This window comes from Saccopteryx leptura, chromosome 4 (assembly GCF_036850995.1).
Source record: "Saccopteryx leptura isolate mSacLep1 chromosome 4, mSacLep1_pri_phased_curated, whole genome shotgun sequence".
NCBI classification, from domain to species: domain Eukaryota; kingdom Metazoa; phylum Chordata; class Mammalia; order Chiroptera; family Emballonuridae; genus Saccopteryx; species Saccopteryx leptura.
In genome coordinates, this window is record NC_089506.1 from 192,678,817 (window position 1) to 192,800,712 (window position 121,896).

General features: G+C 51.8%; 1 protein-coding gene and 1 non-coding gene across 3 annotated transcripts; both read left to right on the forward strand.

Moving 5' to 3' along the window:
- Window positions 1-22,145: 22,145 nt before the first annotated feature.
- On the forward strand, window positions 22,146-104,885 carry CLIP2 (CAP-Gly domain containing linker protein 2). Of its 2 annotated transcripts, XM_066382419.1 has the most exons (17): window positions 22,146-22,451; window positions 44,925-45,115; window positions 59,919-60,472; window positions 72,775-72,899; window positions 74,722-74,935; window positions 75,564-75,761; window positions 76,652-76,755; window positions 78,549-78,609; window positions 84,869-84,973; window positions 86,652-87,587; window positions 90,375-90,432; window positions 92,552-92,635; window positions 93,561-93,717; window positions 97,757-97,916; window positions 98,731-98,916; window positions 99,348-99,410; window positions 102,928-104,885. In XM_066382419.1, the coding sequence occupies exons 2-17, from the start codon at window positions 44,992-44,994 to the stop codon at window positions 102,937-102,939; spliced, it is 3,141 nt and encodes a 1,046-aa protein (XP_066238516.1). In that variant the 5' UTR covers window positions 22,146-22,451; window positions 44,925-44,991; the 3' UTR covers window positions 102,940-104,885. The 2 variants fall into 2 exon arrangements, with proteins under 2 accessions (XP_066238516.1, XP_066238517.1); XM_066382420.1 differs by lacking the exon at window positions 84,869-84,973.
- TRNAT-AGU (transfer RNA threonine (anticodon AGU)) lies at window positions 94,754-94,829 on the forward strand. Its single transcript has one exon. It is a non-coding gene; the product is annotated as a tRNA-Thr (tRNA).
- Window positions 104,886-121,896: the final 17,011 nt, after the last annotated feature.

The following is a 121,896-nucleotide window of genomic DNA, read 5'->3' on the forward strand; positions in this document are numbered from 1 at the left end:
GAGAGTCATGGACATTTTACAGGGAGCTTTGTCCCAGCATGCCCACTCCTGCCCATACACTCACCACGTTCTAATCCCCAGAGGCTGTCATTTCCAAGAAGGTTGAGTCTCACAGAAATGTTTTCCTCATGCCTGAGGCTGTTGGGTGCAGGGTGCACTTTGAAAATCCTCCTTACCCTGTGAGATTCCATCAGGACTGCCATTTCTGAAGCTCCAGAAAATGTCCTAGGTGCACAGGCTGTGAGGGGGCGGGTATCAGGGAGACCCAAATGACTAGTGCAGGGCGAGTGTAAGGCCCCGGAAGACTGTGGTCTGACTTCCATGGAGCAGATACGTGGGAGTGAAGAGTTCCATCTGGGAGTGGTGACAAGTCAAAGATGGCCACAGACACAAGCGATAATTGAACTCTAACTTGATCCATTCATCCATCCATCCATCTGTCCATCCGTCCATCCATTTACACATTCAATTATTCAACAACTATTTACTTAGTGAACAGGACCAAAGAGTGGCCCTGTCAGAGCGTAGGATAAGGAGGAAGAAGTGCTTCAGCTCAGCATTGCAGATGTCAAAATAGGAGAAATCTCAGGCAGTGGGGAGGAGGAGCAGGGACTTTGAGCCCAGATTTGGAAGGGAAGCTTCAGGGACAGTTTCTTGGAGGAAGTGACACTCAGGCCAGGCCCTGATAGCTGCTCAGAGTTATTCCCCGAAGGGAGCCCAAGAGAAGGGGAGGCCCTGAGTCCCAGGAAAGGGTGCACGGTATCCATGCAAACATCTGGAGGGGATCTTAGAGACCAGTGGAACCCCACAAAGGAAAGTTCACACCAGGTGGAGAAACTGGAATAAGCAAAGGGACAGCACCATGAGAAAGTACAATTTGGGGAATGGTAGGGGACTCTACAATGCGGAAACAAGGGGTGCCCAGATGTAGGAAGGGCAGGTGAGGGGCTAGAGAAGAGGTTTGGCTCTTCTGCAAGGGGATCCTTGCAAGAAAGCCAATCCTAGTTCTCAAACTGAGGAAGGGACACCTGTGATTAGGGAAGTGGGATGCAGAAGAAGGTGAAGCAGCATTCTCACTCACTTGGAGGGAACTGGAGTCCCATACCGGGTCTCCAATCAACGGTACTGCCTGCACAAGCCCCCGCACCCCACCTATAGAAGGTACAGAGGTGGGCGGGTCCCAAGCAAGCATTGTCCTGAAGGTCTCTACTTTGGACAGTCCCTGCTCAAATACCACCTCTCCGCCACCACCCGCAAATATTTACATCCTGTTTATGCCTTGGCCTCCCAGGGCCTCGATTTTCATGAATAAAATATGAGTTTCTAGGCCGAGCCAAGAAGAGAAGAAACCCCGCCAGCTGGTAGAGACCAGAAGCAATTTAGTGTTTCGGTTGCTGTCGCCGCCCGTGTGGTATTTGGGGAAATTTGAATTGGTTGGTCAAGGTGATGAGACAAGAGAATTGGAATTTATATACTACTACCTGGGGGTTCCTGGAACTAACTACTTGCAGCACACATTCCTTGATCTTTAATCACGGGGCTGTTTCCTGAGAAACTCAGACTTTCACTCTTTATCCTTCTGAAGTATCCATAGTAAAGTCAGAGCATTTCATAGACAGAAGGGATGTTTAGAGATAATTCAAGTACAATGCCTAACTTTAAAGATTAGAAAAGTAGGCTCAGAGGGCACGGGCTTGCCCAGGGCCACGCAGCTAATCAATCAGGTTCTCTGTGTCCTGGTTCCATGTTTTTTCCACCATATCATACTTCTTGCAAGTACACAAGTTTAAAAATAATTATTATTATTTTAAGTTTAAAAATAATTTTTAAAATTTATTGATTATTTAAGGGGAAGGGAGGAAGGGGAAGGGAGAGAGAAAGCTAGGCAGAAAATTGATCTGTATGAGCACTAACCAAGCATCAAACCCACACCTTTCCATATCCAGAGGGCGCTCTCACCAACTGAGCTACCCAGCCAGGGCACAACTTTTAAATTAATAGACTGCATTTTCCAGGACAGTTTTAGATTTTCATAAAATTAAATGGACAGTACAGAAAATTTCCATATATCCCTTTTTCAGGCACACAGTTTCTCCAATTATTAGCATCTTGAATTAATGTGATACATTTATTACAAATAATGAACCAGTAGCAACAAATTATTATTATTAACTAAAGCCCTTAGTTTACATTAAGGTTCACTTATTTATTTATTTATTTATTTATTTTAATTTTTTAAATAAAGATTTTATTTATTCATTATAGAGAGGGGAGAGAGAGAAGGGGGAGGAGCAGAAAGTATCAACTCCCATATGTGCCTTGACCAGGCAAGCCATGGTTTTGAACCAGCAACTCAGCATTTCCAGGTTGACACTTTATCCACTGTGCCACCACAGGTCAGGCACATTAAGGTTCACTTTTTATGTTCATCAGTATTCTGGGTTTTGACAAATGTATAAGGTCATGTATCCACTATTACAGTAACATACAGAAAGTCTCGCTGCCCTAAAATTCACCTGTGCTCTACCCATGCAATCCTCCTCCCTCCCCACCCCCAGCCCCATGGCAACCACTGATCTTTTTACTGTCTTCATAGTTTAGCCTTTTCCAGAATGTCTTAGCGCTGGATTCATACAAGTGTATAGTCTCTTCAGACTGGCTTCTTTCACTTGGCAATACACATTATATATATATCTTAAGTGCCCACAGAAACTTCTTCATGAGTAATGGAGATCTTATAGGTTGGTTGTGTATTTTACATTCTTTGTCCAAGCTCTGCTTCTTCCAAAGGTGTGGAAATTCTTAGAAAATTACACAAAATTATTTTAAAATCATAATTAGAGAAGGATTCCCACTGGTGCCTTGAGTTGCTTCTCTGAGCGTCAAGAGTTTTTTCTCCCTTGCCTTTCTGATGCCTTCTATTAATTAATTAATTTTTTTTTTTTCTCTGAAGCTGGAAACGGGGAGAGACAGCCAGACAGACTCCCGCATGCGCCTGACCGGTATCCACCCGGCACGCCCACCAGGGGCGAAGCCCTGCCCCTCCGGGGCGTCGCTCTGCCGCAACCAGAGCCACTCCAGCACCTGGGGCAGAGGCCAAGGAGCCATCCCCAGCGCCCGGGCCATCTCTGCTCCAATGGAGCCTCGGCTGGGCTGCGGGAGGGGAAGAGAGAGACAGAGAGGAAGGAGGGGGGGAGGGGGGAGAAGCAAATGGACGCTTCTCCTATGTGCCCTGGCCGGGAATCGAACCCCGTTCCCCCGCACGCCAGGCCGACGCTCTACAGCTGAGCCAACCGGCCAGGGCCAACTGATGCCTTCTATTAAAATGTTTCTTTTCAATGTGAATTTCTTCTCGTGAATTTTTACCTCTCACATTGTCTTGTTCTCTGTTCTGACTACTCCATAAAATCTCAATTGGGAGTAGGTTAGGGAGAAGTTTCGTTTCTTTGGCCATCGAATGTTTTTCCTATGCCGGGCTCTGTGCCAGAGGAGCCATGCACTGTGACATTTTTGTTTGTTTATTTGTTTGTTTTATATATAATTTACATAACACAAAAGTTACCCATTTATTTTTTTATTAAAGATTTTATTTATTGATTTTAGAGCAGGGTTGAGAGAGAGACAGAGGGAGTGAGATCATAGTTGCTTCACTTTAGTTGTTCATTGATTGCTTCTCATATGTGCCTTGACCAGGCAAACCCAAGTTTTCAAACTGGCAATCTCAGCATTCCAGGTTGATGCTCTATCCACTGTGCCACCACAGGTCAGGCTACTGTGACATTTTATTTAATTTCTACAAGTCTATAGTGAAGAAATTCTTTCTATTTTTATATACAGGTCCAGGAGAGGACTGAGCAAGGCCCTGAGTGATTTGTCCAAAATCAGGCCGTGGGCAAGTGCTTCATGGGGGTTTCAAACCCAAGTAACCAGGCCAAACCAAGGCTTTGAACTTCCACTGCTTCCTTGGGCAGTACTTAATTTTAAAATTCACGTCCATCTAACGAACAAAATGACCTAACAAGCAAAATAACAGACTTAGAGAGTAGGCTGACAGCAGCAGTGTGTGTGTGTGAGGGGGCTATTTGAAGGGAGTGGGTGGAGGAATTGAGCAAAAAGGACCAAAAGAGAAAAAACTCATGGATGTGGACAGGATGGCGGGGGTGGGGGCAGAAGGTTGTGGGAAAATAAATGGTAATGAACAAAGACTTGACTTGGGGGAGGTGAACACAGTACTGCATGGTATAAAGAGATACGTTATAGAATTGGGCAGCTGTAACCTGTATAATTTTGTTAACCAATGTCACCCCAACAAATTCAATTAAAAAATAAATAAACTATAAATCATACACAAAAATAAAATATATAAAATAAAATTTTCATTCAAATAAAACGTGCTTCAAGTCTCCCTCATTTTCAGAGTGGGATGAGTGTCATTAATTTGAAGAAATACTTTTTATGGAAAAGAAAGTTTTGGTTGAGAACTGCTGATGGAAAACAAAACAGGAAATCAAGCAATTCCAGCTTAAATGGACCATCTGGGAATCTATTAAATTTGTCCTGCCCTAAGCCTGGCTGTGCAAGTGTCGCTCTGGGCTCAGGGAGAGGGGCAAGAGACTGCAAACACCACAGGGCCAGATCTGCCCGCCCATGGCGGTGGGACTCAGGGGGGTCAGGAGGCAACAATCCAGGCAGAATATGGGGGCACGGGAGAGAAACAAGGGAGGCGGGAGCACAGCACACCGCTGCGGCGTGGGTGTGTGTGGAGGGGGACACGGACCTCAGGGCTGGGGTGGAGGAATCAACCTCGGGGACTTTTTGTTTGTTTGTTTGTTTGTTTTTTCATTTTTCCGAAGCTGGAAACGGGGAGGCAGTCAGACAGACTCCCGCATGTGCCCGACCGGGATCCACCCGGCATGCCCACCAGGGGGCGATGCTCTTCCCCTCCGGGGCGTCGCTCTGTTGCATCCAGAGCCACTCTAGCGCCTGAGGCAGAGGCCACAGAGCCATCCCCAGCGCCCGGGCCATCTTTGCTCCAATGGAACCTCGGCTGCGGGAAGGGAAGAGAGAGACAGAGAGGAAAGAGGGGGGAGGGGTGGAGAAGCAGATGTGTGCTTCTCCTGTGTGCCGTGGCCGGGAATCGAACCTGGGACTCCTGCATGCCAGGCCGATGCTCTACCGCTGAGCCAACCGGCCAGGACCAACCTCGGGGACTTTGGAAAGCCTGCCTGGCTGGGGCTGGAGAGGCCCTGCCTCCCAGCAGTCCCTTCCCTGTGACCACACAATTATCTGCTCCTTCAGAGTACTTACAGCATGCCAGGCGTTATGTAAGAAGCCCTAGAGAAAACACTATTTCAGAGAGGGAAACTGAGGCACAGAATCAGGAAGGTCATTGTCCAAGTTCACACAGACCGTAAGCGGCGGTACCAGAATTCTAAGGGGGTGACGGTCCCCAGAGGCTGCATTGCCCACCCCTGCAGACTCTGTGTTTGGGAAGACACCCTAACCTCCCCTGTTTTCCCACAAAGCACACCAGAACCTGGGCCTGAGGTGTCATCTCATCCCCTACCTGAGACAAGAGTAGGGAACAAGGATGAGGGGTCCCAGATGCCGGTAGCCTGAGTCTGGTTGGACAGTAGGAAGGGGCGGCTATGCAATGGGGCTTCCTGGGGAAACAGGGTTCGGGGACACTTTCTCAGCCCTGGACTCCTTGGGCAGGGCCTGAGGGCTGAACAGCTGGTAGGGCCCACGGGGCAGTGCCCTCTCCACCCCAGCTTCTCTCCCCGGCTACTGCCACATGAAGGCCGAGCCATCCAGCTGGAAGACAAACGGCCGTGTCCACACTGTAACAGACAGCCAGGCCTTAACCCAGGTGGACAGAAAGTCTAGGTGAGGTTGGCAGGGACCCCACCTCCAGGCTAGAGGTGCTGGGACTGTTGGCAGGGCCGGGGAGGTGAGGCGGCCAGGCCCAAAGGGCACCCTGGTGGACTGCCAGGCCAGGCCCACTGTGAGGGCCCAGGGGCACAAGGCGGTCAGGCAACTCACTCGGATGCAGGTCCCAGGCTGCGGTGGGGTGGCTGAGATGAGTCTCGCAGTCCAGCCAGGACATGCAGCCGCTCAGCTTTAAGGAGCCCATTGGGGTAGGGGCTTCCCTGGTGCCACCTTCATCTTCCTGAGGCCTGCTATATGTACCTTCGTCTCCTAGTTCATAAAATGAGGAAATTTGGTCAAAATGTTCCAGGATTCTATAACATTCCAAAATACCGTGATTTTGTGTCATTTACACATTTGTTATTCAAAACAAGTACTCAGCTTTACTCAGTGATTTTCTCTGGAAACTTGGTTTAGAAATATTTCTAAATTTATGCCTGATGGGTGGTAGCACAGTAGATAGAGCGTTGACCTGGGACTCTGAGGTCCCAGGTTTGAAATCCAAGGTCCCCGGATGGAGCACAGGCTTATCCAGTCTGAGCATGAGATTATCCACATCAGTGATTTCCAACCCTCAGGCTGCAGACCGGTACCAGTCCGTGGGCCATTTGGTACCGGTCCACAGAGAAAAAATAAATAAATTACATTATTTCCGTTTTATTTATATTTAAGTCTGAACAATGTTTTACTTTTAAAAAATGACCAGATTCCCTCTGTTACATCCTTCTAAGACTCACTCTTGACGCTTGTCTAGGTCACGTGATACATTTATCTGTCCCACCCTAAAGGCTGGTCTGTGAAAATATTTTCTGACATTAAACCGGTCCGTGGCCCCAAAAAGGTTGAGGACCACTGATCCACATGGTCCCATGGTTGCTGGCTTGAGCAAGGGGTCATTGGGTCAGCCTAGCCCCCTGCCCCCTGGGGTCAAGGTATCAGAAGCAATCAATGAACAACTAAAGTGAGGCAACTAGGAGTTGATGCTTCTCATCTCTCTCCCTTCCCCCACCTAGCTAAAAAACATATTTTTTTTTGTATTTTTTTACTTTTTTTATTTATTTATTCATTTTTAGAGAGGAGAGAGAGAGAAACAGAGAGAGAGAAGGGGGGAGGAGCTGGAAGCATCAACTCCCATATGTGCCTTGACCAGGCAAGCCCAGGGTTTCGAACCGGCGACCTCAGCATTTCCAGGTCGATGCTTTATCCACTGCGCCACCACAGGTCAGGCAAAAAACATATTTTTTAAGTGTATAACTGGAGCTTATTTACTAATGTTCTGAAATTACTCCACAAAACAAAGAATCATTTTGAAAATAGAATTAACGTAATTGTATCTGGAAAAAAATAAGTGGCGGAAGAGTCAGAGTGCCCGGAGCCGGCCTGGGGGTTGCCCCCGGCCGGGTCACAAGCTGCGCACTGGCCTGCTTGGGGCAGCGTGGGTAGGACTGTCAGTGATTTCTTTGTGTTTACTTTTCTTGGTTTCATTGTTGTTACAATAACAATTCAATTATTTAAACAAATTGAACATGAGCATCACATGTGTATTTTGTTAACTATGGAAAAATGTGTAACATTAATCTTTGATTTATGATAGTTTGCCCAGGAAATTTTCTTTTTTTTTTTTTTTTTTTTTTTCATTTTTTCTGAAGCTGGAAACAGGGAGAGACAGTCAGACTCCCGCATGCGCCCGACCGGGATCCACCCGGCACGCCCACCAGGGGGCGATGCTCTGCCCATCCTGCGCGTCGCCATATTGCGACCAGAGCCACTCTAGCGCCTGGGGCAGAGGCCACAGAGCCATCCCCAGCGCCCGGGCCATCTTTGCTCCAATGGAGCCTTGGCTGCGGGAGGGGAAGAGAGAGACAGAGAGGAAAGCGCGGCGGAGGGGTGGAGAAGCAAATGGGCGCTTCTCCTGTGTGCCCTGGCCGGGATTCGAACCCGGGTCCTCCGCACGCTAGGCCGACGCTCTACCGCTGAGCCAACCAGCCAGGGCAGGAAATTTTCTTTAAGCAAAGACTGCCCTGTAGAGGGGGTGCGCATTCTGTGTGGGGATCCGTCTGTGGTTTCTTGGAACAAAGAGCCATGTTGCTAAAAACTAAATTAAAAACCTCTGATGTAAACAAGTGCCCCAAGACTTAAACTGTTAAAAAAAAAAAAAAAAAAAAAGATAATGAATTTTAACTACCTTCATATTGAACACTTCTGCCCATTCACAGACACACAGTGAAGTTAAATGACAAACCACAAGCTGGGAGAGGGCTTTAAACTGATAAAGAGACAGTGTGTAAGATAGGTAAATAATTCTACAAATCATTAAGAAAAAAGACCAGTCACCCAATAAAAAAAAAATAGACATAGATAACCGTTTCACAGAAGAGGAGACTTTTGAAAGATGTCTCATTTATAGTCAGGTTTTGATTGCTTGTTTTGCTTTCTTTTTGTTTTTTACAATCATCAGACCAGCAAAAAGTAAAAAGTCTGACAGTATACAGTGTCATTATGAATACTAGACCAAAAGAATTGGTCTTCTGCGTGAAAATAGAAGCTGGTACGAACACTTGGGGAAACAGTTTGACGTCATCATATAATAAGCGTGACTCTTGTCACTTCCCTCCTACCTGTGCACTCGAGAGCCACCTGCACAATGAACACTATGTGCTTTGCAAAAACAAAACTAAACAAAACCCCAAGAGGAAACAACCTAAAGTTTTGTCAACAGGAGAGCGAGTATGCTGAGGGACAGCGCACAACAGGACACTCCGTGGCCACCCTCATCTGTGTGGCTGAACCCCAAACATCAGATTACCGTACAAGAGAAGTCTTAGAAGAACAGCCCTGGCACCTTTCTATTTACCTGTGATTGAAAGCGTGCAAAACAAGCACAGCGTCGTTTGGGGGGTATGTACATGGAAGCCAGCCACGGCAGGAAAACGAAATTGACGAAAGCAGGTACCTTTGGGGAGGAGACGGGATGGAAAGGGGTGTATAGGGGATTCAAGGTCCTGGTACAGTTTTATTTCTTAAGCCTGATGTTCTTAACATAGGCATGCATTTTTATCATCTTTAAGTTATGCCTATAAATGTCTATTATATGCATGATATTTTATAATCAAAACCAAAAGCAGTTTACCACATAGCTACCTCATTTATGAACCAAGGACTAGGATGGTGAGGGCAGAAACCTGTTCGAAGTCACACAGTGATTCCACTCCCAGTCCCACTGTGATCCTGCGACCACCCCACCCTGACCTACAATTTCATTTCATTCTGACACTATCTACTTGGAGTTAGTGCAGACCCCACAGCTAAAGGGCTCAGAACCACAAGACTGCCCCATTTCCTCCACCTCAGACGACAGTCACAGTCCAGATTGTCACCAGTGCTTCTGATCAGCTGGCTCTAGATAATACCCTTTGGATTGTGCAGCCTCTCTGACTTCCTCTGGGGGCTCTGGGGACTTCAGTTCCCAGAGTTGAGTTGGAGGCCAGGGTTGCAGAGAGGAGAAGGAACATTTGGGGTAAGGGATTTCAGGGGCTGGGGGGTGGGCGCTGTGGGACAAGGGCTGCACGTCCGCACGCCTCCTCCACAGAGCTAGAGCACTCCCAGCTGGGTGGGGGAGCCAGCCCTGGTACCTGTGGGGAGGGCTGGGGTGGAGCTGGCTAAGAGAGCAGACAGAGAGTGGTGGCTGATGGGGAAGTCAAGGCTCACAGCAATTGCATGTCTTACCTAGGGTCCCCTGGGAGGTTTGTGCAGAGGTCGCTTACAGCTCTCCAAGCTGGGGGAGGAGAGGAACCAGCTCATTGATGACATTCACAGACACCGTCCCTCCTGCCAAGAACAAAGAAAGGTTCATCTCGGTCCCTTTCTTCTCACTCCCTTGCTAAAGCTTTGACCAGAACTGACCGCTCTAGACTAACATCTCTGCACCTGCATCTCCTTGTTCCACCAATGAGGAAAGACAGGTGTGACAATGCTTTGTGCAGAAATAGCCCCACTGCCCTAAGTCACCTGGCACACCTTTTAGCCCCACAATTGGGAGTCAGACACGGTCCCCAAGCACCCTGGCCATGCTTCCATGGGAGCACTACGGCTGTGGACTGAGTCCGTCTGTCCTTGCCTGTGGAGGTGGAGCATGGCGTTCGCGTTTAGCAGACAAGGAGACTGAGGCTGGGCTCATTCAGGGCTCATACCTGATGTATCACAGGTATTAAAAGCAGCTCAAGGCCCTGGCCGGTTGGCTCAGTGGTAGAGCGTCGGCCTGGCGTGCAGAAGTCCCAGGTTCAATTCCCGGCCAGGGCACACAGGAGATGCACCCATCTGCTTCTCCACCCCTCCCCCTCTCCTTCCTTTTTGTCTCTCTTTTCCCCTCCCGCAGCCAAGGCTCCATTGGAGCAAAGATGGCCCGGGAGCTGGGGATGGCTCCGTGGCCTCTGCCTCAGGCGCTAGAGTGGCTCTGGTCGCAACAGAGCGACGCCCCAGGTGGGCAGAGCATCACCCCCTGGTGGGCGTGCCAGGTGGATCCCAGTTGGGCACATGTGGGAGTCTGTCTGACTGCCTCTCCGTTTCCAACTTCAGAAAAATACCAAAAAATAAAATAAATAAAATAAAAGCAGCTCAAGGTCTCAGATTTGTGGCTTCCCAAGCTTGTGCCTCTTTCTTCTACCGAGTATCCTTCCCAGGGCTGTCCCCCCCAAAGCGGAGGGTGCATGGGCATTGTAACCAAAGCTCCAGACGGACAGCAGCTGGGTGCTCCCACACCTAACTGGGAGCCTGTGGAATCATCCTGTCTGTGGTATCACTCCTGTTTGGATCCAGCCTCCATTCCTGAGGGTCCCAGGGAGCTCTGTCCATGGAGAGACTTTAAATGGCATCTGTTCAGGAGCAGTGGAGAATGTAGACTTTCACAGTGGGGCGGCAGGTTTGGAAAACCACGCGTGTTCCTGTCCCTGGCCCTGCTTTCTCAGGCAGGCAGCTGATGTCCAGCCTTTACCCCAACTGTGAGCAGCAAAACCCTCCCTCTGCCTCAGAGCCTTCAGGGGCGGAGGGGGGGGGGGGCTTCCTCTCACTGGAAGGAGCTGGGAGCCCAGAGCTGGGGCCCTGACTTTCACGACTTGCTCTTTCTCAGCCCACACCCTGCTGAGCACTGAGGCCAGTGTGGCTGGGCAGCCGTGCTTCCTGCCTCTCTGTCCACATGACCACTCCTCCCCCTTTCTGCAGGACTGCCCTGCTCCTCTTACCTGCCACCACACTGTCCTGCACGGCCTAGGGAGCCAGGTTTCAGGTCTAAAATTCATGTCCCGCCCCTGCCTAGAGCCCTTCAGGGTTCCCCATGGCCTTAGAACAGAGCCCAAGTCCATAGCCCAGCGTATGATGCCCTCTGACAGAGGCCTGCTGCCCCCCTGCCTTCACCTCAGCCCCATCCCCTTGAGCTCTGGTGGCCTGAGTTCTTCAAGGTTCCTCACAACATCACCTTTGAGCTGCTCCCTCTGCCCGCCCGCCCGCCACACACTTACACTTCAAGACACATCTGGGCTGTCACCTTCTCCAGGAAGCTGCCCTTGGCCCCGCACACTGAGAATGAGATGCGGCCCAAAGCACCCCGTGGTAACCCCATTGGCGCTCTCACCACTGTGTACTGTGTACATCTGTGTGTGTGCCTTTTCAAAGTTTTTGTAGTCATACTCTGGGCAGAAAGGGAGCTAAAGGATTTCAAAACAGTAAAAGCAGTTTTGTTGCTAAGACACCAGCAGTTTGAATATGAGCTCTGTGAAGGGGCAGTTTATGAACAATGAACCACAGAGGTAAGTTTAGAGACAGGAGGCTACAATTTTCAAAAGGGCTGGTAGCTTTTCCTAAAGGAGCTTCGTCTAATGGTACTTCATCTTTCCTGCTGAAAAGCAACAGGAATTAGACAAATGACCTCCTAGCTTCTCTCCAAACATCTGGCTCACAGATATCCAAGACTCGGGGCCCCAGAAGGTGTGTATGTGTTGGGGGATTGGGTGGATGGAAGGGTGTGTGGGTTCGTCCAACAAAGCCAAACAAAGCAGCAATTCTATCAGGAAATTGAGTAGCTGAGAGCAGCGGGGGAGGGGATAGAACTAGTAAAGCCATGGCTGTGGGCCTCGAAGCCAGAGTGATCCTCCTTAGGATACCAGCCAGAGTGATCCTCCTCAGGACACCAGCCAGCAGCCAGAGTGATCCTCCTCAGGACACCAGCCAGAGTGATCCTCCTCAGGACATCAGCCAGAGTGATCCTCCTCAGGATACCAGCCAGCAGCCAGAGTGATCCTCCTCAGGATACCAGTCAGAGTGATCCTCCTCAGGACACCAGCCAGGGTGATCCTCCTCAGGACACCAGCCAGAGTGATCCTCCTCAGGACACCGGCCAGAGTGATCCTCCTCAGGACACCAGCCAGCAGCCAGAGTGATCCTCCTCAGGACACCGGCCAGGGTGATCCTCCTCAGGACACCGGCCAGAGTGATCCTCCTCAGGATACCGGCCAGGGTGATCCTCCTCAGGATACCAGCCAGCAGCCAGAGTGATCCTCTTCAGGACACCGGCCAGAGTGATCTTCCTCAGGACACCGGCCAGAGTGATCCTCCTCAGGACACCGGCCAGGGTGATCCTCCTCAGGACACCGGCCAGAGTGATCCTCCTCAGGACACCGGCCAGGGTGATCCTCCTCAGGACACCGGCCAGAGTGATCCTCCTCAGGATACCGGCCAGAGTGATCCTCCTCAGGACACCGGCCAGGGTGATCCTCCTCAGGACACCGGCCAGCAGCCAGAGCAATCCTCCTCAGGACACCAGCCAGAGTGATCCTCCTCAGGATACCAGCCTGCAGCCAGAGTGATCCTCCTCAGGATACCAGCCAGAGTGATCCTCCTCAGGATACCAGCCAGAGTGATCCTCCTCAGGACACCGGCCAGAGTGATCCTCCTCAGGACACCAGCCAGAGTGATCCTCCTCAGGACACCAGCCAGCAGCCAGAGTGATCCTCCTCAGGACACCGGCCAGGGTGATCCTCCTCAGGACACCAGCCAGAGTGATCCTCCTCAGGACACCAGCCAGCAGCCAGAGTGATCCTCCTCAGGACACCGGCCAGGGTGATCCTCCTCAGGACACCAGCCAGAGTGATCCTCCTCAGGACACCGGCCAGAGTGATCCTCCTTAGGACACCGGTCCCCAAACATTCCAGGAACAGCTGCCAACCTTGACCAAGTGTACCTCCATCAGTAGCAAAGTAAACAAAACAAAGAGTTTTTCAGAAAACCAGATTTACTTAAAGGGCGGTCCCTTTGGATTAAAAGTCCAAAATTATGTTCCTTCCCTTATCTGGTGCTAAAACATCCTTTCTTGTAGGAAATGATGGCAATAGCACAGTTATTTTGTCCAGTGTCTTTTCATGACAGAATAACAAACAACTCATATTCTGTCGGTCTCTAATTTTTGTGTTTTAGGTGGGGTGACCTGTGATTTCTGTGACTTCTCAGAAGGACACAAATGGCCCAAAAGAAATGTCATCTTGCACTCTTGCACCCAGACTGCAGAGGAAGTCGAGCCGTGTGAGGGGTGGGCATCCTTGGAAGCAGCGGGGCGGGGGGGGGCAGTGTCCTGGGAGGCACACACTGGCAGTGTCCCAGGCAAGAGGGTTACAGAGTGAACATGCCTCAGGGTGTGTCACCGACTCAGCTGACTGGCGCAATACACAGATGCACAAACTAGGGGACGTGGAGGGAGGAGGGAAAAATGAGGGCAAGCAGCTGTGAAGGAAAGTCCTGAGGTTGGAAAATGAGGGACTGAGAAGAGCGCCACAGCCAGCACCGTCTAGAGACTTCCCTTGGCAAAAGGAGGATGGGCGCCTGCAGCCGAGCTCAGGACCCAAGGAGGAAGGGACCCAGGGGAGCAGAGGCCATGAGCTCCTGAGGCCTCTTCCCACCTCAGCCACACAGTCCTTAAACGTGTGTCCACCTGGTCCCTAGTGACCGTGGGTGCTGTCCACCCACAGAGGAGGCAGCCTCTTCCCTCCGCTTCCCCTCACTCCCAGGGATCCCAGTCGAAGAAGTCCATTCAGAAGTCACTCCAAAAGAAGCAGCTCGCCTTATCAGGCTGCAGATGAGGGTGTGTGTCGCCTGGACTAGTGCAGGTGCCCCCTGTACCCCCCCATCTCCCCTTCCCCCAGTTCCTCTGAAAGGCAGATGTGCAGGGACTGAAACACCAACTCTGGCCACAGGCGAACTGGGGTCCACATGGCGCCGCTCCCTCCCTGCCTGTGAACCTGGACAGGTTGCACACCTGCATCTGTACCTGAGGTGGTCACGGGCCCTGCTCATGGGGTGTCCTGCGGGTCACGTGAGTTTGCAGAATTCAGGTACTGAGAACTGTGCCTGCCTGGCATAGTCAACAATGGGTGCAGCTCACAGTAGGCACTCAACAGGTGCATATGGAACTGGCACTTCGCAGGCAGCGTCCCCCCTCAGTGTGGCACTCTCTGTGGCCCCAGGGAGGAGAAAGTTTCCCCTGTTACCTGCCCTGGCTCATAGGCTGGTGAATGGCAGAGCTCAGACTAGAGTTTAAGGTGTTGTTTCCCTGTTGTCTTCTTGTGGTCGGGAGAGAGCGTGGCTCTGAAGTCCCACGTCCTGACTAACCTTGCTCTCACAAGCTGTGTGACCTCAAGCATGTCCCTTAACCTCTCTGTGACTTGGTTTCCTCTTCTCTAAAGTCACATCATAAGCACACCATCTGTAGAGTAGTTGGGGAGGACCACATGAACTAATCGTGAGAGACTGGATATATAAACAGACAGCAGCCAGACCATATACAGAAAAAGAACCGACCCGCTCTCTGCAGCCTCCAGTCCAGGAAGCCAAATGGCAGCCCCAGATGGCCAGGACTCTATCAAGAACTGCCAGCTTCCTGAGTTTCTGCCTCCTCTTCCAACGCAGGACCAACCGGAAAGAGCCAAATACACTCCCCTCACCAATCAGAGAGGCGAGACACGCCCTGCTTCCAGTTACCCCGCATCAGCTCCCCAGGCCAACAGCCCCGCCAAGACACCCCCGCACCTTCCCTTCTGTCCACCCCAGGGCTCTCCCACCCCCGCCTGCCTGCGACGCTGAGCCACGCACAGACTGGGTGTCTGGCTCCCTTGTCACATTAACTTGTCTGATTAAACTGCCTTCGCTTGTTCTCATTCAGGAGGTCCTTATTTCCACAATTCACACAACGTTCTTAGCTTGAACACCTACCCTGTAATAAGTTTTCTTAGAAATGCTAGCTACTCCCTGATCTGTGGTGGCTCAGTGGATAAACCGTCGACCTAGAATGCTGAGGTCACTGGTTCAAAACCCCGGGCTTTCCCGGTCAAGGCACCTACGAGTTGATGCTTCCCACTCTCCCCTTCTCTTTCACATCAGTAAATAAAATATTTTAAGAAATGCCAGATTTTGCTCACCCAGCCACCCTTAGGAAATGGAGGAGGCTGCACAGGAAAAAACCCCCAGGACCTTGAAAGTCCCCAACAAGGAGTGCCACACCACCCAGTAGCGGGCACCTTTTGTCACCACCGAGCTCCTCCACCACAGGCTGTACGTATCAGCTGTATCAGCCGAGGGAGGTGCCTCCGCTTCTTCTTGGGGGGCGGGGGAGGAGGAGCAGGACCAGGCAAAGCCCACGGGTTTCAAAAGTATGTGGCCTTCAGTACGATGGCCTCAGCTGATATCTCCATGGTGATGTCACTCCCAGCCCCAGGCCACTGACAACATCCAAACAATCATTTTTTGTGTTTTCAACAGAAAATGATTTGGGTTTAAATTTCTTTTTCTTTTTCTTTTCTTTTCCTATGTCTATGAGGTTTTCTTTTCCTTTGCTTAATCCCTTCACTTTTTTCATCCAGCCTGACAACCCACCTCCCTTCTCACAGCTCCCTGTCTGTTCTCTGTACCTATGAGTATGTTTCTATTCTCTTTGTTAGCTTATTTCCCCCCTTATATTCCACATATAACTGAAATCAGATGGTGTTTGTCTTTCTCTGACTGGCTTATTTCACTTAACGTAATGCTCTCCAGGTCCATCCATGCTGTTGCAAAAGGTAAGAGTTCCTGCTTTTTTACAGCCGAGTGGTATTCCATTGTGTAACTCTACCACAGCTTTTTTATTCATTCATCTACTGATAGATAGTTGGGCTGCTTCCCAATCTTGGCTATTGTAAATCATGTTGCAGTGAACATAGAGGTGTATACAGTATATTCTTTCGAATCAGTGTTTTGTGTTTCTTCAGATGTATTCCCTGAAGTGAAATCGCTGGGTCATAAGGCAGTTTCATTTTTAATTTTTTGAGTCAACTCCATACTGCTTTCCACAGTGGCTGCACCAGTCTGCATTCCCACCACAGTGCACAAGGGTTCCCTTTTCTCCACATCCTCATCAACACTTGCTGTTTATTGATTTATTGATGATAGACATTCTGACAGATTTGAGGTGATATCTCATTGTGGTCTTAATTTGCATTTCTCTTATGATTAGTGACGTTGAGCATCTTTTCATATTGGTCTATTATTCATCTGTAATTTTTCTTTGAAGAAATGTTTATTCAAGTTCTTTGCTTATTTTTTAATTGGATTGTTTGGTGGGTTTTTTTTTGAATTTTTATTATTTTTTTTTCTGAAGCTAGAAACGGGGAGAGACAGTCAGACAGACTCCCGCATGCGCCCGACCGGGATCCACCTGGCACGCCCACCAGGGGGCGACGCTCTGCCCACCAGGGGGCGATGCTCTGCCCTCCGGGGTGTCGCTCTGCCTTGACCGGAGCCACTCGAGCGCCTGGGGCAGAGGCCAAGGGGCCATCCCCAGCGCCCGGGCCATCCCTGCTCCAATGGAGCCTCCGCTGTGGGAGGGGAAGAGAGAGACAGAGAGGAAGGAGAGGGGGAGGGGTGGAGAAGCAGATGGGCGCTTCTCCTGTGTGCCCTGGCCGGGAATCCAACCCGGGACCCCTGCACGCCAGGCTAACGCTCTACCACTGAGCAAACCGGCCAGGGCCTGTTTGTTTTTTTTGATGTTGAGTTGTCTAAGTTCTTTGTAAATTTTAGATGTTAATGCCTTATTGGATATATCGTTGGTAAATATGCTCTACCATCCAGCCGGTTGTCTTTTCATTTTGTTGATGGATTCCTTTGCTGTACAAAATCTTTTTAGTTTAATGTAGTCTCACTTGTATATTTTTTCTTTTGTTTCTCTTGCTCAAGGAGATATAGCAGAAAAAATATTACTACGAGAAATGTTTGAGATTTTACTGCCTATGTTTTCTTCTAAAATTTGTATGATTTTGAGTCTTATATTTGTCTTTAATCCATTCTTCAGTTTGTTCTTGTGTATGGTGTAAGATGGTGGTCTAATTTCTTTTTTTTTTTTTTTTTTTTTTTGCACATCTCTGTCCAATTTTCCCAACACTGTTTATTGAATAGATTACCTTTATATACCCATTGTATGTTTTTGCTGCCTTTGTCAAATATTAATTGACCATAAAGGAGGCGGTTTACTTCTGGGGTCTCTTTTCTGTTCCTTATAGTATAGTTTGATATAGCATGACTACTCCAACCTTGTTTTTTCCCCTCAAGATTGCTGTGGCTTTTCAGAGTCTTTTGTGGTTCCATGTAAATTTTTGGAATATTTGTTCTAGTTCTGTGAAACAAGCCACTGGTATCTTTGTAGGAATTGCATCGAATCTATAGATTGCTTTGGATAGTATGGACCTTTTAATGATGTTATTTCTTCCTACCATGAACACCATATATGCTTACACTTACTAGTATCTTCTTCAGTTTCTTTCTTCAGTGTCTTATAATTTTTTGAGTACAAGTATTTTACATTTCTGATCAAATTTATTCCTAAGTATTTTATTTTTTTTAAATAAAATTTTCATGGAATTGTTCTCTTAGTTTCTCTTTCTGATAGTTCATTATCAGTGTATGTGGACAAGGCCCACCAGGGGTGAAGACGACGGAGACACAGAGACCCAACTCCGGGGACCAGGTTTAGTGACGCAGATCCGCTTGATTCAGGAAGCAAGCTAGCTTATATACACAGGTTCAGCCTATAGAGTGTTACAGCGTGTCCTTCATAGCCAATGGCTGAAAAGGTCAGGGAGCTGCGTGGCTGGCGCTGAGTCACTTCCTTACAGCGGGCGAGCTCCCTCCTGAGTGTGCCTAGAAGGTTTCAGGTGCTGGAGTGTTCTCACAGCATTGCATCAGCCACAGCTGTTAGGAATGCGCTCTGCGCTCTACCTACAAGTGTATAAAAATGCAACTGATTTCTGGATATTTATTTTGTATTCTGCTACTTTTCTGAATTTATCAGATCTAGTAGTTTTTTGTGGACTCTGTAGGGTTCTCTATATAAATTTTTTTTTGTTAATTCTAAAAGTAACACATGCTTGCTTAGAAAAATGCAGAAAGGGGGAAGGAAAAAAATCCCACGAGTTTCCCCCACCCAAAGCCCAGCATGGTGACCAGTTTTTTCCCTCTCCAGTTTACATGGTTGAAAGTCTACCATATATCTACAATTTTTGATGTGCATTTTTCATTTGGCATAAATATAGGAGTGTTTCCTTATTTGTTACAAATCCCTTATAAACAGTGATTCAGAGACTATAAAATATTACATCATGCCTGACCAGGTGGTGGCGCAGTGGGTAGAGCGTCAGACTGGGATGCGGAGGACCCAGGTTTGAGACCCTGAGGTTGCCAGCTTAAGTGTGGCTTCATCTGGTTTGAGCAAAGCTCACCAGCTTGGACCCAAAGTTGCTGGCTCAAGCAAGGGGTTACTCGGTCTGCTAAAGGCCCATGGTCAAGGCACATATGAGAAAGCAATCAATGAACAACTAAGGTGTCGCAACGAAAAACTGATGATTGATGCTTCTCATCTCTCTCCGTTTCTGTCTGTCTGTCCCTATCTATCCCTCTCTCTGTGTCTCTGTAACAAGAAAAAAATATATATCACATCATGTGGATGTGCTATTGGCCCTAAAAAATAATATAGAACAATAAAAGTATAGCAGAGAGGCAGCAACCTGCAGGGCAGCCGGGTCTCATGGCGGCTGCCCCACCGCGGACCCTGGAGAACTCTGCTCTGGTTTGCTCTCCCTGTAACCACCTCCCCCTTGTGGGGCTGCTGGTCAAGGCTAGTGTCAGCGAGAAAATGGTCAAATCAGCACTTTCTGTGGGGACAAAAGGCTGAAGGGAGAGGTCTGCTAGGAGAGCAGCCCTCCCCCTGGTCCCTACCCACATCCCCAGGCCCGATGCCTGGGGCATCATGCCCAGCTCCACCTTCCACGACTTCGTCATTTGTTTGGCTGCAGGGAGCAGTAAACCCAAACTGAAGCTTTAACAAGATAGAAGTCTAGGGTCCCACTGAGAACAAGCCTAGCAGCTGCGAGGGTGATGGATGCTCCTCTCAGATGAGTCATACCTTTGCAGTTCCGCCCACCTGCTGGTTTGGCCCAGGTGAGCTCCGGTGCAACACAGCAGGATCCCTGCCTCTCTTTAGACCTCAGTTTCCCTACCTGTACCAGGAGGGGTCAGGATGAAATGATAGTTTCCAATAAGGAACCTTTTTGGTCCATCCCTGCTGGGTTGATGTCCTGGCCACTTTGGCCACTTTCCTGGTTCCAGAAGCCTCAAATGTCAAAGCAGACGTGCCTCCAGGGCCCATATGCCATTTGTCTGAGTCAAAACCCCACCCATTTGGGCAAACCACACTCTCAGATATATCCCCCCTGCCCTGTTTTTCTGAGCACTCTCTCCTGCCTTAGAACCTAGGTTTATGACTGGGTGGGTCTTCAGGGGGATCTGTGAACTGTCTAACTCTGTCTGCAAAACTCTGTGTGTAGGCCTGACCTGTGGTAGCGCAGTGGATAAAGCATCGACCTGGAAATGCTGATGTTGCCGGTTCGAAACCCTGGGCTTACCTGGTCAAGGCACATATGGGAGTTGATGCTTCCAGCTCCTCCCCCCTTCTCTCTGTCTCTCTCTCCTCTCTCTCTGTCTCTCCCTCTCCTGTCTAAAATGAATAAATAAAAAAAATAATAAAGAAAAAATTAAAAAAAAAACTCTGTGTGTAGGTGTGCGTGTGTATGCGTAAGCATACCACACGTTTCAGGGGTGAGTCTCCATGGATTTTAGTCTCAAAGGAGTATCCTTAAAACTTGACCTGGACTGGCTTCTCCTTTGGTTTTCTCGGCTGCTTCCTCATCTTTACAGTGTCCCAGCCCCCCAACTCTATCTGGGACCCCCACAGCCTTCCAGCTGTTCTCTCAGGGTCTCAGCCTGCCCCCATGAGCTGCCAGGAGAACTTTCAGAATGGCTTCTGATTGGGCCTCACCTGCTTCCCATCATCAGGACCCTGATGGCCTTCGTAGCCACCCTGGGGTCCCTTCTCACCACTAATTCTCAGGGAGGGGAGAGTGGGCAGAATCTTAGGAGGAGAGCAACCGGAAAGGCCCTGCTCCTCACTTTTTGTGCTTCTTCCTCTCATTGGGAGAGGAGACCCTGTGAGAAATCTGCTCACAGGAAAAAAACCCAAACCCCTAAAATGACTTTGCTCTTTAAAAAGGTTCACACTCCTTGAATGCTAACTACGCACTAGGCACACCTTGTTCTAAGCCCTTCACATATAGTAGAGTTCAACTTTGACAGCAACCCTAGGAGGCAGTCTAACATTAGCGCTGTTTTATAGGTGGAGAAACAGAGGCCCAGAGACTATTGTCCATCAGGTAGAGGTGATGGAGCTGGATTATTACCACTGCCTGGTACCTGGGGTCTTATCTCTTAATATGCATACCACTCATCCCAGCCATATTCAATAATTTGCTCCCTCACTACTGAACACAGCCCTTTCCACTCCAAACCCCTTTCCTTCCCATCGGGTTCATACCTCCTGCAGTAGCCTGTTCTCTGGGCTCACTGTGTACCCTCCTCCCCACTTGGCCTCCAGGTCTGGCACCCCTCACCAGCTGGGGACCTCCTCAGAGCTGGCCTGTGCCCAGCCTCCATCATTGTACCATTACACATTTGCTGAACTGAAATAAAACACTATTTCCAATTTATAGGTAGGGGAACTGAGTTCCAGAGATTAACTCATTTCTCAAAGATTATGGATACCAGGGGAGTGGAAGGATGGTTGGTGGCAACTTAAAAAGTTCATTCATTCAACAAGTGTTATTGAATGTCTACCTTTGGCCAAGCACTGTACTGGGTAACTTGTCTTAGGGGATATAAACGAGACCGTACCTGGAGTCTGCCGGCTGGAGGGAGGCTCACTGTACAGACCACAACCTCCGCCCACACCCGCGTTCCCATGCTCAAGACAAATGAAGGTGAGTTTGAGCTAGGCTTGAAGGGGAAGGACGATTTGTTAAACAGAGAAGGAAGGACACTACTGGTAGAAGAACCAGCGAGGCAAAGGCTCAGAAGTTAGCTTATTAAGGGGTAAAGGGGACATAAAGGCACAGAGGCCAACCATAGCTGGGAACCTATGGATGTTGGGATTCGTTTATTTTTCATCCCTGGGCTGCCACTTTGCCTCTGCTCAGGACTCAGGGGAGTGAACCCTGCGGCTCTGTCAACTCCTCTGATATCTTGGGAGAGAGATCCTGCCCCAGGGTGGAGGTCTCAGGGTTCATCTGTGTTTTGGGTACCATTTTTTTTGCAAAGGTACGTTGGGAGCAAATCACCAAGAACCAGTGTCATTTATCACCACCCTCTTTGGCCTCAGGAGAGCTCAGTATGACTGGAGTTTGAACCTCGGTTACACCGTTCCCTCATCTCTTCCTGTCTAGTACAACGTCACCTCCTCTATGAAGCCTTCCCGGAACCTCCCCGTCCCTCCTCGCAGTTTCCCAAGCTTTCATCTCTCCCAGTGGTCTGGGACATCATCCTTGTGAGCGGAGCAAGGCTGAAGAATGTTCTTTCGCCAAACACAATTGAAGCACCAATAGGTGCCCAGCGCCGAAGTGGGTACTGGCGCATCCCGGACACCCCCAGCTGACGGCAGCTGGCGGAAAACGAGGTTCCACCGCGTTTTCTGCCCGCCCGCCCACGGGCGGCTCGGCTCCTTGGCCAGAGAACCGCGAGGCCGTGCGCCCGCGTCCCCGCCCCCGCCGCGCCAGGCCCCGCCCTCCGGCGCTGGTCCCAGCGCCAGCCCCTTTTGTTCCCTCCTGGAGCCGGGCCGCTCGCTCCGCTCGGCTCGGCTGGCTGGGCTCCGCCGCGGGGCGCGTAGGCGGCGGCGGGGCTGCCTAGGTCAGCTCCTCCTGCTTTCCTGCCGCCCGCCCGCTGCACACGCGGCGCGAGGCCCGGGACCGGAGTGCGAGCACGGTGTCCCGGCGCCAGCAGAGGCTCTGCCGGGGGTGGGGCGACCAGGAGCGGGGAGCGGCCGCAGCATCCTCTCCCCCCGCGGCGGCAGGGCCCGCAGCGAAGGAGGTCGGCGCCGGGTCGCCGCCGCTCAGCCCGATGCTTCGGGGGCAAAGGTAGGAGCAGCGAGGGGACCCCGAAGGAGGGGGCTTGCCCGGCAACAAAGGACCGAGGGATTCGGGAGGCGGCGGTGGCCCCAGTCTGGGCTGAAGCGGGCCGGCCCGGGGACATTGTCGGGCGTGGGAGAGGCCGCGGGGTCGGGACCGGCGGGTGGGCGTGAGCGGAGCCGGTCCTGGGATGCACCCCAACTTCCCCACGCCGGCAAGCGAGGAGGGGGTGCTGCTGGCGTTGGGAGGCGCTTCCTGGGCTGCGTGTCCCGGCGGTGAGGGCATCGTCAGCACCCTCGGCTCTCCCTCCCACAGACGGTGTTCGGCACATCTGCTGGGGGAGTCGTGCGTCCCCTCTCGCAAGGGCAGCGTGAGGCCGCTGGACGCGCGCCGCGGGGGCTCTGGGTGCACAGGCCCGAGGGGCACAGCCTGGTGGGCGCGGCTCCCTAGCTCCCTTCTCCAGATCCGGTGTCTGGGAGGACACGGAGCCCTTTAGGCTGAAGTCGCCTGGCCAATGCCCTTTGCAAAACTTGGTTGAAGTACATGGTGGAGGGGGTTAAGGGGAGATTGAGGTGGGGCAGCTTCCCGCAGGGGGTGTCCCCCCCCCTCAAGCTGGCGCTGGTGGCTGGTGAGGCAGCAGATTTTCTGCCCTCCCCACGGGGAGGGGCCGCGGACGACAAGGATGCTTCGCAGGGCCTCCAGGACCCGCCCGTTTGGGCCCTTCAGGCGGGGCCTGGGTGGGGCGGGTGCTCATGGGGCACTGCCACGCAGGCCCCAGCTTTACCCCCACCCTGGGGATGTGGGCAGAGGGGCACCCGTGTGGCAGGGTCACACACACCCCCAATCTCTGAGGTCCTACGTCTCTCTTCTGGGTGAAAAATGGGAGTCCATATGAGGGTTGCTGGCTGCCCTCACCCTGGTAAGATGCCCAGGGAGGCTAGTGGGGTTGGGCTGGCCTCCTGCTGCTGGCGGAGGGAGAGGAGAAGGGTGTAGGGGGCACCACGTGGGGCCGGCCTCCTCATGTGTGGGACACATTCCCCACCAGTTGTAAAGTAAACAATGAGCCCTTCATTCATCCAGCTGCTGTCACCTGGCCCAGCACTGCCAGGGGCTGGCAGGTACACAGGACTGGGGAATCACTGTCTCCACGGAGCACAGCCCATGGCTCAGTGCAGTGGTGGGGGAGCTGGGGGCACAGAGGAAAGAGACCTGGAGGATGGGATGGACAGGAAGCTTGATGGAGCCCAGTGCAGAAGTTTGCTGGCAGAATGCCGGAAGGGCTTCAGGCAGGGAAATATCATGGGCAGGGCGTGTATTCAAAGAAGAGGGCAGGAGGCCTGGTAGCTGCTGGGTTAGAGGAGCAGTGAAGCATAGGTGATGGGGCATGCGGTTTAAGGCAGGGGAGTTCTGCAGAGGGAAGGCAGTGTTTTGTCCTTTCTCCTGGCTCCCTCTGCCAGACCTTTCTGCTTTCCCAGGTGGGGCCCCTCAGATGCCCTCCTCCTTGAGCCATGAGCCGGGATGCGTTGCATCTGCATAGCCTGGACCACAGATGATGGCGGGGTGCAGGCTCTGTGACAGGTGGAGGGGAGCAGAGATGGAGAGGCATTTCAGAGGCAGAAAGGTCTGGCAGAGGGAGCCTGCAGGGAACTTAAGGCTTACAAGTTGCACCTGCAAGCTCCCAGGTCCACCCAGCGGCCTAGGAAGGCGGTGCCTAGAATTCTGCACCCAAAGCCTGAAATCCCAACTTGGGGATTCACCCTTGGGCACCAGTCCCTTTCTAGCATCTTCGGTACCCTTTGGTGGCTAAGATTTCAGATAATGGACCCTGACAGCCTGGATTCAAATCCCAGCTTTGCCACCTGCTAGCTGTGTGACCTGAGACAACTCATTATACCTCTCTCCGCCTCAATTTTTCCATCTACAAAAATGCAGATACTTATGGTATTTACTTGTTAGGGTTATTGAGAGAATTGAGTGAATGGAGGTGTGTGAAGTATGTTCACTTGATGGAACAAATACCCAATGTTTTTTACTGCAGCTGTGCTTGGTGGCTCTACACCCTACACACACACACACACACACACACACACACACACACACACACGGCTCATAACCTCCTGATCGGTTTGTCCACCATCAGACAGCCCTGCCTGTTAGCCCTGCCCAGGCCCTGTCATCTGCCTCACTCTAGCATCCCTTCTTTACTCTGGTCCACCTCCTTTGGCTATGAGAAGACCACAGTCCCCACAGTCCTAGCCGTTCCCTCCACTCTGATCCACAATGTAGGGGACAGTTCCCTTCTGGCCTTTCCTCCCTGGCTCTGCCACCCTAAAGATTGACCTTGCCCTCTTGGTGCCATCTATCTTACCTCTGCTTCTGTGCCCAGAGGAGGGGAGCTGCATTCTTCACCCTGTTGCTTCCCTGCTGTCTTTGGGCTGTTTTAGCAAAATACTACAGACTTACAAACAACAGAAATTTATTTCTCACAGTTCTGGAGGCTGGAAGTCTGAGATCCAGCTGCCAGTATGGTAGGAGGGCGATGGCCCTCTTCCATGCTGTGGACATCTCCTTGTATCTTCTTAAGGTGGAAGGCGCTAGGGAGCTCTATGGGGGTCTCTTTCATAAGGGCACTAATCCCATTCATAAGGGCTCCATCCTCATGACTTAATCACCTCTCAAAGGTCCTGCCTCCTACACCATTATTACATGGGGCATTAGGCTTCAGCATATGGATTTTGGGGTGTGTGACACAAGCATTCAGACCATGGCTCCTGCCCAGGCATTCTTGGGGAGAACATCAGTCTCTGTGTAGGTGCTTACTGTATGCCAGCTACTGTTTTCAGCTCCTTAAGTTCATATGTGAATTTGTGGATATCTTAATAACACTCCCTATGTTTTGGAGATGAGGAACTCAAGGCATAGAGAGGTCTTCCTCTTTGTCTTCCATGCATTTGTTAGGCACCTACTGTGTACCTAGGAGACATGCCCCCTTCCTAAATGCCTTTGAACCCACTACCATGTTCATTTCCCTAAAGCACAATGTTGGGCATGCCGGCCTCAGACACCCCCACCCCATTCACTGAAGTACAAAGTCCAAATGCTCTCGGGCTCCCAGGACCCAGCTGGCCATGCCCTGCCTTCCCAGCACGGCTCTGTGGTGCTGGCTCTACCCAGACCTGCCTCGCCTTCTGAATGAGTAGTGGGCGTGGCTTGATGAGTGGGCCTGCTCTTGAGTGGAAAGGGGGGCAGGCTCTGACCATGTCTCTGGGGTAATATTGTTGCCAGGGACAAAACCTCCTCCAGTTAGGTTAAGTGAAAGGAGAGTTAAGAGGAGGGAAAGGGAACTTGTGTAGCAAACACTTGCAGGTGACCTGGCTCCCGCAGCTCGCGGGAAGCTGGCACGTAGCTCCTCCTCTGGCTTTCCTCTCTGGAGTGTGGTTTCATTTTCTCCTCCTCTCCTGGTGCATCTGCCCCTTCTCTCCCTGTAGGCTGACTCTTTCTGAGTTGTTGCATGGCTGCCCCGAATAGTGGGTTCAGCTCGAGGCTACAGGACCTCCCAGGAGAACTCCCCAGAGAAACTGATTGACCAGGCCTGGGTGAGGGTACCCACCCTTCCACTCAGCTGGTGGGGTGCAGCACACATGGTCTCTGATGCTGGGAGTGGGGAGACAGTGCTGGGCACAGCTGGCACAGTGTCGGCTGCATCGATGACGTGTGGCTGTGTTCTGGGGGAGGACAGCCAAAGGGGGCATCACTGTCCTCAAGAGCTCTTGGGATGACGGGAGAGACAGACCCATGGCCAGGTCACCAAGATGCCTCAGACACAAAGTGTGGGTCTCCACCACTTGGTATCATGATTTGTCAGGAGAAATGAGTGTTCTGATCCCCGGGGCAGGACAGGATGGCGAGGGCTATACCCATGGGTCTCCCCAGTGCTGTCTTCAGCGCTGAGAAGGCCCCTCCCTTTAGTACCTGGAGACTGGGATTCCCATGGCCAGCATGGGACCTCCCGTGTCCCATCACTCCCTTCTCTGGCTGCACTGCCGGGGTCAGTACACAAAAGCAGTAATACAAAGCTCATGTTTTCAGAAGTGCTTCAAAGGGAGAATGAACTGGTTCCCTTCTGAATAGAAAGCAGAAGCTGGCAGGTGGTATTTATTAACAAGGCGTAGATGTGGGGCCTAGTCCGCTTACTAGCTTCCGTCTTCCCTGAGCAGCCCTTGCTCCATCCTGGAATCTTACTTCTGACTCCAGCTGCAGCCAGAAAGACACCCACTCCTCTTCCACTTCCTGCTTTGCCCTTTTGGCCCCTTTGCCAAAGAGGGTGGAACTTCAGGCCCACAAGGAGTGCCTGGTTTTCCAACGTCCCTTCCCTAAGGAGGCAGCCCCCTGAGTGCTCAGGGCTGACCTGCCCCTGCTCGGCCCCAGGTCCTCCCTGAGCTGCCCTGGTCCCTGCTCCCCACCATGTGGCTGTACAGAAACCAGCCTCTCAGGGTGCAGGGAGCATCACGCACTTCAGTTCTGGACCCTGCCTTTGAGAAGCTTTCACTGAATTGGGAGGCTGTCGGCACCCTTCCTGACAATGTAAACAAGATCAGCACCTTTGAGAAACACTTGAAGGCCAGGGTAGAGCAGACGCCTCAGCACCCGGGCAGTGATGCCTGCCTATACACCAAGATGTTAAGAGCCGTCTTGCCTTGATGGTTATGATTATTTTTACCAAATTTAACAGCTGTGTTCAGAACTAGTCAGAAGAAGAAATATTCTTATAGCTGATCTTATTCTTAAATGGCAAAATATTGAGCTCCCAGTCAGACATTCATAGATGAAGTTTTATTTCTCAGAGTAACACAATTTAGGTCTGTGAGACAGAGAAAGGAGTTACAGAGTGCTTGTTGGAAAAATATTGGTAAAGGCTACTAATTAAGTATTGCCTTTGTTAAATGCCTATTCATGCATTTACTCATGTTAAATAGTAGTTAAAAGTGGCTCCAAAAATAAAAATAAATTAAAAACAAAAACAAACAAGCCTGACCTGTGGTGGCACAGTGGATAAAGCGTCGACCTGGAAATGCTGAGGTCGCCGGTTCAAAACCCTGGGCTTGCCTGGTCAAGGCACATATGGGAGTTGATGCTTCCAGCTCCTCCCCCCTGTCTCTCTCTCCTCTCTCTCTGTCTCTCTCTCTCCTTTCTAAAATGAATAAATAAAAAAAATAAAAAAAAAATAAAAAAAAAATAAATTAAAAACAAAAAGTGGCTCCAAATACACGAACGAATGAAATCTGACTGTTAAATGTTGACCCATTTGGTTAAAAAGAAAAAAGCCCTGGCGTGCTTGCAAGTCATTCTAAGTGTTAGGTAGGCGGGGCACGGGGAGGCTGGGAGGGTCTGGGGCTCCCTGGAGGACTAGGGCCGGGCTGCCTCTTGGAGGGTGGATGGACCTGGGAGGTTACAGAGGGCCTTTCTGATGGCACCAAGGGAGAAAAATGAAGGAGTCTGGGCAGCAGAGAGCTTAGAGCAGGGGTCCCCAAACTAGGGCCCGCGGGCCGCATGCGGCCCCCTGAGGCCATTTATCGGGCCCCCGCCACACTTCTGGAAGGGGCACCTCTTTCATTGGTGGTCAGTGAGAGGAGCACTGTATGTGGCAGCATCGCAAAGTGCGGCGTTGCACACGTACAGTACTACTTTCGGTGATGTGGGACGCATGTGGCAGGTCTCCAGAAGAGTGTCATATCACTTGTTACGGCTAGCAGTGACAAATATGGAACCAGACATTGACCATCTCATTAGCCAAAAGCAGGCCCATAGTTCCCATTGAAATACTGGTCAGTTTGTTGATTTAAATTTACTTGTTCTTTATTTTAAATATTGTATTTGTTCCCCTTTTGTTTTTTTACTTTAAAATATGTGCAGTGTGCATAGGGATTTGTTCATAGATTTTTTTATAGTCCGGCCCTTCAATGGTCTGAGGGACAGTGAACTGGCCCCCTGTGTAAAAAGTTTGGGGACCCCTGGCTTAGAGTCTGGCTGGGGTGTTCAGTGAGGAGCCCACTAGTCTTCCAAGTAAAGTGTGAAGTCGGTGTCTAACTGTGGGACCCTGTGATGAGGGAAGAAGAGGCATTTTGGCCGAGTCTTTAGATTTTTGGCTACCTTGTATCCTGATTCTGCTCAAAGTTCTTTCCTAATGTTGACTGTTCTCTTCATGAATTCGTTTGTAGCTTCTGTCACTCAGCTCACGTTTAGCTTCTTGCAGTGGTTGTACTGGGCTCAGGGGACAGCGAACAGGGAACAGAGGAGGGAAGACATCGAAAGGGTCACGTGTGTTCTTTGTCTGATTCCAGACAGGACTTGAGGTGATTTGCAAAGATAACTGCAGCCCTGGCTGGGTGGTTCAGTGGATAGAGTGTCATTCCAGTATGTCAAGGTCACAGGTTCGATCCCCTGTCAGGGCACACACAAGAGGCAATCAATGAGTATACAACTAAATGGAGCAACTAAGGGAACAACGAGTTGATGCTTCTCTCTTTCTGTCTCCCTTCCCCCCCTTCCTCTCTATCAAATCAATAGAAAAAATTTTTTTAAATTATATTTAAAAAGAAAAAGATAAATGCAGTCTATTGAGAGGGACAGTTGGGGCAAGAGGAAACCCTGGGTACCAAAAATCAAATTTTTGTTGTGCCAAAGAGACTTCTGTGTCCTCTATTATTGGAGGTGATCTGACTGTGAGCTTCCTAGCAGCTGGATCCGAGTGGGAAACGGGAGTTTGGAGTGGCTCTGTGTTGTCATACTGACTTGTGTAAGCCCATGCTGTATATAAAACAGCAAGCGCAGTGAGGGGTAGCACTTCCAGGGAGGAGCCGTATAGTGTGGTCCTGGGACAGACAGACACCCGGAATGCAGGGGGAGGGAGGGAGGATGGCAGCCGCCTTCTGATCCTTCTAACCCTCCTTCCGGAGGGTCCCGGCCAGCAGCTGCGGTGGGGCTGGGGCTGGGGCTTGCAGCCAGCCCTCCCAAGTGTCTAATGAGCTGTAGGGATTGATGAGACTCGGTGCGCTAGGAGCCAGACTGGCCCCTGACGCGAGGGTCCCCACCTTGCGAGGAGGCGTGGGGGGCCACGACACAGGACTGCGTGGAGAGCTCTGGGGGTGCCCACCTCAGCCCAGGAGCGGGCTAAGTGATAGAAGAAGGGTGAAGGCGTTCCCGGAAGAACAAGCGATGGGGTAGGGTGTCTTAGGGAACACGGAGAAATTTAGGGATGCTGAAATGCAGGGTGCTAAGGTGGGGACAGGGGCCCAGGAAACAAGGCCAGGGCAGGAGAGGGCTGGGTCAACGGGCAGATGTGCTGCAGACTATGGCCTTGGCACTGAGGCCCGTGGGGTGCCCTGCTAACCTCTTGCCTAAATCTCTGCCCTTGTCCCCTTGACCCAGTACCTGAAGGCCAGTTCGTCTTGGTTCTGAGGAAATAAAGAGAAGTGGTGAAGCGTGCGGGCCCCGCGGCCAGGGGGCCCGAGTTCCGACGACGCTGCTGCCGTTCATCAGCTGCGTCACACTGGGCACGTGGCTTGACCCCCTCTGGGCCTCGGTTTCCCTACTAGTTAAATCGGGGCTCACAGTAGCATCTCCTTCACAGGACTGTTGTGAAGGCACATGGGTTCACTTTACAAGGCGCTTAGACTAGTGCCTGGGGCGGAACAAGTATTGCGGATCTGTGGCTCCTTAGGCCGGAGCAGCTCAGTGGAGGGTGCTGTCTCGTCCCACCCTGAGCCCCCCACTCTGAGTGCACCCACACAAGTTCAGAGTCAAGCGTAGTGAAGAATGGAAGTCCTGTGACAGAGAGAGTTGTGGACAGGGGATCGTCCTCCCCCTCTGGTGGGCTAGACCTGGGAGGGGAAGGGTTCTCAGCAGGTTTCTGCAAATGTTTTCTCACAGTAATAATATTTGCATAAGTTTGGGAGAGTTTTTCATGGCATCTGTGCCAACTGGAGCAGAAACTTGCTCCAAGAACAGGCCTTGGTCTCTGCTTAGTCCCCTCCAGTGGCGGGGGCCCTTGCTTGCCTCTTTGCTCCTTGGGCCCCCAGCAGTGAGCACCCACTGTGTGCTGCATACATCAGATGCGCTCGGCACGGGCATTCCTGCAGGGTGCAGGTCCTGCAGAACTTGGAACTTCTCCTTTCTGTCTTCCAAGCCAGCCAGTGAGTGCAGCCACGGGCGTGAACAAGCTGCCGCGGGCCTCCAGCTGAATGTGGGGAAGATAAGAGTGGCAGAGAAGGGCATTTTCATTCTTTCGCGTTATTTATTAAGCAGTTTGAGCTCCTGTGTGTGCTAGGCGCTGTCCTAGGTACCGAGAGCCCAGGAGTGAACAGGATTTGCAGACAACGTGCCCTCTTAAGCCGCTCTCAGTGACAGCTGAGGGGGGTTGCCAGAGGCCGAGAGGAAGGGCATTCTAGGCAGAGGGAACAGTGTGTGTAAAAAGGCCTGGAGATGTGACAGCCTGTATGGGTGTGGGTGGCATTCTGACAGAATTTGGTGTCTAGGGGTAGTGAAGGGCAAAGGTTGCCTTTCTGGAAGCAGTAAAAAAATATGACTTTGAACGCTCGTTAGTGACTGACCTCACTGCTAGGCCCACCAGGTTCTGTCTGTTCTCCATCTTTCCCTCCTCCGCCCTCCAGCAGCTTTGGGTTGCCCGATGAGCTGTAGATGGTGCCCTTGGCCCCCTGCCTGGCTCATCCCTTCTGGTTTGTCTCTCTGGCTGGGTCATGCCACAGAAGGGCCAAGCCTGGACCTTAGTGGGCTCAGCTTCAGCCCACCTCCTGCAGGGGGATGCTCAGGTGTGAGGAGAAGCCAGGTTCTGACTCACTAACCTTTTTTTTTTTTTTTTTTTTTTTTTTTACAGGGACAGAGAGAGAGTCAGAAAAAGGGATAGATAGGGACAGACAGACAGGAAGGGAGAGATGAGAAGCATCAATTATCAGTTTTTCGTTGCGACACCTTAGTTATACATTGATTGCTTTCTCATATGTGCCTTGACCACGGACCTTCAACAGACCGAGTAACCCCTTGCTCAAGCTAGTGACCTTGGGTTCAAGCTGGTGAGCTTTTTTGCTCAAACCAGATGAGCCCGTGCTCAAGCTGGTGACCTTGGGGTCTCGAACCTGGGTCCTCCGCATCCCAGTCCAACGCTCTGTCCACTGCGCTACCACCTGGTCAGGCCTCACCAACCTTCTTTAGGGAAGGAGGGAGAGAGAGATTTCAGAAACATTGATCTGTTCCTGTGTGTGCGCTGGCCAGGGATCGAACTGGCAACCTCTTCTTTAGGGAAGGTTGGTGCCCAGGACGATTGTTCGGTGAGCACAGCAGCACTGTGTGTGCCAACCCTGGCACCCGAAGGCCAGAGGGCTTGGGCCTTCCCACAGGGAGCTCACAGACTGGGAAGGCAGACAGGTAGGTCCATAGGGTTAGGTGCCACCAGCTGGGGCAGTCTGATGGGTGGGGAGGTTCCAGAGCTGCAGGGACCACCTCAACTTCCTACACTCCTTCCCAGGAAGTTTGAAAAAACTTTTTACTGAAGTACAACATCCAAAAAGAAGACTGCACGTGCCATAAGTGAATTTTCTCTAAGTGAAACGACCATGAAATCGCACCCAAATCCAGAACCAGAACCTGCTCCCAGAAACCCCTCTTATTTTCACTTCTAGTCATGTACCTGCCCCAAGTGCGACCCATTCCCTGATTTTTAACATCATCAGTAAATATGTATCACCTGCCCTTGAACTTCATTTTAACAGAAGATACTTTAATACAATATATTACAAGCTCAAAATGTGTCCCGACTCTTGCCTGACCAGGCGGTGGCACAGTAGATAGAGTGTCGGACTAGGATGCAGAGGACCTACGTTTGAGACCCTGTGGTCGCCAGCTTGAGCGCGGGCTCATCTGGTTTGAGCAAAAGCCCACCAGCTTGAACCCAAGGTCACTGGCTCCAGCAAGGGGTTACTTGGTCTGCTGAAGGCCCGCGGTCAAGGCACATATGAGAAAGCAATTAATGAACAACTAAGGTGTTGCAACACGCAATGAAAAACTAATGATTGATGCTTCTCATCTCTCTCCGTTCCTGTTTGTCTGTCCCTGTCTATCCCTCTCTCTGACTCACTCTCTGTCTCTGTAAAAAAAAAAAAAAGTGTCCCGACTCTAAAAATTTTTAAACTTTCTGTTCTTTTTTAATGTTCATTTTATTGATTTTAGAGAGAAAGAAAGGTAGAGAGGGAGAGAGAGATTTCAGAAACATTGATCTGTTCCTGTGTGTGCGCTGGCCAGGGATCGAACTGGCAACCTCTGCGCTTTGGGAAGATGCTTTAACCAACCGAGCTATGCGGCCAGGGCAAAAAACTTCCTATTCTTAATTTTAGTAATTGAACTTCATTTTATTTATTTATTTTTTTTAAATTTTTTAAAAATTTATTTATTCATTTTTTAGAGAGGAGAGTGAGAGACAGAGAGGAGAGACAGAGAGAGAGAAGGGGGGAGGAGCTGGAAGCATCAACTCCCATATGTGCCTTGACCAGGCAAGCCCAGGGTTTTGAACTGGCGACCTCAGCATTTCCAGGTCGACACTTTATCCTCTGCGCCACCACAGGTCAGGCTGAACTTCATTTTAAATGGAAGCGTGCAATCATACTGCATGCACTCTTTCATTTCTGGCTTTTTTTCACGGGAGATGATAATCGCAGTATTCATGCACATTGTTACCTGTGGTTGCAGTGCAGTCATTCTCACTGCTGTATTTTACTCTGTCGTGTGAATTTATTTACACACCTGACTAAAGTGACAACTTATTTAGTTGTTCTATGAGGGTAGATATTTGAGTTATTTTCAGTTGGGAGTATTAGGAAAAGAACGTACATTCCTGCACATTGCTGTTGTGGGAAACCCTGGCTGTGGAGTTGCTGGGTCTCAGGGTTAGGTCTGTCCAGCTTTGGTGTGTGATGCCAAGCTGATTTCCATTGCTGGTACCGACTTCCACTCCTCCTAGGAGCATGTGAGCATTTTGGATAATCCATTTCTTCATCAGCACGTGTATGGTCAGTCTGTTTCATTTCATACATTCTTGGGGTGTATGGTATTACTCTGATGGCCAATAAAAGTGAACACCTTTCGCCTGACCAGGCGGTGGCACAGTGGATAGAGCATCGGACTGGGATGCGGAAGGGCCCAGGTACGAGACCCCAAGGTTGCCAGCTTGAGTGTGGGCTCATCTGGCTTGAGCAAAAGCTCACCAGCTTGGACCCAAGGTCGCTGGCTTGAGCAAGGGGTTACTCGGTCTGCTGAAGGCCCGCAGTCAAGGCACATATGAGAAAGCAATCAGTGAACAACTAAGGTGTCGCAATGCGCAACAAAAAACTAATGATTGATACTTCTCATCTCTCCGTTCCTGTCTGTCTGTCCCTGTCTATCCCTCTCTCTGATTCTCTCTGTCTCTGTAAAAAAATTTAAAAAATTAACATATATATATAAAAAAAAAGTGAACACCTTTCCACATGTTTACTGGTCTTTTGAATACCCTTTTTTGTGAAGTGCTTGTTCAGGTCTTTTGCTGATGTAACTCGACTTGTCAGTTCTTTTTATATTCTGAATATGAGTCCTTTGCAGAATATAGGAATTGCCAATGTCTTCTCTCTCTCTGTGGCCCGCCCACCCCTCTCTCTTTCAGTGGTATCGTGTGATGCACAGAAGCTCTTACTCTTAATCTTGTCCAGTTTACCCATCTTTCCGTTATCTTTAGCACTCCCTGTGTCCTGTGTAAGAAATCTTCGCCGACCTCAACGTTACAACAGTCTTTCATGCCTTCTTCTCAGGACAGTGTTGTTTCACCTTTCACATTTAGATCTGCTGCCCATGAGGAATTGATTTTTGTGTGTGAAGTAAATTTATTTCCTTTTGCTGCTATGACAAATGACCACACACCTAGTAGTTGAAAACAACACAAATGTATTATCTTACGGTCCTGGAGGTCAGACGTCTGAAATGGATCTCACCAGGTTACTGGGTTGTCAGCACTCCTCCTGGAGGCTCTGGGGAAGATTCTCTTTCTTCGCCTTTTCCAGCTTCTAGAGACTGCCCGCACTCCTTGGCTGGTGCCCCCTGCCTCCGTCTTCAAAGCTAGCAGTGTTGGACTTAGTCCTTTGCACACGCCATCTCTGACTCTTTCGTTCCCGCCTCCCTCTTCCACCTAGAAGGACCCTTGTGGTTACATTGGGCCTGCCTGTATCATACAGGATAATCTTCCCATCTCCAAGTCATCTTACTAGCGACCTTCATCTGTAACCTGTGAACAAACGTGTTTTGGCCGTTATTGGGGGGCATTATTCTGCCAACCGCAGGAGGGGGATCGTATTTCTCCTCTCTGGCTATCCAGTTGACCCAGCTCCACTTGTTGTAAAGACTGTCCTTTGCTCAGGGGTAATTTTTAGTTGCTTGTGCAGGCTGGGTTGGGGAGAAGAACCCCGGAGATGGGGTGGCTTTCCTGCAGCCACCTGGTCTGGATGTGTTGGGTGGTGGAGCTGCCACTGAGATCAGAAGTGGAAGAGGCAGTCGTGAACGACGACAGGGTCACTATCCTGGCCTGGGAGGCAGGACACTGGAGTCTCTTCCCTCCTTTCTGTCCTGATTTTGGGGTCCTCTCAGCAGGCCCCTTTTCTCCCTGGGCCTCTGGCGCTGTCTGATCCCAGAAAGCCTCTTGCCCAGCACAGGTTTTCTTCATTTGGGCAGTTGAATCTCAATGTGCTGTTCAGTTGCTCTGTGACCTTGGGTGAGGCTGCTCTGGGCCTCAGTTTCTCGTTCTTTGAAATGGGAATAAAGGTGGGTCAGAGGGCAGCTTGAGCTGTGTTGTTCCCAAGCCCTTCTCCCTAGGCCTGGTGGGAGACCCCATCTGACAGAGCCAGGCTGATGCCTGCCCGGTGGCAGGAGGGCTCCGGTTGTCTGATTGGCAGGACAGCGGTGGCCACACAGCCAGGAACCAGCTCTGGGGCCATGACTGTGCCCTGGTTCTGAGCATGCCAACTGTGCGTGCGTGTTTGTGTGTGCATGTGTGTGTGCGTGCGCGTCTGTGTGCACACGCGCTCATGTGCCTGCATAAGGCAAGGAAGTATATTGACATTCCTTCCCCTCCCTAGGCCTGACACAGCTTGATCCCCTTTCTTCTTTGCTGGGACACAGGATTCTTCCAAACCTGAGGGAAGATGATCAAGTCCCATGTGTCCAGCTCAGGCAAGACGGGCCATTCCCAGGGCTCTGCAGTTGCCCCAGGCTGTTGGCAGGACAGGGAAGATGCTGACTTTACAGAATGGGAACTGTAGCCGTGAGCTCGGAGGCTGTGAGAATGGTGAGTGTGTGGGACTGGAACCCAGCTCCGGGCTCAGGTCCTGCTTGTCTCCCAGTCACAGATGCCAGAGAAGATAGGAGTCTCCTGGGGCTCTGGAGTTGGTCTGTCCTTCCTCGCTCAGCTCCACGAGTGCCCCTGCACCCCCGTCCACGCTGCTGGCACAGCGCGCTCTGCTCTGGCCCATCTTTCCAGCGTCATGCGCCCTCCCCATTCTTGAAGCCACATCGGCCGGTGGAACCTGGGTTCCAGCCCCAGCTCTGCTCTGAGACTTGGGAGGGTCCTTTCTCCACACTGGTTCTAGATGGCTGCCAGGCCCCTTGGTACTCTCAGGGTGACTTGGACCCCAAGAAGGATCTATCACCATCCCATTCTGGCACCCCCTGTCTCCTGCCCCTGGCTGGCAGGTGTGCTGAGTTTGCATAGCCCAGGCTGGCTGCAGCTTCCCACAGGGCCTCGCTGACTCAGTGAGAGCAGAAGGTGCGTGTTGGGACAGGGGCACAGGCAGACAGGCCCCATCTTCCTGGCTTTCCCAGGCCGGAGGGGCAGCTGGCATGAGGCTTGGAGCTTTGGCTTCTGCCTCAAGCTGGCAAGACTCAAGGGAGCCTGTCCCAGCTCTGCCCTGCTCTCTGCTTGTGCTTGGGGATTCTAGCGTTACCACTGGTGCAGTTTCCTGAGCCTCGGTCAAATGCAGCCGAAACAAACCTCCCTTCCATGCTGGATGGGACAGGCAGTAGGTGCCAGCTGGGAGCAGGCGTGTGGGTATGGTGGTCACACCCATCATTAGGTCCCTGCTGGATCTGGGGGTTGGGTTAGCATTGGGTTTCTGGTGTAGGCATGAGTGAGATGGTGGCCGATGGGGCAGGATGAGGGGAGGCCAGGCCATGCCCAAATAAGGCTCATGCCCAGTAAGGGCTCACCTTCAGTTTGGGTAGCCTTGGCCTGGTGGCCAGCACCTGTGGAGATTTACTCTCCGAACTGTTTGCTCTCCCTTTCTGTCTGTCTTTACTGATATTTTTAAGAAGTCTTTTTATTTTAAATTTTTCCATTGATTTGAGACAGGAAGAAAGAGGAAGAGAGAAGCAGCAGCATCAACTCCTTACACTTAGTTATTCCATTTAGTTGTATACTCATTGATTGCTTTTCACCTGTGCCCTGACCGGGGTTGGAACCCACAAACTCTGGTGCGCCGGGTTGGTGCCTTGTCAACTGAGTTACGTAGCCAGGGCTCTGTCATTTCTTTGTTGTTTAAAAAGTGATTATGAAATACTTTAGGCATTCAAATAAAGGAATAGAGAGGGTACAATGAACTCCCATGTACATACTGCAGTACTTAAACAAATCTTATAAATAGAAATGAAGTCCTAGTTACCCTGCCCAGCCCTGGTCCCACCCCCAGACCACGTTTCCTGGTTGTTGCGTGGAGGGCTGCGATAAGCACCCTGTGGGTGCCCCCCCAGGGGGCGCGGCCTGCCGAGGTTCCTGGCTTGGTCTTCTGCCCCTGCAGGGTTCCCCGAGGCTGTGCCCACCCCCACCCACCAGCTCCTGCTCTGTAGCCTTTCTAGTACTTGGCATTACCTGGCTTTTTGACTTTTTGCCCATCTGATTGGGTAGGAAATGGGAGCTCCCTGTGGCTTGGACTTGCATTTCCCTGAAGACCGGGAGGCCCAGCGGCTCTCCAGCCGGGCATCCTCTCCCTGAAAGCTGTCCCATTCATGCCCTGGTGTTGTTGGGGTGCCCTCAGGCCCACAGCCTGTGGTGCCTTTCTTCTTCCTCTCCAGCCTCTCACCTTCCATGCTGGTGGTGCCCAGGCCCGTGCTCCTCCTTCCGCAGTGACTCTCCCAAGGGCCACAGCCCAGCGCTCTGCCTCCCGTTCCACACCCCCACCGCACCCCCAGGCTCTCCTAGTCACCTCACACCTAGCCGTCCCAAACTGAGCTCCTGCTTCCCGCCCCTGCCTTCTTTCTCCCGGGTCCCTCCTGTCGGTCTCTCCCTGTGGGTCCCTCCCAATCAGAGATTCCACCGCCTGCTCAAACCCGGGGTGCCCCCTAAACCCTTGCTGTTTGCCACCAAATGCTACCCAGCATCTATCCCCTCTCTGTCCTCTCCAGCCTCTGCCCGTGCCGCAGTTCAGACCTCACTGTTGTGTCCCGTGTCTACCACAGCACCCTCCCCGCCCCCACCACTCTCCTCGGCTCCCAGGAGCGGCTTTGCTGGCCCGCACATCTCATCTGTTCAGTCGCTCATCAGTGCTCCTCGTTGCTCCTCACCTCCTGGGCCTGATGCCTGGAAGTAGTTGTGAGCATTGGGGTGCCCTGTGGGGCAGGACTAGGGGAGCCCGTGCCACACCTGTGGGAGGGCTCACCTTTAGTTCGGGTGGCGTTGGCCTGGTGGCCAGCACTGGCCGGACCCCCCTCGTCATCACTGTCCTTTCCGGTCTCTGAATCCCACCGCTCCACACACATTTCAGCCACTAAATCCTCGGTTGTCTGGTTGACCTGGCAGAGTGTGGTCTGTGCCTCACTTTGTCCCCAGTGGCCCCCCTGCCCAGATCCCTGTTAAGGAGCCAACACCCCACCCTCCCCGATGATGTGTTGTGGCCTGGCCCTTAGGGCTGTCGACCACTGGGCAGGGCCCATGCTGTAGGTTTACCTCTGGACACTACACATCCCTGCATTCTGGTTGCAGGCTCAGGAGAGGGGCATGGAGCAGGGGCACCCTGACTGCCAGGACCCTTGAAGGGGGGGAGGAGTGGCTCAGGGAGAGCTGCCACTGTCAGGGGGTGAGCATCTGTGAGGCCTGGGCCGTGCTGCCGCAGCCAGCAGCAGGGTCCTGCCAAAGCACCGCCCTCCTGGCAGGAAGCCCAGGGGGTGAGCCATGGCCTGGTTCCCCAGCAGCGGCTGGCCTGGGAGCCCCCTTCCAGCGCCACCGCTCCGGCCCTCTGGGCAGGCTGGTACACGGAGATGGGCTTTCTGCTGCCCTATTTGGCATTGGCTGTCCTTCCGTCGGGGCTGCGCCCTGGGCTGCCGATTGGCAGAAAGTTCCTGGTCCTCATCTCCACTGAAACTCCTGCGTGCCACCCCCCGGGCGGCTGAAATGGAAACCCTGAAATGCAGCCCGGGTTTGTCTTCAGTAAATGGCAATTGAGGGCAGCACAAAGGGGGCCTGTTGGTCTGAATGCCACCCTCCCTCTCCAGCCTCTCCCACGCCCGCCTTGTCTGGGCCTGAGTCCCTGAGGGAGGTGGGGTGGGTACCCCGGGCCTTCGGAGAGCATCATAATAGAGACCTGAGAGTAGCCACAGCTGCTCTTCCCAGCAGCTCCTGTCTGCCAGGCGCGGAGAGACCCTGTGGGCTGCGTCCTTTTACCCCATTTTACAGGTGATAAAACTGAGGCGCGGGGCCAAGCTCCCACAGCCACTCTGGGGCTGAGGGTTAGACCCTCACAGGCTTACATAGACTCCTTCCCGGACCTCCCCCACCAGTTGCAGTGTGGCCAGAGGCCAGTTTACCACCATGTCCAGCTTTTTCCAAGAAACCCTTTCTCTTCCTCTACTCCAGGATCAGGGCTGACTCACAAAGGCCAGTTTGCCCAAAGCCTCCTCCCCCTCTTCCTGTTCACCCTTCTCCTCTCCCCTCCTCCCTCCCATGCTCCCCTAGCTCTGGAGGCCCCAGTGGAGGTGGGGAGCAACGGGGGTGGGCTGCCTGCCTCCCCTCCCGGCCCTCCGCGCACCCTCAGCATGGTGCTGGGACTGAGTCAGTGCTGCCTCAGTTCTCTTGCCCCACCAGCTCTCTGGTCTCCTTTGTCAGTGAGGCACAAGGCACGTGGACGCTTTCTCCAGAGGCCAGGGGTCTCACAAATGTTATTCCAGGCCTGGGCCTGGTGGTGTAGGAGGCAGCGGAGGGCCAGACTGGGGGCTGGCCTCAGCCACTGAGCTGCATGTGACTTTGGGCGAGTCTCTGAACTTTCCGAGCTTCAGAGGCTCTGTCACTATGGACACTGCCTCATCAGGGCCGGTGAGGACTAATGAGGCCACATTCCTATAAGACCTGGTATGTAGTAGATTCTTCATACTGGAGATTAGTGGGATCATCGGGGCCAGAGGACAGAAGGGCAATGAGGAGAGCCTCCGGAAGCCTCTCGTGGAAGGAGTGTCCATGGGGATTTGTCCTCTGGGTCACAGCATGTGTGTTTCCTCAAGTTTCTGGACTGCGGGCTCTGTGCCAGACATTGTGCTGGGGTTGGGTTCTCAGAAAGAGTCTGTGGCCCTACCTGGGGTTGCCTGTGAGCTCTCAGAAGGCAAGATGAAGATATATGAGAACAGTATTCTCTCTGTGTGTGTCCTAAGGTCTCTGTGGGCCAAAATCCTGGGAGACTTCTTGGAGGAAGGGGAAGCATTAGCTAGGTGCCCTCATAGGTTTTGGAGTAGGTGAAGTAAAGCAGGTGGGAGAAAAGGCACAGGCAGTCTGGGCAGTGGGAAAGTGTCAGACGAGTGGTCATCAGCAAGAAGACTGGGCAGCCTCCATTGCAGGGACATGGTTATAACACCTGTTCCCTGTCTCCAAGGGCATGCTGGCTAGTGGGGAGGTCAGGCTGGTTATATGAAATATATTGTATCAGCCGGCCAGCTGGGCTGATCACCACAAGCCCCACAGTCCTAAGTACTGGGCCCTGCAGAGATGAAGGGGACCTTCTAGACCTCTCCCTGCCATGAGCAGGCATAATTCATTTATTCAATAGTGAGTTATTGCTCTGGTTGGATAGCTCCATTGGTGACTCAAGTGTTATCCTGATAGAAGTTTCAGGGTTCAATCCCTGGTTAGGGCATATCTAGGAACAGATGTTTTTCTTTCTTCCTTCTTCTCTCTCTCTAAAATCAATAAATACATTTTTTTTAAAAAATGTAGGCACCCTTGTCAAAACTAAGGATACTATAGCAAACAGACCGAAATCCCTGTCCTTGTGCAGTGGAGAAAAACAAAACAGGGTCAGGGTAGGGAGGACTGGGTAGGGGTTGTCATCTTAGAAGAGGATATTGGAGCAGATACTTAAAGCATATACTTGAAGGGGATGAACAGATACTTGAAAGACATCTAGTATACCTGGGTATTTGAAGGAAAAGCATTCCAAATAGAGGGAATAGCATGTACAAAGGCCCTGAGGCTGGAACTTGTTTAGTGTGATCCAGGAGCAGCTGGAGGCCAGTGTCTTCAGTGAAATTGGTGAGGGAGGGTCAATAATGGTGGAGGAAAGAGGTGAGGAGGGCCTTGAAGCCCATTGTACTAACATCTATGGAGAACCTTCAAGGATTTTTAAAAAATAATTTATAATTAAATAATTACATTTAATTAAAATAAAATTACTTTAAAGTTGAGATTGAATTTACATAACATAAAACTTACCCATCTTTCCTGACCAGGCGGTGGCACAGTGGATAGAGCGTCAGACTGGGATGCGGAGGACCCAGGTTCGAGACCCCGAGGTCGCCAGCTTGAGCACGGACTCATCTGGTTTGAGCAAAGAGCTCACCAGCTCGGACCCAAGGTTGCTGGCTCGAGCAAGGGGTCACTCGGTCTGCTGAAGGCCCACGGTCAAGGCACATATGAGAAAGCAATCAATGAACAACTAAGGTGTGCAACATGCAATGAAAAACTGATGATTGATGCTTCTCATCTCTCTCCGTTCCTGTCTCTCTGTCCCTGTCTATCCCTCTCTTTGACTCTCTCTCTGTCCCTGTAAAAAAACAACAAAAAACTTACCCATTTTTAGCATACAGTGTGATGACTTTTAGCTTAAACAGACAATTGCATGGCCATTACCACAGTCCAGTCTTAGAACATTTCTTCCACCCAGGAAGTTTTCTTATGCCTGTTTTCAGAATCAGTCCCCGCTCCCACCATTAGACTTCCTATCTGTAGTTTTGAAGTTTTATTTAAATAGAATTATAAATATGTATCCTTTTTTTTTTTTTAGAAATTTTTTTTTTTTAAGATTTTATTTATTCATTATAGAGAGGGAAGAGAGAGAGAGAAGGGGGGAGGAGCAGGAAGCATCAACTCCCATATGTGCCTTGACCAGGTAAGCCCAGGGTTTTGAACTGGCAACCTCAGCGTTTCCAGGTTGACGCTTTATCCACTGCGCCACCACAGGTCAGGCTGAATATGTATCCTTTTGAGTCTGGTGTTTTCACTTAGTATAATGCATTCTGAGTTTCGCCCATATTATTGAATATGTCAGGAGTTTCTTATTATTGCTGAGTGCTGTACTGTTGTATAGATGTAATCTTTGTGCATTCACCAGACGATGCACAATTGGGTTTTAACCACTTCTTGGCTATTATGAATAAAGCTGCTATGAACATTATTATTATTTTTATTTTTACAAATCTTTGTATGGATATATGTTTTTATTTACCTTGGGTGGTTGGGTCATATGATAGGTATGTATTTAACTTTTTAAGAAGCTGCCAAACTGTTTTCCAAAGTCTTTGTACTGATTTTTATTTCCACCAACAATATGGATGTTCTAGTTGCTGTACATCATCATCAGCACTTGGTATTATCAGTTTTCCTGCTTTTAGCCTTTCCAGTTGGTGTGAAGTGGCATCTCTTTGAGGTTTTGATCCTCATTACCTAATGGCTAATGATGTTGGGCATTTTTTCATGTGGTTATTGCTGTTTGCATATCTTCATTGGTTGGTGAAATGACATTCAAATCTTTTGTTCATTTTTCATTAGGTTGTCTTCTTATCAGTGAGTCGTAAGAGTTCTTTTTGTGTTCTGAATACAAGTCCTTTATTAGATATGTGATTTGTAGCTCTTTTCCTCTGGGAGGGTCTTGGGCAGAGAGGGGCCATGGGCATGGGGAGGGTGACCTTGTACCTCATTTCAGTCTCAGCAACACACTCTCCTCTGCCTGAGGTATGTGGGGCTCCGCATCAAGATTTCCTAGGTCAGAGGGTCCCCCAGCTAACCCACAGGAGCAAGAAGCTTGTTTGGCAACTCTGAGTGGCCACCCATTTGCTGTCACCAGACACCACCCTCACATGCCCTTGCTAGTTCAGTGAGTCCCTCTCAGGCTTGGAGATGCCAGCGTAGCCTAATCAGGCTCACAGGAAGAGACGTGCACAAACCGTGGGGCAGTTCCCCAGTGAGCAGGCTCCTGGAGGGCCAGATCCCGGTGAGCAAGGGAGCAGCCTCATGCTCTGGCCTGCATTCCCGGGTTCAGAGTTGTGTATCAGGGGATCGTAGTGTTGGACTTGCAGGCTCCAGGGCCGGCTCAGGGTCGGCAAGCATGTCCCATTCTCCCGTCAGCTCATCTGGGCATGTAGGTGTCACCACCGTGTACCTTGGGGGAGCTCATTCTTCTCGGTTCTTATGGCTGGCAGCCCATGTGAGGAGCTGATTCTTCCCACGGCTGATCCACCCAGGACAGGTAATAGTGCTGCTGGCTTATCTTGCTGGCCTGAGAGCCACTCTGAGGGCACTGCGTATTCCTGCCATGTGGATTGTCAGTTGGCTCTTATGTTAGTCAGAATATTTTTGATGGCAAGCAACAGTGTCCCTTAAATAGGTTTAGGCAAAAAGAGAAAACGGTGCGTGTGTATATGAGGATTTGTGGCCATCTTCAGGCTCAGCTGGATCCAAGCCCTCCAGATCCAGTGACTTAGCTCCGCTTTCTGTGTTAGCGTTGTTCCTGGCAGCTCTCCCATGTGGTACCTGGGATGACCCTGCAGGTCCTGGCATCCACCCCATCCCCAGGCAGCTCCAGAGCGAGGAGAGAAAGCACCTCTTCCAAAAGGTTCCAGCCAGAGTTCAGGCCCCAGTGTTTCTTGGGTCATGTGATTTCCCCCTCAGCTAAACACGGGGGCTCTGACCGGAACTGGGTCATGTGTGTACACCAGGGGTCACCACATAACTCATGTGGATCAAGAGTGGAGAAAAGGATTCTCTAGAAGGGTGGGGTAAGAATATGGCTGCATGGGCAGAGGATGTGACATCCCTGACTGTGTCAGAGTGGAGTGCCAGAGAGCATTGATTTCCCTGTTCTCAAGGTCCTGAGTGCGTAAAGCCTTCACCCTGAACCTCCATTTGTTTCGTGGTGCTTTGCATTCCCTCTCCCCACTGGACAGTGCACTCCCAAGGCAGAGGCCTGCGGCTCTCAGGCAGGACAGGGCCTAGCCCTTGGTGCGCCCTCCGTCGACATTTGATGCAAGACAGGGTGTGCACACAGGACGGGGTGAGGGAGCCAGGGGATGGTGGCCTGTCCTTTATGCCTGTCCTCCAGTCTCCCTGCAGCCGGCCCTATCTTGCTGGCATCTGGTACCCTGAACTGATTTGATTACCTTGGAGACTGGTGGCTCCCTCTCTCAGGAGTCCCCTTTGTCAAACATTAACTAGTTCCCTATACATCATATACATCATACCATTCTGTATTTAGTTGTAAAGGCAACGAGCTAGAACGGTGGAAGGGCCAGCAGAGGGCATGTGAATCCCACCTGGTGAGATGTGTAGGCCTCTGTGTGTGTATATCCCACACCGGGTGGCCTGGGCAGGTCTTGGGAGGGTGAGCCCAAGAGCTGGAGTGTGGCCTCTGTGGCAAGGCAGAACAATGAGCTGGTGGATGAGATTAGATGTCGCTTTGTCCAGCCCGTATCAGGAGGGTTATGAGTTATTGGCTAGTAGTCCAAGAGAGCCTGGAGGCTCACGGAGAGTAAACCACCAGGTTGCCATGTGTCGGAATCCACACTGGCCTCTACTCCATGGTGAGAGCCACGCTCAGCCATTGGTGGCTGTGCTGACCCTCATAGTCCTAGTATGGGGCTGCTGGGGTTCATTGCTGCAGACCCCAAGCCACTTTGCTCCTGATTCTCGCCCCCTGGGCCCAGGAGATAGATAGAATGTATCAGACCTCTGAGTCCAGCCGACTAGGACACTTGTCCTGGCAACACTACCACACACTGGGCCCACACTTGCTGCCACTGCTCTGTGCCTCAGTTTCCCTATGTAGGAAAAGGGAGTGACGATGGTCTATCTGGCAGTGCTGGAATCCCACTGTGTGGGCATCGGGGTGCTGTTACAACTTGATCAGTCCTGTTCTTTGCCTGCAGGTGAGTGACGATGGCAGAGAGAACGTGACCTGCACGGGCCCTTACCCACCCACTGAGTGGCACCACCATGCAGAAGCCCAGTGGCCTGAAGCCCCCCGGCCGTGGGGGGAAACACTCGAGCCCCATGGGCCGAACGTCCTCCGGGTCAGCCTCGGCCTCTGCCACGGCGGCAGCCACCGGATCTAAGGAAGGTGCGCAGGGCTGGGGGTAGGGTGAGGGGCTGGGTGGGAACGTGTGTCTCCTGGAAGGGCCTCTCTGTGACCAGCCTGGAGGCCGGCAGTACATGGACCTTCTTCTTTCTGTCTGACTGTGATGCCTTGAGCGATGAATTAGTGACGGCACCAGTGCACGCTTTACGTGTGCTGTTCCTGTTCACACTCCGCCAGCCCAGGAGGCAGGAACCACTATTGGCTCCACCACGGGTGAGGAAATGGAGTTCCAGAGAGGCCTGGCGTCTTGCCCAAGGCCACTCTGCCCCCTTCTGTCTCCCTTCTAGGGTCTGAGATTGTCCTGGTGGAACCAGCCCCATCTTCCCATCAGCCTGCTTGTCTGCCACCCAGAACCATGCCCTTTAACCTTTCTTTATCTGACCTCTAGTCTTCCTGTGTGTGGGCGGAGGGCGCCCTGGCTGGGAGCACCAGCTCTGAAGGCAAATGGTGGAGAACAGCTGCTACTTGCTTTTTCTGATCATAAAAGTATGATCGACCCTGTGGGATGTGTGGGAAGTTGAATGCAGGAATAAAATTGCTGATAATCCTACCGTCTGGAGGCAACTATTATTTTGGTTTATGTCCTTACCCCTTTTTTCTTATGTATATGTAATCATGCTGCATCTACAACTCGGAAATCTGCTTTTTTGCATCTACTATAAACAGGTCAATTTTTCATATCATAAAAACTTCACATGCTTATCGTTTTTAAGTGGCTGTAAAATATTCTGTTCGTTCAACACATATAAGTCAAGGGCCTGCTTTGTTGGCACAGTCCTAACCCCTAAGCGCTAGAGCTCTCCTTCTGAGCAAAAGCGGCTGTGGTCCCAGCACTCGGGGGCTGCCAGTCGGGTGGGGGAGGCCCAATGTCATGATATCTTATAATGGGGGCCTGACCAGGCCTGGGAGGTGGGATGTGTGAGTGGGGGTCTGGAAGGTGGCAGTTCACTAGATGATGAGGGGAGGGTATTCTAGGCAGAGGGAACAGCATGTGCAAAGCCTCAGTGGCAGGAGCGGGAATACAGGGAGGGAAAGAAACTAGGTGAGGCTGGAGCATGACCGGTGAGAAGTGTGCTGGTGAGATGGTGGACCGGGTGGGGGCAGCTTGGGCTTATGCAGGGAGTTTATTATCATCTTAATAGCAGTGGGAAGCCACTGGAGGGTTGTGAATCAAAAGAAATATGATAGAAGGAGTTGGAAAATTTCTTTCTAAACCCATTCTCTGCAGTTGAAACATCTTTGGGCACAAATCCTTGCTTTGAATATACTGCAGCTATCAAGGTAAGATGCTATCCATCTCATCTGATTGGCATAGCAGTTTGGAGAGATGAAAAACAGCCAGAGGCCAGACTGGGAAATCTGGACCCTGGTTGGGTCAAGGAAAGTTTGAGCCAAAGGCCTGGGCAGTTGGCAGAACCAGGTCACTGGCAGAACTCAGCAACCAGCATGACAGGGTGAGCAAGCTGCGCAGAGTGGCCCACAGGTGACCTGCACAGCCAGGTCTGCCCAGTACATCCTCGTCTGAGGGTCCAGACTTTCCCTCCCCGGTGGCAGTTCTCCCTTTACTCTTAGAGAGAGAGAGGAGAAGAGGAGAGACAGAGAGAGAGAAGGGGGGAGGGAGGAGCTGGAAGCATCAACTCCCATATGTGCCTTGACCAGGCAAGCCCAGGGTTTCGAACAAGCGACCTCAGCATTTCCAGGTCGACGCTTTATCCACTGCGCCACCACAGGTCAGGCCCTCCCTTTACTCTTGGGACGTACTCCTGAGCGATGAGAAAAAGCCAGAGGGGAGAAAACAAGGCAGGAAGGGTGTTCCAGGTGGAGAGAACCTCCGATACAAAGGCCATGAGGCAGGAATGAATTGTTTGTTATGAAGGGAGATGGGTCTGGGTAGAGAGGAGTGTGAATGAGGCTGAGGGTGACAGGCAGATTATGAAGGGTGGGAGTTTGGGGTTGTTTCAAGTGTGATGGAAGATGTTGGAGGATTTTAGCAAAGGAGTACACACCCCTCAGGCCACCATATGCAGAATGGCTGTTGAGGTTAAGAGGACAGGTTGGGGAGACCAGTGACATGTGGTCACCCAGCAAGGATGTCTATACTCACTGCCAGGGCTCTCAGAGGTCAAGGGGCTGACCACCATAAGTGGGCCATCAGGGAAGACTTCCTGGAGGAAACCTGAAAGGCATAGCCTTGGGACTGGGGGGTATGGAAGAGGGAGAGGAGGACTTGCAGGCAGTGGAGAAGAGTGTGGACAGAGGCACCAGGTGGGCTGAGCTTGGTCCAGTGGGGGTTGGGACTGGCGGTTGTGCGGCCCACTCTCTGGAGACGGGCAGCAGCCAGGCCTGCCGTGACCCTCTTCTCTACTGGGCAGAGCCCCAGGCACCTCTGGGTTCCTTCCTCAGTGCTGCCCCCCTGATCGAGAGAGGCCTGCGCCTGGCTCTGATCCAGATCTAATGTGCTCTGCCCTGGAAGTCACTTAACCTCTCTGAGCCACTAATGGGATAATAGCATCTCTCTGATGGGATCAAGTCAGTGCAGTGCCTGCAGGTACAAAACTCATTAGAGAGTAATTTCTTTTCCTTCCACCCATCCATAATCTCATCCCAGAAAAACTTGAAAGTGATAAAAAAAAGAAGCACCCCTCCATGGAACCTCATCACAGCCACCGCGGGGGCATATTTTTTCCCAATCTTTCTTTCTATTGCACGTATTGGTTTAAGTGATTAAATCATAGGTTGCCCCCGTATTTGCATCTTCCTTTTTCACGTTTGATTGCTCCCGTAGTGTCTTTGCTGTCCTTTTGAACAGCTGCACAGTAGCCACTCAAGGGGGTGGGGCTGGAGCATACACTGTGGCATGCTGGCTGTGGTCCGGCAGCCCCTGAAGGTGGGGCCTGGGTGATCTGGCTTGGCCTGAGCCCCTCTACCCCGAAGGGCTGTTCCAGAGAGAGGAGGTGCCCCTGCATGAATGTCCGATTGATTACAGAGCCCCACGTGGGCATGAGAGGCTGCAGCTGGGCTCGGTGGTGCCCGCCCTCCTCTGGCACCAGCTGCCTCTACAGACACCCGGGCGAGGGCAGGAGTACGGAGCCGGCAGAGCTGGCAGAGGCAGAGGAGCCCTGCGAGAAGGGAAGGGAGATTTTTGACTCCTTAACACCCAGATCTGCTTTTGTCCCTACTCCAGGGACAGAGTCTCTGGAGAGGAGGGGCCAGTGGAAGTACCAGGGCAGGACTGTGCCCCCCCTACTCTTGTGGCCCCTCGGGACCCTTTCCCCACCCCTACCCCCCCGGAACTAGCCATCTGCTCTCCCAGGTGCTGGAGGTGCCACCCCATCGGAGGCTGGGACCCCGAGTGAGGGGCACTGGGGCACTGGGGGATGGCTCTGCCGGAGGCTGGAACCGGGTAGGGGTGGGGGCAGTAAAAAGCTGGAGTCTCTTCTGGGAATCGGGGCAGTGGCTGCCTCCCAAAGCATGAGCTCAGCCTTCTGGCAGAGGGTCTGGCCAAGAGCTGGGCCTGGGCTGATGCCCCCACCCCCTGCCCGCTGGCGATGAGAGGGCCTGTGTCGGTCCCCAGAGCTGTGACACTCAGAGCTGCAGAACCAAGGGGGCCGTAAGGGGGTCTCTCATACTAGGAGGTGGCCCAGAGGTGGTCAGAGCAGGTGCACAGGAGGGAGGTCTGGGTCCCACCTGTGGGCAGAGGCCTGGGTGGGGCAGTGAGGTCCAGGGCAGCCCAGCCGAACAGGAGGGAGCACCCGGAGGCTGCTTCAGATAAGGATGTCAGAGAGGATCTTGCTTAGGTCATGACATTGGTGCAAAGATCTGAGTGACAGGAGCCAACCCCGCTGAGGTTAGGGGAAGAGCATCAAGGCAGAGGGAACAGCGGCTCCAGAGGCCCTGAGGTTTGACATGTCAGAACCAGAGAGCAGTTTGAGTGGGCAAGGGGGGTATTGCTCATGGGCCGGGACAGGAGTCAGGGCCCCACATGGAAGTTCGGGAGCTGTGACTGGGGGTCTGTAATCTAGCCTGGACCTGAAAGAGGAGGGGGTTCAGGCCTCCAGGTTGGCAGCCCCAGACTGCTGCTGGTGTGTGGCCCTCCCTCTGGTCAGAACCAGCCTGCAGCTGTCAGGCAGGGTCCGACACCGCCCTGCAATTGTGGGAAAGGGGCTGTGAGACATCGTGAACAGGGGCCCTTAGCCCTGCCTTGGGGTTCGCTTCTGAACCTCAGGTTGGGCAGGCCAGGTCAGGGGTGTCCCTCTTGGCCCCAACAAAAAGAGGACTGCATTGACGTAGGGAGGATCGGGGCTGCTGAGTGAGGGGACAGACCCCAGCCACTGTCGAGCTCCCTTTGCCCTTGCTGCTTTGATGGGGCAGGCAGGTTCTTGAGGGACCTTTCCTATCCTCTGCACTGTGGTCCTGCCCAAGATGTCCTGTCTAGGAGGGGCAACTTTGACACTTGCTCTGTCACAAGAGGGCTCTCCAGCGGGCATCTTACCACATTTCTTTCTCATTAACCACCCAATGAGATAACTGCTGTTCTCTCCATTTTAAAGATGAGAAAACTGAGGCTAGGAGCTCTCAGCTGAGTTGCCCAGAGTTACAGGACCAGAGCGCAGCAGGGATGGAGTCGAGGTTCATGCTGGGTTGGGTCTAAATCTGGCTCAGGCCACTGGCACCTGCCATCCCACCCCAGGGGTGGGGTGGTTGGGGCTTCAACTTCAGTCCCAGCCCCATAAACTCAGGTCACACCCGGGGCAGGTGAGCAGGGTGGAGGAGTGGGCTGTTCTCATTAAGTTGGTCACAACTGTCCTCTAGTGTGCCCTTGGCCTTTCCTCATGCTGGGGACCCAGGACATAGGAGGTCAAGGAAGAGTGCAGGGGATTCCCCCTCAGACAGGCAGCGGGCCAGGCCCCTCGGGCGGGCGCGGCTCACCCCCTATATCTTGATCCCTTCAAAGGGCCCACACAGGGCTGGTCCCAGAGCTTTTAGTTCTAGCTTACTGGGTTGGGCCCAGATGCCCCTGCACCCTGTGGGTGCTACAGATATGGCAGCCAGCCAGACGTACCCCTGGTGGGGCCCCCAGAGCTGGCTTCTCGTCTTAGACGCTGACCTCACCCCGCTCTGTCCCCGGATTGTCGTTCAGCTTGGCGCTCAGTGCACCCTGTGAGGGCGGGACGCCTCATCCCCATTTTAAGCGACTTGTCCCGGATGCTCTGCAAACCTGGGCAGCACGAGGGTTCCCTCCAGCCCCGGCTCCTGCAGAGCCAGCACAGCCCCCGGGCAGCACTCACTCCCTTCAAGGTCAACCTCTCTGGCTCTCCCTGACCACATCCTAAACTTTTTAATGGCATCAGGATGGGGAAAGCCAAGCTGAGCTTTTTTGTGGCTGGGCTGTGGGGGAGGGGGACGGCGAGGCCTCCTAATGCTCCTGACGTTGCTGGTATTGATCCAGGGGGTGTGGTCCCAGCTGCCAGCACTCCCTGTCGTGTGTGGTGGCTACAGCAGGGCTTCTCCATGGGGAGCTGGCTCTGCTCTTTCCAGGGTAAGCCACCCACTTCTTTCTTCCCTGGGTCCCCAGCTGAGTCTGCTCGGTGGCAGCTTCATCCTCCTGATAAAGCTGGGAGTAGGGGGAATGGGTGGGGGCTTCTGAGTTCCCCTTGGCTCAAGAAGGATGATGAGCGATCCGGGCACTGAGGCCCGCCCCATAGTGGCTGATAGCTGGTCCCTCCTCCAGGGATGGCTGGCTGGAGGCAGCATAGCAGGGGAATGGAGGGCCCGTGGTGGCCAGAGGCATGGGTTCTGCCTTGGTCAGGGTGGACTGGGAGGGATGGACTCAGCTCTTCCTGGAGGCCACATTGGTGGGTGCCATCCGTACCGACTTTGGGGTGAACCAGGCTGGGGTCTCACGGTGGGAAAGGCGGCTCCCTTGAGGGCCACAGAGACCTCATTGCTTCCTTTATGACCTATGCCTTGAACACCTGCTGGGGAGAAGGTGGGCCTTAGAGCAGAATGCAGCTTCAGGGTTTGTGGGCATTTATGTGTGTTGCTTTGGGGCAGCCAGGGAGGGGAGTTCAGCCTCATGGCCAGCCTGCAGTTCATTCTGGTCCCAGGGCTCCAAAGGTAGAGAGGGGAGTTGGTAAGTGTTCTGGGTGGGGTGCAGATGTGTATCCCTGAGTCCTGGCTTTGCAAACCAAGGAAGAATGGAGCCCTCTGGGGTGGCTGCCAATGAGGGCCATTGGAGCTGCTCTGATAGACAGGCAGGGTTTCCTTAGGTGACAGAGAGGAAAATGCTGTACTTTAAGGCCAGGGTGACTGTGTTCTGCCTGGGATAGCCCTAGTTTATGCCTGCGGTCTTGGCACGATGCTATATTAATAACACCTCCTTTCTCTCTGAGGTGTCTGGTTTTGGCTGATGAATCATGTGGTCACCTTATTTCCTTATTTATTGCCCCTCCTAAGTGGTCACAGCTCACATAAAAGGCTCTAAGATGTCCTGCAGCAACATAACCTTAACTTTTTTAAGCCATTGGTTCTTAAGCTTGTTTGAATTTGGAGATTAATTTTTTTTTCATTATACCTGTTAACACCCTGTGGATCTATGCTCCGTGGAACATTTAGGAAACTGACGAGCTCCTGGAGGGACCAGGTCCTAGCGTAGGTCCCTCCTACTGCATTTCTTCTGGCCTTCTAGGGGCGCAGGGCAGACTTCACAGCACATCTGTCACTGTGGGTCCCTGCAAAGTCCCGCTTATGTTTTCTCAAATTGATTCCTTTTCATCTTGTTTTCTGTGTTCCCATACCCCCGGCCCCAGACATTTGTGCCCAGTGCTGTGTGTTGGGACACTCCCAAACCTTGCTTTCTCATCAAGCATCGCATCAGAAACACTTTCCCTTGTAAGAATCATCTCTAAAGGTTGCTGGATAATCTGAAAGACTTGATCATCATCTACATCACTGATCCCCTTTTTGGGGGCACTTAGATTCAGGGGTGTGTGATTTTGTTTTTTGGTTTATTTGTTTTGTGAATAAGATAGTCAGTTTTTTTTTTCTTTCTTTCTAAATTATTTCATTGGGAAATGGGCCAAAGATTACATTCCTTATTTTATTTGTTGTATTTTACTACAAAGGTAGCATTATAAAGTAAAAGGTTAACATTAAAAATGATCTGTAGCCAAAGATTTCAAACGGATGGGGTGGTGATGCCTGATCTTGGGAGAGGCCTTTGAGACCCTGGACAGAGGTGTGGATGTAGGGGTTATTTCCTCTGTGGAATTGCTGGATCTTGATGAATAACTGGATTGTTGGGGTGGGAGGGGGAGGAGCAATGAGGGTCTGAGTAAATGAATGGGTGGGGGCCCATTCCTGAGATGGGGAGGACACAGGAGGAGCTCTTAGAGAGGGGGTCCTTTGGTTCAGAATGTGGATTGTGAGACTCAGGGGAACATCCTGGAAGAGGCAGCTATAGGATGGGCAGGTCTGGTATCCAGGGAAGGAATCTGGGCTGGAGAGAGCATTTGGGGCCCAGCTTCATTTTATATCTTCCTGTGTCATTTAGATCTTTGACAAGGAGAATTTATTAGTGTCTTAAAAAGCAGAAGTATGTTAGCATACAGGCAGTAAGCTTCAGGAGAGGGCTGGGTTATAGGGAAACACAGTGTAGGTCAGGGTTCCCCAGGTACTGATCAGGGAAGGACAGTTCTCGGCCTCTCCGCCCCGCCCCTACCTGCTCTCTGTGTGAAGATAAGGGACTCGGTGCTTCTCTCTCCCCTCTTCCTGTCTCTCATTCATGGAGTATGTAGAGAATATGGGTGGGTCTTGGATGGACCACCCATCCGTGGTGTGGGCTGGGACTCGTGGTGTGGTGTTGCCAACCCATGCCAGCTCATAAAAACCAATCGTGAAATTTCGGGAATTTTGCTAGCTAGGTTAAACACAGCCATTGTTTTTAAGAATCAGATTGTACCTGACCAGGTGGTGGCGCAGTGGATAGAGCGTCGGACTGGGATGCGGAGGACCCAGGTTCGAGACCCGGAGGTCACCAGCTTGAGCATAGGCTCATCTGGTTTGAGCAAAAGCTCACCAGCTTGGACCCAAGGGGTTGCTTGGTCTGCTGAAGGCCCACGGTCAAGGCACATATGAGAGAGCAATCAATGAACAACTAAGGTGTCGCAACAAAAAACTGATGATTGATGCTTCTCATCTCTCTCCGTTCCTGTCTGTCTGTCCCTATCTATCCCTCTCTCTGACTCTCTCTCTGTCTCTGTAAAAAAAAAAAAAAAAAAAAAAAAAAGAATCAGATTGTGTGGACTGACAATTAAATAAATTCTATGGAAAACATAGGTAATAAATACTCAACATGACTTCTAGTAGTACTTCTGGTAGTGTTTATACCATTAATACTTCTTATTGCTATTTACTAACAGTAAGATTTATAATATCCGTGTTTTTGAGGTTATCTATTCTGTGGTGGAAATACTGTATAATCTCTTCCAACTCCATGTTCAGTGATTTCATGCTGATAGTTTGAAATTGGTCATGGTGGGAGAATTTACACCATGGAAACTGGCAAATTCTACAAAATCAGGGTAATTTTCTCCCAGAGTTAGTTGTTAAGCTTTTACCAGCACAACATCAGCTGGAAGGAACCCAGGTAGAAAGAGGAGTGAACAGAGACTAACTACCCTATTAGGGAGGATCCCAGGGCGGGCAGGGTGGAGGAGGCAGAGAGGCCCCCAGTCCTGTCATGGGATCAGCAGGTTTGTTTCCGAAAAGAGAAGATGGTCTTAGCTTTCCTCTAGAACAGTGATTTTTACCTGGTGTGCCACAGCATGCTGGGGGGCCGCCTGAGTTTTCAAACCATGCAATACTGCCTTAGTCGGGGGCACCGACCACTTTTCTCTTAGATTGCCAAATAAAAAAATGGCAATAGCCCTGGCTGGTTAGCTCAGTTGGTTAGAGGGCATTTCAGATATGCCAGGGTTGCCAATCCCCAGTCAGGGCACATACAGGAATCAACCAATGACAGCATGAATAGGTGGAACAACAAATCGTTTCTCTCTCTCTCTCTCTCTCTCTCTCTCTCTCTCTCTTTCCCCCCCTCTCTCTAAGTATCAATCAATAAAAAAATTTTTAATGACAATAGCCAACACAATAATAGCCATCCAGTGTCAATAAATCAAAATTACACCTATTTTTTGTCAGATCATATATTTATGTCAGAAATATACTTTTGGTGTGCCGCAAAATTCTAGTAATTAGTTTATGTGTGCTGTGAGATCAAAAGGGTTGAAAATAGCTTCCCTAGAAGCATGGGGAAAGCAGGGAGGGCTCAGGGAGGTACAGAGGGCGGAGGGGGCCAGGTGGAGCAGAGCTGCCGGGAGTGACCTTCACTTCCTTGACTGAAGGAATGGGAATGACTTGCAGCTGAGGACATGACAATGCCACACACCCAGCACAGAGTCACCACGGCTCCTGCTTCCAGGAGTGGGACCCGGCTCGGAGCAGGCAGCCCCGCTGGCACTGAGGACTGCCACCTGGTGCCAGGCTGTGTGCAGGGGCAAAGCAAAGCCCTCTTGAGCTTTGATTTAAGTCTGGAAGCAGACACGCATGGGTGAAGCTGGGGCATAAATCTCCAGAAGAAAGGAGCAGAGGGAGATGCGGGTGGGCTGCTTTTAGAAGAAGTAATCAGGGAGGTGAGGGAGTAAGCTGTGTAATGGGTGGGGGCAGAGCTTCTGGGAGGTGCCCCCACCCCCATTAGCCATGAGCCTTCTCTTCTCAACCCCAGGTGCCCCCGGATCTTGGTCCCTTCCTCAGTCAGGCAGGTGGCCAGCCAGGTTGGAGCTGTGGTCCTATTGTTCTCCCCACCCCACCTCCTGGCCGGGCCTTTGTTTGGCCATGACTTGTCCTCCCCAGCGTCTGACATTGGTGCTCAGCAGACAGGCTCCCTGGTGGCTGAGATTCGGCAGGTATGGAAAAGACCTGGCCCTCTTCCCCAGGCAGGGCAGGACTCGAGTCCTGGTGCAAGGAGGGGAGGCTGCATTCTTCTCTGGGCTCCCCACTCACTTCTGGACCAGGCCACCAGCTGCTGCCACTCCACACCATCTCCATCAGCCCTTTTTATCAGAGTTCTACTTTGAAGTTGAAACCGGCAATAAATTCCCTCATGCCTCTGTCTGGGAAAGGATCAGCTGCTCCTGGGGGGTTAAGTCTTTATGCCTGCCCTTTGCTTTCTTGGGGGTTAGGCGGGGAGCCGCTGCTGCTCTGTGCAGGAATCTGGGGGGAGCCGGCCCAGATCCTGGTCAGGGAACTCCTGGAGCCGCGAGGGTGCAGCTGGGTCCAATAGTGCTGAGTTCTCAGAACGGCTCCTGCGGAGAAGACGTGGGACCTGTAGGGTATCAGTGCCAGGACCCTGGCCATTTCTGACCCAGTTTCTTATTGTCCCATGGGGAAACTGAGGCCCAGATAGGGGAAGGGGCTTGGCCAGGCCTAGCCGCTGTGTTATAATGGCTCCCTGGAGGGAAGGAGGCTCTGTAAGGGCTTTCTGTGCCTTCCCAACTCAGGCCACTGAACGCTCCCCTAGTGTGAGGGGGGATTGGGTGAGGGTTTGCCCCTCGCAGACAGGCAGCCACAGGCACCAAAGAGGAAAAATGGAGCAAAACACCCGAGCACGGTTGCCACAGGCTTGTGACCTGGATTTTAGCAGCTGTTGAAACAACTGGTCCCTGGGCCTCTGGCCCCTGACAGGGGCGATGCGGAGAAAAAGGAGATTACCTGAGGGGCAGCCCGGCCGGGACAGCTGGGGAGGAGGACAGCTGAGTCGGCAGCTTTTTGCCCAGAATAGCTGCCCCCCCCCTCGACCCAGGACTCTCCTCTGAGCTGTAAACAAAAGGACAGGTAGAAAAAGGTTCTTACCTGGGCCTCCACCACTCAGTTCAGTTGGTGACATCATGCAGCCCCTCGGTACAGGGATGTGTTCCTGAAATGAATATGGGGACAGCACTGACACCTGCTAGGCATCTGCGGTGTGTGTGTGCCTTACTGGGGAGCCATTGAGGGGGCACTCTGGGCCAGGCCGGCTGGACCCGGCTCCCGCCTAGGTAACTGGGCAAGTTTCGTAACGTCTTTCCTACCCTGCAAGATAAGAATGTAATATATAAGAAGTACCTAGTCGGCCTGACCTGTGGTGGCACAGCAGATAAAGCCTCGACCTGGAACACTGAGGTCGCCGGTTTGAAACCCTGGCTTGCCTGGTCAAGGCACATATGGGAGTTGATGCTTCCTGTTCCTCCCCCCTTGTGTCTTCCTTCTCTCTCTCTCTCTCTCTCTCTCTCTCTCTCTTTCTTTCTCCTCTCTCAAATGAATAAATAAAATCTTTTAAAAATAAATAAATAAATAAATAAAAAAAGAAGTCCCCAGCCCATTGGGGGCCTGCAGTAGGCACTTCCTAAATGGCAGCTGCTGTTTTACAATTGACATCTTATTGTTGGTGGGTCCCTGGGCTCCTGGGCAGTTTACAAGGGGGTTGAGCTGGGGTACCATCAAACTTGTGGCTTCCTTTCCCTCTGGCTGCTTTTCGGAGCAGCTTTACCTAGGGAAGGTGCCCCCTGACCTGATGAGGTGGGGAGACACTGTGGGGAGTAGGTGGGGCCCCCAGACCCTAGCAGCAGTTCCTGGTGATACAGGATTGTCGTAGATCAGGATGGAGGACTCCCAGGAACTCGGCCCAGCCGCAGGGAACCCGCAGGTCCAGGCCTGTGTTAGCTGACGTAACACTTGGTATTTTATGTCAATTTCAGAGAACTCAGCTGCCCCCCACCCTCGTCTTTTATTCAAGGGTGGAGCCCCTTGCCTTAGGTGACCAGAACCTGCCTGGAAACTCTTCTTCTGCCTCCTAAGCCTTTAATTTTGTTTCTAGTCCCTTAGTTTTTGTATAAATTATTCCCATAAAAATAACAGTAGCACTCATGGGCACGTGTACGGGTCAGGCAGACACTGTCCCTGTCATCACACAACAGCCCAGGACAGTGGTGCAGGTGTGAGGAGACCAGGCAGGGCCAGGGGAAGCTGGGTTAGAGAGCAGGTCTGCAGGGCGCCGGGGCCTCCTCCCTCAGCCACCGGGACCTCTGCCTCGTGGGATCTCAGTGGTGGAGGAGAGCCTGGGGGGCCACAGTCAGGGTCCCACTCAGAATTCTCTTAAACAGGAAATGGAAGGAGACGGCCTGATATAGGAGGAAGTAAAGGATGAGATTTTTTTTTTTTTTTTTTTTTTTTTTTTTTTTTTTTGTATTTTTCTGAAGCTGGAAACGGGGAGAGACAGTCAGACAGACTCCCGCATGTGCCCAACCGGGATCCACCGGCACGCCCACCAGGGGCGACGCTCTGCCCACCAGGGGGCGATGCTCTGTCCCTCCGGGGGGTCGCTCTGCCGCGACCAGAGCCACTCTAGCGCCTGGGGCAGAGGCCAAGGAGCCATCCCCAGCGCCTGGGCCATCTTTGCTCCAGTGGAGCCTCGGCTGTGGGAGGGGAAAAGAGAGACAGAGAGGAAGGAGGAGGGGGTGGAGAAGCAAATGGGCGCTTCTCCTATGTGCCCTGGCCGGGAATCAAACCCGGGTCCCCCGCGCGCCAGGCTGACGCTCTACCGCTGAGCCAACCGGCCAGGGCCGAGATTATTTTCTAATTGTAGGGAACTGTAAGGTTCAGCCAGATTCTGAGAAATAGGTCCATTCAGAAGAGTACAGGATTTGGGGTGATTGTGGTTTGGGGCTGGGCATGGCAGGTGCTTTGTATAAATTTGTTAGATGATTGAAAGTGCCTTGCACCAAGAGCCAGAGACCTTTGGTCAGAGCTTGGCTCTGCTGCCTACTGCTTGGGAGCTTAGATAAATCATCTGTTTTATGCCTGACCGGTTGTGGTGCAGTGGATGGAGCGTTTGATGAGGTCCCTGGTTCAAGACCTCGAGGTCTCCAGCTTGATCACAGGGTCGCCAGCTTGAGCGTGGGATCATCATCCTGAGCCCATGGTTGCTGGCTTGAGCCTGAAGATTGCTGGATTTAAGCCCAAGATCATTGGCTTGAACAAGGGGTCACTGGGGCTGCTGGAGCCCCCCTGGTCAAGGCACATATGAGAAGCAATCAGTGAACAACTAAAGTACCTCAACTACAAGCTGGTGCGCCTCATCTCTCTCCCTTCTTGTCTCTCTATCTTTCTCTCTCTCTCTAAAAAATAAAAATAAAAAAAGCACCTGTTTTCTCTGAGCCCCAGTTTTCTCATCTGTAAAACTAGGACAACAAAATCACTTCACAGGATTTACTGTGGGGGTCAGATAAGCTGCTGTATGCCAGCCTCTTAGTACAGAGCATCAGTTACTGGGTGCGATGACTGGGGTTGTTAATCAAATTCAGAGGCGAAGCTTGTTGATCTCCCAGGAGCCCAGCTCACAGGTGAGAGGCAGCCCCCTCCCCCTGGTCAGGACCCCTATCCTGGCTACCCAGCCCTGGTGGCCACGTGCATTCCCTCCACAGCTGCCAGTGCCCAGAGGGAGAACCTGCCTACTCAGCCTCGTGTGTTGGGCCTGCCCTGGAATTGTGCGGTTTCCCTGTCCCCTGGAAGCTCTGTTCTTAAGGGATGGCTTTCAGCCCTGAGACAGCATCCAATCAGGTCTAGGGCCCCCTGTTCCTTGGCCTTGGATCAAACAGGACTCTGGTGGGAGCACTGCCTGTGCCCCCTCCACTGGTTGCCCATAGAAAGGGCCAGAAACATAGGTATCATTGATAGGGGTGAGGCAGCACCTGCTTGCCTCCTGTCCCCGTCGTGTTCCACAAGCCCATCAGCCTCTGGAGTAGAAGAGGAGGAGGGTGAGAACTTCTCTGCTTGGTGCTTGTTCTGGCAGGAAGGGCAGGCAGCAGCCTCCAGACCTTGAGGCACAAACAGGCAGGCTTTCTGCGCTCCCACCTGCCCGGGAGTATAGGGCCCAGGAGCCAGACACATACCAAGCATGGTGGGATCAGGCCCTGCCTCGTCATGTCCTGAGTGACCTTGAGCAAGTTGGTTCCCCTCCCCTCCTCTTCAGTGTCTGGAGCACATTGGAGCCCAGGCCTGGGAGGTAGGCCCCTCCTAGGGTCTGAGTCTCATTTCTGCTGTATGGCCTTAGGCAAGGACCTTGCCTTGCTAAACCTCAGGGACATTCTTCTTATAAAAAAGGGATTAGATTAGGGGACTCAGTTCAGGCCAGAGAGCCCCAAGTCCTATACTTGCTTCCTCCTCCTGCCCACCTCCCTCCCACTGTTCCTGGTCTCTGCAGCCCTGAGGCTTCAGGCTTGGGAAGGAGGAGGGCAGAAAGGGAGGCTTCGGGGTGGAGTAAGAGGGTTTGCCCCAAGATCCCGTGGCTGTGGCCAGCTGTCAGGGAATAGGGACCCTTTTCGTGGCACCCAGAGCTGTCTGGGGAAGAAAGTGAGGGGCAGAGACCATTCACGGGATCTGAGCCCACCACGGTACAGAGGTGGCAGCTTGTAACCCTCAATTATGAGTTTATTCCTGGCCCTTGAGTTTGCATGACAAGAAAGTACTGCTTCTGAAGAGGCACTTTCCTGAGCTTTTAATCCTTAGAACTTTTCTAGAGGGTTTAGAAGAGTAGGGAGAGACCTAGGGATGCCCAAGTCCCCTGAGGAGTGAGACCTGCCCAAGGCCACACCGCCGGCCACACCTGCCTCAGTTTCTCCATCAGGTAGTCAGTCCTGGCACTTCCAGCTCGCACCCAGCCCTAACTGCTGCCCCTCTCCTCACCCCACAGGCTCCCCCCTGCACAAGCAGGCCTCCGGCCCCTCCTCTGTGGCCGCCCCCGCAGCCCCCGAGAAGCCTGGCCCGAAGGCGGCTGAAGTGGGCGATGACTTCGTGGGGGACTTCGAGGTCGGCGAGCGGGTGTGGGTGAACGGCGTGAAGCCGGGTGTGGTGCAGTACCTGGGCGAGACCCAGTTCGCACCCGGCCAGTGGGCCGGCGTGGTGCTGGACGAGCCCGTGGGCAAGAACGATGGCGCTGTGGGCGGCGTGCGCTACTTCGAGTGCCCGGCCATGCAGGGCATCTTCACGCGGCCCTCCAAGCTGACCCGGCAGCCCACAGCCGAGGGCTCGGGCAGCGACACCCACTCCGTAGAGTCGCTGACCGCCCAGAACCTGTCGCTGCACTCGGGCACGGCCACACCCCCGCTGACCAGCCGCGTCATCCCGCTTCGAGAGAGCGTCCTCAACAGCTCCGTCAAGACAGGCAACGAGTCGGGCTCCAACCTCTCAGACAGCGGCTCCGTGAAGCGGGGTGACAAGGACCTGCGCCTGGGGGACCGTGTGCTGGTGAGTCCCTTCCACCTACTGCTGCTCCCCATGTAAGCAAGCTGGATCTTGGGGTCTGGCAGGGAGGGGACTCAGGATGCTCAGGTGGGGTCAGGCTGAGCCACCCACTCCTTGTTAACACCACACAGAAGGACCAGAAAAACAGGTTAAGTGGGCTCTGGAGATTGCCACCATATGACCCTGGGCCAATGTCTTCAGCTCTCTGGACCTCAGTCTTTCCATCTATAAAATGGGTATTTCAATAGTACCTCCCTCATAAGTTAAAATGTGTTAATACATGTAATGCCTTTAGATGGTGCCTGATACTTAGTAAGTGCTCCATAAATGTTACCTGTTATTGATAATATCCATCGATCTAGCCCAACATCATGGATGCACCAGGCCTGTACTGGGAAAGGCCAGGGACCAAAGGCTTAAGACCACTGGCTGAAGATTGGGTGGTTGGTTCAAATATCTAATTAACTATAACAGAGTGATTCCTGTTGCTATGGAGAAGAAAATTGGGTCACAGGAGCCAAAGTGCTCTCTAGCTGAATCTTCCTGCCAGGGGCCCCTGTGCTCCAGTGTTCCCAGCTGTTGGGCCCAGTGTTCCCAGCTGTTAGAAGGGAGCAGTGGCCCCCAAGTCCTTCAGAGTCTGGATTTATCCTTCTGTTGTATGAATGCAGGAATGTTTTCCTAGCACCTGCTGTGAGCTATACCTGGTCTGGGGGTGGGGGTGGAGGGCAAGGTACATAGGACAGGGCCATGACCTGCTGTGCCAAATCCAGAGCCTGGGTGGCTGAGGTGGCTCTGGGCTGACCCTGTCCTCCAAGAACCTGTGTTGGTGGCTGAGAATAACACACGTTGGTAATCCCCGGAGGTGTTGGGCAGGCCTGGGGAGGTATCAGTTGGTGGAGGGAGAGGTTTCTGTGCTCAGATCAGAGAGGCTTCCGGGGGGAAGTGGGAGGGTTTCTACCTCAACGTGGGGAGCACACGCTCAGAGCTCCAACACTGAGTGGGAAAGGGTTTTGGTGGCTCTGGGTCCTAGTGTGGGGACCCCAAGAGGTTATCACTGCCTGGGATCTTCCCTCCCCATTCCAGAGACCTCACACCGGGCCATGGTTTATCCTGGAGGCTTCTGTGGAGAGCATTTGGGGTGGGTGGGTAAGAGGAAATGTTTATACCCCAAGTTCTCTCAAAGCTTGGCCTCGGCGAGTTTGGAATCTTTCTATGGATGAACATTCATGGGTCTTGGGTGTCTGGGATAGGGAGATTCTTGGCAGAAGTGGGAACAGAGAGGTGAAATGACTTGTACAAGGTCACACAGCATTTTAGACCATGCCAGGCAGATCTGAGACAGGACCCAGGGCAGGCGGTACCCTGGTACCCCAGTACCCCAAGCTGCCTCTCCATTTCTTTTGGCCTGGGCTAGCCCTCCATGGCCTTGGTCCTGGGCACCTTCTAGGCCCAGAGAACTTATGGAGGGCTCTTGGTTGCCTGGATGACCTAAGATATGGAGAGCTGCTGCATGTATGTGTCCCCCTTGGGGCTTGTAGGAACCCCAGGGCATGGTCCTGAAAGCCCATCCCAGGAGCTGTGTCTGCATAAGTTTTAGGGCAGTTGGCTGCAGAGGCAGCACGGCGCGGGGTGGCAGACTCAGGGGCTAGCCACGCAGCCGCCAGTTTAGGACTGAGGTCGTGGAAGACAAAAGACATGCCAGGCTGGTACTGCAGAGCAACAGACACCAGGAGGGCAGGTGGAGGACTGGTGACAGGAGGGGTTGGGAAGACCACCAACCCCTGAGAGTCACTGACCAGTGAGAGCCGGTCCAGACTCACAGGCCTGCTGGGGCTGAGACCTCCAGGCCCTGACTGTCTGTTGTATGGGTGAGGATGGTGAGGCTCAGAGCAGGCAAGAACTTGCTCAGAGTCGCACAGCAGGGCATGGGCAAGGCTGGGATGGGGACTCTAGGCTTCTACCTACCAGCCCAGGAATGTTCCCTGTATCCCCCACCTTCAGTGGAGGATACAGCCGCCCAGTAAGTAGTCTGGGTCGGGGAATGGAAATGTCTTGGTCATCTACAGTTGACAGTATGGGATATAATCAACAAGGATCAGAGACAGTTGTCTCAGGAAGGAAGAGGCCTAGCTGGCTGCTTGTGACTCGAAGAGGTGCTTCAAGGCCAAAGCCCCAAGAAGACAGATGTCAATAAGAGGCGCTAGGAGAGCTCTCTGATCCCTAGAGGCATCAGATGGCAGCCAGGTTGCCATGGCAGGTCGGGTTCTCGGGAAGTGGTCACTGAGGTGGGTTTGGTGTGCAGGTGTTTGTTAGGGATTTTACTATCTGTGGAAGATTGGGCAGAAGAGAGACTGCAACACAGGCTGATAGAGCCTTGGCCAATCTGGGGGAGCTCTGGAGCGAGACCGTCCATCACAGCGCCCTGTGTAGAGCCAGGGTGTCCGGACTTTCTGCCTACCTTACTCTGTCACTGGGTGTTACTGCCCCAGGAGGAAGGGTGTCATTTCAGGTGAAAGGGGTCCTGCCACAAAGGCCAATGCCAAGGGGTTCGAAGCAGGGCAGCAAGGCCTGCCATGATGCAGGATCTGCGTGGAGCCCCTCCATGTAGGTGAAGTGTCTGTCCCTTCACATCCCTTCACGTACTGGCCACAGAGGAATCCTGGGAAGGGTGGACCAAGGGACCTTTCCAGAGAACCACCTGCACTGCGGGCCCCTCTCCCAGCACAGCTCAGCGCTCACAGCCGTGGCTGGCCGAGCCTTGCAGGTAACCCAGTGCACCAGCCCACCAGGCAGGTAACCCAGTGCACCAGCCCACCAGGCAGGTAACCCAGTGCACCAGCCCACCAGGCAGGTAACCCAGTGCACCAGCCCACCAGGCAGGTAACCCAGTGCACCAGCCCACCAGGCAGGTAACCCAGTGCACCAGCCCACCAGGCAGGTAACCCAGTGCACCAGCCCACCAGGCAGGCTGACCAGCTGACCCTTCCCCATTGGGCGGGTGGGTTCTCCACAGGGCTGTGTCCCTCCAGGCGCCCCCTTGGCATCTGGCCTGGTTAGGTATGGGGACAGTGTCCTGAGGAATGAGGTTCTCTCTCCGCCAGTGCTGCCCCCACAAGCCCTGGGTCACACTCCCAGCAGGGGCGCTCCAGGTGCAAAGTGGTGAAGGTAAGCATAGGGGTAGGTCAAGCCTTGATGTGAGCTCAGCTCTGCCCCTTACAGCACTGTGACCCAGGGCAAGGGACTGAGCCTCAGTTCCTCATCTAAAATCGGGCTGCGTTCCTGCTTTGCTGGGTTGGTAAGAACCTGCTAAGGAAGCATCCTGATACATCGCGGGCCCTGGGGAAGTGCTGGTGTTCTTCCTCTGCCCTGGATCCCGTTTCTTCAGCCCCGAGCCTTCCTAGCTGAGAGGCGTGCCCTGTGAAGCTGGGCTGAGACCTAGCTCTCGCTGGGTGGGGTGGGAGGAGGGGCCCAGGACCCTCCTGATGGGAGAGGGAATCGGCATCTGTTGTGAGGGGAGAGAGGTGAAGAGGCAGAGGAGCCTCATTTCTGCCGAGGGGGGTGGGGGCTCGGGGAGGACTAGTTCTTCCTCTGGTTTCCCCTCTGTCGTCGGACTTCTCACTGCATGGCCAGGGCCCTGGGCATGGGGCAAGGGCTCTGCTTTAGTCCTCCTCTCCTTTCCTCCCCAGAGGAGCAGAGGCGAGACCTGGGAGGGCAGGTCCACCCCAGACTGAGAGGGTCTAGATGTCTCCCTTTCACCCAGGGTCACAGCTGTGCAATTCGAGCATGAGTCTGTGGTAACCTCTGTCTGGTCCCTCCCCGCCTTCTTGTAAAGTACACATGTGCCTGGGTCAGCCGATTCTCCCCCCCCCCCCCATGTGCTAAGCTGGGGAGGAGACTGAACCAAGTCCCACAGGCCTCATTTGGGGGGTCAGCTTGGCCATTCCTACCTTCTGCTTAGCCTCTCTGAGCCTCAGTTTCCTTCTGTTATAATCATATCTTTGTCCAAAATACTTCCCAATACCTGCCTCCCCCCACCCCATTCTAGCTGATGATGATTCTGTTTCCTGGGAAGAACAGAGCCATCGTCCACCCCCACACCTGCCAGCACCTGCACACTTTCCTCCCCCCACCTAGGTCCACCCAGGGCCCCCACTGCAGCTCTCGTGTTGGGCTGGCTCCTCCCATAGTCCCCTTTCTCCACTGCCTGTGTCCCCTTTCCAGTCTTTTCTCTCACTTGCTCCAACTTCTCTTAAAAACAAAACACTCCCCATGTCTCCCTCCAGCTGTTGCCCATTTTTTTGTCCTTCTTTTGGCTGAACCCCTGGAAGGTCCTGTCTGTGGCCATGGTCTACACCTCCACTTCAGGGATGCCCCTCCCAAAGGCCACTGGGGACCTTCACGTCGCAGATACAACGGTCAGTTCTCGGTCCTTGCTTTATTTCACCCTTCAGCAGAATCGGCCACCGTCAGTCTCTCCCTGACACCTTCCAGAACACTTTCTTTTCTTAACTCCTAGAATTTCACACACTCCCTTGTCCCCCCCCCCCCCCCCCTGGCCGCCACTCCCTGCCGTTTCTCTTCCCAGCGGCAGGTCAGAGCTCTGACCTCTGACCTCAGTTTGCCTGTCCCTGTGCTCTCTCCTTTGATGGAACCATCTCGGCCTGTCACTTAGAACAGACCCGGTGTATGTGAGCATCACTCTGCCCCGGGTTGGCTGTCTCGCCCTGGCCTGTCTCCTGAGCTCCTGTCTCATGTGTCAAGCTCTTAACATCTCACTTAATGTGTATCAGTTTCCTGTGGACCTCTAACTAGTACCACACACTGGGCAGCTTACAACAACAGATGTGTTCTCTCACAGCTCTGGAGGTCAGAGGGCCACGTTCTCTCTGAGGGATCAGAGAAGAATCCAGTGCGTGCCTTCCGCTTAGGTTCTGGTGTCACCGGCACTCCTGGGCTTGCAGCCGCCTCCCTGCAGTCTCTGCCTCGGCCTTCCCATAGCCTTCTCCCCTCTGCGTACATTTCTGTGTCTCTTCTCTTTTTATAAGGCCTCCAGTCATGCTGGATTAGGACTCCCCCTAATGACCTCATTGTAATCACATCTAAAAGACCCTATTTCCAAATAAGGTCACATTTGCAGGTACTGAGGTCAAGACTTCAACATACGTTTTGAGGGGGACATAATTCAACCTATAACATACGTCCCAAACAGAACTCAGTTAGTTGATCATCACCCCTCACCCCACCCCCAACCCCTAACCTGTTCTGCATCCTCCCCATCTCCGTAAATAGCACTGTGTCTCCAGCTGACCTGGCCCGGAACTTGGGAGTGCACCTCGCATCTGTTTTCCCTTGCTCCCCGCCATGTGATTCATAAGCAAGCCTCTGGTGCTACCGCCAACATACACCGAAGTCTGTCTCAGTTCCGCCACCGCCACTAGCAGCTGCTCCCTCTTGGATAACGGAGCTGCCTGCTCCTCGGTTTCCCTGCCCCCAGTCAGGTCCCCACTCCCCAGAGGCTCCTCCTGTCTCACTTGGGATAAAATCACCCACCTTCCCGGCTGCGGTGCTCCTGCCATGCTGGCCTTCTTTCCTTTCCTCCAGGGTGCCAGTCCGATTCCTCTCCCCGGGACACTGTCCCCCTGGCTTCCCATGCCTGCTGTCCCATTTCCATTAGGTCTCTGTGCCACTGTCACTCCTCGGAGACAGAGGCCTCCCATATTACTCCACATGACCCTTAGCATCTACCGGGAATAACAGCGTTATTCACCTCCTTCGCTGTCTGTGTCCCGCCCTACCCGGGAGCTCCTAGAGGAGCGGTCTTGTCTGTTTCATTCCCATGGCTGTGCCCCAGTGCCTACTACCGAGCCTGAAAGTGAGCAAGGCGCCGCATGAAGCTAGCTGTTCATCAGGTCAGCGACAGTGGACATCGTCAAAGAGGGTCACTGGGGGGGGGGTGCCTGCCTCAGTCCCCTCATCTCCCTGAGTGTGGCCCAGTGCTGCTGGCCACCTGCCGTTCTTTCCTGGCCACCCTCCTTCCTGCCAGCTCCCCTGCCCCTCCTACAGCTCCGCAGCAGGGGCTGCTCCAGGCCTCGGACATGCACCCCTCACTGTACCCTCCCAGCAGCTCTGGTCCAGCCTCCTAATGACAGAGCTGGGCAGCTCTGAGGGCCTGTTCTCACTGTGGGTGAGACCCTGATCTGAGGCACATGTGGCTATTTTAAGTGAGTTACCTGTTTTGACTTCCTCTGAGGAAAGTCCCTGGAGACACATTAATTCAGCTTGCTTACTGCCATTGTTCTGTGGCACCCGGGATCTAGTTCCCAAGCCAGGGGGACTCCAAGCCCACAGGTGCCTTCAGGTGGTGGAAAAGGCGGGGGCAGGGCTCATCCTTCAGGAAATTGGGGCCAGGCTTACAGTGGGGGTGAGTGCAAGGGGGGGGGGGGCTCTCCCTTATTGGAACAACGGAACTCTCCTGCATTGCTTGGGGGAATGTAAAATGGAACAGCCACTTTGGAAGACAGTTTGGCAGTTTCTAACAAAAGTAAGCATATTCTTACCATAGCATCCCACAGTTGTGCTCCTTGGTATTTATTCAGGTGAGTTTAAAATTGGCCCTGGCCAGTTGGCTCAGCGGTAGAGTGTTGGCCTGGCATGTGGAAGTTCCGGGTTTGATTCTTGGTTAGGGCACACAGGAAAAACAACTTATCTGCTTCTCCACCCCCCCCCCTCTCTGTCCCTCCTGTAGCCATGACTTGAATGGTTTGAGCATGTTGGCCCTGGGTGCTGAGGAGGGCTCCATGGCCTCGCCTCAAGTGCTAAAATAGCTCAGTTGCCAACCAGTGGAGCTACAGCCCCAAATGGGTGGAGCATTGCTCCATAGAGGGCTTGCCAGGTGGATCTTGGTCAGGGCACATGCAGGAGTCTGTCTCTCTGCCTCCCCGCCTCTCACTTAATTAAGTATGTAAGTAAGTAAATAAATAAATAAAGTAAAACATATCTACACTAAAACCCGCACGCTAATATTTGTAACAGTTTCATAAATTATAGCTGTAGCCATAATTGCTAAAACTCGGAAGCAACCAAGACATTCTTCAGTAGGTAAATGGGTAAATAAACCTTGGTACATCCAGACAATGGAATGTTATTCAGTGCTAAAAAGAAGTGCACTGTCAAGCCACGAAATGATTGGAGGAACCGTAAATGCATATGACTGAGTGACAGAAGCCAATCTTAAAAGGCTATAGACTGTGTGATTCCAACTATATGACATTCTGGAAAAGGTAAAAGTTTGGACAGTAAAAAGATGAAGTGGTAGGAGGGGAGAGAGAGGTGAGACTAGGCAGAGCCCAGGATGTTTATAGCAGTAAAAAGATCCTGTATGATCCTATAGTGGTGGGTACATTTGTCAAAACCCAGTGTGAACTGTAACATAAATAAACTATGGGCTTTAGTTAATAATAACGTATCCATATTAGCTCATCATTGTAGCCACGCGCCACACTAATGCAAGGTGTTAATAAGGGGGGAGTCTTGCCTGACCAGGAGGTGGCGCAGTGGATAGAGCATCGGTCTGGGATACAGAAGACCCAGGTTTGAAACACTGAGGTTGCTGGCTTGAGTACAAGCTCATCCAGCTTGAGCATGGGGTCTCTTTCTTGAGTGTGGGATCATAGACATGACCCCATGGTCGTTGGCTTGAGCCCAAAGGTTACTGGCTTGAGCCCAAGGTCGCTGGCTAGAGCAAGGAGTCACTTGGTCTGCTGTAGCCCCCAGTCAAGGCACATATGAGAAAGCAATCAATGAACAACTAAGGTGCCGCAATGAAGAATTAATGCTTCTCATCTCTCTCTCTCTTCCTGTCTGTCCCTCTCTGTCCCACTCTGTCTCTCTCGCAAAAATAAGTAAGTAAATAAATAAATAAATAAAGGGGAGTGAGTCTACAGGGGAGGGATATGAGGGGATATATGAGAACTGTATTTCTGTTTAAATTTTCTGTAAACCTAAACCTGCTCTAAAAAATAAAGTACTTTTAAGTTAAAATGTAAATATAATAAAAATAATAAATACAGAGAACAAGCAGGTCTCGTCACTCTGGAGGACAGGCCTGGCGCACGTGGGGTGGCGTCCCAGGGAGGTAGTCACTGTGGCATCACTGGCTTCGGGAAGGTGAACTTTCCCGAGGTTGTGCTGCCCTGGGCACGACTGCCCACTTTCTCTGCTTTGCTCCCATCTCTGAGAGGATGCCTGCCTGGTTTCATCGTGCTGCGGACAGGGAGGGACTGAGAAGGCTTCAGCGCCCGAGGCCGCAGAGGACTAAGGTTGCAGCCCCTCCCTGGGGCTGGTGGAGGGCTGTCAGTGCTCTAGACAGACACTCCCACCCGAGGGGCAGGGCCTGGCGCTTGAGCCCAGCTGGGGTGGAGGAGGCAGCCTGGTTCTGCTAGGGGGCTCTTCTACTCGCTGACTGCTCTGAACCTCAGTCACTTCATTCAGAAACAGGGTGCACTGCCCCCCTTACAGAGCGGTGAGGTTTCAAATCCGTGTCTTCACTGCCTGGCATAAGGTCTGTCCTTAAGAAGTGGTGGGAGTGGAGTGAGTTTTAATTAGGGAGCTGGTTGCCTTTAGTCATACCTGAGGCATCCTTAGGGGTGGCAGAGAAAGTAACATTTAGCAAGTCATACTTAGGTTCCAATAAACATAGTAGATAAACACAAATTTCTTCTCACTTTCTTCTGAACTTGCACTAGAAAGACAGTGAAAGCATTTTTTTTTTTTTTACAGAGACAGTCAGATAGAGGGATAGATAGGGACAGACAGACAGGAACGGAGAGAGATGAGAAGCATCAATCATTAGTTTTTCATTGCGCGTTGCAACACCTTAGTTGTTCATTGATTGCTTTCTCATATGTGCCTTGACTGCGGGCCTTCAGCAGACCGAGTAGCTCCTTGCTGGAGCCAGCGACCTTGGGTCCAAGCTGGTGGGCTTTTGCTCAAACCAGATGAGCCCGTGCTCAAGCTGGCGACCTCGGGGTCTCGAACCTGGGTCCTCTGCATCCTAGTCTGACGCTCTATCCACTGCGCCACCGCCTGGTCAGGCGACAGTGAAAGCATTTTTTAAAAAAAGGTATTGAATGCTCGTGCACAGAGAGAACAGGAGAGGGGCTGGCAGCAATAACAAAAAAGCCAGCGCTGCCAGGTCCACAGGCAGCAGAAGGGAACCCGTGTTTCCTTCAAAAACTCCAGCAAGCCTGACCTGTGGTGGTGCAGTGGATAAAGCATCAACCTGGAAATGCTGAAGTCGCCAGTTCGAAACCCTGGGCTTGCCTGGTCAAGGCACATATGGGAGTTGATGCTTCCAGCTCCTCCCTTCTCTCTCTCTGTCTCTCCTCTCTGTCTCTCCTTCTCCTCTCTAAAATGAATAAATAAAAAATTATAAAAACAAACAAACAAAAAAAAAAAACCAGCGACTCAGGAGGCAGCCGCAGGGCAGCCTCTGGACATGGGGCTGATGTTGGGGCCAGAAATGAGAATCAGTAAAAAAATCATTAGCCTCCCCATCCCCATCTATCCCTCCTCCCCTCTGGCCAGTGATGGATACTTCATCTCCTGAGAGAGGGTCAGAGAGAGTCTTTAGACGGTGGAATCCCAGGCCGGTTGGCCTGGAAAAGGAGGATTAAATGAATTTCTGTCCTGAAGGCTGAGCCCCTTCCCCCACCAGCCTCTCCCTCCCTTGGCACCTGGGACGCTCAAGGCTAAGCCTCTGCCGTCCGTGCAGAGAGCACAAAGCTTCTCTGGGGAACACAGACGGTCCCGTGCAAAGCAAGAAACAATACAGCCATTGCATTCTAACGGAATGCCACTGAATATAGCAATATGAATATGAATATTCAATGAGCAAAAGAGCTCTGGGAAGTGAGAAATATGATTGCAGATATAAGAATCTCCTCAGAAGTATCGGAAGATAAATTTAAGGAAATCGCCTAGTGAGTAGAGTGAAAAATGTGCAGAACAGGAGAGAAGAATCAAACCATCTGAGAACCTATCCACTAGATCCAACTTCCAGTGACAGTGGTTGCAGAAAGCAGGGAAAGAAGGAGGGAAGTCAAGCATCCCAAGAAAACCCTCAGGACTGACAAGGGTTTTAGTTGAAAGGGCCATGGGAGCCCAGGGAAAGGGAGGGGAAGAGGCCCACACCAACGCACCTCGTGCCGCTGCACAGCCCTGCGACAGAGAGCCCTGCAGGTTTCCAGGGTGGGAACACGGGCTCAGGTAAAGGATCAGGACTCAGAATGGCTTTGAACTTCTCAACAGCAACACTAGGTGCTTAGACACACTGAGGGAGCCTCCAAAATTCTGAAGGCACAGACCCAGTCAAACTGTCGTTCATGAGTGAGGGCAGCAGGAGAATTGAAAGCAGGTGCTCGTGCAACAACTTGCACATGAATGTTCATAGCAGCATTATTCATAATAACCACAGCGGAAACAGCCCAAATGTCCCTCGGTGGATGAATGGATAAACAGAAGGTGGTATAATCCATTTAATAGGATATTACGTGGCCATAAACATGAATGAAGTTATGATACTGATAAAGGTAGGTGCTAAATGATAGGAGTCAGACACAGCAGCCACCGATTGTATGATTCTACTTGTAGGAAACATCCCGAATAAGCAAATCTATAAAGAGAGAAAGTGGATTAGTGAAGACAGGAGCTGGGGAGAGGCGAGCAGTCACTGCTCTTGGGTATGCAGTTTCTTTTGGGGGGCGATAAAAGTATTCTGGAATGAGGTAGGCATGATGGTTGTGAATGTACTAAAAGCCACTGAACTGTACTCTATAAAATGGTGAATTTTACCTCGATTTAAAAAAAAAAAAAAGGATGAGTGTAGAACAGATATTTTCAGATCTGCAAAGGCTCAAAATTTTATTTCCTTATGTACTTTTTCTTAGAAAGCTATGGGAGGATGTGCGCTATCAAAATAAGTGAGTAAACCAGGAAAAATGGGAGACACAGAAAGCAGGAAACGGGATCCAACCCAAGAGAGAGGTGAAAAGGCTTCTTAGAGTGATGGTGGTGAGAGACCCCCTGTTTGGTGGCCTCGCAGCTGAGGGGCCGGGAACCAGTCCGCCTGCAGCGGGTCACATGGCTACAGGACGGTGTTCCTCAGAAAGAGCTCGATGGATTTCCCAGAGCCTGTGAACATCTTGGCGGGAGAGTTCGGTTATTAAAGGAGTCTGGGGTTGAAGTAGTGTTAAGTCCATAAAAACTAGGCAAACAAACAATCGTAAAAGACAGTAATTATCTGTAGGGTAAAACTTGTGCAGGAAGGAAAGGTCCCTGCAGTCTCCCTGTGAGTAGTGTGTACTTAGTCCTAGCACTGTAAACCCAGATCGGATCAAAATCAAGACATCACCACGTGGGGACGGGCGGCAAGCCCGGAGGTAGGTGTGGAGTGTGTGGGGGGGGACTAGCTCCTCCCCTTCCTTGGTGGGAAGTCGATGAATAGCACCCCAAATTGAAAAGGCAAGAAGTAGCAATATAAGCATGTTATTTAGGAATAATGAAAATAAAATACCAACAAAATCCAGCTGAAAGAGTTAACATTTGGCTAATGGGGAGAAGTGGAGAAATATCTAAGGCTTAATAAGGCTTTGGAAGTAGTTGACTCTTTATGTATAAATAACTTTGATTTTTAAAATATTTAACTATTTTTACAGTGATATTCACACTTATTAGCCTGTTATGTGAGTTTTTTTTTTAACTGTGGTAAAATACGTACTGTTAAACATAAAATTTACCTTAACCGTTTTATTGTACAATCAGTCGTGTTAAGTACATTCACACTGCCGGGCAACAGATCTCCAGATCTTTCTCATCGTGTAAAACTGAAACTCTGTTCCCATTAAACTATAACTCTTCATTTCCCTCTTCCCGCCAGCCCCTGGCAACCACATTTAAACCATTTTTAAGGATAAAATTGAGTGAGACCCCAGAATGGGTCAGATAGTGCACAACAGCACTTAATCCTCACACATGCCCTTTCTACAGATGAAGATGCTGAAGCCCAGAGAGGGTGGGTCACTTGCCCAGCTCATACGGCAGAGGGAATGCAGGTCTGGCTGTCGCCAAAGCTCTTGCATGGGACAGCCCTGGGAATACTGGTTACACCTGTATCCCCCCCCCCCCAGCTGTCCTTAGGCCTCTCTCCCTCCTCAAACTGGGAAACGAGCCTGGCACCTGGGTCCTTGCACCATCTCTGCCTGTGCCCACTGCGTCCTCTAGACCTGAGTCTCTCCGTGTGCCCACAGGTCGGCGGGACAAAGACTGGCGTGGTGCGGTACGTGGGGGAGACGGACTTCGCCAAGGGCGAGTGGTGTGGCGTGGAGCTGGACGAGCCCCTGGGCAAGAATGACGGGGCAGTGGCGGGCACCAGGTATGGTGGGCTTTCCCTGGGGGTGCGGCAGGGGCTTGTCCCTGCCTGCGGTGGGCGCTGGGAGCAGGCATGGGGCATCGGAGAGAGCCAGCTGAGTGTGTGGGTGGCTGTGCCAGACCCCACAGTATATAGATGCTGCCTCCATCCTTCTGTCACAGCAGCGCATAGGGCTGGCGTGAGAATGTCACTCCCATTGTACAGATGGGAGAATGGACGCCAAAGAGGTCGTTGCTCAAGGTCACACAGAGTCAGGGGCAAACGCTAAGAGAGGTGGTGCTGCCTGCCTTACGGGGATTTCTGTGGGTGACACAGGAAATCAGAGAGTGAGCTGTGTGCTCTACAGCCAAGGGCGGTAGGGTCACAACTGGTTTCACGTTCCACATCATCTCTGATTAAAGGGAGTTGACTGCCAGGAATGCGGGGTCAGGAGGGTCTGAGGCTGTGTCTGGGCTGGTTGTGTACTGGGTGTGGTGACACAAGGGGTGAGGAGTGTCAGGGATGTGCGGCTCAGGTGAGGTGGGCTGGGTTCCTGCGTTGGTTGTCCCTGGGTCAGATCGTGTGGCCCAGATGAAGCTGTGACCACTCTGAGAAGGAAGTTATGCTAGGTTGAGGGGACAGTCCAAGCAAATATCTTAATGTGGACAGAGGAGGAATGGGGTGGCCATTTCAAGGTGAGTCAGAAACTGGTCCTATGTAGAATCCTTGACAAGAGAGATTTAAAGAGAAGACCACTCAGAGTTTCTATAGCAACACTGCCTTCCTGTCTTCAAGACAGATGTTTCTCTCAACTTACTCTTTTTTTGTTTGTTTTTTGTTTTTGTTTTTTCTTAAGTGAGAAGCAGGGAGGCAGAGTAACAGGCTCCCGCATACAACCCGATTGGGATCCACCTGGGGAGCCTCCTACTAGGGGGTACTCTACCCATCTGGGGACATTGTTCCGTTGCTCAGCAACCAAACTATTTTAGTGTTTGAGGTGAGGCCATGGAGCCATCCTCAGTGCCGGGGCCAACTTGCTCCAACCAAGCCATGGCTGCAGGAGGGGAAGAGAGATAGAGAAGGGTGGAGAAGCAGATGGTCACTTCTCCTGTGTGCCTTGACCAGGAATCGAACCTGAGACGTCCATATGCCCAGTTGATGCTCTACCACTGAGCCATCGGGCCAGGGCCAACTTACTCTTGCTTTCTGAATTCAGGGGCAGGCTGGGCAGCAGCCCCCATCACCCCTACACGGTGTCTCTCTCAGGCTTTTGCTTCTCTATGTAGAGAGCTCCATGCAGAGAGCTCGTGGGGTTCCTTGTGTCTGAGGTGGTCCAAGGGCAGTCATGAGAGTGGGGCTACAGATGTGGCTGGTGGCCTCTGGAATGGTGTGTGGGAGCCAAGCACAGTCATCTTTAGAGGCCAGCAGGCTAGGGGATCCAGTCCCAGCTTTGCCACTTGACCATTTGTGTGACTGTGGGCAAGTTACTTACCCTCTCTGAGCCTAAGTCTCCTCATCTGTGAAATGTAGGTAACAATAGAGCGGTTAGGGGCTTGAAATAAGCAGTCATGAAAAGGGACTAGGACAGAGCCCATGCTCAGTAATTGTTATTCCCCAACCCCCCCCCCCCCCAATAAATATGCCTAACAGCTTTTCACAGCTGCAGAGAATCTCAGGCCCTGCCTACCTCTGTTCCCTTTCTGGGAGTCCCATCTATTGGTCTTGGGATAAGGGTGATTGGGCCCCAAGGATGAGCCTCTTTGCTGGGCTCTAAAGAGGTGGGGGAGGCAGGCAAGACTCGGCTACGCAGCCATGACAACAGCGTGGGTCTCTCTTGTTTCCCCAGGTACTTTCAGTGCCCGCCCAAGTTTGGGCTCTTCGCGCCCATCCACAAGGTGATCCGCATCGGCTTCCCGTCCACCAGCCCAGCCAAGGCCAAGAAGACCAAACGTATGGCCATGGGGGTCTCAGCGCTGACCCACAGTCCCAGCAGTTCCTCCATCAGCTCTGTCAGCTCTGTGGCTTCCTCTGTGGGGGGCCGGCCCAGCCGCAGTGGCCTGGTGAGGGTGGGGCTGAGGAGGGGTCCCCTGGTGTGGGTCTGGGGTTTGGGGACAAAGGGATTCAGGTGTCCCAATCTGCCCTTGACTTGCACTAGCTCCAGGCATCCTCCATTTGGAGATTTTTGAACAAAGATGCGTGTGTATCTTTTAACAAGGGAAATTGATCCGTTTACATTATTGTTATTTTTATATTACTGTTTTATCAGTAGCCTAAGCCCTTCCCTGGGAGTTAAGGAATGTCATACCACTCACTGCAGGGCAGGTCATGCAGGTGCAGGGCAGGGGTTCAAAAAGGTTGCCACAGACTCCCTGGGCGAGGGGAAAGACGCGGCTATTCTGGGCAGAGCCTTCCATCCAAGCTCAGTCAAGGATGGGAGGTTCCTCCAGGCCCAGCGGAAGGCGGCCCAGGTGAGGCAGAGCCCCAGCTGTGACTCTCCTGGGAGGAGGGAGTAGACCGAATCTGGAATAATAAGCTTCCCCCTGCAGAAGTAGGCAGAGGCACTAGCAGGGAGAGGAGCAGGACCTTTGCCGTCCAGGCACTCGGGCCGCCCGCCTGCTGGGGAGCTGTGGGTTATCTGGATGGTGCTGCTGACCCCTGAGTCCTGCTCGCACCCCTGCCTTCCTGCAGCTCACGGAGACCTCTTCACGCTACGCCCGCAAGATCTCAGGCACAACTGCCTTGCAAGAGGCGCTGAAGGAGAAGCAGCAGCACATTGAGCAGCTGCTGGCTGAACGGGACCTGGAGCGGGCGGAGGTGGCCAAGGCCACGAGCCACATCTGCGAGGTGGAGAAGGAGATCGCCCTGCTGAAGGCGCAGCATGAGCAGGTGGGTGGCCAGGCGGGGCAGTGGGCACCCGGAGGGCCCCAACAGCTCCCTCAGGCCAGGCTTGTAGGTCACTCATGCTCAGAGTGGAGAACTTGGTTATGCAGAGAAGACTCCTCGCCTGACAAATGTCCTTCCAGTGGGTAGATACACATACTTATAAGAAGCTGAATATAAACTGTCTCTTGCTTTTTCCTCCTTCCTTACTCTGAGCATTTTCCAGGTCATGGAAAATTCTTCTCCATTTGAACAGCTGTGACCTTGCTGATGTGACCGGTCCCCTGCTATTGTTGAAGTTATTTCCAATGTCTCACTTTTTCTAAATAATACTCATGTACACTTTTTTTTTGTATACAGCTGTCCACATTTCAGACTGTGCTTTCGAGCAGATTCATGGGTTGGGTTTCAGGGAAATCAGCCCTCTCCTGTAGCCTTGAGTCATCTGCTGTCACATGTCTCCTTTTCCTTGATGTTTGTCACCTGCATGAGAGTCCCCCTCCTGGGCCCTTGTCCCCATTTGGGGCCACCTCACCCCTACCCTTGGGTGTTGAAATTAATAAGGCCAGTCTCACATGTGTGCCATGACAGAGACCTTCACAAGACAATGTATTTTAGGCCCTTGGGGGTTAGGGGAGGTGGCAGATATTGGGGTGCTAGTAGGTATGGGGCAGGTGGACTTGAGGTTCCCTCTGGGTGAGGCACACTCAGCTGGGCCCACCTCTTTATGTCAGGCCTATGGTCCGTGCCCACCTAGGGCTGTGGCAGGGGAGTAGGGGTGACAGGTTCCAGGCCTGACTCCTTGTACCACCCTGGCTCCCTCCCACCCCTCCTCTACCTGGTGCCTGGTTCGGAGAAGGAGGCTGACCCTGTTCTGGCCCTGGCTTGGGTCCCAGTATGTTGCAGAAGCAGAGGAGAAGCTGCAGCGGGCCCGGCTGCTGGTGGAGAGTGTGCGGAAGGAGAAGGTGGACCTGTCCAACCAGCTGGAGGAGGAGAGGAGGTACGCACTGCCCCTGCCCCGGGCCCGGGAGGATGTTTCCTCCGGGCCTCCTTAAGGATAACATGGAAGAGCACAGGCCCAGACCAGCAGGCCCAGGTCCAAACCCTGCCTTCCCCACGAACAGGCTCTGTCACCTGGACCAGTACTGAGCTCTGCGGGCCTCAGTCATCTTATCTGTAAAGTGAGGTGATGAGCCCCATCTCTACAAGCTGTTGGGAGGACTTATAAGATAATTCCAATAAACCACCGGCATGGCTCCGAGCACATGGGGACACCACATTTCCTCCCAGCTGTATGGCGTTCATTGTTTCTGCCTGCACAGCTGGGGCAGCCTATCATGAGGAGAATGCCCCATGCCCTGGGGAGACATGCACCGTGAAGAAGACCCAATGTCCCCACTCCTTACTCAGGTCCATGGAGCATGTCTCTGGGCCAGGTTCTGTCCGCGGAGCTCACAGATCCTGTCCAGAAGCCCCACTCTCGTTTCACATGAAGAAAGTGAGGCTTAGAGCAGCAGCAGCAGCAGAAGGACACTTGGAACACCTGCGCCTGGGTGTCAGCCCCTGTGCTGGGTGCTTTGCCTACGCTGGCTGAGTCTTACCGTTAGCCTAGGAGGCAGGTATTAATTCATGTCACAGAGGAGAAACTGAGGCTTAGAACAGGGAAGGGACTTGTCTGAGGCCAGCAGCCTGTTAGCTGTGCTGCTGGTTCTTTCTGCCTTGGCACAGTGACTAGTGGAGAGGTGGTTCCCTCTGTGGGTACTCTGGTCTGATTTGGTCCTGAGTCGCCTGGTGGGACACAGAGCTGACAGGGTACAGGGTTTCCCTTGACCCAGGAGCCTCTCTTTTTGTCCTGGCTGACACAGCTTTCTGTGGCTTCCTCCCCTCCCCCATGCCGTAGGCAGCCCCCATCCCCAACCCCCCCCCCCCACTATGGGTCTGTTGTGGGCCTTGCAGCCAGGCATGTGCTCCACATGTTGCATCTGACTGGAGAGGGGAGAGCTTATTTATATCTGCCTGAGATGCTTGTCAGGGCCCACGCATCTTGTTCCCATAGCAACGCACCTGATGCTGACAAACACAAACAGATCTTTAAGCGTTGTGGGATTGTGTTCAGGAAGGGCATGGGGACAAGTCCCAGCATTGCCCTATGCTTGCTGGGTGACCTTGGGCAGGTCACTTGTTCTTTCTGTGCCTCAGTTTTCCTCATCTGTATGCTGGGAGCTGTCAGGAAGCCCCAGCAGAACAGCTTACTGAGCTGTAATGTGCCTGTGTCTCCCCTGTGGTGTCTCGGCATGCGGGTGGGTAAATGGCCCCTCCACATCAGGGAGCAGTGGAAATTGGGACTCTGGCCCCTGGCTTGGAGGCCTGTGGATGAGTGCTTGGTCAGCAGGGAGAGCAGCCTACCCTCCTCCCTTGCCCACCCCTGACCGCTCCACGTGGCAGGGTCTGTTCCCTGCAGGGTTGGAACACTGTGGTCCCTAGCATCACTTGGCTTCCATTTACAATCATCTCGTCATTTATCCCCACAACCACCCCGGGGAGGAAGGATGTTGCATTAAACACTCCCATTTTAGAGCACAGGTTATGAAGTCGGGAGGGCTGGAGGTTTGCAGGAGGCTCTGACCCATCAGCCATGTGGTTCCAGACAGGTGTCTGCTCCACTGGGACAGCGCCTTCTGCGTGGTCTGAGCGCGGACTCTGGGCCATCTGTGGCCTCACCTCTCTGACATTGCTGACTTGGGGAAGCCCACCTATCTGAGCAAAGCTGCTCAGCCCCCTCTTCCCCCGCAGGAAGGTGGAGGACCTGCAGTTCCGAGTGGAGGAGGAGTCCATCACCAAGGGAGACCTGGAGGTAATGATCAAAGGCCCCGCCCCTGGCTTGCCTGATGCCCCGCCCCTGGCTTGCTTGACACCCCAGGCCCAGCCCTTGTAGGGCAATGGCTGTGATGTCCAGGCAGCAATTCTGGGCCCCCTGAGTGGGGGCTGTGGGGATTTTGAGGGAGAAATGAAGAAGGTTCAAAGGTCATACCCTGGGAAAGTGGGGAGGGAATTGGTCATGAGAGACTCACGTGTCATAGGTGGGACTAGCTCAGCTCCTGGAGCCTGAGGGACCGGGTTCCTGTGTTGGCCACTGGGTGGGATGGCCCAAGGGCCCGTATGTCCACAGGGCTGGGCTTGAGGACATACTGGCTCGACTCCCCAGTCCCTGCTTTGTTGGTTAATAATAGCTCTAAAGTGACCCTTGGGCCCTTGGTTCATTTTGGATTTCCAGTAAATTTTTGGCTAAAACTAGCTTGGTGTTGAGTCATAGAATTTATAGATGGGAAAACAGGCTCAGAAAGGCAAATGGATTCACCCAGTAATAAAGCAAGTCAGCAGCCACTGGGACCAGGGATCAGGACTCCTTACTCCTGAGCTCAGCCTGTAAGGAAGGCCAGTTACAGCGCCTCCTTGGTTATAATGCCTGGGCAAGTGGTCTGGGCACAGGTGGACCTTTCACCCTTCATTCAGTCCAAGCCCCCCTTTCTGAGCTGAGGGATGGGGGTGCTCACACCAATTAGTAAAGCTTCCCACTCCAGCCCTCCTCACCAAACCATGCAGACACTGCAGGGCTCAAAAGGCCACAGCTGGGTGCATAGGACCACCTTCCTGCTGTGGCCCTCCCTGTTCTCTGGGAGGTGATGAGGGACAAGGACTCCTGGACCTGGCAGATGGGAGGGGAGACAGTAAGTTCAGTCCCCTCACATGCTGACCTGGCCCTTACTGGCCTTGGACAGCCTCTTCCCTTCCCAAGCCTCAGTTAAATTAGGTCAGTGATTCTCAAACTTGAGAACTTATCACCTAGGTGGCTTGTTCAGACATGAAGGCTGGCCAGCCTCAGAGTGGCCATTCAGCAGGTCTTGGTGGAACTTGAGATTTGTATTTCTAACAAGTTCCCAAGTGATGCTTTGAAATCCCACACTTTGGGAGTCACTGCACTAGATCGTCGTGAGCTCAAATTAGAAATTGTAATTTCTGATTTTGTAAAAGAGCCATATTAAAACCCCTATAACTTCTAGTGCACAGCAAATCCATGCAGATGGTTGTCCTGTCCCTTAGATGACCCCAGCTGGAGGAGAGACATGTATGAGCTGGCTAGGGTCACTGTCAGCTTCTCCTGGGGGAGCAGGTTTTGCTTCTCGAGCTTATAGGATGGATGTCAGGGCACAGCCTGTTGAAGGATCCCAGCCCAGCGTCAGGGTGGTCTCATGGACCTTTCCCTTTTCCCTTTGCCAGGGGGGCAGGTCACATGGTTGTTTGGCTGGCTTTCCTGCTGAATGGCTGCCTCCTGCAGGGCTTGGGGTGGGCTTCTGGGAAAAGTGCCCATAGGTACAAGGAACAGAGACCCCTCCTGCGAACTCCAGTCAACAGTGGGGAAAGGCTGCAGGGAAATCTCACGGGCAGTTCAGGGAACTGGAACAAGAAACAGCATTAGGATCCAAGCCCGCTCTTTCCTGCACAGGGGTCTCCTTCTTCTCATGACTTGTGGTCAGGCTTCGTGTCTGTCCATCTCTCTCACTGTGTCTCCACTGTGTCCCTTGGCACATCTGCTCCCTCTCTCTGCCGCCCACCAGCTCCTGGCCCCTGCTCAGGCTCCAGCACCCACCATCTACTAGCTATCCTCTCAAGAGAATCTGATTGGTCCCAGGCTAACCAATAAGCTGGCTGACTTTAGGTCAGCTGTCCACTCCAGATCCAATTGGTCCTGATTGGGAGAAGCAGGAGGTGGAGCAGACAGTGACTGACAGCTAATTCAGTCCAAGGAAACAGACTCTCGCTGCTGTTTTTTAAAGGGTTTTTTTTGTTTGTTTTTTGTTTTTTGTTTTTCAGAGACAGAGAGAGAGTCAGAGAGAGGGATAGACAGGGACAGACAGATGAGAAGCATCAATCATTAGTTTCTCGTTGCACATTGCGACACCTTAGTTGTTCATTGATTGCTTTCTCATATGTGCCTTGACTGCGGGCCTTCAGCAGACCGAGTAACCCCTTGCTGGATCCAGCGACCTTGGGTCCAAGCTGGTGGGCTTTTGCTCAAACCAGATGAGCCCGCATTCAAGCTGGCGACCTCGGGGTCTCGAACCTGGGTCCTTGGCATCCCAGTCCAATGCTCTATCCACTGCACCACCATCTGGTCAGGCTCATTGCTGCTGTTTTTATTGTGACCATATTTATGGTAACCAGAGGCAAATTGACTGAAAGTTCCATTCAACCCTCTCATCTTAAAAGTCAAAAATAAAACTCAGAATACCTGGCCTTCCTCCAGCTATATCACCCCATCTCTTTGCTTGTCCTCCTCCTGACTTCACTCCCTCAACCCACAAGGAGCCCGTTTCAGCCTCTCTGCCTCCTTCCTGAGCTCTGGTGCTGGCGGTCTGAGGGCTCAGTGTGGGCCCATTTGCCTCTTGGTCTACACTCTCCCTAAGAGCATCCAGTCTGTGATAGTAAATGCCTTTAATAAGCCCCCGATTCCCCTGGTCTTCCCCTGAGCCCTTAACACAAATTTATTCTTTGGCAATTCTGGAGGCCAGAAGTATGAGATCAAGGTGTAGGTAGAATCTTTCCCTTTGGAGGCCCTGAGGGAGAATGGTCCGTGCCTCTTGCCCAGCTTTGGTGGGATTGCTGGAAACCCCTGATGCCCTCAGCGTGTGCTGCATCACTGTCTCTATCACCACATGGCCTTCTTCCCTGTGTGTTCCCGTGTCTCTTCATATGACCTTCTTATAAGGACACCAGTCATTGGGTTTCAGGCCCACCTTAATCCAGTATGACATCATAACTAATTATATGTACAAAGACTCTATTCCAAACAAGGTCACATTCTGAGGTTCCGGGCGGGTATGAAATTGGGGGGAATGCCATTCACCCCAGTACAGGAGCCCACACGTAACTTGTCTCAAACAGATCTCTCCATTTGTTCCTGTCTCCCCCTCACACCACACCCTTACCTTTCCCCTCTCACAGTTGGCCCACAATCCACGCAGTTGCTCAGGCCCCACAGTTAAAATCCCCCTGGAACCTTCTCTTTCCCTCATCCCTCCGTCAGGAACCCTTCTGGCCTTGCTGTGGGCAGCTGCTCAGCCTCCACCTGGCTGCTGGGTTCTGCTCTTCTTTCTCAGCTGTCCATTCTCCACATTGAAGCCGGATAGACTTTTTAAAAATATCTTTTTTAATTTTTAACACTGGGAAATTTTTAACCTCCAAGTAAGTAGCGGATGATGTCATGCGCACCCGTTTACACATCACCCAGCTTCGGTGACTTTCCACTCTTGGCCGCTCGGTTCAGCCCAGCCCCCTACCCACAGCCCTCCCATGTTATTTTGAAGCAAACCACAGACATCGTATGACCAAATATTTAAAAAACGTAAATCAGATCCTGTCCCCTTTCTGCTCACACATCTCGTGCCACCACCCAAGATAAAAGCCAGCCTCTGTAGAACGGCCCAGGAAAGACCCTGGGGACCCAGCCGTGCCACACACCTTTGTCCGAGGCACGTGGGGCTCCTCTCTGCTTCTGGGACACCCCAAGCTCTGTCTGCCTCTGAGCTTCTGCAATGCTGGTTCCTCTGTCTGAAATACTCACTTTGCCTCCACGCACTGCCAGGGCCTGCTGGTCCTCATTTCTCCTTCAAGTCTCACCTTGAATTGTTATTTCTTGGCGAGGTCTTCACATCCTCCTCATTTTACCTCCATCCCTCCACCTGGTGCTCTGTTCCTAATGTGAGTCACAACCTGACATTGTCTTCACTAATCATTTATGATTTGTATCCTTCCCTAGAATGTAAGCCCCTGGGGGGGGGGGGGACCCTGCCAGTCTTGCTTATGTTTATGTCCCCAGTGCCAGAGCAAGACAGGCGTATGGTCAGGTGCTTCTCCAGGACTTGGGTCCTGGGTCACAGTCTGGGGTATGTTTTGTGGTTCTCAAGTAGATTTTGCCATGTTGCATCATGGAAACATGTCCACTCTCTGCCACCAGGTTTCAGATTATTGTCCTGTTAATTAAATAACCCCTCGGTGTTATTTTTCATTTGCATGGGAATACCCGTTGTAACAGAAAGAGCCACTTTTATAACTCAGAATCAGCTATTTGTTGAGAGGATTTGGTATAAGGCCCAAAGGTATTTCAAGAGGAGTGACATGTGCCCATGACGATAATTAGAACGTGCAGGATGTAGCTGTGTGCTTTGGAGTGGGGTAACACGGTCTGTGTGAGAAGGAAGAGAGCTACAGGTCAAGGGCTCAGGCAGGTCTGGACCGAGCTTCCAGGATTGGAATTGCGGCAGAGAAACGGGGAGTCCCCCACTTCGGGAGCCTCCTTCACTGCTCTGGGTTGCTGCTGGAAACCTTGCCTGTCCTCTGGAGGCAAGCTGCTTCAGGGCAAGGCTCCAGTTCTGGGACCCAGCCGTCTGAGTCTGGACCTGGTGCTGCCCGAAGCAGCAGTGTGGTTCTGAGCCTGACACTTCTTCTCCTGCAAGATGGGGAGGCTGCCTTGATGGTGGTTTTTAGAACATGAACTCCAGGGGACCGACAGTAACTGAGATAGGAGTGTGATGGCCCCCACTCCTTAGGCCCTGAAGCAGAATGAAAGGCCAGATTGTTCACCCCACCTAAAATCTAGCCTCTAATGCTGCCCCCCCCCACGAGCTCTAAGTTGAATTTATCTTAATTAAGCAAGCGCCAAAAGCAACTCCACTGAGCTCCCCTGTGCCCTAATGAAGACCCCACCCAGCCTCTGGGCCAGGAGGCTAGAGTTCTGAAAGTGATGGAGAGGAGTCCTGTTGGGGGTCACCAAATGAAATTGCCCTTGAAATTGTGAAGCTTTGGAGCTTTTTCTTGCCTGTTGTGGCTACCAGTATAGCATTTATGACCACGATCCATGTAGCGTGGGTCCCGGGCGTGCTGCCATGTCCGCCGTCAGGGAGAAGAGGACGGGGCGTGGCCTGTGAGGCTGGGATTGAGGCACTGTCCTCAGCCTGTAGTTTTCTGGAAGAGACTGAGCATGGCTGCTTGCTAGCACTGCAGCATGCTGCCCTCTTGAGAGAGAAAGAAGGAACATTTTTTAGTTGTTCTTTTAGGAAAATTCACAGTAATAAGGCCACAGGCCAAAGGACATGAGCAATTCTGTAACTTGATGAATTACAAGAGTACCTCTGGGACGGGTGCTCGCGGTTTACATCGCCACCGTCAGCCTTGCTAGCGTCTCGGCGTGTATTCTTGTTTTTACGAATACGTCCAGTGTTGCTAAGCCTGCCTCTTCAGAATTGCTGCACAGACTGCTCTAACCTTGCTCGTCTTGCATGATGACGGGACAAGCAGGAAAATAAGGAGGACCCTCTTTCTGTTCCCTACCATGAACCTGGTCTCCATACTGCTCTGGGTGCTCGCAGATCTATGACGGGAAACCCAAATGCCAGTCCAGGTGCCCGGAGAACGTCCGGCTGTGTAGTGTGTGAAATGAGGGTTGTGAAGCTGGGACAAACATGGCCTTGTACTTTCAAGAGCCCAGGCATCCTCTGCAGGGCCCAAGGGGTTGGGCACTGCCAAGACCGGGCTTGGGACTGGGTGGTGGGAGGCCAGGCTGGGAGAATCATGGTGGTGTGGGTATATTTTTAAAAACCTTCCATTCATTTGGTTCGTCCATCATCAGCGCAGGCCTGGGGCACAGGAATCCTGGGGTCATTTACTTACCCTCATGGCAGCCTCCTGTATGTAGGAACCTGTGTATAACACAAGAGAGAGTGGGAGCAGGCTGGGCTCCTGCCCAGAGCTGCAAAGGGAAGAGCCACCTGGAGGTGACAAAAGGGACCCAGGTACCCATTGCCAACCAGCTTGGGCATGGTGTTGCAGCCTGTCCTCTGCCCTTAAAGAAACCCAGCCAGGACACTGCGGGGCAGGAGGCAGGCCCACCTCCCCAGACCTTCTCTCTTCCCCTGATCCACCGCCTCTCCTTGACCTGTTTTCCTGTCTTGTTCATGGTAGATGACGCCGCCTCTCTCTCTTTCTCTCTTCCTCCGCTTCCTTTCCCTGTGCCCTCTGCCCTGTTCCTACCTCCCCAACCCATGCGGGTGGACCAGACCCAGACGCAGCTGGAGCACGCACGCATTGGGGAGCTGGAGCAGAGCCTGCTACTGGAGAAGGCGCAGGCCGAGCGGCTGCTCCGAGAATTAGCCGACAACAGGGTAACGCGCCCGCCGCCTCTGGCCTGCCAGCACCCTGGCCCCTGGACACCCCGGGGCTCCTCTGTTTTATTATTTTCTCTGTCTTTGGCTGCTGTCCTCATTGTTTTTTCCTTTTGTGCCCTTTCTAGGAGGGAAGTGGTGGGTCAGGAACATGCTTACTCTCCACGGCCATGGATGTGTATTGGGGAGGAGGGGGCTTGGCTGTCTGTGACTTTGCTCCCCAGCTGGTCCCGTTGGCAGGGAATGTCCTGTGAGACCCTCCGCCATCCTCCCTCCCCATGTATGACCATGGCAAAGCTTTGTCATGTTCAGAAATCAGGGGTCTCTTGGGGAGGTTCTGCCTTCTTTGGGCAGGCACAGAGACAACATACCCATGCCTCCCTTCTCCCAGCTGGGGAAGGCTGCAGGCTGGGGGGGCTGTGGAACCAGGTTTCTTTAGCCTGGAGGGTCTTAAACATGGTGGCAGGAAGGGCCAGCTAGAAGGACCTGGGGCTAGGGGAGAGGGGGGTGTCCCCAGGACATGGGTTTCTGTGTCAGCCCAGGGTATGGCAATTGTGATATGATGGGTCAAGGGGCGGTTGCCAAGCTAGGGAAAGCTCTGCTTGGAGGGTGAGTTTCCCCCAAGTCCTAGCGCCTGGTTCCAAGTGGAGGCCCATCTCGCCCCCTGTGCAGACACACACTTCCAAGTGGCTGGCAGGCCTAGTCCGGGGGACAGCCCAGCTATGGTTCTCTTGGTGACGAAGCAAGCCATGACTGGGATGTACACAGCATGGGAGTGTGGGTGAGCAGTGGTCAGGTTCCACATGTTGGCCTCAGCACACAGGGGAGTGTGTGCCTGCAGTGGGCATCTGGAGACACGCAGAGATCCCTTTACACACACTGTTGCCCAGTGACCATCTGCTCGTGCAGCGCACACATGTGGGCATAGAGGCTACTTGCAGAAACTGACCCGGTCACCGTTGACAGGCTGGAGCCCGCCACACCCAGGCATCTTAGTGCAGGGCACAACCTGATTGAAAAACCAAAAACGGGTTTATTGAGCTAAAAGATCGGCTCCAGAAACAAAAAATTTTTTAAACTTATCCAAGATTTAGAACTGTTACATATGTTGTTTCCAAATCTGTGCCCATTGACATGATCAAGGTGTGGGTTTTTGGAGGGTGGGCCCTCTGATCTCAGAGTTTTCCATCAGAAGGCAGGTCAGGGATCATTAATTCTGTTCTGCTATAGGCATTCAACCGAATGACACTTTCTGGCCACCCCCTCGAGACAGCCTGGCGGAACCAACCCATGCCAGCTGGGGATTTTCGAGCAAGATAATGCAAAATGCCCTCTGTCATATCTGCCCTTCAAAAATAACATGAAGTGAAAGAAAGCCAGGACCTCAAATAGGTGGTTTCTGTTAACCACTCATTTGTCCCAAGCCTAGTGCAGCAGGGACAGTTGACTCCCTGAGTCACTGGGGTACAAGCCCGGTGGGTCTTTCTGGGAGCTGTGGGGGGCAAGGCCACTGACAGAGCCAGCATGCACATAGGGATGGATGCCCTGCCCTTTTCATGACCTCCCCCCACTGGAGCTGGGGCCCTCGAGTGGTCAGGCACTCCACCCCCGGGCCCCTGTTGCGTCGCCCTCACTGTCCACCGGGCCCGCTGACCGCGTCTCCCTCTCTCCCGGGTAGCTGACCACCGTGGCTGAGAAGTCGCGGGTGCTGCAGCTGGAGGAGGAGCTGAACCTGCGGCGCGGCGAGATCGAGGAGCTGCAGCAGTGCCTGCTGCACTCGGGCCCGCCGCCGGCCGACCAGCCCGAGGCCGCTGAGACGCTGCGGCTGCGGGAGCGGCTGCTGTCGGCCAGCAAGGAGCACCAGAGGGAGAGCGGCGTGCTGCGGGACAAGTACGAGAAGGCCCTGCGGGCCTACCAGGCGGAGGTGGAGAAGCTCCGGGCCGCCAATGAGAAGTACGCACAGGAGGTGGTGGACCTCAAGGCCAAGGTCCAGCAGGCCACCAGTGAGAACATGGGGCTCATGGACAACTGGAAGTCCAAGCTGGACTCGCTGGCCTCGGACCACCAGAAGTCCCTGGAGGACCTTAAGGCCACCCTGAACTCGGGCCCGGGCGCCCAGCAGAAGGAGATTGGGGAGCTGAAGGCGGTGATGGAAGGCATCAAGATGGAGCACCAGCTGGAGCTGGGCAACCTGCGCGCCAAGCACGACATCGAGACCGCCATGCACGTGAAGGAGAAGGAGGGCCTGAGGCAGAAGCTGCAGGAGGCCCAGGAGGAGCTGGCCGGGCTGCAGCAGTACTGGCGGGCCCAGCTGGAGGTGCAGGCCAGCCAGCACCGGCTGGAGCTGCAGGAGGCCCAGGACCAGTGCCGCGACGCCGAGCTGCGGGTGCACGAGCTGGAGAAGCTGGACGCGGAGTACCGGGGCCAGGCGCAGGCCATCGAGTTCCTCAAGGAGCAGATCTCCCTGGCGGAGAAGAAGATGCTGGACTACGAGCTGCTGCAGCGGTCGGAGGCCCAGAGCAAGCAGGAGGCCGAGAGGCTGCGGGAGAAGCTGCTGGTCACTGAGAACAGACTCCAGGCTGTCAAGTCCCTGTGCTCGTCCCAGCACACCAACGTAGGCAGCCGCCCTTGCTGGGCTGTGCGGGGGCCCACGGCAACAGAGCCCGAGCTTGAGGGCCCGGCTGGGGAGGGCCTGGTTGTTAACTGACCTCTTTTTCCCAGCCCAAGGGAATGTTCTCCTGGCCCCCAGGTCTGGGGCCGCCGGGCTCAGAGGAGGAGCCTCTTGTCCCTCTGTCAGAAGGGCAGCTGGTCCAGGTGATGGTGGGGGCCCAAGGTGGTCTTAGCTGACCTGGCCTGGGTCCCCCACAGACCAGGCCTGTAGAGAGATGTACCTCAGAGCAAAGAGCAGGCTTCCTTCCAGTCCCCAAGTCCTTGAGGTGCTCCTGTGCCGCGGGGCTGGCGTAGACATGGAGGACAAGCCCGAGGGCCCCCAGCTCCAACGTGAGTGCTGACCTGGGGGGTCTGAGGGCGGCCCTCTTGGTGCTAGACCTCGTGAAATGGAGCAACTTCCCCAGAGCGGGGTCTGGAAGGCTGCCCTGGAGAGGCTACTGCCACCAGTATCAGCTTTGCTTCCAAATCTAGACGTCCCAGCTGAGCACACTCAGGCAGCTCAGACGGGGGCTGTGTTCACTCCGGTGGGGCTGGGAAGGGCCTTGGAGTGGCTGCAGGCCCCATACCTCGCGCCAGGCCCTCTGCCGCCCCACTTCACCTTCATTCCCGTGAGGTCATTTCATAATGAGCCAACCAAGACCCCAAGACGAAGTAACCTTCCCAGGGTTTCTGCCCACTATTGGCAGAGGTTGTGCCGATCCTGCTGCCAGGGGGCAGACAAAGAGTGCCTAGGATGACAAAAGTTTTATATGAAGGAACAGCTAGCAGCATGATCATCGCCTTTTTAAAGGCCCAGGGGCTTCTGGTTCCCCTTGTACTTTTAAACTAGAACTTAGCATTCCAGTAAGAAGTTTTCAGGAATTCCAAGTACAGGGTGCCTTTTTGTAAAAGGCGCTTTGCCTGGGTCATGCTTTGAGGTCCCACTGTCACTGCCCCTTCTCCTAGGAATTGACAGTTTTTAGCAAGTGTTCTTCCGGGATCCCGAGTAAAGGGAAAAGGAAGAGCCCTGGGTTAGCTTATGTGCACATGGCTGATTGGCTTTTCAGGGCAGGGGGTCAGGCCTGGGACCCAGGACCTGGATGGACCCCTTTAGTGGAGGAGGTTTGGGGCTGCCGTAAGTCCACAGAGCGTGGGAGAAAGAGGACTGAGGGTGGCCTCCTGCTCCTCAGTCACAGACCGTGGGCTGAGGAGTGGGTGGTGACCTCAGAAAAACCTCTCTTGACTTCTACACACACGGGGTCTTGGGCTAGACCCACATGTCCAGAAACAACTAGACTTTTGGTCTCATGTAGTAAGTATGAGAATTTTTTTTTTTTAATGTGTGTGCCTCGTTTCCCCTGCAGTATTTGTAAATAAAGATCTAGGTGGTTTGTTTATTTGTCACCAGCTGAGACTAAAATGGGGCTTGGGATGTGAATGAGAAGAGACAGGAGGGACAAGTGGGTGGAGGAGCCTGCCCAGCTCTGCGCTGTCGTGTCCTGCAGTGTCAGACTGGCAGACTCAGAGGACAGCCAGTTTAGGCAGGAGGCCAGAGAAGGAAGCAGTAAGGGGCCAGTTGATGTTTGCCCAGATTTTGTTTTCTTAATCTTTTCTTCTTTGACTTCTGGGCTTACTATTTTTTTTTTTAATTTTTTTTGTATTTTTCTGAAGCTGGAAATGGGGAGAGACAGTCAGACAGACTCCCGCATGCGCCTGACCAGCATCCACCCGGCACGCCCCACCAGGGGCGAAGCTCTTCCCACCAGGGGGCAATGCTCTGCCTCTCCGGGGGGTTGCTCTGCTGAGACCAGAGCCACTCTAGCGCCTGGGGCAGAGGCCAAGGAGCCATCCCCAGCGCCCGGGCCATCTTTGCTCCAATGGAGCCTCGGCTGCGGGAGGGGAAGAGAGAGACAGAGAGGAAGGAGGGGGGGTGGAGAAGCAAATGGGCGCTTCTCCTATGTGCCCTGGCCGGGAATCGAACCCAGGTCCCCCACACACCAGGCCGATGCTCTCCAACTGCTGAGCCAACCAGCCAGGGCCTCTGGGCTTACTATTTTAAAACAGTGTTGGAGAGAAAGGAAGTTGGATTTCTTAAAGTGTCTCTAGGAGCCGGCCCTGGGCATGCTCTGCACGCACTGCCCCTGGCAGCTGAGACTTGTTTTGTGGAGGGGAAACCGAGGCTGCAATCTTGCCTCTGGATGTTGATGGAAACAGATTCTGAGGACCAACCTCTGTAGGCTTTGCAGGGAAGGAGACATCTGTTTAATATACCGTATTTCCCCATGCATAAGATGCACCTTAATTTGGGGGCCCAAAATGTGAAGAAAAAAAAAAAAAAAGTATTTCATAAAGTTAATGAACTCAAGCTTTATTCATCATAAAATTCATACAACCCCTCATCCATGTGAAAAAGTGGGAAATGTGAGTAAAAAAAAAAATCTACAACCACTGTATGAGATATACCCAGTTTTTAGACCCCAAATTTTTTCCCAAAAAAGGTCCATCTTATACATGGGGAAATATGATAATAAACATTTGCAACAGAGGAAAGGGGAGAGGTGTTCACATGGAAGCCACACAGGCAGCCTTGGGGGTGCTGGGAGCAGAGGAGGGGTCCTCTGTGTCGTGGGCCGTATCAAGGACAGCTGTGTTCCCCCTGTGGAGTGGAGGGGGGAGGTATGCTTGCTGGGCTCTCTGGGGCTACGGACAGAGAGGGGAGGTGAGCGCCCCCCTTACAGGCCTCTCCTTTCAGATGATTGAGTCGAACGACATTTCAGGGGAGAAGATCAGGATGAAGGAGACTGTGGAGGGTGAGTGGCCGCTGGGCAGGCGGGACACCGGGCTCTGGGGACACCGGCAGGTGGGACACCGGGCTGGTTGGCTCTGCCTTTGAGCTGGGTGCCCCTTGATTTCTCATCATCTGCCCTTTGTTGAAAGGTGTTGCATGCATGAGCCACCTACTACCCGGATGAGGAGGGCTGTGGCTCGGTTTATTGAGTGCTGGTCATTGTGTGAATACCTTGTTATTCGTTTGGTATCACAGTATTTAAAAATAGGTATAAACTACAAATGGTTCAAAGGGCTTATAAGGTGAAGGGTCCCCTACTCCCTGGTTTTCTTCCCAAAGGCACAATGTTGGCCAATTTCTGTCCCCATTCAGAGCTTATGCAAATAGGTAACACATGGTGCCCTACCTCCCACTCTGTTCAGCCTCTTACTTCTTTCCATTTAATAACATGTCTTGGAGACTCTTCCTTATCACTGCATTCTTTTCCGTGGTGCAGAATAGTCCATTGTGTGGAGCCACCATCGTGTAGTTAGCCAGTTTCCTACTGATAGAATGGAGGTTGTTTTTAGTCTTTGTCTATTACAAACACTGCTGGGGTAAATTACCTCCTCTGTGGGCTCAACCAGCTTTCTTGTTTTTCTTTTAAGACTTTATTTATTTAGAGAGAGGATAGAGAGAGAAAGGCGGGGAGGGGGGGAGAAACAGGAAGTATCAGCTACATAGTAGATGCTTTACATATGTGCCTTGTGAGAGGAGGAGAAATAGAGAGACAGAGACAGACTCCCGCATGCACCCCAACTGGGATCTACCCAGCATCCACTGTCTGGGGCCGATGCTCGAATCAACCAAGCTATCCTCAGTGCCCAGGGCTGACACTCAAACCAATTGAACCCATTGAGCCACTGGCTATGAGAGAAGAAGAGAGAGAGAAAGGGGAGAGAGAGGGGAAGAGAAGCAGATGTTTGCTTCTCATGTGTGCCCTGACTAGGGATTGAATACAGGACATTCACATGCCAGGCTGACGCTCTATCCACTGAACTCACTGGCCAGGGCCATGTACCAATCCTATAATTTTTTTATAGAATATTTTCCAATGTTTACTTTATTGCACTAGATAAGCTGAGTCTAAAACCGTTTGGGAAAATAAGCAAGATTAGCAAGAGTTTGTTTAAAACTTCAGAGCTAAACAAAGAATTTCCATATGGCCTAGCAATTCCATTCTAGGTGTATGCCCCCCGAGGTCACTGGCTTGAGCACGGGCTTATCTGACTTGAATGCAGGGTTGCTTGCTTGAGCGTGATTTCATAGACATGACCCCATGGTCACTGGCTTGAGCCCAAAGGTCACTGGCTTGAAGCCCAAGGTCACTGGCTTGTGCAAGGGGTCACTCATTCTGCTGGAGCCTCCCGGTCAAGGCACATATGAGAAAGCAATCAGTGAACAACTATGGAGCCACAACGAAGAACTGATGCTTCTCATCTCTCTCCTTTCCTGTCTGTCCCAATCTGTCCCTCTCTCTGTCTCTGTCACACACAAAAATAAAGGTAATATGTTTCTAGCACTTTCTATGCATTATCTTCTTTACAACTGTTGTGAGGCTATCTTCCTGCAACATTTTATTTTGAGAGGAGGGGAATAGAGAGACAGACTCTCGCATGCGCCCCAGCCAGAACCACCTGGCAACCCCCATCTGGGGCCAATGCTCAAATCAGCTGAGCTATCCTCAGACCAATCCAGCTATCCTCAGCACCCAGGGCCGATGCTCAAACCAGTTGAACCACTGGCTGCAAGAGGAGAAAAGGGAGAAGGGGGAGAGGGAAGGGAAGAGAAGCAGATAGCCTCTTCTCATGTGTGCCCTGACCAGGGATCAAACCTGGGGCTTCTGCATGCTGGGCCAACACTCTATCCACTGAGCCCACTGGCCAGGGCCCCGAGGCTATCCAGTATTGAATGCACATGACCTTGTGACATGGGCATTATTATCTCCACTTTTCACTCGAGGAAACTCTGAGCGTTAAGCTGCTTGAGACCACATTATTGGAGCCTCTAATAATGCATTTACCAGAGAGGGGTGGCAACCACTGGATCTCAGGGCTGAATCTGGAGTATTAATGGCCTCTCATCTCTCCCTTACCCTCTAGGCCTGCAGGACAAACTGAACAAGAGGGACAAAGAGGTGGCAGCCTTGACGTCCCAGACGGAGATGCTCAGGGCCCAAGTAAGTGGTAAGTCTCCCTCCCGCAGGGAAGATGCAGGGGGCTTCCAGGGGGGCCACATGCCAGCGGAGCATGGAGAGGGTGGGTACCCGCGTCAGGGTGCCCTCCCGCACTCTGCCTTAAGGAGAAGGGGGCCCAGGCCAGGCGCCTACCCTGGCCTTCCACTGGGCAGCAGCGAGTGGGAAAACAGTAGCCCTGTCATGGTCCGTAGTATAATTGCCACCCCAGCCAGCTTCTTTCGCCAGCGGCCACTCTCTGTCTGAAATTCCTTCAGGGCTTTGTGGTTTCTCATGGGCCACTTTGATACCGTGTTATCGGCCCCCAGCCTCTAGAGGAGACCCCGGGGTCTTAGAATGGGGTGAAGGACGCCGGCAGCAGGCGGAGAGCAAGGCACAGGGAAAGGAGGACAGAGCGGGAGCCCGGGCTGTGGCAGGGGGTCTGGCATTTGTGATTTGGTGACAGACTGGCCCTGCTTCTTGTCCACCAGAGTGCCAGGGGTGGTGTCCATGAGACGGTCCCCGTCCTGGGAAAGGGCTCCCTTCCCCACATCTCTCCAGTTCCCACCATGTTCACGTGGTGTAACTGGTTCCAACCAAGGTCAGTCAGTTGACCTCAGACGCCTCCAAGGCAAAGGTGAAGCGAGAGCGTTTCCTTGTTCAGGCAGCACCGGGATGCCGGGTCCTGTCTCAGGAGGGTGACTGCTTCCCACAGCACAGGGCCCAGCCGCTGTGCTCGGGGGTCCTGGTCTACTTCTTTGGCTGGTCTCTCAGCCCCTAGCTGCCAGGCTCTGCAGGATGAGACAGACCCACTCAGTGGAGTGTGTCACCGTGACCCCCAGAGAACGCCGGCTCCCGACCTGGGCCTCGGCCTCGAGTGGGACAGATTCCCAAGGTGATCCTGACCCTCCCCTTCTTTCCTGCCGGCTGACCCTCAGGACTGGAGAGCAAGTGCAAGTCAGGAGAGAAGAAGGTGGACGCCCTCCAGAAAGAGAAGCGGCACTTGGAGGCGGAGCTGGAGGCTGTGTCCCGGAAGACCCATGATGCCTCGGGCCAGCTGGTCCTCATCAGCCAGGAGCTGCTCAGGAAGGAGCGGTGAGGCGGACCTGCCTGGCCCCGCTGTCTTCCCTCTGGCCCTGGCCCTGGCCCTCACTCCCCCTGACGTTAGCCAGTCTTCTCCAGAGCTGGGCAAGGATGGGCTGGGTAGGACAGGAGGCTGGCGTCACCAGGGATCAGTATATTCACCTCTGCTAAGCTCAGATGAAGCCTCAGAATCCTTTTTTTTTTTTTTCTTTTTTTTTCTTTATTCATTTTTAGAGATGAGAGAGAGAGACAGAAGGGGGGAGGAGCTGGAAGCATCAACTCCCATATGTGCCTTGACCAGGCAAGCCCAGGGTTTCGAACCAGCGACCTCAGCATTCCAGGTCGACGCTTTATCCACTGCACCACCACAGGTCAGGCAGAATCCTTCTTAACATAGTTCTCCAGGCAGAAATGATAGGGAAATGAGCAGTTCCCAAACCTCTTGCTCTCAGGGACGCCTTTAAACTCTTAAAAAGTATTGAGGTTTCCCAAAGTGCTTTGGTTTATTTAGTCTATATATTTATCATCTTAGAAATGAAAACTGAGACATTTAAAAATATTTATTAATCCACTTAAAAATAATAAATCAATTGCATGTAACATAAATAAGATGCTTTTGATAAAGAGTAACTTTTCCAAAACAAAAAGATTTTATGAGAAAAGCGGCATTGTTTAACATTTTGCATTCAATCTGTGCAGTTTGTTGTTCTGGTTGAAGTATATATATTATGGAAATCTGACATTACAGAGATGTGTAGTTGGAAAAGAGGGTATTTTAGTATTGTTTTCAGATAGCTAATATGCCACATGACCCCAGAAAAAAAAATACATTGTACGAACATGAGAAACAACAGTGACAATAGTTTTTTATGATTGTGAAAATCAGTTTGACTCATGGACCCCTGAAAGGGTCTCGGGGCCCCTGAGAGTTCCCCACGCCACACTTTGAGAACCTCTTGGGTCCCGTGTATAGTCATGGTTTGTGTAACCCCTATGAGGTTTCAGAAAAATACAAAACCAGATGAGCATTTTAAAAATCAGAAGATTGGCCCTGGCCGGTTGGCTCAGCGGTAGAGCGTCGGCCTAGTGTGCGGAGGACCCGGGTTCGATTCCCGGCCAGGGCACACAGGAGAAGTGCCCATTTGCTTCTCCACCCCTCCGCCGCGCCTTCCTCTCTGTCTCTCTCTTCCCCTCCCGCAGCCAAGGCTCCATTGGAGCAAAAATGGCCCGGGCGCTGGGGATGGCTCTGTGGCCTCTGCCTCAGGCTCTAGAGTGGCTCTGGTCGCAACATGGCGATGCCCAGGATGGGCAGAGCATCGCCCCCTGGTGGGCAGAGCGTCACCACATGGTGGGCGTGCCGGGTGGATCCCGGTCGGGCGCATGCGGGAGTCTGTCTGACTGTCTCTCCCTGTTTCCAGCTTCAGAAAAAAATAAAAAATAAAAATAAAATAAAATAAAAATCAGAAGATTGTACATAAACTCTAGATTTCTCCAGATTCCTTAAAGAATTGAGAGTTCAGACAACACTAGGCTGACTTCCAGCATAGCAACAACCAACCATTGCTGGGCAGCACTCGCCCCTCTTAATGGGCAGAGCCCTCTGGGTCTCCCAGGTCCCCCACCCCTCTTCATTACTTTGTTTAGACCCATTCATGGACATGGTTCACCAAACATGAAATCATTTGAGTTCAACCTCTGATATAAAGGAATCTTGTTAAAATACAAGCATCTTTTTATAAAAGCAATGCTGTCTCATCCCCTCCCGTCCTGTTAAGTCTGATGTACAAATTGGGAGTTTCTGTGCTAGATTTGCTTCAAATTTAGCATCCCTCTAGAAAATGTGGCCCTGCCCTAGAGGGAGTTAAACAGGTGCGCCTGGGGAACATTCCTGCACAGATGACCTCATGACCAGCCAGGCCCTCCATCGAGGCCCTACTGCTGTCTTGCCCCCTGTGTCCTCCGTGTGCAGATCAGGTATTTTATTCCCAGTGCTCAGGCCGGTCTTGCCTCCCTTGAGGAATCTGTCTCCCTGCTGTCCACTGGCTCATTTCTTCCTGTCTCTCATCACTCACGCAATTACTGCCTTCTTCTTTTTGGATATTTCACTCAGTCCAGTTCATTCTTCCAGGCTTAACTCACAGCCCATCTCTCCCTTGAAGCCTTTCTTTATTGAACCAGGCCACCGTGAGCTCCTCCACACACCTGTAGTGCTAAGGATGGGAGTGGAAGATCGGCTAGGAAGGTGTTGGCAAATTAATTAGTAGATTTATTGTCTTTGCATAACAGGAAATCTGGGAGTAGCTATGGCAGAAAGTTGGTTTATTAGCTAAAAATATCAGTGCCAACTGATTGGTTCTCTTGGACTCTTCCTTATGGTTGCAAGGTGGCTGCTGAAGCTCCAACCATTACATTCATAGCAGGAAGGAGGAGGAAAGGGAAAGGAACAGTACCGCAGACTTCCACTTTGTTCAACTATCCATGGCCACCTAATAAGTGGTTCCCCTCTTCTATAGTAGGTGCAGGCTAGGGAAAAGGTTTAAAAGGAGTGTGTCCTGCCTGACCAGGAGGTGGTGCAGTGGATAGAGCATAAGACTGGGATGCAGAGGACCCAGGTTCAAAACCCCGATGTCTCTGGCTTGAGCATGGGCTCACCAGCTGAGTGTGGGGTCACTGGCTTGAGTTTGGGATTGTAGACATGACCGCATGGTCGCTGGCTTAAGCCCAAAGTTCACTGACTTGAAGCCCAAGGTCCCTGACTTGAGCCCAAGATCGATGGCTGGCTTGAGCAAGGGGTCACTCACTGTGCTGTAGCCACCCCTACCCCCTGTCAAGGCACATATGAGAAAGCAATCACTGAACAACTAAGGAGCTGCAGCGAAGAATTGATGCTTCTCATCTCTCTCCCTTCCTGTCTGTCTGTCCTTCTCTCTGACTCTCTGTCTCTGTCAAGAAAAAAAAAAAAGGAGTGTGTTCTATTCCCTGCTCTTTTGATTGTTTGATTGATTGATTTTAGGAAGAGAAGAAAGGAGAGAGATAGGGAGGGAGAGAAACAGAAACATCAATTTGTTATTCCACTTATGCATTCACTGGCTGTTTCTCATATGTGCCAGACCAGGGATCGAATCTGCAACCTTGGTATATCAGGATGACGTTCTAACCAACTGAGCTGACAGCCAGGGTGTGTTCTATTCTCTAATACTGTGCCTGTGGCAGATATTGATAATTGACCACCGCACTCTTTTCTGCAGAGCCTAGATGTGCTAGAGAATCATTCTTACCACAGTACTCCAGACAGCTACTGACTAAGGTTGACATGGGAAATAAAATTCATCTAATTTCAGCCATTTAAGATGTCATGCTATATGGGCTTTCTTAGATAAATATTTTGTTTTGCTCTACTTAATATTTTATTTAAACAAATATTCTATTTAAAAAAAAAACTTTAAAAACATTCTAGAAAAGATCTAGTCCTCTTCACTGTCCTATCCCTAAATCCTGGCCCCTCTTGGGTTGAATGTTTTGCTTTTTTGTGTGTTTTTTTCCCCACAGAGACAGAGAGAGTCAGAGAGAGGGATAGACAGGGACAGACAGACAGGAATGGAGAGATGAGAAGCATCAATCATTAGTTTTTCGTTGCACGTTGCAACACCTTAATTTTTCATTGATTGCTTTCTCATACTTGCCTTGATCGCGGGCCTTCAGCAGACTGAGTAACCCCTTGCTCGAGCCAGCAACCTTGGGCTCAAGCTGGTGAGCTTTTGCTCAAACCAAATGAGCCCACGCTCAAGCTGGCGACCTCGGGGTCTCGAACCTGGGTCTTCTGCATCCCAGTCTGACGCTCTATCCACTGCGTCACTGCCTGGTCAGGCGGGTTGAATGGTTATATGCTGCCTGTTTCCACTCTGGCCCCTTCTGGCACAGGTGATGTTTCACTAGCCAGTCTCCCACTCAGAGTGGCCAGTCTCTAGGCATTTAACAAGCAGCTGGAGCATGAGTGGAGGGCCCAGGGATGACTGTAGCTCTTCTGTGCCTCCCCACATCCCTCCCCCAGGAGCCTGAACGAATTGCGGGTATTGTTGCTGGAGGCCAATCGCCACTCCCCAGGGCCCGAGAGGGACCTGAGCCGCGAGGTCCACAAAGCTGAGTGGCGGATCAAGGAGCAGAAACTCAAGGACGACATCCAGGGCCTTCGTGAAAAGCTGACTGGGCTGGTATGTGGGAGCAGGGGAGTGCTAGGGTGGAGCTGAGGCTCCCCTGCTGTCAGGCCATGGGGAGTAGTGGCCTCTGGGAGCCATCCCAGGAAAGCCAAGCCTCGGAGAGAATTCAGGATCCCCTAGAACTTCAGGGTCAGTGACGTAACTGATGGAGGGGCTTCAGGAGGCTGCATTTGCAGGCATTGTGGCTGGCTGTGTGGCAGCTTAGGTTATACAGTGCAAAGGGATACTAAGAATATGACCTATCCAGAGGTGAGATGGGCTACTGTAGGGTAGTGAGCTCCCCATCCAGAGAAGTAATCAATCAGAAAGCTGCTTGTACAGGGTCCTGCAGAGAGGATTCACACATGAATGTCAGGAAGGAGAGGGCAGATCTATGTGGAAACAACACAGGTGTATTTCTGGGGACCACAGTGGGTGGGGCAGCTGTGTCCTGCTGGGTAGGGGAGCAGGGGTAGAGAAGTCATTATAGGAGGAGATCAGCTGGCTGGAGGTTAAGAGGTGATGAGGCTGTTTGGGGTCTGGTGGTGAAGAAGAGTATAAGACAGTGTGGAGGGAGTAGGGAAGACTCAAGAAGGAAGGAAGGGAGGGTGTCTGGTTTTGGGACTTGGAGGACATGAAGCATCTGACAGAGCCGGCCTCCATGGGGACCCTCAGGTGAGGGAGGGAGGCCTGAGGAGCGTCCTGGTGATGCTCAAGCCTGGCTCAGAGATGGGGTCGGAAGAGTCCCTGCCAGAACGAGAGGTCGCCTTCCCCTGACACACATGCACACAGACACACACTTGCTCTTCCTGTCTCCGGCCACTTCCAGGACAAAGAGAAGTCCCTGATGGATCAGAGGCGCTACTCCCTCATTGACCCGTCCTCAGCACCCGAACTGCTGCGGCTGCAGCACCAGCTGATGAGCACAGAGGACGCACTGAGGGATGCGCTGGACCAGGCTCAGCAGGTGGAAAAGCTCATGGAGGCCATGAGGAGCTGTCCTGACAAGTCCCCGGTGAGCCATGGGCCAGGGCTGGGCTGACCAAACGAGCCCCTGGGCAGTGTCCTCATAGAGCATGGCCCTATCCTGGGAACCCTGGTCCACAGGGAGTGGAGGCGCAGCCCTGTCTATCTTGGGAACCCTGGTCCGAAGGTGAAGGCGGCCCTGTTCTAAGAACACTAGTCTGAAGGGGGAGACATAGGCATGTGCTCTAGGGGTCTCAGCCCAAGGGGTACATGTCTTTACCATGAGGGCCTCAGACTAGAAAAAGAGATGTAGCCTTACTCTGAGAGCCTTGGTCTGTGGGGGTCCTGGGAGCCCCATTCTGAAGAGCTGTCAGTTTGGAGCCTGAGATGATCCTATCAAGAAGACCTTGCCATCTAGTGGACGAACGAGGAACTGCTGCCTGGTGAACCGCCCTCAGCATCTGCCCATGATTCTTACAGGCCATTGGCAATTCTGGTTCTGCTAACGGCATCCACCAGCAAGACAAGGCTCACAAACAAGAGGTAAGGGGTGCTCCAGCCCTGGGAGATGCTCTGGCACTCCCACAGGCCTCCTGTTCAGGCAGAAGAAAACCCAAAAAGTCACTAAAAATACAAACAAAGATGCATTGTGCAAAGGCTTTACAATAGGGTCTCACAGAGGAGCCAGTGTAATCTTGATTCAAAATTTATTCTGCTTTTTTAACCTTGTTTCCCTTTTATAAAAAAATGTTTATTATAAAGTATGGTAATGCATTCCATTTGGAAACTTGGGGGGGGGGGGGTGACAAAAATACATAAAGAAGAAAATACTAGTAGTCCTCCTACCCAGAGATGACCAAGGTTAGTGTTTTTAACTGATAGTCTTCCTGAACTTTCCTAAGTGTGTGTATGTGCATACACATATACATGTACTGTCAGTCCTCATTATTCACAGACTCCATATTTGCAGATTTGCCTACTCACTAAAACGTATTTGTAACCCCAAAATCAAAAATTGCAACAATTTTTTGGTCATTCATGGGCACATGCAGAGCAGAGGAAAATTTGAGGTGCCCAACCCTCATGTTCCCAGCCGAGGGGTGACAAGGCTGCACTCTGCCTTCTTGTTTCAGCTCTTATACTGCAAACGTGTCCTTTTTGAAGTCTGTTTAGTGCTACGTTTTTCACATTTTTTGTGTTTTCTCTTGGTGATTTCTGCTGTTTAAAATGACCCTCAAGCCTGACCGAGCAATGGTGCAGTGGATAGAGCGTTGGACTGGGATGCGGAGGACCCAGGTTCAAAACCCCAAGGTCGCCAGGTTGAGCGCGGGCTCATCTGGTTTGAGCAAGGCTCACCAGCTTGAGCCCAAGGTCGCTGGCTCGAGCAAGGGGTTACTCTCTCTGCTGAAGGCCCATGGTCAAGGCACATATGATAAAGCAATCAATGAACAACTAAGGTGCCACAACGAAGAATTGATGCTTCTCATCTCTCTCCCTGTCTGTCTGTCCCTATCTGTCCCTCTGTCTGACTCTGTCACACACACACACAAAAAATGACCCTCAAGGGCTGTGTGGAAGCACTATCTAGTATCCCTAAGGACAAGAAGACAGCTGTGTGCCTTACCAAGAAAAATCTGTGTTAAATAAGCTTCAGGCATGAATTATACAGGAAGTCCTCGCTTAACGTTGTTGGTAGGTTCTTGGAAACTGCAAGAACCTCTCAACCTTCTTTAAACGAAATGCCATATAACAAAACCAGTTTTACCATTGACTAATTGATATCAAGTTAAGTTCTTATGGCATATTTCTGGTCACAAAAACATCACCAAACTTCTAAATAAAGACCCAAAACACTTCTAATATTGAACATTGAAGTAAATATGAGCTCTGCATATATTTAAGAAGAATAAAAACAAGTAAGATCAGGCCCTGGCCGGTTGGTTCAGTGGTAGAGCGTCGGCCTGGCGTGCAGGGGTCTCGGGTTTGATTCCCGGCCAGGGCACACAGGGGAAGCGCCCATCTGTTTCTCCACCCCTCCTCCCCCTCTCCTTCCTCTCTATCTCTTTCTTCCCCTCCCGTAGCCGAGGCTCCATTGTAGCAAAGATGGCCCAGGCGCTGGGGATGGCTCCTTGGCCTCTGCCCCAGGTGCTAGAGTGGCTCCGCTCGTGACAGAGCGACGCCCCGAGGGGCAGAGCATCGCCCCCTGGTGGGCATGCCGGGTGGATCCCGGTCGGGCGCATGCAGGAGTCTGTCTGACTGTCTCTCCCCGTTTCTAGCTTCAGAAAAATACAAAAAAAAAACAAAACAAGTAAGATCATTATTTTCCAACTTCCTTATTTCAGTTCAGGGTCACGAGTGGCTAGAGCCTCTCCCAGCAGCTCAGGGCACAAGGTGGGACAGGATTCCTCATCTGGGGTTTGTCTGATGGGTGCTGGTGGTCAGTTCCGGGTCCTCCAACCTCAGGCTGGAGCACTTCGTCGGTCATGTCCTCCCCGGGCATCCCAGCAGGGGGCGTGGTGTTCATCTGCCCTTCACTCCTGATGTGAATTTTACCACCTGGTCAAGGAGTTATCTGATTCTCCACTGTATAGCTAATGGTTTTCTTTATAACAATCAGTCTGTGGAGACTTTAAGACAGGGATCCCCAAACTACGGCCCATGGGCCGCATGCGGCCCCCTGAGGCCATTTATCCGGCCCCCGCCGCACTTCTGGAAGGGGCACCTCTTTCATTGGTGGTCAGTGAGAGGAGCACATTGACCATCTCATTAGCTAAAAGCAGGCTCATAGTTCCCATTGAAATACTGGTCAGTTTGTTGATTTAAATTTACTTGTTATTTATTTTAAATATTGTATTTGTTCCCATTTTGTTTTTTACTTTAAAATAAGGTATGTGCAGTGTGCATAGGGATTTATTCATAGTTTATTTTATAGTCCAGCCCTCGAATGGTCTGAGGGACAGTGAACTGGCCCCCTGTGTAAAACGTTTGGGGACCCCTGCTTTAAGACCATGGGACCACCCTGCTCCTCACTGAACCCCCCGCCCCAATTTAGCATCCATGGATGACTCTTGCCTGAGCCGGTCTTTACGTGATGGGTGCAAAGCAGCACATACTCCATTTTAATAGAGTTAAGTCACACAAGCTATATTCAGTTTCACCTCCTGTTTTGTTTTGTTGTTTTTCACTGAATATTTTTAGCATAAGCATTTTTTCTCTTCCTTAAGCAGGCTCTGTAAATTCTATGTTTCATAAAATTGTGGGTGTGAAACTGGTTTTCTAGAACTTCACGGGCCTGAAGGGTGCCTGTGACACCCATGATTATCATGTCTTTGCTTTCCTGTTATGTTTTAAGGGGGTGCCTAGTGGCCCTGACCCCACAGTAGCACCTGCTTTTACCCACAGTGTTATAGACACCCACCTAGGGCCGGATACCAGCCCAGCAAGGTGGGAGGAGCCCAGCACCGGCTCTGTCCCTAGCTTGCTGTGTGATCTTGGGCAAGTGAGGCTGGAATGGGGGGTAGGAACTTGGAGTGGGGGCTAGGACAGTAGAACCCCTGGCCACAGGTACTCACTAGAGACAGGAGAACCTGGGACATAGAGTCTGCCAAGGGCCAGGCTTGTGAATGCAGGGCAGAGAGAGAAACACGGGGTAGGAAGAGGCCATGGGGGCGTGGCAGAGTGCTGATGTCCAAACCTGTGTGGCTTTGTCAACCCTGTGAGGCACAGGGGTCATCCCAGTTTACAGCCATGAAAACCATGGCTTAGAGTCTCCCCTCCGATTTTTATTGTCCTGGGTCCAACCTCCACACAGGTGCTCAGGGCTCTGTAAACCCATCTGCTCTTGCCTCTCCTCACCAACTTCCCCTGAATAGCTCCCACCCTAACTCCTGTCTGGCTGTTCCTCAACACACAGCAAAGAGACATTTTTTGCCCCAGGGCCTTTGCCCATGCTGTTCCCTCTACCTGGCACAAGTGGGTTCTTCCTCAGCATCCCATTTTCTACTCACCACCCTCTGCCACTGCTGAAGACACTTGCTGATCAATCCCTTGCTCTCTCCAGGAGAAGCACTGACCCTGAAGGACACCATGGAGCAGCCCAGTCCACACCGGAGCCGTTCCATTCAGGCCTGGGGACGCCCCCTCCCAGCAGCGGCCTGGACTGTCACTTTGGAAGCAAGAACTGTGTTTGTAACAATAACGTCCCCACTGCCGTGGACAATCCCCGACCCCAACCCCCCTGCCGGACCAGGAGGCTTCCTCAAGCACGAACTTCCACAGCGAGCGGTACAGCCCTGCCTGGCCCTGGAACCTTCAGCCTGGACACCCGGGACACGCCAGCAGTTTCTGACATTTGTTTGGGGAGGCTGAGGCGATCCGGCCAGGTCCCTCTGCCCCCAACGAGCTGCCCTGAGGACCATTTGGCACCCTGGGCATGTCCCTACCCCCCTTTTCTTCTCCTTCTCCGGGCTCCCCTCAGACCCCAGAGAGCCACTGTCCTGGGAAGGGGTCAGAGGAGGCCCAGGTCCTCCTTGCAGGCACCAAGGAGGGAAGTCCGGTCCTCAGGAGCCAGGTGAGGACCCCCTTTCTGCAGCCATTTCCAGACCAAGGGAGTTCCCAAGGCCACTTGTCCCCACGTCCTGAGCATCATTTAAGCAGTGGTACAAGTTGCCTTTAGCCCGTTGCCCAGTGAGGCCCTGGGTTCAAGGTGTTGGGGCTTAAGGTCCTTTACCCCCAACACCAACACACACTTCCGCATAACTCCAAGCTGCTGGCCCACGGGAGGTCACCAACGCCAGGAGCCACAGTATTAGGAAGGTTTGGAAGCCCCTCTCACCCCCACCATTGACCTGGCTTGGAGCTGCAGCGGAGTGGCTACAGGAGAGTTCAGACCAGGGCTCCAGATACGTTTTGACTGGTCAATAATCAGGGGCCCCCTGGGCTTCCCACCTACAGGTACACCTGTGTACAGACCCTGAAGTATACACCCACTGGCCCATAACACGCACACACTCAAAGGGGTCACACATGGCCAGGCAGGCGGGTGTTTGCAGCCAGCCACATGCTTCAGTTCCAAGACTGAACCCAGGCCTGTCAGGGTAGGGCCCACACACCCCACAGATATTCCTGCTACCTGGCTGTGCATATACACACTCAGGCACACGCGGGTGAGTGTGCCGGGCCCACCCATCAGAATGCACAAGTACCGTCAGCCCCCTTTCGGTCTTACCAGGCACCTGCCCAGAGCTTTCTAAGCCTCGTCTCCTGGAGCCAGGAAGAGAACCCAAGGGATGCTATTGGAAGAAAACCCACCCACCTCGCCTCCTTCCTCTCAAGCCCTGCTGAGTCACCCTAGCCTGTGCGTGGCAGGAAAAGCCAGCCTTGGCCCTGTAGTGTCCACCCCGTAGCTGGAGGGCCTGCAGGTCATTGCCTTGTGCCACGGCACTGCTGCTGGGGGCTGCAAGGGGAGGCTTGGTGCCCACCATGGCGTTCCCAAGGTGCACCAGGACGAGTATGCAGTCTGCCCTGGGAGCAGACCAGGCAACCTGTGAGTGCTCCCGGGTAACCTGTGAGTGCTCCCAGGTACAGGTGGGAGGGACTCAGGACCTTGCCCAAAGGCAGCCCATCTTGGGGGCCATCAGTAGTCCCATTGGCCCCCTTCTCCTCCCTGTTGGCTTTCGGTAGCTCTCGCATGCAATATTAACAGCAGTCTAGAAGCGATACTTTAGTGGCCTAACCTAGAGTTAATACTACTCTTTCCAGCAAAATCAGGCAGCTCACCCACCCAGAGGAGGCTCCGATTAGTCTACTAACAGCCAAAGGCCCACACCAGGAGGGGCTGAGCCCCGCTTGGGCTTGCAGGTGGCAGGTATCAACGAACGATTTCCCAGTGAGCATCTCTGCCTGCCCAGTGTGGACTCAGCCCCATGCCCCCTCCCCAAGTCCCCCCCACACCTCCCCTCTCCCCAAAGTGGAATTGTTGAAGTGTGGCAAGTCCGTGCTCGAGACAATAAAGCTTGTGACTGAGGTCCAGGACCCGTGCAGTCATCTGCTTCTCTCTGTCATGGCCTGGACTCCCCAACCTCTCCCAGCTGTGGGCACCCTGGTGCCAGGGGTTGGTCTCAGTCCTGTTCCTGGTGGGCTGTCAGCTCATTTGACTCTAGTATGAATAGCTGATATGAGCCTCAGAGGGCCTGGCATTGAAGATGTCCTGGGCTGAGCTGCCTCGTTGGATTTAAATCTGAGTCTTGAGCAGAAAGAATCCTGTTTGCAGCAGTTCTTAGGGAGGGGCAGGGGTTTGAATTTGAATCCGTTAGAGTTATAAGTGGGCCTGCAAGGAAAAAAAAAACACTCTCCTGGGTATGCAGAATAGTGATGTATCGGATTACACAGGTTTGCTGAGTTAGGTGAGAAAGAACACTTGCAGGTTCAGGGAGCTGATCCCATCTCCCTGCAGCGAGCTGTCTATAGGTCAAATGAAGTGAGCATTTGTGAGCTCTGAGGGCATGTTACAGGCTGTGCGGTTCAGGTGGCCTCCCTGGAAGACTGGACAAGTCCCTCGAGGCTCACAGCTGACTGTGTCCAGAAGCATCGTCCTGAAGTCAGCGCAGTCCCGGAAGAAGCAGTGGGACCTCAAGGGGGAACAGGACTTGAAGGGAAGGGCCGTGTGCGCAGGTGTGGCCAGGGCTCAGGGAGCCCACAAAGGACAGGCCATTGCTACCCGAAGGGGCAGAGCAAGGCGGCTAAGCAAAGGGGCTGTGAATGACCGTGTGAGGGCTCCAGCAGGTGGGTGGCCCTGCAGCAAAGGAGCTGGTGGCACAAACACCCCGGCCCCTCCTGCGGGCCCCTTCTGCTGACCTCCTCCTGGTGCCTCCCGCAGCCCAGAGCCAAGGCCCGGGGCCTGGCGGGGGGTAGAGGCCAGCCTGGGGCACAGCGAGGGTGGAGAGAGGCAGAGGAGGTGCGAGTGGAGTGCAGTCAGCAGTATTCATCACGAGATAGTCAAACAGTGCCCCGCTCTCTGGGCTTCTGCTGCCTTACCTATAAATGGTCTGCCCTTCCAGAACTCTCTGACCAGCCCAGCATTTAAAATTCAAAGAGCTGCTGCAAACAAGGTTCTTTCCTCTTAACAGCACTGTGACCTGTGGTTTCTTTTCATTGTACCCGAGGCACTGGATTAGCCCAGTCACTTGAGGTGATGACACTAAATGTGTCACCTTCCCCAAGGACAGCTTGCTGCAGGAGATCGAATTAGCTCACTTCAGCCTGACCAGGTGGTGGCGCAGTGGGTAGAGCATCAGACTGACACAGAAGACCCAGGTTCGAAACCCCAAGGTCGCTGGTTTGAGTATGGGCTCACCAGCTTGAGTGCAGGGTCGCTGGCTTGAGTGTGGGATCATAGACATGACCCCATGGTCACTGGCTTGAGCCCAATGTCGCTGGCTTGAGAAAGGGGTCACTTGCTCTGCTGGAGCCCCTTGGTCAAGGCACATATGAGAACACAATGAACAACTAAGGAGCTGCAACGAAGAATTGGTGCTTCTCATCTCTCCCCCTTCCTGTCTGTCCCTCTCTCTGACCCCCCTCTCTCTGTCAAAAAAAAAAAAAAAAAAAAAAAGAGCTCACTTCGGTGGGAACACCATGCCAGGGGCATGCAGTCAGACAAGACTGATGCCTGACCCACCCATGGTTCCCACTCCAGGAGACTAACTCAGGCTAACTCCACATTTGCCAGTGTGAAGAAGAGGGTGCTGGGCGGGGGAAGGGAGGTGTGGGGAGTCGGCAGGGACTGTTATAGGGAGAATGGGGGGCTGGTGTGTCAGGTGAGGCTGGGGCCAGGCTTCAGTGCAAAGCTTACCTACTGTCACTAAAGCTGAGGGGACCTGCTACTTGAGCCCAGATAGCAGTGAGCTTCAATCTCGGGGAAAGAGCTTCGCGTGCACGTGCACGTGCACCTGGTGTGGCATCCAGGGAGCAGGATGGAAGGAAGGCACCAGAAGGGATGAGAGGCCTCCGAGGGGAAAGAGGGACACAGGGTGGCAATGGCAGACTACCACCCAGTGCTGCCTTCAGGGGCTCCCACCCCTGGGGCAGGAAGCCCCTGGCACGTGGTGTGCGGGGCCTCAGGGAGGTCCGTGCAAAGCTAGAGGTCCGGAGGGCATCCTTGACCCTGTAGAGCTGTGACCAGGGGGATGTGCCTCTGGCAGAACCATCCTGGGAAGAGCTCAGGCACCGGACACCCTTGGGGTCCAACCTGCCACCCTCTGGCTTTGCGGGCCATACCCATTGCTCCACTTGCTGTGGAATGGAAAAATAAAACCAACCTCATGCATGGTGGGGTCTACACGAGACCCCTGAGAAGCCCTTCGACTAAAGGGTTGGCCGGGTTGTTCCTCCCATTCCCAGCCTATCCGGGAAGTTGCCCCTTCTCCCTCTGTGGGAGCCTGGGAGGCCCCGCCGGCTCAGTGGGCCCCTCAACAGTGCGGGTTAGGGGTCAGCAGGCTGCTCACACTGTGGAAGGGGCAGCTCCTTGCCCCTCACACGGACATCCCTGCACTGGTACCTCAGGGGTTGGTGGGCAAGCCCCACACCAGCCCTGTACTGACATTTTAAATTTTTTAGTTTTCAGATAATTTTAGACTGAAAAGCATTGCAAAAATGGCCGACTTCCCATGCCCCCTCCACACCTCCCACCTCCCCTCAGGTTACCCTCCTGCACAACCACAGTTCAGTGGTCCACTCTAGAAAACTGACACTGAGAGGATACAATTGAGGAAAGGCAGACTGTATTTGGATTTCGCTAGTGTTTCCTCTCATGCCGCTTTTCCATTCCAGGATCCCAGCTGGGGTCCCACCTGGTGCGTATCCATCCTGTCTCCCTAATCCCTGGCAGTAGTTCCTCAGGCTCTCCTGACTTTCCCAACCTTGGCACATTTGAAGAGCACTGGCCAGTTATTTTGTTGAGTGTGCCTCAGTGTGGTTTGTGTGGTGATTTCTCGTGATCAGATCGAGCACAGAGGTCCCGGGCCCGCTCAGCACACCGTATCGGGGGCACCTGATTTCAGTGTCTGATTTCCCGTGATGATCATTGCACTAAGCTGATTTGCGCTAGGATTCTCCACTGTCAGATTCTGTAATTTATTTTTGTAATTCGTAACTATTTTTTCCTTTTGTAATTCCTAACTGTTTTGGAGGAGAGACTTCGAGATTGTGCATACACCCATTTTCTCCTTAAACTTTCACCACTGATTTTTGACTGTTTTAATGGATCTTGCCTGAGGCAATTATTACTGTGATATTCTCAGTGATTTTTCTAGTTCCCGCATTCTGTCTCCATCGAGGAACTGGAATTCTTCTGTAAGGAAGAATTGTCTCCTCTCCCCCATTCATTTATCCAGTTAGTTATTTATATCACGATGGCTGCATGGATATTTATTTTATACTTTGGTTATTATTTAATACTTACCATTATTTACTTTGTTTTCCGAGTTGTGCTGGCTTTGGCCATTGGCAGCCCTTCCCGCTGGCTCTCCTGTGTTTTTGACACGCCCCTTCCTTTTGTTCTTTGAGCACTTCCTTACTTCCTGGTACCACAGTGTGCTCCCAACTCATCTTGTAGTTTTCCTGCTGCAGCCCTGTAATCAGTCACTGAGATGTGAGCCCAAAGCACAAGCAACCAACGGGAAAAAATAGATTAATTGGACTCCACTAAAACGTAATCTTTTTTTGCACCAAAGGATACCCATCAAATGTGAGAAAATGTTTGCAAATCATTTATCTGATAAGGATCTAGCATCCATAATATATTAAGGAACACTTTCAACTAAACAATAAGAAGGCAACCCAATTTAGCCCTTGCTGCATAGCTCTGTTGGTTAGAGCATCATCCCGATACACCAAGGTTGCAGGTTCGATCCTCAGAGCACATACAAGAGGCAACCAATGAAAGCATTACTAAGTGGAACAAATTGATGTTTCTCTCTCTCTTTCTCTCTCAAATCAATATATATTTATTTAAAAATGAAGGATTTGAAAACACATCTTTCCAGAGCATATACAGATGTCCAATAAGCACGTGAAAAAGATGCTCAGCCTCATTAGTGATTAGGAAATGCAACTCAAAACCTTACTGAGATATCACGTCCCATGCACTAGAATGGCTAAAACAATAACTGTTGACAAGGATGTGGAGAAACAGAACTCTCATACATTGCTGGTGGGAATGTAAAATGACACAGCCACTTTGGAAAATAGTTTGGCAGTTCCTCAAACTATTAAACATCTAGTTACCATATGACCTAGCATTTTTACTCCTAGGTACATATCCAAGATAAATTAAAACATGTCAACACAAAAATTTGTACACAAATGCTCACAATAGCATTTTTCATAATAGCCAAAAAGCGGAAACAACATAAATGTCCACCAGTGAAGGAATGGATAAAGTGTAATATAGCCATCCAATGAACATTATTTAGCCATAGAAAACATGAAGTACTGATAACGTGCGACAACATGGATGAACCACCAAAATGTGAAAGGGAAAATGGGGAGAAACTGCTCAATGATAAGAGACTTTGGGGTGATGAAAATGTTTTGGGGCCCTGCTGGTTGGCTCTGTAGTGGAGTGTCAGCCTAGTGTGTGGAAGTCCCAGGTTTGATTCCCGGCCAGGGCACACAGGAGAAGCACCCATCTGCTTCTCCACCCCTCCCCCTCTCCTTTCTCTCTGTCTCTCTCTTCCCCTCCCGCAGCCAAGGCTCCATTGGAGCAAAGTTTTCCTGGGTGCTGAAGACAGCTCCATGGCCTCCACCTCAGGCGCTAGAATGGCTCCAGCTGCAGCGGAGCAATGCCCCAGATGGGCAAAGCATTGCCCCCTGGTGGGCATGCCAGGTAGATCCAAGTCAGGCTCATGCAGGAGTCTGTCTATCTAACGCCCCTCCCTCCCTTCTCACTTTGGAAAAATACAAAAAAAAATGCTTTGGAACTAGAGGTGGTGGTTGCACAACCTTAGAAATGTACTGAATGTCTCCTTTAAATGATTAATTTTATGTTATGTAATTTTCACCTCAATCAGTTATTTTTTAAAAAAGAAATGTTACATTATGATGATTGCCGTGTTTCCACATGTTACCAGTAAGATTGTGGAAAGAGTGAGATTTGTTTATATTAACACCAAACTGTGTTAGGAATCTTCGTTAAAGAATGATGTGTGCATATTTTTATTTTTTCGGATAATTTCTGGGGGAACAATCGGTTGGTCATGTTAAAAGAAAAAAGGAGGGAAAAGTACCAAGAACCATTTCAGCAACTGCACTAGATTTGGGTGAGGGGAGAGCTGGGAAGGAGATGAATGAATCTTTCATTTCTTTCACTTTTAATTGTAAAAGTCACCTAACATAGAATTTAACATCTTAGCCATTTTAAAGTGTACAGTTCAATAGTGTCAACTATGTTCACATGGTTTTGCCACGGATCTCCAGAGCGTTTTCATCTTGCAACACAGAAACTCTCTTCAACAGCTCTCCACCCCCCACCCCAGCCCTGGCCACCACCGTTCCATTCTCTATGTCTACAAGTTTGAGTTTTCTCATGTAAGTGGAATCATACCATATTTATCCTTTTGTGACTGGTTTCTTTCACTTAGCATAATGTCTTCAGGGTCCATCCATGTCACAAATCCTGGTCACAAATGCCAGGATTTCCTTTATAAGGCTGAATAATATTTCATTTCATATATATATACCGTTTTTTTCTTTTTTTCATTTGCCACTACTTATCATTTTCTTTTCTCCCCAGCTTTATTGGGGTATAGTTTATTTAAGGTATACAACATGATGTTTTAGTATACGTGTACATTGTGAAATGATTACCACAATCAAGCTAATTAAACACATCGTAGTTATGATGATCCAGGCTAAAACCCTGCTGATCAGAGAGCATGGCATCTGAGGATTTGCTGGTAAGGTTTTTATTTTCTGTTCTTTTTTTAGTAAGAAAAGAATAATTTTTAGGAGGTTATTCTTCTGATAACACTCATTATCCAACTTAATAAAATGACATTAAAATTTCAAGTAGAAGAAATACTGGCCCTGGCGGGTTGGCTCAGCGGTAGAGCGTCGGCCTGGCGTGCGGGACACCCGGGTTCGATTCCCGGCCAGGGCACACAGGAGAAGCGCCCATCTGCTTCTCCACAACTCCCCCCCCTCCTTCCTCTCTGTCTCTCTCTTCCCCTCCCGCAGCCAAGGCTCCATTGGAGCAAAGATGGCCTGGGCGCTGGGGATGGTTCCTTGGCCTCTGCCTCAGGCGCTAGAGTGGCTCTGGTTGCGACAGAGCGACGCCCCGGAGGGGCAGAGCGTCGCCCCCTGGTGGGCGTGCCGGGTGGATCCCGGTCGGGCACATGCGGGAGTCTGTCTGACTGTCTCTCCCCATTTCCAGCTTCAGAAAAATACGAAAAAAAAAAAAAAAAAAAAGGAATACTAACTCCCAGGTTCAGGCGGAGAACCCACCGTGCAGCCTCTGCCAACTTTCCAACATAATAACCACGACATCTAAGGCTTCAATGGGAGTCGCTGAACTGGGGTCGTTATTTTTTAATGTTCTGTAAAGGAATGATCCTTCATAATTTGGGGGGTGTTTGGAATATTTAATAAGTTTTTGTTTTCTTTTTTATTGGGGATTAATTTATATGAATAAAGTGCAAAAACTTAGATGCCTAGATTGATGAATTTTTACATGAGATAACTAAGCAAGCTCCTTTGTTTCCCTGCCCAACACATACTCACCCCCCCACACACACACACACACACTAAGAAATAAACAATGTTTCAAAAAAAAAAAAAGAAAGAAACACTGTTTCTACCTCTGTCATCATAGATGAGTTTTCCTTATGTACTCTTTGGAGTCGGGGTGTTTGTTAGCTCACATTACACCTGTGAGATTCATCTCTTGTGTGTGTAGCAATCATCCATTCTTATTGCTGTGTGGTATTCCATTGGGCAAGTGTACCACAATTTATTCATCTATTCTCCTCTCTCGGGTAATATTTATTATTTTTTAATTACGATAAAATTGAAATATAACAGTATATTAGTTTCAATGTACAATATAATGATTCTATATATGTATCTATTGTGAAATGATTACCACAGTAAGTCTAGCCAACATCCATCACCACAGAGTCATGATTTTTTTCTTGTGATAGGAACTTTTAAGATCCACTCTCTTGCCTGATTGGTAGTGATGCAGTGGATAGAGCATCGACCTGGGATGCTGAGGACCCAGGTTCAAAACCCAAGGTGCCAGCTTTAGTGCAGGCTCACCAGCTAGAGCACGGGGTTCCGGGATTGAGCATAAAATCATCGACATGACCCCAAGGTCACTGGCTTGAGCCCATGGTTGCTGGCTTGAGCAAGGGGTCACTGGCTCAGCTTCCCCTTCTCTTGGCTCAGTCCTCAGGTCAAGGCACATATGAGAAGCAATCAATGAACAACTAAAATGCCACAATTATGAGTTGATGCTTGTCATCTCTCCTTTCCTGTCTCTCTCTCTCAAAAAAAAATTCACTCTCTTAACAACTTTCAAATAAATGTACAATACAGTATTATAACTATAGTCACCATGCTGTACATTATATCCCATGAGCTATTTATTTTGTAACTGGAAGTTTGTACCTTCTGATCCCCTTCACCCATTTCACCCACCCCTCCCACCCACCCCCAACCCCCACCTCTGGCAACTACCAATCTGTTCTCTGTGTCTATGGCTTGGTGGGGGTTTTTTGTTTTTATTTTTTTTAGATTCCACACATAAGTGAGAGCATACAGCATTTGTCTTTATCCATTCTCCTGATGCATCACTGGCTTAGAAATATTGTATACCATACCCACAAAGATGTAGAAAAACATGAAGGTTCACAACAACACTATACAATAAGATGGATAGACAACCTGATGCTAGGATCTGAGAGATGTGGTGACATTTTTTTTTCATTTTTCCGAAGCTGGAAACGGGGAGGCAGTCAGACTCCCGCATGCGCCCGACCGGGATCCACCCGGCATGCCCACCAGGGGGCAATGCTTTGCCCCTCTGGGGCGTCGCTCTGTTGCGTCCAGAGCCATTCTAGCGCCTGAGGCAGAGGCCACAGGGCCATCCCCAGCGCCTGGGCCATCTTTGCTCCAATGGAGCTTTGCTGCGGGAGGGGAAGAGAGACATGGAGGAAGGAGAGGGGGAGGGGTGGAGAAGCAAATGGGCGCCTCTCCTGTGTGCCCTGGCCGGGACTCCTGCACGCCAGGCCGACACTCTACCGCTGAGCCAACCGACCAGGGCCAGATGTGGTGACATTAATCAAGCCTCTGAGTCCCCTGATCTAGACCTCAGGGAACCACGTGTGATAGGGAGTGAAGCCAACACCATGGCAGCCTTACAGGAGGTGTCGGGACGGGAGGCCGAGCAGAGGCACACACTGCGGGGTGGTCACACTGGGAGCAGGGCTCCCACCCACACTCCACCCGGAACCAAAGACAGCCTCAGGAGTGGCCAAACAGAGCCCTCACTCGGCACTGACTGAGCTATTTCCAGATCAGAGTCAGGAAAGAGGCGGAGAAAACCTCAGCAGTATTAGACCTGTAAAAACGCTGCAGAACAAAGAAAGGGAACAGCATTTGGGAGCCTCAGAGCAGAAGAACAAACCTCTGAAAACAATCTACCACAGCGTCCAGAAGAATTACAGATGTGTGCCTGAAGATATGGTGAGATTCTGTTTCTGGCAATATAGCAGACTAAACCTCACCTTTAAAAAATAAAACACACCTCAATATACTTTCTCCTGATATAATGTGCCAGATAAAATATTATACATATGCTTTTAAGCATATGCTGAGCTTGCAGGAAAGTTCAGGTAATCCCCAATGGCTGAAAACCAAGATGCGGAAGCCAGATGGGAAGGCTGATGTGTGAGCCGCAGCTGCCCAGGGTCGGAAACCCGAAGGCTGAGGACTTTACGGCCACAGGGTTCTCAGAAGACGAGGCTTTGCAAAGTGGAAAATTGGAACCAAGATGCCTGCCAAGAGTAAAAAACAACAAAGCTACAGCCTCCTTAGAAGCGTGGGCTAGAAGAGCTTTGCCCTGGCAAGCGGAGGTGACAGGGAAACGAGTGTCAGCCTAGACTCTGAGTGTGAAAAAAAATCCACAGACTTCCTAACAGCCCAGGCCTCCTGTGAGACTGGAGTCTGCATGTATGCCAATGGGGTGCTCAGGAAACACTAAGCCAGCAAATGACTTTCAAGTGGTCCTGGTACGGAGCATCTGCCAGAAGCCAGCGCAACCCCCCTCGGAGGGAATGTGCTGGCATCCCAGATCTTTAGTGTTCCCACTGAACATAAGCTCACAATCCAAAGAACCTTTTGTAATTGATTTAGTAATTTTAGAGAGAGCAAGGGATAGAGAGAGACAGAAACATTGATCTGTTCCTGTATGTACTCCGGGGATTGAACCGGAAACCTTCGCATTTCAGGATGACACTCCAACCAACCAAGCCATCCAGCCAGGGCTCGCAATCCAAAATTTAATACACAGAGCAAAAGCCAGGAGCAAAACAACTCCAGGTACTGGGTTGTTTAATACAAAATATGAAATGCTTATCTCTAAGTTTTAAAGAAATAATAATTGAATTAAAAAACAGGAGCAGGGAACATGATACTATCAAGAAAAAAAAGACAAGACTAGTTTGAAAAGATCTAATTAGAAATTCTAAAATGAAAATTTTCATTACTGAAATTAAAACTCAGTAGATATTTAAAACAAAAGATTAAACAAAGCTGACAGGAAATTGGAAAACTAGGAGATAGATCTGAAAAGATTACCCCGAGGTGGAAAATGGAAAAGACTGGTCAAGATCCACAGGGAACTTACCCAGACCAAATGCCAGAATTGGGCCTGGCATAGTGCTCAATAAATATTTGCCGAATAAGTAAACGACAAAGAGAATTTTTTTAAAAAAAGGCTTATATGTATCTAATTGGGTCCCAAAAGAAAATAGAATTGAAGAATAGAATTATTTAAAGAGGAAACACCTGAGAAGATATAAACATGAACTACAAAGACTCACATCCATTATAAATAAAAAGAAATCCACACTTAGGCACATTTCATTAAATTTGCAGAATGCCAAAGACAAAGATCCAAGCAGAACTCACAGGATATCATCATAGCAGCAACTCTATTTTTGTCCCCCGATTTGTCATGAAGCCTGTGCAAGGGGCGGTGCTCCTGTCCCCGTCCCTGGACAAGGGCAGACCCACCCCCTCAGCAGGCACTCAAAGGTAAGAGAGTACCGAGGCCACTTTGCTTAGGAGCATAGTCTCACTTCATGACTTGAAATATTGGACACCTATCCACTGTGTCCCCCAACTTGGAGGAAAGCATAATAAGCTCTCCAAGGGTCTTAAGCCCCCCCCCCCATGAGGCCTCAGTCAGGAGTAGCAGCCCTGCTCCCCCCACCCCACCCTGCAAGGTGCAGTACAGCTCTCTCCAAACCTGTGGTTCTCAACCCAACCTGAGTTTCTCCCTAGGGGACATTTGACAATGTCTCAAGACACTTTGGGTGGTCACAGCGGGGGCGATGATACCGGCATCTAGTGGATAGAGCCAAGGGTCACTGCTAAGTGGCCTGCAATACACAGGACAGACAGACGCCCAGAACAATGAATCATCGGCCCAGAGCATCAGGAGAGCTGCGGCTGAGAAATCCTGCCCCACAGCCGTCCTCGCCTGATTCTTTCTCATCCGCCACGACTGGGGCCCCTCTTATACTCCTGAGGGGGTGAACCGTCTGGCAGGGCCTTAGCTGACAAGGCCTGACGTTCACCATCAAGAGGCAGTGTTATGCAGTGGCTGAGACCCAGGTTCCACTAACCCCCCTGTGGCCCTGGGCAAGGTCCCAGTTTGTTCATCTGTAAAGTAGGGAACATGATTCCCAGGTGGGGAGAGGTCACAGAGGGAAATGTTAGAAGTCATGAGTGGGCAGGAGTCACTCCTCCTGCAATGGGGTCAGGCAGGCCCCTCCTTGGGCAGATTAGGTAGGACTTGGAGCAGCAGTGTTCAGGTGTGGGACTGACTCACTGTGGGTGACAGCGAGGAGTGGTGTCCTCATGACACCTCTGCCCTGATGCACACTGGCCCTTGGAGAGCGACCCTTGGGACGTGAAAGGCACTTGATCAGGTTTAAGAACGAGACAATCTGGGTGTGAATTCCATCTCAGCCACCTACCTGGTTCACGACCTTTGCTAAACCCGTAAACTCCTCTGAGCCCGTTTCCCACCTCCAGTGTGGTCACAACCGTGGAATACATTGCATGGAGTCGTCGTGGCCATCCAATGCGACATCCCCTCCCCCAACACAGAGTCTATCTCATAGAGGGTGGTTGTCTCAGACACTGGGACCTCTCTTGTCCCATTTCCCTTCTTAGCTGTGCCTTCCCTGGAAGACATCAGTCGGACTAAGTCAGTTTGGAGGGCTTGGTCTTCTCCTCCTCAGAAAACGGGTGGAAGCTGGTGGGTGCAGCAGGTACTTCTGACTCCATGTTGACATAATTATGAGTCAAGCTTTGCTTGTGATGCTCCCCACTCACCACCAGGTGTCACCCTCAGCCTTCTCACCACTGTGTATCAAACCGCCATTGATGGATGCAGACGCGGGGACAGGCCCACTGTGCAGATAGCAGGGGGCCGAGTTCACAGGCCAGAACCAGGTGGGGCCTCAGACATCCCAGCTTGAAACCCTAGACCTCTCTGTCCCTGTAGCTTCCCAGGCTTGCTTCTGTCCTCTACATGAGTATCTATCTGGGATAGAGGCCAAGTAGGGCTGGAAGATTCATTCTATCGCTAGGACCCCACACACCAGGACTTGGCCCAGTCTCACTCCTGCATCACGGTGGCCTCCCCACCCTGCAGGACCTCGGGTCTTGATGTGCCCTCCTGACTTCAGGCTCTGCTCCCCTCCGTGGCGCTGCCTCCTGGGCCTGATCTCTACCCTAAACTCTATCTTCACCTCCCCCTTGCCAGCCCCAACCCTGGGCACTCATCCTGGACTCGCACCTACTTCCCAACAGTGGCTGAAAATGTCATAAGACGGAAGTTTGGGGTCCAGTGTAAATGCAGGAGGCGACATGGGATAGGGCAAATAACCAAAAGACTTGGTTTTAGAATCTTCTCTGGAACTTTGGGCAAAGCTTTCTGCGCATCCCTAGACTTCACTATGTCCTTCATCCCCCGTTCCCCCGCCTGCCTGGACCTCCCTGTGGTACTCCCATCCCCTTTCTCTTGGCTCAGTCCTCAGATCCTGGCTCAAACCCCACCCTCTCAGAGAAGCCTTTCTAAGTGAACACACACACACACCACACACACATACCACACACACACATACCACACACACACCACACACACACCACACACCACACACACACACCACACACACACCCCACACACACACCACACACACCCACACACACACACCACACACCCACACACACACACCCCACACACCACACACACCACACACACACCCCACATACACACCACACACACACCACACACACCCCACACACACCCCACACACCCCACACACACCCCCCACACACACACCCCACACCCCACACACACACCACACACCCCCACACACACACCACACACCCCCACACACACACACCCCACACACACACACCACACACCCCACACACACCACACACACCCCCCACACACACACCACACACCCCACACACACACCACACCCCCCACACACCCCACACACACACCCCACACACACCCCCCACACACACACACCACACACCCCACACACACACACACCACACACACCCCCACACCCCTCACACACCCCACACACACATCACACACACCCCCCACCCCTCACACACCCCACACACACCACACACACATCACACACACCCCACACACACACACCACGCACACACAACACACACACCACACCCACACACACACACCACACACACACTGTTTTCCTCCCCACTGTACTCTCTCACCCCTCGTGGCATGCATCACAGCCTGAAGAGACATTCTCTCTTCAGGGGCAGGCACCATGCTTGGCTCACCCATACCCCTAGCTTTTAGCTTGGTGCCTGGCACATAGTAGATGATCAATAAACAGTTGTCAGATGACTCTAGTCCCCAACACACACACACACACACACACACACACACACACACACACATACCACACACACACACACACCTAAATCTCCAATCTTGCCCTCTTCTTCCCTGAGTTCCAGACATTCCCAGATTTGCCCTTCATTCTAAAAAAGGTTTCTTCTCTTGTAGCCTTTTACAAGTTCCTTAATTGTCCTCATTATTTTTTTGCAATCTAAATTGAACCATCTGCATCTGTAATCTTCAAGCTTTTTGCTGTCGTTTCCTTTAAAATAGGTTTTCTCTTAATTGTCTGTAAAGTTTACTTCTTGTTTAGAAGATAAACATAACTGTCTTCATTCCTAGTATCGGTTTTTTATACACAGTCCTGTCCTCTTGAAAGTCTCTCTTCATCTCGTGGGTGGTCGTCTGCATCTTTTTAAACTCTTACATCTTTAACTTTTATATGTTTAATCTTTTCATCTCAGACGTTAGGCTTTGATGTTCTAACTTAAATTACATTCATTTTGTCACATTATTTCATCAATATTTTAAGCCTCTTAACTTTTATCTCTTGCTAAGGGTAATTTTAAAGCCTGACTTCCTGGTTTTTCATTTTAAGTTTGTGTTTGCTCATTAGTTCTCACATTTAAATTTTAAAGTTGCCTTCTCATTGGTCCTTGTCTTTTATTTCTTTCACGTTAAAATTTTTTTATTATTTAAAAAGAAAATTATTGATTTTAAGTCTTTGCTGGCTTTTGATTTTCTCAGTTTAAAATCCTTATTTTTCTCACTCATTACTTCTTAATCTTCCAGGCATTCGATCTTCACACACCTAACTGGTGTTCTAGGATCACCATCAACCCTGTGTCGCGGATGAGTAAATAAGACCCGAGGGTGCGTACCCTCGATTTACTGGAGCGCGTGGTTGAATAAAGTCTCAGGCCACCCAGGCTTCCTCCAAGCACCTGCGTGTTTTAGAATCTGTAGTCTCTGACACCCACGGCCATTGCAGTCAGGGCAGACTATGCCAGGAGGATGCCAGGAACCCAGAGGGACACTGGGCATGAGGCTTCACCCATGTCCCCACCCTCAGGAGGGACCCTGGTCAGACCTGATACTGGAGTCTTGAGAGCTGGCCTGAGGGAGGACAGAAGAGGGCCTGTGCCGGCCACCGGCTCACCTTTCCTCTGGGCTGCCGTGACACGCTGATTTCCTGATGGTCCGGTCCTGTTTTCATCAAGGCTGTGTGACCACTGAGCTGCCTGCCATACTGCACAACTCCAGGGGTGCTAGTGACACAGCGCCAGGCAGTGATACTGTGCGAGGATCCTCCCAAGGAGCTGAGGGTCCAGGAGCTCATCGTTGGCTGTTGCAGTTTGTCCTAAACAGGGACCATCTTTGGGGTCACCTATGGTTAGGTCATGTGTTTGGCTCTTGATACAGGCCAGCCAGGTCAATATCCTGTTCCAGCATTTTCGAGAACCAACACTGGTCACCAGGACCCCCTAGAATGTCAATCTGTCAAGCTTATTCAGCTCTGTCCCCCGCCTCCCCCATCCCCAGCTATAAAGAACAGAAAACTAGTAGACAGCCGAATGATGCCAGCCAAAACTGTATGTGCTGTAGGACTCCCGTGTAAGGCATAGCACAAGCAATGGTAACCCACGCGGTTGGAAGTTCAGGCACTTCTCCTCCAGGGCAATGACCAGCAGGAGGTGTGAGAGGACTCCTGGAGGCCTGCCACATTCTATTTCCTGACCTGCCTGCCAGCTGCCTGGAACTGTTCAATTTATGAAGTCCAGCCAGTCACACACTTATGATCTGTGTACTTTTCTGTATGTAATACTAAAAAAACCCCACTTCTTTAAAAAACAAAAATAGCCTGACCTGTGGTGGCACAGTGGATAAAGCCTCGACCTGGAATGCTGAGGTTGCTGGTTCAAAACCCCGAGTTTGCCCAGTTAAGGCACATATGGGAGTTGATGCTTCCTGCTCCTCCCCCTTCTCTCCCTCCCTCTCTTCTCTCTAAAATGAATAAATAAAATCTTTAAAAAAAAATTTTTTTAAAGGTCCAGCCTACCTGTTGATTATCACCATTAGAGGGTTCAGACCCACCATCCCGGCTATGCCTGAGAAATGCTCAGATTTTACAGACTTTTAAGTAATGACCTGGGTTATAGCCTGTTTATCAAAGCGGGCTTGCCAGTAAGCCATGCTCACACTCACACAGCTGTGGTGCCTGCCTGGGTCTTCTTCTCTGTTCCCTTTTATTTTTTAACAGCTTTCTTGTGATATAACTCACATACCATACAATTCAGAGATGTTTCATATAGTCACAGAGTTGTGCAAACATCACAGTCAATTTTAGGACATTTCATCACCCCCCAAAAAGGCCTGTGCCCCTTTAGCCATCACTCCCAATACTTCCACCCATCCCAGGAACAGCTGGTAATGATGTGCTTTTATCTTTTAGATGAAAACTCATCCTGTTCCCTTCAGTGTATCAGTTTCCAAAAGTTTCAGTGGGAAGTGTGTAGCTCACATCTGACAACACCACCTGCCCTCGCCTCTGGCTTCAACTTATTTTCCTGTCCTTATTCTCCCTAATTTTCTAACTTGCTTTCGTTTTATTTTATCTTTGCCTAAACAACTTGAAAAGCACACAGCAGGATTTGATTGGGGCGGCACTGAATGTATCGACTGACTCAGGGAAGAATTATCTTCCAATTGTGAGCATGGTGTGTCTTTCCATTTATCCCTGAGTTCATTTTACAATGTTACCGATAAAGGTCTTGAGCAAGTTTATTCCAAAATACCTTCTATTTTGTTTTGGACTAGTCAATACATGATGCTAGGACAATTAGCTGTACATGTGGAAAAAGAATAAAATTAGATTCCCACCTCTCACATAAGCAAGAATCATCTCCAGATGAACTAAAGAACTATATGTGAAAAGTAAAATTGTGAAACTTTTAAAAGAAATGTAACATAGGGAAGTGTATTAGATTGGAAAACCCAAAGCAATAGTGGCTTAACTAAGCTCTCTCTCATTTATATTCATTTCTATCTCAGGTATAATCATTCTAGAGGTAGGCAATAACAACAAAAATACAAAAGAACTGCCTGACCAGGCGGTGGCTCAGTGGATAGCAGGGGTCGGGAACCGATGGCTCGCGAGCCAGATGTGGCTCTTTCGATGGCTGCATCTGTCTCGCAGACAAATCTTTAATAAAAATAATAATAATAATGTTAAAAATATAAAACATTCTCATGTATTACAATCCATTCATTTCCTACCGCTCATGTTCATGGTTGCGGGTGGCTGGAGCCAATCACAGCTGTCCTCTGGGACAACACCAAATTTTTATTGGATAATGCGTAATGTACACGGGTTGTTGTATGGCTGTCACGGAATTACATTTTAAAATATGTGGCGTTCATGGCTCTCTCAGTCAAAAAGTTTCCCGACCCCTGAGATATAGAGCGTCGGACTGGGATGTGGAGGACCCAGGTTCGAGACCCTGAGGTCGCCAGCTTGAGCATGGGCTCATCTGGTTTGAGCAAGGCTCACCAGCTTGAGCCCAAGGTCGCTGGCTCGAGCAAGGGGTCACTCGGTCTGCTGTAGCCCCCTGGTCAAGGCACATATGAGAAATCAATCAATGAACAACTAAGGAACTGCAGCGAAGAATTGATGTTTCTCATCTCTCTCCCTTCCTGTCTGTCTGTCCCTCTCTCTGACTCTCTCTGTCTCTCCTACAAGAAAAAAAATTTCAGAAGAACTGTTATGACTGATTCACAGTGATATCAAGAAATAAGAAAATGAGTTGACTTGGGTGATGGGTATACAACACAACAGTTGAAATGCTATGG

Coding starts and splice junctions, on each gene's coding strand:
- CLIP2 (XM_066382419.1), top strand. CDS start 44,992: ATGCAGAAGCCCAGTGGCCTGAAGCCCCCCGGCCGTGGGGGGAAACAC. Junction 76,756..78,548: donor CAGCTGGAGGAGGAGAGGAG/GTACGCACTGCC, acceptor CTTCCCCCGCAG/GAAGGTGGAGGACCTGCAGT. Junction 92,636..93,560: donor GCTCAGGGCCCAAGTAAGTG/GTAAGTCTCCCT, acceptor GCTGACCCTCAG/GACTGGAGAGCAAGTGCAAG.